This window comes from Caloenas nicobarica, chromosome 12 (genome assembly GCF_036013445.1).
Source record: "Caloenas nicobarica isolate bCalNic1 chromosome 12, bCalNic1.hap1, whole genome shotgun sequence".
NCBI classification, from domain to species: domain Eukaryota; kingdom Metazoa; phylum Chordata; class Aves; order Columbiformes; family Columbidae; genus Caloenas; species Caloenas nicobarica.
This window is the reverse complement of record NC_088256.1, coordinates 992,548-1,121,609: the sequence shown is the minus strand read 5'-3', so window position 1 is coordinate 1,121,609 and position 129,062 is coordinate 992,548. Positions and strand designations below refer to the sequence as shown.

The 129,062-nt window shown below is 57.2% G+C and overlaps 9 protein-coding genes across 17 annotated transcripts; 6 read left to right on the top strand and 3 right to left on the bottom strand.

The window, feature by feature from the left end:
- Positions 1–9,923: 9,923 nt before the first annotated feature.
- On the top strand, positions 9,924–43,379 carry NHSL2 (NHS like 2). Of its 5 annotated transcripts, none has more exons than XM_065643423.1 (8): positions 9,924–10,262; positions 34,515–34,667; positions 35,579–35,715; positions 35,856–36,060; positions 37,068–37,199; positions 38,674–40,875; positions 40,981–41,110; positions 41,566–43,379. In XM_065643423.1, the coding sequence occupies exons 1-8, from the start codon at positions 9,998–10,000 to the stop codon at positions 41,876–41,878; spliced, it is 3,537 nt and encodes a 1,178-aa protein (XP_065499495.1). In that variant the 5' UTR covers positions 9,924–9,997; the 3' UTR covers positions 41,879–43,379. The 5 variants fall into 5 exon arrangements, with proteins under 5 accessions (XP_065499495.1, XP_065499496.1, XP_065499497.1 ...); XM_065643425.1 differs by lacking the exon at positions 9,924–10,262 and adding an exon at positions 23,585–23,648; XM_065643428.1 differs by lacking the exon at positions 9,924–10,262 and adding an exon at positions 26,953–27,330.
- Positions 43,380–45,027: 1,648 nt separating this feature from the next.
- On the top strand, positions 45,028–46,518 carry PIN4 (peptidylprolyl cis/trans isomerase, NIMA-interacting 4). Of its 2 annotated transcripts, none has more exons than XM_065643429.1 (4): positions 45,028–45,135; positions 45,509–45,576; positions 45,682–45,801; positions 46,351–46,518. In XM_065643429.1, exons 1-4 carry the CDS (start codon positions 45,096–45,098, stop codon positions 46,507–46,509), a joined length of 387 nt encoding a protein of 128 aa, XP_065499501.1. In that variant the 5' UTR covers positions 45,028–45,095; the 3' UTR covers positions 46,510–46,518. The 2 variants fall into 2 exon arrangements, with proteins under 2 accessions (XP_065499501.1, XP_065499502.1); XM_065643430.1 differs by having other exon boundaries at positions 45,053–45,135; positions 45,493–45,576.
- A 3,017-nt stretch (positions 46,519–49,535) lies between these two features.
- ERCC6L (ERCC excision repair 6 like, spindle assembly checkpoint helicase) lies at positions 49,536–53,054 on the bottom strand. The gene has a single exon (XM_065643157.1). The coding sequence runs from the start codon at positions 53,037–53,039 to the stop codon at positions 49,536–49,538; it is 3,504 nt and encodes a 1,167-aa protein (XP_065499229.1). The 5' UTR covers positions 53,040–53,054.
- Positions 53,055–54,572: 1,518 nt separating this feature from the next.
- On the top strand, positions 54,573–79,071 carry OCRL (OCRL inositol polyphosphate-5-phosphatase). Of its 3 annotated transcripts, XM_065643158.1 has the most exons (24): positions 54,573–54,640; positions 54,743–54,822; positions 55,491–55,570; positions 56,420–56,458; positions 57,140–57,250; positions 57,328–57,399; positions 57,823–57,943; positions 58,032–58,193; positions 58,751–58,852; positions 59,315–59,429; positions 63,276–63,392; positions 63,541–63,728; positions 65,260–65,371; positions 66,502–66,611; positions 67,599–67,734; positions 68,647–68,757; positions 69,079–69,244; positions 69,464–69,699; positions 73,046–73,069; positions 75,423–75,542; positions 75,767–75,851; positions 76,385–76,512; positions 77,314–77,425; positions 77,542–79,071. In XM_065643158.1, exons 1-24 carry the CDS (start codon positions 54,608–54,610, stop codon positions 77,664–77,666), a joined length of 2,685 nt encoding a protein of 894 aa, XP_065499230.1. In that variant the 5' UTR covers positions 54,573–54,607; the 3' UTR covers positions 77,667–79,071. The 3 variants fall into 3 exon arrangements, with proteins under 3 accessions (XP_065499230.1, XP_065499233.1, XP_065499231.1); XM_065643161.1 differs by lacking the exon at positions 57,328–57,399; XM_065643159.1 differs by lacking the exon at positions 73,046–73,069.
- Positions 79,072–83,216: 4,145 nt separating this feature from the next.
- On the bottom strand, positions 83,217–85,203 carry APLN (apelin). The gene is made up of 3 exons (XM_065643588.1): positions 85,118–85,203; positions 83,989–84,160; positions 83,217–83,899 (listed from the first exon to the last, which is right to left on the bottom strand). The coding sequence occupies exons 1-2, from the start codon at positions 85,176–85,178 to the stop codon at positions 83,994–83,996; spliced, it is 228 nt and encodes a 75-aa protein (XP_065499660.1). The 5' UTR covers positions 85,179–85,203; the 3' UTR covers positions 83,217–83,899; positions 83,989–83,993.
- A 6,617-nt stretch (positions 85,204–91,820) lies between these two features.
- XPNPEP2 (X-prolyl aminopeptidase 2) lies at positions 91,821–97,688 on the top strand. Its single transcript, XM_065643437.1, has 21 exons — positions 91,821–91,866; positions 92,750–92,823; positions 93,047–93,157; positions 93,246–93,309; positions 93,510–93,614; positions 93,751–93,837; positions 93,945–94,091; positions 94,205–94,306; positions 94,453–94,534; positions 94,922–95,117; positions 95,310–95,399; positions 95,504–95,613; positions 95,696–95,773; positions 95,840–95,911; positions 96,052–96,112; positions 96,263–96,332; positions 96,457–96,561; positions 96,772–96,831; positions 96,999–97,075; positions 97,150–97,248; positions 97,479–97,688. The coding sequence occupies exons 1-21, from the start codon at positions 91,821–91,823 to the stop codon at positions 97,686–97,688; spliced, it is 2,046 nt and encodes a 681-aa protein (XP_065499509.1).
- An 886-nt stretch (positions 97,689–98,574) lies between these two features.
- Positions 98,575–103,615, top strand: SASH3 (SAM and SH3 domain containing 3). 2 transcript variants are annotated; one of them, XM_065643500.1, is made up of 9 exons: positions 98,575–98,630; positions 101,030–101,125; positions 101,406–101,555; positions 101,632–101,773; positions 101,819–101,859; positions 101,890–102,003; positions 102,159–102,365; positions 102,677–102,827; positions 102,943–103,615. In XM_065643500.1, the coding sequence occupies exons 1-9, from the start codon at positions 98,577–98,579 to the stop codon at positions 103,128–103,130; spliced, it is 1,143 nt and encodes a 380-aa protein (XP_065499572.1). In that variant the 5' UTR covers positions 98,575–98,576; the 3' UTR covers positions 103,131–103,615. The 2 variants fall into 2 exon arrangements, with proteins under 2 accessions (XP_065499572.1, XP_065499571.1); XM_065643499.1 differs by having other exon boundaries at positions 101,629–101,776; positions 101,852–102,003; positions 102,946–103,615.
- Positions 103,616–105,783: 2,168 nt separating this feature from the next.
- On the bottom strand, positions 105,784–119,529 carry ZDHHC9 (zinc finger DHHC-type palmitoyltransferase 9). The gene is given in 11 exon segments (XM_065643133.1): positions 105,784–106,476; positions 107,293–107,461; positions 107,988–108,091; positions 108,263–108,383; positions 108,385–108,474; positions 108,603–108,702; positions 108,861–108,998; positions 109,962–110,120; positions 110,705–110,865; positions 118,824–119,096; positions 119,450–119,529. Coding segments are annotated over 10 exon segments (1,311 nt in total). The 5' UTR covers positions 118,991–119,096; positions 119,450–119,529; the 3' UTR covers positions 105,784–106,374.
- A 695-nt stretch (positions 119,530–120,224) lies between these two features.
- UTP14A (UTP14A small subunit processome component) lies at positions 120,225–126,017 on the top strand. The gene is made up of 14 exons (XM_065643132.1): positions 120,225–120,358; positions 120,694–120,764; positions 120,999–121,063; positions 121,240–121,382; positions 121,545–121,700; positions 122,604–122,723; positions 122,807–122,901; positions 123,151–123,274; positions 123,358–123,435; positions 123,890–124,223; positions 124,387–124,793; positions 124,869–125,056; positions 125,129–125,228; positions 125,623–126,017. Exons 1-14 carry the CDS (start codon positions 120,299–120,301, stop codon positions 125,893–125,895), a joined length of 2,214 nt encoding a protein of 737 aa, XP_065499204.1. The 5' UTR covers positions 120,225–120,298; the 3' UTR covers positions 125,896–126,017.
- Positions 126,018–129,062: the final 3,045 nt, after the last annotated feature.

Here is a 129,062-nt window from a genome sequence, read left to right as displayed (position 1 = left end):
TGCTGCGAGGTGCCGAGGCACCGATGCCACAGCAAGAATCTGCCCAGAGCAGCAGTGCCATGGCCATGGGACAATCATGACTTCAGCTTGACTGTCCAAAAGCAGGGTCTCAAGGTGTAGGACTTGTTGTTTCCTCACGTGCAGGTGTCCTCAGTTCTGTCCTCAGTGGGCTGCTCATGCTGCAAACTCCAGGCAGCTACGGGGACACGGCACAGATGCAGATGTCTGTATAACCCTCTATAATCTTGTTATATGAACTCACAGAAACCTTGTGACTTTTTTTTTTCTTTCTGGGGAAAAGACACCCTATAACTAAAGCAGGTGGGTGTGGGCAAGAGAATGGGTCAAACCTTTGACCAGTTGGATATTGAGGCATGTGCAAAGCATCCCCCACACAAATAAATGTGAGTCTCTGGAATTCTCCCCTGACCGATCCGGCAATATTTCCATGAGGACGTTTGTGGAGAGTCAACACCCTTTGACAGCCTCGAAGAGCACCCCCCACCCCATCCTTTGCAAAACAAAGGACTCATTAAGAGTATATGTTATACCTTAAACAGCTGTTGGACAGGAAAAGATAGGTGGCTGTGAAGGCAGACACTCTATATTTTCCCCTGAAGGTCTTTGACAAACAAAGGCCTGCATTTTTGAGATAAAGACAATTACGATGAAGGTCTCAGTCCTCATTCCTGGTTAATTGAGATGACCAAGGTGGGTCACCTGGCAGACAATCAACTGCTAGGAGAAATCACAAACCACCAGCTACCCCTAACAGACAAACAACTCACTTTTGGTCAGCGCTGTGACCATTCCTCTAATTTTTCAACCACCAACTCAATTCTGGAACAACCTTCTTAATTAGCATGAAGAGCAAGCAGAGGGAGGAGACAAGCCGCCCTCTCCTATCTTGCATGCAAATGGACTGGATTATAAAACTTCCTCTGCTTGGCATGTTTTTGGGTCTGTGTTTTTTGTCTTTGTGTGTGTGTGCTGTGCGGCCTTAACAAAGTTTTGTACCCACCACTAGCTGGAACAACGGCGTGGTGAGATGTTACCTTTCTTCTGATATCTTAACCTATCTCTCTCCTTTTCCTCTCTGTCTCTCTCTTTCTCTCTTTCTCATTTTATTCTGGGCACATAAGAGTAATATCTTGCGGGTTTTGTTAAAGTCTCGCTAAATTTTATGACGGAGTTACCGACTTTTGCCAAGCCACTAGTCGCTGTAATTCCACTGAGTGGTTTCTAGTACATTCGTGATTTGATTGAGCCTTTCGAGTGATTGTCGTCACTTTGGGTTACCACGCAGAGTTAACCTTTGCCTTCACCCCACCAAGGTGGGACAGGACAAACCTCCAGGCAATGACTGGCCGCCTGGTCCAGGAGCTTTACTGTCGAGACTTGCCCCACTTCAGACCTCAATTCAGAAGCTTGTTTAGCAACACACCACTGCAGCTGCACATGTAACAGGGAGCATCTCCAGCTGGTGGAACACAGAGGACCTGAGCCAAAGTCCCACCACTTTCACCTCCCATCCTGAAGGTGCCGGGCAGACATGGAGTCACCAGAGATGGTGAGACTGCTGCAGCAGATGGATGTCAAATAATCTGTTCCCAGCTGTGTCCTTCTCGTGAGCTTTAGCAGTACCCCATCTAAACGCTAAAGCCTCCCAGGGCACTGGTTATCATTTGACCTGGGAATCTAATTATTTTTCCAACTACCCCTGTGCTGGCCCTTGTTTTGGTTCTCAGGCAGCAAGTGCCACACCAGGGCTCAGCAGGGACGTAATTTTCACGTGCCAAATGACATGCACAGGACACCGATGTGCTCTCCCCCATCTCAGGTATGGACCTGCTCCGGTTCTCCCAGCACCCATGGGTGCACCTCCTACCATGCCACTGCCAAGCCACCACCCACCACAGGCTTTTAAACTGGTAGAAATCTACAAAATATCTATTTGCACCGAAAAAAATCTCATTTCCTTTGCGAGAGTAAATTACCTTAAGGATGAAATAGAGAACAAACACAGAAGTCACTGTGGAGAATGCCATGCACTGCCGGCATGCTTGGAGCCCTCTGCTTCAGCAAAAGAAAAGGACAAGTAATTCTGAGTACGCAGCAAGATATATCCACAAAGACTCTGCCCAGGTCACCCACATATCAGGACTCATTCAAACATCACAGGTATTCACATAGTATCAAAGTATCATTTCCATAAAGACACATACCTACAGTGTACCTATTAGAAGAACTGTGTTCCTTTGCTCTGTAGATTGAATTTTGCCTGTGGATTTCGTCAGATAATTATTATTTTGCACTAGTTTATTTAAGTATTTACTCATCACTGCCAGCACACCAAATAACGAGTTCTGTGTAACCAAAGATTAAATAGCAACATGCTGCAAAATACAGGGGAGGAAATATAGTTGAGCGTTGCAAAGTTTTTAATTAACATTCTGATACTGAATAGTGAGAGGTTTCCCAGGCACAGCTGAGTGTTGCACGGGATGATTTTCATTCTTAAGGGCAACTTTATGCCTCCTTGTTAAGATAGGTGAGAGAAGTTCCTTGCATCCCTGTTGGAGCCACACGACCATCCTGTTTCTGTTGGGAGCGAGACAAGATGGGTGCCACAGGGACTATCTGTACAACAGGGACAAAACAGCCCAATGCTGGGGGCCCGTACTGTTAAAAGCCCTTGGAAGGAGAGCGATTGCTTCCTCTGCCTCAAAAGTGTGGCCATAGCACAGAAGAGAATTTAAAGCGTCGCCCTTGCCTGGCACCCGGGGCACAGCCCACTGTTCTGTTGTCCCTTGCAGAGAGGCTGGTGGCACCAGCGATGCAGAGCCCCCTCCCTCCAGGACCCCAGGGTCACACACAGAATCGCAGAATCACAGAGTGTCAGGGGTTGGAAGGGACCTCGAAAGCTCATCCAGCCCAATCCCCCCGCCGGAGCAGGAACACCCAGATGAGGTTACACAGGAAGGTGTCCAGGCGGGTTGGAATGTCTGCAGAGAAGGAGACTCCACAGCCTCCCTGGGCAGCCTGGGCCAGGCTCTGGCACCCTCACCATGAAGAAGTTTCTTCTCATCTTTAAGTGGAACCTCCTGTGTTCCAGTTTGCACCCATTGCCCCTTGTCCTATCACTGGTTGTCACCCAGAAGAGCCTGGCTCCATCCTCCTGACACTCCCCCTTTCCATATTGATCCCCATGAATGAGGTCACCCCTCAGTCTCCTCTTCTCCAGCTCCAGAGCCCCAGCTCCTCAGCCTTTCCTCACACAGGAGATGCTCCACTCCCTCCAGCATCTTGGTGGCTGCGCTGGACTCTCTCCAGCAGTTCCCTGTCCTTCTGGAACTGAGGAGCCCAGAACTCCCCAGGGCCCAGCCACGGCCAGCCCTGCACAAGCCTGTCCCCCAGCACTGGGGCACTTTCCACGCGAATGAAACCCCTGTGAGACCCCACCGCCGCCTCCCCCTTGCACTCCTGCTTTGCGATGTCTGCGTCAGCCGAGGTTCGTGGGGTGGCTCGGGGAGCTCACTGCAAACCAAACACCAGCACATGCCGGCCTCAGTGTTGAAGGAAATCTTGAGAGGGTACAACAAGCTGCATTCAGAACAACCTACAAAATCCACATTACTTCTTCGCTTAAGTGCAACTCGTCAACCCAATGTACCCTTCCAAGCAGGGAGGACACGATGCCGAGAGTGTGCACACACGCTCACACGGGGCATCTGCAGGGTTCGGCATGCAGGCTGTCAGGAGCTGAAGTTAGCAGAGCAATATTACCAGCACCTAGCTCAGGAAAACCAGTTAAGTGCGCAACGGTGACTCAGCAAGGTGTAATGCAATTAAAAAGAAGGAGACTTTAATTGCTGATCTGCTTTCCAAAAAAAGCAAGCCTGTAATGCAGCCCCTGCTCTACCTGGCAGCAAATCATGTACCTGGACCTAAAATGTCACTAGGGGTTGGAGGAATGTACCTGGACCTAAAATGTCACTAGTGGTTACAGGCCAGTAACCTTTGTATTTGTTCCAGGAAAATGTTTTTAAATTATGATTAAAAATAAACTAACAGAGCACAGATAGGATGACATGGATTGTGTGAAGGAAAATGTGTCAGTCTCTCCCAAACATCCCAAATACTGTTTCTCCTTCCAACAGGAGGTATGGCTTATTGGGGCCAGCCAGAGGTCTGAGCAAAGTGCAGTACATGAGACAGGCAAGAGGATAGGAGAAGACAATCGTTATGGAAAAAAAACCAAAAACAAACCCAAAACCCACCACCAACAACAAACAAAAACAAAACAACAAAAAAACCCCAACAACAACAACACAACAACAACCAAAAAAAAAAACCCCACCAAACCACCAAAACTGCTCAAACAGAAAACTAAGGAGACTTAATCTTCAATTTTTTGTGAATACTACCACCACAGATCTCATAGCTGTATATGTTAATGTTTTCCGCAGTGATCTGGAAAGGAGAAAGAACTGGAAAGCAGAGCCCAGTTTGTACATGACACAGAGGGAAGTGAACCGAATCCAGAAAAACCCATAGCACCTCAGAGAAACCCAAGCCAGGGAACTGGGCGATGAGTTTGTAGCTGAATATCCCCTTCAACAAACAAATAATGCAGCACACAAGTCTCAGTGAGTGCAAAGCCCAGCTACAAAGTGTCTGGTAGGCCCTACCAGAATAGAGGTGAGCTAATTTAAAAAGAAAAAGAGCTATTATAATGATTAGGACCATGTGTGAGCTAAGAACAGGGGATGCTGTGTCAAATTTTGGTAGTGCATGACACCAGGGAGAAGACCTGGTTGTAGGAGACGCTCTTGGAGCATCTGGTCTGCCAAAAAATTTTTAGAGGGAGGATGGAGGCAGGGAGGAGGCAGTACCTATACTCAGTTCGCCTGGGTGGGGATATTTCATGCTACTCAGATGAAGTTCTGGACACCTTGCATGTAACCCAGTAAGTAAAGGGGATTGTATGGAAGAACAGTGTGACCCCAGGTGCTGTTCCCCGTCCTGCGTTCGGCATCCTGGGCTGTGGCATGCGTCCAACCAGACCCACAGCTCCTGCAGCCCGTGTGCCCATGCTGGGAGCTGCTCAATAAAATTTCATGGGATGGCTGAAAAGTCCTGGGAGGAGGCACAGAGTGAGCAGGGAGGCTGCAGAAACGGCTGGATTTTGGAGCAGGGAAAGGGACTCCTGTGGGGTCCTGCACTGTGCCAGGTGTGGTCCAGCACCACCTCCTCCCTGGGGAAGGTGGTTGGAATGGTTTTGCACATCCCTGCAAAACCATTCTCACCTCCACCTGATTTTTTTCTCACCAGCTGCTGCACCAAGGGCTGCTCAGAAGCATCTATGGTGCAAACCTTGGCAGAGAGCACCCTCCAGTGGGCACTGGAAGGCCAGTGGGATCCCCACAGCTGCTGCCGGCTGCACACTGGGTGCAGGAGGGTCACAGGCATCAGAGTAGCACGGCAGGATCCAGGCGACGGGTCTGGAGAGCAGCTGGAGCAGAGCAGCTTTGCCCCAGAGCCTGCACCCATCAGGTCTTGTTCCATTTAGATGTTGCCCACAGGGAGCGCAAGCTTGAGTCACCTTCACAACTATGGGCTCTGGCTGACCGTTGCCCTCGGGACTGAGGTCTTGGTGCAGTATGAAGCAGTTCTGCAAAAGCGCAAGTTTGGCTGTTGGACACTGAACCCCGCAGGCATCAGTCCCAGCTGGTGCATCTAGGGTGGATAATTTGGTAAAGAGGTGATGATCCTTACTCATATCACCAGATGTTAGGTGAGAAGACACAAGGCAAAGGCATCTACTCTCTTGCCCTTGCAGCTTGTGCACCTGGCAGCCAGCCTCATGGGCTTCCAGCAGGGTTTGCAGGACCAGGCACCCCAAGCTGCCCAGCTGGCCACCTCTCAGAGACCGCAGCAAAACCCAAGGTTGCACAACAGCTTGCAGGAGTCCCCAGCAAGTGAGAGAGCAGAGGAAATCCCAACCATACAAGGCATCTGGCAGCCCTCGCTGCCAAACATGTGTCCCCCCCTTCCAGCTCAGCATTACATCAGCTGTGGGGTGAGGGCGGCTGGGTGAGGCTGCTCCTCTGCCGCGCTCGGGGCTCCGCACTCCTCGACGTGCCTCCTGTTCCGTCCCCACTGCTCCTCTCGGCTGGAAGCAAAGTTGGAAGCCAAGCCAGCAGCTGTCCAAGCCAGTGCGCTTTGGCAACTATTTCACAGCCTAAAAGCTGCTGCCTGTTGCTCGCTGCAGTGGGAGGCCCTGGGACAAGCTGGGGAGAAGGAGAAAGGTCAGGATCCCTTGCTAACCCCCTCCAGAATCCTGGCATCCCCTGGCCCCTCACCAGCCAGTGAGGCTGATCCAAAGCCCTGCCACCCAGAAAAGCCCCACCTCGAGGCATCACCTCCTGGGCACAGCACGTCCGCTTCCTCTGGGGAGACGCTCCGCTGCGGGGCGGAGCAGGGCTGGGGCAGGAGCAGCATCCCCAGCAGCATCTGGTTGCAATCAGTGTTTGCAGAACTGGCTGAGCTCCTTCCCGGCCAGCAGCCAAGTGAGCTGTTTCCCACAGGATCCCGAGCCCGTCACTCCATGCGCTGGGGTTTCACATGCCATTACAGCAAGTTGCATCCCTGGAGCAGGGCCCAGATCCCAGCTCTGCCCATGCTGAGGCGTCTGGCAACGGCAGAGGATTGAGACTGCACCTGAAAGGAAATAACCCAGCGGAGGCACGGGGCCATGCTGCTCCCGCCCTGCTTCCCCATGGCATTTCTGCCCTGGGGCTTGTCCGGCAGCTCCAGAGCTCTTGCAGGGCCATGGTTGCTCATTTCCAGCTCTCTTGCCCTGGCTAGCCCTGCTGTTAATGTAACGATCATCATAATAATGTGGTGACTTTGTTATTCAGCTTACTTCACATTTAAAGGCTCATTTTAGTCTTCTCATGCTAAATATTTGACAGAAGACTTAAAGACAACACACTTGGTTTAGAAAAAAGCCAGTTTAAGTTGCTGAGCAACCAGATGTTGTGATTTGGTTAAGGCTCTTGCACCGTGTGATGGTTTTATGAATTCCCCGGCTCCTGAAGTCAGGTGATTACCTGAGGATCTCCACTTGCACTCGATGGCAGGGTGTTCAGACCTCTCCAGCTGCAGAGAAAGGCTTGAAAAGGAGGCCAAAGGCACACAGAAAGCAAAAGAAAAAGCCCTTGCCACTTATCAGGCTTTATATCCTCCTGCTCAGTAAGCCGCCTTGAGACCTGGGAACAAGTCGAAGAAAACACTGCACACCTCGACGCTGCTACCATAACAAACCTGCATCACGAGGCAGAGCAAGAGGAAACTATCTCAAAACCAGAAGAAAATTGGATAAATTCATGTTTCAGCAGGGTTCCCTGCCTTCACCCCCAGCTGCTGGCAGGATCGCATCCAGGTGTTAGGAAGGACAGTTTAAACCTGGCTCTTGACTTTTGCTCTAGAAGGAAATCTTGAAATAAGCTAGATCTCTGTTGGAAAAGCCACAAAAATAGGCACATTGTCGGTGTGTGCTCTTTCTCATTCAGAGAGGTCAGTGTCGGGAAGGACAGGTGGGCTGGGATGGGAGGTGAGTGTAGCAGAGCGCTGGATCCACGACCCCAATAGGCTCCAGATGCTCTCCTTACCCGGATGATGATTCATGATGAGGGCTTGACCAGGCCAAGATAATCAGGCTGTCTTCACTCTCTTTACCCCCTGGAGGGATATGACCCCATGCCTCAGTTTCCTCATCTGCAGCACAGAAACCTTCCTGGTGCCTCAACAAAGCCACTGCGTGATTTCAGAGGCAGTACACAAAAGCTGGCTGCTCCCGTGGAGGGTGTACGGGGAGACATGCATCTGTCTGGGGCAAACCCCTGGTGGCACCTTGTGAGCTGTAGGAATGCATTGGGGAGTTTGGCTGCGGGGAAATCCAGGCAGCAGCGTATGAATGTGCAGCTACAACATCAAGTGCTGGAGCATTGTGTGCTAGGGAAAAAAACAAGTCCACCGGCGCTCCTCAGCTCCTACCTGCTGCCTGTGCTTCACCTGGCAGGTGCTGACCACCGTGGTCTCATCTGCCCAGGGAAGAGACAACACGGAGGAGCTCCAAGAGTGTCCTGCAGAAGACATTGTTGAGCTGTGATCACAGAGGAGAGCTAAGGGGCACCTATTGATGCTGAAAGGGAAGGGAAGGGAAGGGAAGGGAAGGGAAGGGAAGGGAAGGGAAGGGAAGGGAAGCGATCTGTTCTTCACATGGTGATAGCAGCCCCATGGAGCTGGGTTTGGATGCACAAAGATTTACTCAAGCCCAAACAGACCACAAATAACTCAGGAGACAAGAAAGGTTCACCATACAGGGAGAAATGGCACCCAGCTCTAGAAATTCCCAGTAGGAATTCCATTCCTACTGTTCCCCAGGCAACAGGGGCTACTGGGGATGGGGTGCTGGGCTAGCCGAATTTGGAGGTGCACCCACCACAACCATCCTTCTTTGGACTTTTGCTGCTGCACTTTGCCCAGGACATGTGCCAGCACAGGGGTAGATGTAGGTGAGGAACTAGTAAATGCATTTTCAGATTAAACCTGGCCTCCCTAGAGGGTCTTCTGAGCCACAGAAGGGTTCCCCCATCCCTCCTACCCTGGTACTGTGCTTCAGGCCTGTGTCTCCTCTAGAGGGTACCCATACAGCCACAAGAATATGCTGCCAATGCACATTTTTTCTTACTGAAGAGGAAAAAATATTGGCATGAAGAACAAATCAAATAAGAACATGTTAAATTTAGCCTGGTTACAGAAGGGCAAAAGGCTCCTCGAGCGCTGGAGGGGATCCTGCCCTCACTGCTGCTCTTGCCCAGGATGCCAAGTCCCTGTGCTCGGCTGGGGCCTTGCTGCAAGCAGCCTGGCCAAAGGACTGGAAAACCCAAGCTGGGCTTGTCACTTGGACCAGACACAGCCAGGGGCACACAGAACTCGGTCACTCATCAGTGTGGCCCCAGGATGATGCACAGACCCACCGTGGCTGTAAAATGAAGCTTCAAAGTCCAGGGCCCTGAAGGAAGAAGCTTTGGAGGCCGCAGTGAAACCTCATGCCAGGTGTTCACCCTCCACCGAGGGGAGATGGCAGCCCCACACCTCTGCTGGGTGGCTTTGCGTTGCTCAAACTCAAACCCTGCCCAAGTCTTGCCCAAATTGGGCTGTGCAGAGCACTGGGGAGCTTCCCATGCACAGGGTCTGCAGGGACTTGGGGCACCAGGAGCCAGTACACCTCTGCACCTCCCAGTGCCACCCCAGAGGGATGACAGGTTGCAGACGGTTTCAAACAGGGGAATTTCTGTTACTGGGCCAGCACAAATATTTGCTTTAGTGTGCTCCGCTCTGGGGAGAGGGAGGACGGGCAGAGGAGACTAACTGCTGGGGGGCCTAGGACATCCATCGGTGAGGAATGCCAGAAAAATGCAAGATTAATGTGCTTTCCCTGCTGTGTCTATTTGGTTTCTGCGCTCTGCCTGGAGAACAGCAACCCCAGAGTGCCACACCAAAATCCCAGAGAAGCTTCTGTGGAAGGCCTGACCCCTGCCAGCCCTGGGGCTGGGGAAAGCAGGCACTAGGGGGATGCCCAAAGGGGCACAGGGAGGGAAGAGAAGAGCTGGCACCGGAGGGTCGGCGCGGCCGCAGCCCGAGCAGCGCCAGCGCCGGACTCTGCCCAGGGCCAGCCCGGAGAGGAGCCGCGGGTCCCCGCAGCGCAACCCGCCGGGACTGGTCTCGCTCTCCTGGCTGCCGCGATGCGCCCCCGGGCCCCGCCGCCGGCCCGAGCATCCCTGAGCCGGGCCGCCCCTCCCTCCTCTTCCTCCTCCTCCTCCTCCTCCTCCTCCCACCGGCCGGCCCAGAGCCCTCGCAGCTGCGGCGCTGGCCGAGGGATGAGCTGAGCCGAGCCGAGCCAGGCCGAGCCGAGCCGAGCCGAGCCATGCCGTTCTACAAGCGGAGCGTGGTGGCGCGGGGGGGGCGGTCGGCCGTGCCGCTGGCCGAGCTGCGGGACGTCTGCAGCCTGGCGGCTCTCACTCTGCTGCGGCAGCTCGCCGATCTCTGCGGCCACTCGCTTGCCCTCCTGGGAGACATCGAGGGTCACGTCCTGGAGCTGGGTCGTCGCACCGGGCGGCTGCACCGTCGAGCCGCCCGCCTGCAGGCGCTGCTGAGGGGCCGGCCGCTGCGCGGGGCACACGCCGCCCCAGGTAAGGCGACCCCCGGCCGGCCCGGCCCTCCCCACCGTTCCCGGGAGGTCTCTGGGTCCTCCAGCCCCAGGAATGCGCGGCCGGAGAGTGCCACCCGTCAGGGCTGCACCCCACTTCGAGAGGGATCCCGTTTCCCCTCCCCAATACAGGGGGGCGTCCGCCGCTCTTCCTCCGACATGGTCCTTCCCGAGTGCCCGCGTCTCGTCTCCGGGGTGGCTCCCGCTGTCCAGGTCCCCCCAGGTCCTCCTTCCTGCGGGGAGGTCCGGCGGAGCCGGGGACCGGCGCGGCTGAGGAGCGGCGATGCCACCGCGAAGCCCCTTTGGCCACGGTGGCGGCGGCAGCTGCCTGCCGGCTGCTTCAGGGTGAGGCTGGGACAGCCGAGCAGCCTCTCCCGCTGCCTGGCCTTCCTTTTCCCGCACACAGTGGGCATTTTCCAGGCTGCCAGCCAAGCACACGTTTCACACTGTGTCCCCGATTACCAGCGGCTGTTTCATTCCAGGCTCTCTGGGAAAGCGAGGACACTGCGAGAGCTATTCCTCACCTCTGCGCCGCTGTCCTTGCCTCGGATGCTTCACTCCCCTCCCGGGGCAGGGGACCGAGGTGACCGTTCCCTCGCTGTGCTTTCAGCCAGCGTGTAGCCGCAGGTCAGCGTGGAGCAGCTCTCACTCGGGGTTTTGTGTGGCTGGGGAAAATGACAAGTTGTAGCCTGGGCGTCCTGTCTGCTCATCCCTCTCCTGGCAGCAAGCGGGGTTTGTTTTGTCCTGGACTGCTTTCATTACCCGTCCCAAGCGTTTCGACTTGGCACAGGCTTCTGTGCTGGGTCAGAAGTGGGCAGCCTTTTTCAGATGAGCTTAAAATAAGCTTGTTTTGGAGTTGTTTATAAAAGTTTGTTTTAAAAGGCTTTGCAGAGTGGGGAAGGGGGAGTGGTGTTCAAGCACGTTTTCCCCAGAAGTGCTGCGCATTTCTCAGGCCCTTGGCAAAACATGTGCCCCTTGTGCTTTCTGTAAACCCCCTTGCAAGTGCTGTTTTGCTGCTCCATCTGTGTGGAGACATGGCAAATGACTGCCAGACCCTCAGAGTCTACTTCCCGGATGCAGGGAACAAGCAGAACGCTCAGCCTCGGCCTGAGAGATGTGCTGCACTTGCAAATGCTGGTGGAGCAAATCAGTTATTGGGGTAAACAGAGGCTCCTGCTGTCCCATGCATCAGCTGGTAGAGAAATGAGGGGACAAGGAGGTACCACAGTTGCTCAGACCTGACTCGTGCACACCACTAGTACGCGCCAAACCCTGCAGTGTTGTCACGGTATGTGCTGGGCTGGTGTCTCCTGGAGGAGGACCTGGCCGTGGCGGTGACCAGATGGTCCCTCACCACCTGCATCTGGCCAGCGGGTTGAGAATGCTCTTGGTGGCTGCAGGACAGCGTGGGGGACGGCGGGGACAGCTGCAGCGTGGTGAGGGTGGGGGGCAGTGGCTGCTGCAGGCAGGTTGGATTTGTAACCCCCAGGCTGTGTTTTCAGCTGTGCATCAGTGCCGTGTGCCTGGGGTTTCTCGTGGAGCAAGACAACTCATTGCAAGTGATGTGTGTAGCGCAGCAGGCAAATAGCCCTCCTGTGCTGCAGCTCCTCATTAGAGCCCCGTAAATATGTGTGTACACAGACATGAAGGGATGGCTCTCTAAGCTGGCTGGCTAGCTGGGAGTTGGAGATGCATGGTGATAAAAATGCTTCGATTTTTTTTTTGTGGGAATAGCTGAGGTGGTGCAAAGTGTGCAGAGCTGTGCCCACTGCACCTCCCTTTCACCCCTGTTCTGGCAGCACTGAGTCTGGGCGGGGGGGTTGCATTTCTTCCCACACCCCAAGGGAAGCACAACCCACCCACCCTCCTGCCTGCTCCTCATCCATCCACCACCACTGTTCCTGTAGCCAGCAGGATGTGGGTGCCTCCAGCTTTACTGAACTCTTTACTTGGGGGAAGAACAAAATTCCAATTTCTGTTTCAGTTGCTGTTTGTTTTTCTAAAAGCTTCAGCATCAGCCTGTCAGGAGGGAATGGTTCATATGTCTGGAGGATAGGAGCTCCTTGCAAACCCCCAGCACCCCATCGCTGTGGGGCGAGCAGAGACAGCCCAAGGCTGCATGAGAGTACTTTGCACGGAGCTGCAGCACCATGCAGAGTCCCTTGAGTGAGGAGCAAATGCTTAACAACATCCCACTCGTGGTTTGGGGTTTTTTTTCCACTTCCTTTCCACTTCTTGAAGAGGATCCAATGGCAAAAATCACATTTCTCCTCTTGAACTGGAATAAAACCCCAGCGTCTTGTCTCTGAGAGATGCGGGGGAAAATCCCAGGACTAAACGCCCTGGTGTAGTCTTCACCCAACCAGTGGGGTCTGGATGACATGTCACAGCCAGCCTGACCAGCTCTAAAGGACAGTGACAGATCAGGCCTTGGGAGCAAGCAGGTGCCCTCCATCCCAGGCAGGGCTGGAGCCAACACCAGCCCCACAGCAGCTGCAGCACCTGCCTGCTGCAATCTGCGCTGAGCTGGGTTAGTCCTGTTCCCTGGCTTCTCACTGACACTGTATGGTGGGGCTCAGAGAGTTCTTGGGGCTTTTGCAGCAAGTGGGAGCACTGCAGGTGTTGCCAGACCCCAGCCTGGGGGGGAGGCAGCGTGTGGGGTTGACCACCCAGTCCTGAACAGCCAAGCTCGCTCCAGCTCAGGGTGGCACATGGTGGTTTGCCCTTCACAAGGGTGGTCCTCACACCGCTTCAGCTCCCAGGTTGGGTCAAGAGCCTTTGCCTGGCTTTGGTTCCTCCCAGGCAGGTTAAAGGGATCTGAAAGCCGTGGGTCTCTTCACCAGCAAGGGAAGCCCTATGGCTGGGGAGCTCAAGGTCCTTGCTGTGCAGCAGGACATGTCCGTCCATCTGTCCAGAGGCTGTGAGCTGGTGGGAGCTGCCGTGTCTTCTTCATCAGGACGGGGAGATGCTGGTGTAGCAGCATTGCTGCCAGATGAAGGAATCGCACCGCAAAGGGCTGGGGGAGCACTTAATCTGACAAGGCAGTGTGGTTGTTTCCAGTGTGAGACAGCAGGCAAGGGCTGCCAGATTCCTCTGCTCTTATTCATCGTCAGTTGCGTGACAGTGGGGAGGGTGCACGCCTGTCCCCAGGGAGCTGGGTGCATCCTGCTCACCAGCCTCCCTCAGCACCTGGATGTGAGGATGCCAGGGCTGGGCATGGGAGTCCTGCTGCAGCTGAGGGCAGAGCAGAGACCAGGCTCCCTGTCCCACTCCCCTTAGCACCTCCGTATCCCGGAGGAGTGGCACTGAACCCGGATCTCCTTCCGGCACTTGGCGCTGAGGGCTGGGGCTGCTTTGCAGCCCAGGAAAGTGCCCAGCACTCCGGCACTGTTGTGCTGATCCTCAATTGGGACGCAGCTCCATGGGCACCAGCTGGGTGACATGAGCCAGGGCTTCTGGCTCAGCTCTCTCCCCTTGGGATCCAGTGGCTCTAGAAATAAATCTCCGCAAAGAAGAGTATGGGGGCCCGGCTCCGAGAGCTATTTAAATTGTTGTCCCTGAAGAGCTGTGGGGACGGTTCTCTGGAAGAAACTCTGGGCTATGCTGGCAGGAGGAGCTGTTTACTGCTCTTGCTGAAATATGCAGCATTCGCTGTCCTCTGACCTCCCAGCCTGTCTTGAAACAAGCCATCAAGATAGGCAGAGCATCAGCCAGACCAGGGACTACTGTCCCCCGCACCCTCCGCCTGGCTCTCTCCTCACCGGATGGGTAAGGGCTGGCACAGACATTTTCTCCTGGATCCTGTCACTGGTATGAAAAAAAACAAAAAAAGAAAATTAAAAAAAAAAAAAACAAAGAACAAACAAACAAAAAACAAAACCCAAAAAACACACCCTCAGTGACTTGTTCGAGTGTCCAGCCAGGCTGGAGTGGCTGAGTTGTTCCTCAGCCCCAGGCAGAGTCACTGCCAGGTCCAGGGGCTGCAGCCGCCTCTCACAGCTCTGGCCATAGCCCCAGGGATGCACCCATGTGAACCTTCCGGAGACCCACAGCTCCATTTTGGGGACTGGATAGCTGAGCTCCCCCTCCTTCTGGCCCCGCAGCCATCCTCGGCCAGCTGCTCTCCATGGGGTCAGTGCCCTTCAAGGCAGAGAGAAAATGCCAGGGTGCAGGGCTCTGGCTGTTCAGAGCCATGGGGAAAGAAACACCCCAAACTGAGGGGACAAGAAGGTCTGGTTTGGAGTGAGATGTGGTTTTAGTCCCCGTGCTGCCAGCAGCCGCGGCCCCCAGGCTGCCGGGGAGCAGCGTTCTCCTCCCCAGCAGCCCCGACCCACTGCAGCCAGCACCGCTACTGGCAAGGGACATTTGTCATGGGACAGCTCTGCATCTCCTCGGCCACCAGGACAGGCAGTGGCGAGCATGGAGTCAAGGCTGCTTGCCCCCATAGTGATGCTGAAGCAGTTTGCAGAGGTCCCCACCCTGGGGAGCCCCGCACTGGTCAGCCTGGCCACGAGCTGCCGCAGCCTCCTCTGCTGAGCGGACCAGCTCCCAAAAACCTCCCAGACCTCCAAGATATTTTCTCTGCTTGCTTTTTTTGTAAACCAGTGGTGATTTCAACGTTGGAGGGGAGAGCACAGCTCCCCCAAAGGCTGCCTCGGCGCGGGCGGGAGGCGGGAAGCGGACCAAGGCTGGGATGGACGGCTTCGGCTGCCAGAGGAGGGGAGCGGGGAGCCGCACCCTCCCTCTTAACAGGAACCGTCTGTGGGAGCGGCTTGGCCAAAAGGCAGACAAATGAATAATGCACGTCTCCCACCCGGAGCAGCTTTGACTGATGGCTGTCCTCAGTGGTGGGCCGATAGCCGCTCTCCAAAAATGCGTGCTGCCAGCAGCGTGGGGTTTAGGAGGAGACGCCATCATTGCCTTTCCACAGCTTCCCTGCACCGAAGTTACTTCAAGGAAAGAGCAGCCTCGCTGGGCTCTGCGACCCCCCGTGATTGCAAACGCTCCCCAGCACAACCCGCCCATGGGTGTATGGTTGCTGCAGTGCCTGACCCTGCTCGGGGGACATCTTGGGAGCTGACGTCGAGGGTGGCATCTCCAGTTATTGTCACGGCCTCTCTCCCTCCCTGCTGGAGTTTTGCTGAGGCTGGGATTCCTGCCTAGATGGACCCAAATCCTGCTTGTGACTGGAAGCGTTTTCATGAGAGTGGATCTTGCTTGTGGTCTTTCCTCAGGAGCTGGGCTGTGGCCCTCAGGGGCAGCAGGTCCCTTGGGTGCAGTAGGTCCTCGGGAACCCCATCACCCAGCAAGAAGAGCAGGGCCCGCAAGGTAACGTGGCCTCCACTGTCCCCTCACAGCCTCGCACATCCCTGGTGTTCCTTTTCCCCCAGCCTGGGCCAGCCCCTGCAGTGTGGGCTTAGAAGAGAGACTCCTCTAGTACCAGTATTTCTGCAGTAGAGTGGTTCCTCTTAGGAAGCCCTTACGACAGGGCTGTCAAACTCATTTTCACCGGAGGCCACAGCAGCCTCACGGTTGCCTTCAAAGGGCCGAATGTCATTTTAGGACATTGACGAGTTTGTCAAATGAGCTTGACACCCCTGCCTTATGACATCTCATTGGCTGCAAATATGGCAGTGGTTACGGTGCACAGGAACATGGATTAGCTTCAACTATGTGCCTCCAAAGAAGCTTGCATCATCTTGAAGCAGTTTGAAGGATGCATTTATCTCCATGTGGAAGCAAGTGTTGGAGCTCGCTTTGGCAACCCATTCTCCAGCTGCAAAGATCTCCTTGACGCTCAGAGAAGGAAGATGTGTGAGCATGCAGGAAAGATCACTCCCTGTGGCAAGTGTGCAGGTTGTCCAGGCAGGGAGGAGTATCAGGGGGATCATTTTGCTGGCTGGGTATCCGCTAGTGCCTGAAAGAACATCCTGACTCACAGAAGGGCCTTGTGCTCTCTCCTCCAGCCAGTTGCCAGCTCCCAGCATGGTCCATGCTTCCCAGGCACCTGGTGCCCAGCACTGTGCCCACTGGCCATGCCCAGCACGCTGCGGCTGCTGGCGCAGCGCCGGGCAGCAGGCTGGCTGCTGCGCGCACATGGGGGCTGTTTGCTGGCAGCACAAAGCCTGGTTTGAGCGAGAGCTGGCACGGTGCTGAACAGGCCAAGTATGCTGGTGGGGAGAATCAGCTCTTCTTCTCACCCGTGCCAGTGGGATCTGCCACCCTCCTCCAGCACTCGTGCCTGGCAGCAAGGGCAGCTGCCCGCTGCGGGCACGGAGATGCTGCTGACGGGGAAGCAGGCCGGTACTTCAGGCACCAGCAACGGCATATGCACGGCTCTGGGTGAGTACCTATCGGCACAGCAGGGTGACCAGCCCCCTTCCACCAGAGCCCTGACCCGCGGTGCGATGCCAGCCTGGCACGGTGCAATGGCTGGCAGCTTGTCGTGGCTCCAGGAGCCCTAGTGGAGCTGCCCGGCAGTGGGGGGAGACTGAACGTGATGGGCAATACTGAGGTGGGGAGCAGATCATTAGGCCTTCGAGTTAATCTAACGATGGCAGATCAAAAAAGCAAGGGGAACAAGCTAATTCCTCCAGTTAACCAGGCGATGGCTGTTAGCAGCAATTTCGTTCCCTTCCCAGCACCCCAAGTCACCAGCCGCATCTGTACTGAGCAGCACGGCCCCAGCATGAGCTTGGATCCTGCCTTGGTGTCCCCATGGCCAGGCAGGATGATGGGGACAGCTGTCTGCACAGCCAGGGCACCCCACATTGCTGGCACAGGGCAGACACCGTCCTCACATGTGTGCTTACATGTCCATACATGTCTGAGTGTGCACACACAGGCCTGTTGCAGAGGCAAGGGGCTCCTGGGCATGCAATGGGTGTTTGGGTCTGTGCCGCCCGCACTCCAGACTGGCTGCTCTCAGAGGAGCCTCGGCCAGTCCGTGACTGTCATGGTCCCTGAAATCCCAAAGGAAAAGGGTTCCTGTAGCTCTCAGTGGGCAGTGACAAAAGTTATCAGACCCCTGACTGCCTGGGCACGGAGAGGGAAAGGCGATGCTGGAGAGATGCTCATGAGTCGTCTTAAAGTGCCTGCTCCGTGCACAGTGAAGCTGGGCTGCAGGGTCAGCCCTTAGACAAACACCTTGCTTTTGCAGGATCCCTTTTGCTATCCCTCTCAGCTTGCTTGCTGTGTCCACGGCTGTGCAATCAGCAGGTCTGCCCAGTCCCCTTCCCCTGCCTGCAGCGCTGGGCACCGGGGCCCTTTCCCAGCTCCCCCAGCAGACACTGGCATCTCCCCGCTGGGCGGTGCTTGCCCATCGCCATCCCAGGGGCTCTCACGAGGCTGCATCCTGCCAAGAGGAGGGAGCGGATCTCTCTTTGCAGATCCAGCTTGTGGATGCACCCCTGCCCGGTGCATGGAGAGGCTCGCCAGCTCCTGCTGGCCCCCCCGGGACGTTCCCCCTCCCCAGGGCCGCGCCAGCCGCCAGCAGCCTGCTGGGTGGTCCCGGCTGTCAGGCAGCGCGTGGGCTGCCTGCGTGGGACCAGCTCCCTTCCTGCCCATGTCGGGAGCCCAGCCAAGGGGGGGCCTGGATGGCTGCCCCCCTGAAGGCCATGGGGTGCAGCCAGCCCCGGGGAGGGCTGTGGGGCCAGCTTTGGGCTTCTTCAGCCTGCTCCCCAGCGAGCCCTGGGACCGCTGACTTGGCAAAGGGCTGCTGAGAGGCTGAGGTGCTTCAGCTCATCCCATTGCAAGTGGCGCGAGGAGAGAAACCTGTGGCCGTGGGGAGGCCAGGTTTGGGCAGCGGCTGGATGGGAACAGAGCAGAGGGAGCATCTCTGGGCTCCTCCAGAGCAGCTGGGATGTTGCTAATGGGAAGGGGTGTGATAGCATGTGTTCATCTAAGGAGCTGCTTGGCAGGCTCTGCCCCACAGGCCCAGGGTTAGAGATGATGTCTGGCTGCAGTAAAGCATGTGTGGCTGTGGGAAGGAGCTGTTTGCTCCTTAAAATCCTCCAGACCTGCCTGTACCGTCTGGTCTGGAGGTGACGGATCTATCTCATACCGCCCACGTGACCCATGCGCGGGCGGGTTTTGGGTGCACCTCAGCTCGTGCCCTGTGCAGCATTGCTGGCACACCAGGTTCACCAGCTCCCGAGCAGTTCGTCTGTGCATGTGACACATACCGGCTGTGCCAGGCTTGCCACCTGGCATCCTCGCCCTCCGCTGTCTCACAAGCAGTCACGCAGCATCTTGGACACAGCAAATCTGCTCGCGCATCACATCGTGGGCATGCGCAGCCTTTCCAAATGTGCCCAAATTATTGCCTGAGTGGTGGGGCCATACGCCCAGGAGTTGCTTGCCAGAGCTGGCAGACAGGCAAAAGCTGCCAGATCATTTCCTGAAGTGGCAGGAAAAGGCTCACGGGGATTTTCTGCTGCAGCAAGCAGAATGGGCAGCAGGAGCATGAAGCGAGGCTAATGCATGCCTGAATTGGCAGCAGGTGCCTTGGGACAAGAACTGTCAGAGATCGCTGCCAACACCAGTGCCCTCCCTGCCACAGCTCACGCCAGGTCTGCGTGGCTGCGCAGCCCCACGGTTTGCAAACCCTATTTTTCTGGTTGCGGATGCCTACACTGTGTGCAAGAGAATAGCTCGTTTCATGCTGAAGTGGAAAGCCCAAGGGCTCCCGGTGCAGGGAGCTCGGCTGGAAGAAGTCGGGCAAAAGGCTGGGGGGATTTGCACTGGTGAAAGCTGCCTGCTGGCTCCAGGTTTCTTGCTCACCTGCTGGACAGGTGTAGCAAGAGGTGAGTGCAGGGTGGCAGGGTGACTGCCCCACACATCGCCCTGCTCCCCCAAGAGTTCTCCAGTCTTGGGGCAGGACCGTGGTTAAGGGAAGCCTCTGGGCAGGCAGCAAGCGGCAGATCGGAGGGTCGCGCCAGGCTGCATGTGGTGCCTGTCAGCCTGTGCCACCCATGCTTTTCCTAAAGCCTTTCTCCAAGCCCCCCCAGGAGCTGCCTGAGCCTGGTGCTCTTGCTGCAGTTGCAGTGAACGCTGTGGGGCTGTCCCCTTCCCACAGACAGGCAAGGGGGCAGCTTGAGCTGCTCCAGGCTAGAGTCCAGAGCAAAGCCCTTCACCCAGCTGCCTGATCCCTGTCAGTTATGGGAGACAGGAGGCTAGTGCTGCCCACGGCAGCATGGGTAGTGGGGTGACATCTCCTTTCCAGGGGTCCCGCCGATCACATCCCTCATTGTGGCTCACGGGACGTGCCAGAGGGATGCCAGGTGGCAGCTGTGCCGTGCAGGGCAGGCTGGTGGGATGCTCCGGCCCTGCTCCGTCTCATGACTTCGGCATCTGCAGCAGGTACGTGTAGCTATATCTTTAAGAAGGGCCTGAGCTGGGGTGGGAGAAGCATTTCTATCCAGCCTTTCTCCCAACAAACGTGGATCGAGTTAGCGTCAGCAAGCAAGCAGCAGAGTCGGTGCCGTGGCCATTCCCCCACTCCCAGCTGGGGTAGCCGCCAGCTGACCCCGTGAGCGGCCATGGGGGACTGGAGCAGCCGGTGGGACACAGGGCAGCCTTCGTTCCCCGTCACCTCGGTCCCTGCAAGGAGAGGAAGCAGAGGAGGCAGAACTGGGTACATAGAAGTTTTATCCTCCTCCCTGCCCACTGGACTGACTGCCTCACGCTGGGGAGGGGGCTAGCAGCGCTGCAGGACAAGGGCAGAGAGCGTGGTGGGTGCACGGCACAGGTTGGGTGGCCATCTCTGAAGGTGGGTGCTGGCAGCGGCAGCCCAAGAGCTTGCCTGCGCAGCCAGGGCTGCCTGCTCGGCTCCTTCTGGCTCTTATCTGCACAGGCAGAGTGATGGGCATGGTGGAACGGGGTCAGGTGGGCACCAGGTTGCTTACTGATGGTGACAGCGGACAGAGCCCTGGGGGTGGTTACAGTGTCCTCCGCTCCCTGGGCAGCACCCGTGTCCAGCCCTAGCGCTGGATCTGTCCCTCCTCTTCCTCCCCACCAGCTCGGACTGGGGCAAGGAGCATCCCCAGGGACCCTGTCAGGAGGAAGGCGCCCAGCATGCCCCTGTGCTGCTGCCTGCCTCCTGCCGCTGCAGGCAGAGGTGCTGGGGGATCTGGTGGCCATGCGGGAGCAGATGCCAGTGCACCGCGTGTCTCCCATGAGGGCCTCATAAATGTCACAAACTAGTGATCGCATCATGGCATGTGGCGGCAGGCCAGGTCTGCACTGGTTCTCTCATGCAGCAGTTTTGGGCTGTGTTCAGTTTTCCTAAGCCAGAGTAAGCTCTGGGTGACTGGGGGGGGTGGGTGCAGGTTGTTGGGGTGATCGGGGCTGAGGTTCCTGTGTCCCCTGCACCCAACCTGTGTGTGGGCAGCAGAGGCCTTGCAGCTTGTCCTGTACTAGTGGCACGATGGCTGTCAGAGGACCCTGGTGCAGAGCCCACCATGTTTTTTTCCTCCTCTGAGCACCTGGGGCAGTCCAGAGCAGTGGTCCAGAGCCTGGAGAAGAGCCTGCCTGTGTCACAGCCATAAGCCAGCTGGGCACCATGATGCCAAGCTCTGGGGCTCAGGTGCATGGGATTGGCGTGCTGGTGCAGCTCTTTGCAGCACTTGCAGGATGTGCCTTCCTCCATGTGCCCACCCCATGCTCTGCTTAGTGACAGGCTCCAGCAGCCGCTGGGGATGTGGCTGCTTGGCAGGAACCAGGCTGAGGGTTCCTCCAGCCGTGGGCAACCCAGGAGAACGGAGGACACTGCCGGCAATACCCCGTCCCAGGGAGAACGGGTTAGTCCTGGCTGCAGCTCCTGGGACACAGCAGCGAAATATGTTGTTGCTCTGGAGGAATCCCAGGAATGCAGAACCCGGAGGGGACACGAGGTGGCATGGCAGTTTCAGCCCAGTCTTTCAGTCACTGCAGGCAGGTTCCCTGCCAGGACCAGACAGACCTCGCAAGGCAGCTCGGCAAAGGCAGGAGGTCACCTTCAGTGCGGCGAGCAGAGGGGCTGACGTGCACACCGTCGGCGTCCTGGGCTCTGCCTTTCTGCTTGGCTGAGACCCTGACGATGGCTGTGCCACATTCACACCCACTCTGCCAGGACACGGGACCTCCTCAGGGTCCAACACAGCCCTCAGAACCACGCATAGTGCTGCTGACTCCACACAGTGCCTGTGCGGGGCTGCACAGCCCTGGCCCTGCTCCCCCAGCCTTGGCCCGTCCCCGAGCCGTTGTTCTCTAACGAGCTCATCTACTTCGCTGGTTATTATTTTTTAACATCGTCTCTTGGCCAGAAAATAATCAGCTCATCCACTTAGCGAGTGTTTATGGCTTCTTCAAAGAAGCTGCTTCCTCTGCCAGGAGAGGGGCTACCTCGAAAATAGAGAGCTGAGCCGCTCCCCGTGTTCGGGGACGGATGGAGCCGTTGACACAGCTGGCGCACACCCGGGTGCACTCAGCCACTTGCACCCTCCTGCCTTCAGAGGCCCCGTCATGGTGCGCCCCTGTGCTGCAGGTGGGAAGGACCGACTGTCTGGGAGCTGCTTTTGCAGCGTGCACAGAGCTCACTTGGGCCACAAGAAGCACACAGTTGGGAAGGTACAGGTGAGCTGCACACACCCACAGGGCTCAGAAGAGGACAGGGGGTCTAGGGCTTCACCACAAGAGATGACGAGTAGCTTAGAGTGATGAGTTGCTTGCTCAGCTCCCCGGGACAGGGTGTGGAAAGACAGTTGTGCCGTCGAACTGTGAAACCCACACAGGTGCTGCTGCAGCCTGGCTCGACACCACGTGCCTTGGCTTGGCTGGAGGCTTGAGGGAATGGGAGAAAATAGTTTCTTGATGGCTTTTCTGCAAACCACCCCAGGCTCACCTTGGTCCTTCGTCTTCCTGGAGAGCACACGGAGGCCAGGGTGAGGTGGGAATATACCTGTGCTGTCCACAGCTGCTGCTGCAGCCCCGTCATGGGCTGTCCCTGTGAGCTGAGGCGCTGCCGCAGTCCTGCCCCGGCACGGGGGCACGGCACAGGGCCACAGGGAGGGGTGCCACTGCAGGGCCCCCACGCCGCTGCAGCTGTCACACCCACCTGCTCCCACATCAGTCACACAAACCGCCCCGGGTGCCAAGTACTGATCCAATTTGTGGCTGTTTCCATAACAACCTCCCAGCGCTTTCTGGTCCTTTCTGTCACTACACAGATGCCGGGTTTCGGTGTGTGAGGGATGCTCTGGCCTGGGATGGAGCAGCTGGGCTGAGCCATCACTGAGTATCTCTGGCTTCTGGGTGCAAAGGGCCACTCGCTTGCTGGAGGCTGGGGCACATTGCGCAAGTTTCCCCCAACCCGGGAGTATTTTTTTCTCCCATCAGAGGGATATGGTGATGTTTGGGCTGGGGGAAGAAGGAGCCCAAGGGCAATAGTTGATCAGGGGGGTCTCTTCGCACGGCTTAGCTTTGTGCAGTTATGGCACTGCCCAGGATGCTCAGTCCCAAGGATGGGGCCACTGGAGGTGCTGTCAGCCAGAGACACTCCTGTTTCTCCTACCACAGACCCCATCACACACAGGCCTGGCTCTTGCCGTGTCCCATGGCTCTCACACAGGCTTTCCCAACGGGGCATGAGCCCCAAGAGCTTAGCCCACACCCCGCTGTCACCCATCAGTGTGCACGGGTGTATGGCTCAAGCTGTGCACTCTCTGCACTGGGGCACGGCTCAGACTGCTCTCGGAGCTGCTATTCTCCCTGCCCTCTTGTCTCCATTCACCCCCTGCTCAGCCTCTCACCCTGCAGGGCCGGCCCCGTGCCCCCCACGCATCGCCCAGCCCCATTGCCCCGGGGAGGCTCGTGCCCCCCCCCCAGCCCCAGGACACCTCGGCCCCCACATCCCCCCGGGGGGCTGCCCGGCCCCGCACTCCCCGCCGCCCCCGCTCCCCGCCCAGCCCCGCTGCCCCCGGCCGCCCCCGCTCCCCGCCCAGCCCCGCTGCCCCCGGCCGCCCCCCGCAGCCGCCGCCATTGGGCGCCCGCTCGGCGGCCCCGGCGCGGCGGCGGGCGGGCTCCGAGGGGGCGGGCGGGCCGGCCGGCGGCTGATGCGGCGGGGAGGGGGGTGCCCGGTGCGGTGCGGTGCGGTGCGATGCGATGCGGCCCGGCTGGGCCCGGCCCGGCCCGGCCCGGCGGCTCCTCCCCGCTCGGCGCGGCGGGGCGGCGCGGCGGGCCCGGCGGCGGGGGAGGCTGGAGCCGGCGGGGAGCGGCCCGGGGGCGGTGGCGCTCTGACCACCTGGGCCGGGCGGGCCGCGGCGGAGGATGGGCAACGCGCAGCGGAAGGCGCCGCGCAGCCAGCGGCGGGGCAGGATGCGCTCAGCAACAGGTACAGGGGACGGGACGGGGCGGGACCGGACCCGCTGCCCGCGCTGCTCCCGCCGCCCCCGGCCCCGCGGGCCGGGATGGAGACGGCAGCAGCAGCAGGGGAGGGGGAGGCTCGGCCTCTGCCGCGGCCCCCCCGGGGCTGACTGGCCCCTTCGGGTCGCTTGGAGGACACGGGGAGAGGTCACCTCCAGCTGAGGCTTGGCCTCGCTGGCAGGGACAGCGAGGGATGGGGATTTTGCTGGGGCCCACCACGGTCCTCTGGTATGTGTAACAGGTGCTGACCCATACCCCAAGCTGCAGGGAGCCAGCCCCAGGCAGTGGGGAGCCAGCTCCAACTGTGGGGAGCCGTCCCCAGGCAGCGAGGAGCTCCCTCTGAGCAGCAGGGAGCTAGCTCCAACCACGAGGAGCCTTCCCCGGACAGCAAGGGGCTAACCCCGGGTGGTGGGGAGCCAGCTCCAACCATGGGGAGCCATTGCCAGGCAACAGGAACCATACCCTGGCAGTGGGGAGGCCTTGCACTTGCTGGCCCTTGAGCTGTGTCCTGCCCAGGCAGGCAGCCCCTGCCTGCATGAGCCCCCACACTCCCAGTTCTCTTCTTCCACCCATCACAAAGGCAGTGGGTAGCTCTAAGGGACCTCGTACCGCAAATTATTTAAGGAAGGCAGAAAGCCCTGCAAATCTGCAGGGAGCATCTGGAGGGAGCAGGGTGAGCAGAAGGCTCACTCTGCATTGGGAGTGGGCAGCCGAGCGCAGGTGCCCTCTGAAAAAGCTGGGTTGAACAAGCAGGACTTGTCCAGTCACTCCTTTGTCCCCACCTGGCTGGCCCAGGCAGTTCAGCAACCCTTTCCAGACACCTGGGACTCCAGCTCCCTGGCCCAGCCCAGCTCCTGGAAACACCAGAAGACCAGGGAGACTGGGGTCTGCCACGGCTCCTGGCTCAGCGCCCTGTCTGAGGGCTCTTTCCTTGTATGTCCTGGGCTCTGCTGGCCCCGGCTCCTGCACCCACTGCCCTTCGCCTGGCCGCTGGCTTGAGAGCCGGGACGCGGCAGTGCAGGCAGCAGCAGGGATCTGCCAGCCCTGAGAGAGACCTCAGAAAAATTGCATGGAAGCTGCAAGAAAATGGGGGGTGATTGTCACAGCCCCAGTGACTGTCACAGCTTAATAATTAGCGGGCAGAGGGGGTGGAAGTACAGCCTGTCTCTGTCTAATTTTGCAGCCGCGGCTGTAGTGATTGTTGCAAAGGACTGAAACAGAGCAAAAGAGCCTGGGGTTGCATGCGGGATCATGAGGGACCCTGATCTGGCGGGTCCTGAGGGATGAAGGATGCTGTGCCAGTCAGTGCCCAGCACATCGCCCTCAGCTCCCACCTTGCAAGGCTTAGGCAGTGGGCAGCGGCTGGACTGCGGGGCTCAGAGCGCGTCCCGGGATGCTGGCCTGCTCCCTGCCTGCCTCTCCCACCCTTGCAACTGTCTAGCGCAGCTCAGAGTGAGACGGGAGCTAATTGCACTTTTGCATCATTAAAGGAATTCTTGGGAGCTGGAAGTCACCTTCGCAGCACTGTCGGGAAAGGCCCAAGTGGGGTTTGTGAGGCCAGCCTTTGTACCAAAGCTCATTCAACTCTGTGCTCGAGTGCAGGGCACATCTCCCTGCCACTCTGGAGATGTCCAGATCTTCCTCCTGGTGCCTGGCCTCCCCTGGGGAGACAGCAGAGCTGCACCTGGCTGCTGGGAGCAGGGGGGAGTGGGACTTGGCACGGGACAGCTTAAAACTCATCTCAGGTGTGAAGCTGGGGTAAATACTTGGATGCTCCCAGGCTGTTTAGGCTTGGGACTGCTGGGACCTCAATGGCTTGGGCATTCCTGAGCAGCTACACAGAGGCTTCCTTGCTGAGAGGTCGTGCTGGGTCCAGGCTGGAGCTTATCTGCCGAGGGGAGGGAGCTGAAACTTGATGAGAAGCAGCCCTGCGGTGGGTCTGGGTCGCTGGCAGGGGGATTGCTCGCTAGCTGAGAGAGGAGGGCAGGGACCCGCAGTGCCAGGAGGTACCTTGGCTCATCTTGGACAGACTCGTTCTTTTGCCCCTTCACAGGTCAACGCATGGAGAGGTCTTTACATTGGTGTTCCTGATCATTAAAATCCAGCCTTCCTCATGTTCCAGCAGGCTGGGAAAGGCTGCATAAATCCGGGGCTTGCAAACCTCAGCTCTGCCCGCTTGCCTGATGTGCGTCTTCGATGCTCCTCTAATGCTGGTGGGGCCTCGCATCCCTCTACACCCCTTCCTCACACATCGGGAGAACTGAGCAGGCTGCTCAAGCTCAGGATGCTTGCTTGCAAGCATGGCAGTGTTTGGAGGGGCTCGCTGGAGAAGGCAGCATGCTCACGGGCTGCTGGAACTGATGTGATGGGTTAGCAGGTGTCTGTGCCTAGTGGTCTGGTGGGGCTGGGAGGCAACTCTCTGGTTATTGCGTCTGTTCTCGGCTGGCATGATAACTGCAGAACAGGGTCCCAGAAGAAGCCGTGGCCATTGAGGCAGGTCTCCTTGTCCCCCCATCAGCTGGAGCCATGTGCAAGTGCTGCCTGGGTTGCTGGGAGGGAAAATGAACTCTGTTGGTATCTGCCATCCTTTGGTCATCCCATCATTTGGGTCTGTGGCGTCGCTGGGTGGCTGGCACCGGGGTTGATGGTACCAGCCCCTGGCAAGGCATGTGCTCGCCGCACTGGCCCAGTGGCCCCAAAGCTACTTCTTGAAGTAAGCCAGGGCTCAGGGCTGCATTCTCTGCTGCTGTCCTGGCTCCCAGGGGCCTCCGTCCTCCGGGAAAGGCAGGCACAGCATTACCCCTGGGGTACTGGGAAAGTGGTCCCCATGGAGCCTTTGCTCACAGCTTTTGGAAGAAGCCAAAGCGAGAGGAAGCTGTGGGGATTCTTGCGGTTTCCAAGGTGAAGTCAGGTGAATTCATGAAAGCCCCTACCTTTTTTAGCTAGTAAGTGTTGGGAGGCTGGGGGGAGAGTGGCTTGACCCAGCCAGGAGGCAGTGGCAGGCTCCGGGGTGCTGATGTCCAGGTGAGGATGCCAACAGCTGCTCCAGCTGGGACATGCAGGAACAGCTGTGCTCTGCTGGAGGGAGTCAAGCATGTGCTGGTGTCCCCCCAAGTCACCTGTGGCTTTCAGATGGTGCCGGTTGCTGTTCCAGCCATGACTGGGTGATGCTTCGGCTCCATAACTCTGCTCAGCTGGGGGGAGCCCAGCTTGTCCGTAAGGACATGCCCCCCAGGACCCTGTCCGGGCACCGCAGTGGGGATGTACGGAGAGAGAGAGACAAGCCCCTCCACCCTGACCCGCCACCTTTGCAGGACCCCCACGTGAACCGTGGGTGCACAGAGGACAGGCTGTGCAGAACCGTGGACCCTCCGCCGTCCCTCCCCGGGCCAGTGGCAGGGAAGGAAGAGGGGCTGGGGCCGGACAATGGGCTGTGGCGCTGACTCAAACAGCCAGTTCCTGGTCGCTTCCTCTCCCCCCTAGGCTGGAGCTGGCCGTGGGCAGGAAGGCGGAGAAAGCTCGTTTTTCTTTGCTTCTCTCAGCCTGTTTTTGAAGCGAGGGCTCCCGAGCGGCAGGAGCGAGCACCGTGCTGCCTGTGCCCCCAGCCATGGCCAAGGCGGAGTGGCTCCTGGCGCCCTGGCACCGCGGAGGTAAGGCAGGCGGTGTGGGCGGGGGCAGGCAGCGGGGCAGCGAGGGTGGTAGAGCTTGCAGGTACCCTCGCTCAGCAGGGCAGGACCCCGGCTTGTTATGAGCTGTCGGGCATGGGGATGTGGAGGGTCTTGTCTCTGGAGGCTTTGCAATGGCTGCAGGATCGGTGCTGCCCAGCTGTGCGGATCTTGTCCCGCCTTTCCCAGCCTGGCCTCACGTGCAGCATCTCCCCTTCCTTTCTAAATCCTTGCTGCTGTTCCCCAGCCCACTGGAGTGTCTTTGCTCTCCGACAAAGCAAGAGAAGCACAGAGGCACCCTGCTGGTGCATCCCACTGACCACTCCTCAGGCTGGAGCTGAGCCCTGCTGGGGCAGATCCTGCCTGGCCCCACGGCACTGTACCCTCCTGGCAGCTCTCTTGCTGCTGGTGGCAGCAGTGGGGACTGTGGGACCGCGGGTCAACGCAAGTGTCACAGCCAGCCAGGGCCCGCGCTGCTCTCACTGCCCTCACTGTCACTCCTGCTGTGGCTGATTTCACGTCTCAGGCCTCTTTGTCCCGAGCCCTGGCCACATTCCCCTCTCAGGCGACTTCCTTCCATTGTCCCAGCCCCGCAGACTGTAAAACCAGCCGGGCACAGGGGAAATGGTGCTTTCCTGAAGCACCCCTGCCTGGTGAGGGGCTGCAGGCTCTCCAGCACAGGCAGCCTGCACGCCTGGGAGAGCTGTGAGCGCTGCCTCGGGCATCCGTGTGCCACTGAACCTTCCTGGCCAGGCTGGGGACATCACCAGGGGAAAGCAAGCGGGCAGGTGTCAGCTGTCCTGTGCCTCAGGGTACCCCTGGCTGCAGCGTGCGGCAGAGCTGTGCCAGGGTGACAAGGACTGGCAGGGGCTGGGGCTGGCAGGTTGCTGTGCCAGGTTTCCTGAGGCTCTCGGGAAAGGCTCGTGCCTGTTTGTTCAGCTGGGAAGTACATGAGAGTGAGGGTTGCGACACGAGGAGGAAGCCAGGCTGCCAGGCAGACATGGCAGGGCTGGGAGAAGGGCCCTGGGGGGTCTGATCCCGCTGCCCATGGCTGATGGCTTGCTGCAGGGAGCTGGGTCTGGCCAGGCTCCGGGATGGCAAAGACAGGCTGACAAGAGCATCCACGGCCAAGCCCAGAGCAGCCCCTACCAGTACCGGGGCTGCTGCTCCACCCTCAGGAGTGGTGGCTCTTGGCCCCTTGGCAGGGAACGGCATGAGTTCATCTGAGCCGGGCATGCTACCGGGCCAAGACCTGCTGCGAGCATGGCCATGGGCAGTTCCTGTGCCCACAGCATGGGTGAATGGTATGCCCGGGCTCCTCCTGTGCCAGGCTTGCCGGCCAAGTCCTCCCTGCAGCACATGCACCTCCCCTGCCTGCCAAAATTCCTTGACAGGGTCCCAGCTCATGTTGCTGGAGCCAAATGTAGCCGGTGTGGCTTTTCACCAGTGCCCCCCCCATGCCACCCGGCCTCTGCACCTGCCAGGCTCAAGGGCAGTTGCCAAGCCAGCGGTGCCACAGCTCGTGGAGTCTTTGACTAGCATCAGCCGTTCCCCTCTCACCCTGCTGCCACTGGGGCAGGACACCCCTCCACAGGAGGCTCCCCCGGGCTGTCCGTATGGGGTCATGGCTGACACCGTCTGTAGGGAGCACACATGTCCCCTCCACTCCTGCCCTACACAAGGCATGAGGAGAAGGTGATGGATCACTTGGGATCTGTCTGGAGAAAGGGGCTTTTATCTCTTTTGCCGGATCTCATCACAGGGCTGGGCAGTCAGAGTGCCTTAGCACACTGAGCCCTACTGATGGACAGGCATGTTAGTGACTGTTCTACTGGTGGTGGTTTTAATAGAAACCTCTCACATGATTCAGCCTTCTCCCCCTAAGCTGAGTGACCCTCACAGCTGCCAAACCCATCACTCCTGCCAGCAACATCTGCAGTGCCGTTATCTGCTGTACAAAAATCATCTGATTGCATGTTAAACAGGGAGAGTGAGAAGAGCCTCCGACAGATTCGGTGCAGCAGGGCGGTGATATTCTCCAATGCCGCATGGTCTTGCTGGGCACCTGCACAGGAGCACGCAGATGTGCTACACAGGGCAATATTGGGGTCCCGGCCTGGGCACCCCTTAAAAAGCTTCCAACCCCTTTGGCCTTAACCACCAGCAGGTCAAACGTCTCTAAGGATGGCCCTGCCTCTCTGATGGCTTGAAAATGTGCCCACGAGATATGTAATGGAGAGACAGTGACCTGGGGAGGGTCCAGATTTGGACAGGGCACAGTACATCAGCTGTCAGGACAAGGGCTCATGTTGGGCACACTCCAGCCTGTACATGATGGGGGCTTGTGACAAGAGGGACAGGTCTGCGTCCTGGCAGGGCGGCTGGACCAGCAGGTCCATGTTCAGCGGGGGGTGAGCTTGGGACAGGAGGCGCTTTCTGTGGCCACTGCCAGCTCCCACTGTTTGCTCTTTTCTCTTCCTCTCTGCTCGTTGTAGATCAGCGTGCACTTTGGCTCCGTAACACAGGGAATGTCATCAAGCCGCACGCACTGGGAGCGAGCAGTCGCGATGCTGGTGGTGGGCTGGGGCACTTGCTTGAAGCCGGTGGCATATGTTACCAGCACTGCGGCCCATCGGCTCCTGCGGGGTGGGGTTTGGATGGCTGTTGGGATCAGTCTCAGCCTGCAAGTTCACAGTTCTCATCCTCCGGCGTGCTAGGACTGGCGGCAGCGGCTGACTTGCCGCTGTGCCGATACCCGTTGCCATGGCTGCTCTGCTAATGGTGCATCGCCTGCTGCTGCCGTTACATCACTCCTGTGGTACCTCTGCATCGGCAGCGAGGGGCCGAGCTGCACCGTCTGCATTGCCGGTGCTTCCCATGAGCTTGGAGTGAGCTTGACAAGGAAAAGTTTGGTGGCGAGCTCAAGCAAGAGGCATCATCTCATGGGAGCTTCAGCCTGAATTGAAAGAACTCCTGATGGCTCTGTCGAATATCTCCCTGTGGATTCGGGACGCCTGGGCAGTAGGTAAAAAGGGATCCTGGCGTGGAGTGGGGGGACTCAGGGAGATGCTCGTAGAGAGCATGTATGCTGTGCCCTGTGGCTGGGGGTCCTGCAGGGATGCTCTTCTCGCAGGAGAGAGAGAAGCCCAGCTCCCCTTGGAGCAAACTCCCCTTGGCTTCATCCCCAGCCCTTATACACCTGCAGTGGCCATGGCATCCCAGGCCTGACCACTTGTTAGTGCTCAGTGAGACTCTGCAAGCTGTTACAGAGGTAGCAGCACCTACTGCGGCTGGTGGTGCTGGCTGCAGCCCTGCCTAGGGCAGCCCGGCAGGGACCGTCCGAGCGGGATGCTGCTGTGGCCCTGCCTGTTTGCGCTGCCTCTGCTCCCAGTCCCCGGGCAAGGGGCAGAGCTTGCTGCTGCCAGTCTGCAGCTCTGAGAGGGGACAAGTGCCCTGAGAGACATGGGGACGTGCAGGGAGCAGCCTTTGGCAGCCCTGGCCTCTGGCCGCCTGTCATTAACACCTCTGCCCATGCCTGCTGCCTGCTCCCTTCCACAGGCCTCAGGGCAGGGAGGGGGCACTGACACCAGCAGGGAGCTGGGCCAGCTCTGTGTGAGGTGAGCCCCCCTGCCAACCGTGCCTTAGTTTCTCCCCAGCAGCGACGCTGGCTGGGCTCAGGTCGAGTGCTGGGGCTGTGTGGGATGCAGCCGGCCCTCCGAATCTGCTCTCCCAGGACGCCCTTCACCTCCAAGCATTTGCTATGGGGTGGGGGCCTCTCAAAGGCATTTTGTATTTTGAGCCTGCCTCCGATAAGTGTGGCGGGAGGGTCACTGCCAAGGGCAGCAGGCTCTGCTCCGGCTGCACTGTTCCTGCCATCCACCACGTCCTTCTACCAGCTGCTGCAGCTTGGCTGGGGTATCCCAAGTCCCATGGATGTGGGTGGCAGCTGCAGCTTGCACAGCCATCCCAAACCCGCTCCTGCACCACGCTGCTTCCGAATACAGCCCGGCCCTTGGGAGTGCTGGCAGCAGCACCGGTTCATCATTCCCCACCACGGGCCGGGCAGCTGGCTCATCGCATCGCAGAGCCACTGTGTGATGCTGGGCCCTGAGCAGCAGCTGGGGCTGTACCCAAAAAACCCTCTGAGTAACTGCTCCCAGGATCAAAAGTCAAAATGTCAGGGTGTTACGCTCGCTCTTGTGCACAGGATTGTGCAAGATCAGTGCAGGCCAGTGGGGCATGGGTTCGGGGTGCCTGCGCCACTGGACGGATACTTGGTTCATCTGCCCTTGCCCACTCTTCTCAGCTGCTGCTGCTGCTGGGAAAATGAAACCAACCCCACCAGCACCTCGGTGATGCCCACACTGCTGCCTGTGTCAGCTCAGGACAGTGGCAGCTTGCTTGCATTCCCAAATGAGCGTGTGTCTGCAAAGGGTGGAAAGCCCTGTAGGGCAGGGACCCCCCTCATCGCCCCGCACTGCCCTTTCCCCTTTGTCCTGCGCCAGCTGCCCGCGTGGCTCTCTGTTCCCTGCCTGCAGCTCGCACGGGCAGGGCAGGGTGCTGCCCCCCCAGCAGGCTTCCGCTTCGCCCCAGGGCGGCCCCCGCTTTCGGTGCTGCGGTTTGCCCGCATGGGTGGGGCCCGCAGGGTGGGTGCCTGGGTGGGTGCTGGGGTGCCCCGGAGCGGGTCGAGGTTGCGGAGGTGAGATCCCGTACCGTGGCTCTGGGAGGGCAGCGGGGGGCTGCCCCCCAGCAGGATGCTGGCGCTGGGCAGCGTGGGGAGGTAGGGGGGCTGTGCTTTGGGGGTGCCGTCGAGTCTTATTGGGGATGCAGTGTAGCTGCTACGGGGTCTGTGGGGGGTGGCGGGGGTGGCTGCTGGGGAACGCGTGAGCAGAAGGCGAGGAGCATCGGCACCCGCTGGGGCCAAAGGCTGGGTTTGTGCGAGCCGGGTGGAGGGTGCAGTGAGACAGGGTGAGGGGCGCTCAGAAACAGAGGGGACAGCAGCAGAGCTCCCACCCCACCAAAGAGAGCGGGTTGTGGGGCTGGGCTCTGCAGAGGTGAACGTGTGGTCCCTGCCCCCACCCCGTGCCCCCAGCTCCCGTCGTGCAGCCCTGTAGGTCAGGTTTTTGGGGAGATGCCCTGACCCTGCCCTGTGCCCAGCTGTGCTCCTGACTCCCATCTCCAGGGGACGACTGGGCACAAGGGGTGAGCCAGAGGGCAGGGCATGGGGGTCCCTCTGCCAGGACTCCCAGCCCCTCTGGGCATCACCGATTGACAGGCACCAGATTGAGAGACGAGAGGAGGAAAAGCCACATCCCTGTGTGAGAAAAGGGGGGTGCGTCCCCCCACAGCAGGGAAAACCTCATCCCTGGCTGCACGGCACTGCCCTCCGAGGCAGGCTCTGCAGCCGGGCAAAGCCTCAGCGTGGTTTATGCACACACATGCACAACCCCCCAACACCTCTTGGTTGATATGGAAACAAGTCAAATTATTTAAAGGAGAAAGGAAAAAAAAAAAAAACAACTAGTGTTAAGGCACGTCGTTATGGTAACACAAATTATAAAAGTAACTAGGCTAGAGACGTGGCACCTTGTTTTTGGGTGCTGGGCGTTGTGCAGGCTGCGCTGCTCCGTCAGCTGAGCAGGGGGAAGGGCCGGCAGGGTGGCACCCAGGGCAGCAGGGGTGATGCGCAGGGTGCAGTGCCAGGGGAGCCGGGCCACGGCTGACCAAACGCTGCAGGAAGAGGGAGACACGGCTTGTGCAGGGGGTGCTGGGGAGCCCAGCCCCATTCTAGGGCTGTTACCCATCACCCAGGCCAGCGGGACTGCTGTCACTGCCTCAGCTGGGGTCTGGCACAGAGGAGGGTGCTGGTTTGGCAGCCGGGACGGTGGCATGCTCACTGAGGATGGGCACCCTGTGTTCCTGCGCACTGCGGCTAACAGAGGGGAAGCGTTTGTCACGCTGGTAGGAGGAACGCCTTGACTGATGGGGACGGGGACGGGCATGCAAGCAGAGCACACCTGTACCCCCAGCACCCCAGCACCCCACGCTTGCCGTTCTTCCCTGCAAAATGTGAGTCAAACTTGGGATGTGCATCCCCCTGGCTGGGTGAGTGAAGTGGTGCCAGCTGCTGAGCAGGACTGGCCCAGCAAAGGAATGTCAGATCCCAGAGGTGACACCCAGCCCGGAGGGTGACATTGGGCACAGGACCTTGTGCAGCACCTGGTGCTGACAGTGGCTGTTCCTCTGCCCACACCAAGGGCAGCTGGAGAAGGATTAGTCCTAAATCCCAAGGGATGAGACCCTGGTCATCCACGACACCATGTTTAAAGCTCACAAACCCACACTTTGCCGGCTGGGTCGGGGCTTGGATGCACTTAGCAGGCAGCATGCTGGCAGCTGCACTCCCTCCACCCTGACACAAAAGCACCCTGCATAGGAAACCCACATCTGCTTGGGGCCGGCGCAGCTCTGGAGTGGAGGTGCCGGGGCTGCAGGGTCTCCCATGGCAAAGCCAGTTTGCTGGAGCACCGCTCAGCTCCCAGCATGGCCAGCGATCCGGTCAGCTCAAATCCTTCTCTCAGGGACTTTTTCACCTGTATGGGTGTTTCGAAGGGTCTGGGCAAGTGCCTGGCCCATCTCCACAGAGGTTTCCTTCCCAGGAGACCTCTGCAGGGTGTCCGCTGCGGGGCAGGGCATGTTAACCTTGCCAAGCAGGCTGAAACCTGTGTGATGAAAGGCACCATGTCCCCTTCGCTCCCTCCTTTTCGGTTGCAACTTCTGCTCTTCTGCAGCCAAGAGGTTGCTTCACCAGAGTGTACAGCGTTTCCTGTGCCCAGGAGCAGCTGGGCAGTCACCCAGGGCAACAGGGCTTGCTTCCTTCCCCAATTTCACCCTGCTCCCTTCCTGCCTTGTTTTGGCAGCCCATGGGGACCATGTCCAGCGCCAGGAGCAGCAGTAGGGAGTGTGATGGGGTCTGGTCCTGCCCCGCCAGCAGCCTGCCCTGGTGGCTTTGCTGCAGTGGGACACAGCCACATCCCAGTCCCTGCCTCTGTGGAGAGACCTAGGGCAGGATGAGTACGCCGTGCCGGTGCGGCATCAGCCAACAGCCATGGCAGTGCTCGCAGGGAAGCCACCCGCCTCCTTCTCACTCTGCTCCCTCCTGCCTGCAGCCACCTCTAACCTGGACCTTGAGAGCAAGAAAGCCGCCCACACCAAGCTGTCATGGCAGCAGCCAGTGAACGTCTTCCTGGCAGCTGGGCGCCCGCCGGGCATGGAGCAGCTGCACCAGGAGGCCCAGCTCAACCTCCAGAGTTTGCTGCAAGGTAGTGGGGCAAGAGGGGTGGGTGAGGGTGGCAGGGATGGGTGCTGCCCCGGGTGCACGGCCGCCATGCAAACAGCAAGGTCGTCTCCCACAAGCACGTGTCTTAGCCACTCCTTGGACCTCGCCAAGCTGTAGCAATTGGGTCCCTGGGAAGTCCCAACCTCCAGCAGCCCGTCTCTGATCTCTGCTCCCAAGTCACTGCTGCAAGCAGCAAAGCACCTGGGGCCAAGACCAGTTGTTGAGGCTACTGGGGCACCCGCCGGCCCCACCGTGGCACGGTTCTGCCCACGAGGCTCTTGGACACCCAACCACCAATCTGTCTAACCAGATAAGCACGGCCATTGATTTTGTTCCTTTCCAGTTTCTTAACAAAGCCATCATGCGACTTCTGCTCGGATGCTTTGCATTGGGAGCAGAGATCAGAGAGGGGCTGCTGGAGGCTGGGACCCCCCAGGGACCCAACTCCTACAGCTTGGCAAGGTCCGAGGAGTGGCTAAGACATGTGCACCTGGCCTTGCCCCAGCTTGTAATCTCACTGTCAGTCTGAGCAGACCTGGTTTCTGCCAGGCTGTAAGGACTGGCATTAATTAGGTCAACAATTACAGGATGGAGGGACACTGAGTTCCCTCCTGGCTGTCCCCAGTGGGGCTCTGTGTCCCCGGGCAAGCCCCCTGGGAGGAGTGGGGTGGGCTGCCGGGGCCCCAGCGCTGTTTGGTTCCCCACCAGCCCTGACATTGCTCCTTGGCATTGCTCTCTTCCTTACATTCTGAGCTGCCCACGTTGAGCACGGATGGTGAGCCAGCCCCAGGGACAGACAGCTGGGGACACACATGCCTTCATGTTCCTTCTGACCTGGGGGCAAAGCTTTCACCCCCAGCTGGAGCAGGGTCCCAGGCACCATTTCTCTTACAGAGGAGTATGAGGAGCAGTACGCCGAGAGCAGGGTCACTGGGCAGACCTTCCGTGCCACTGGTCACCTGCCCCCTGACACCCCCCCTGAGCCATCGCCCCGACCCCTGCCTGCCAAGCGCCTCGAGTTCGTGCTTATGGTGAGTGCTGGAGTGGCGGGGCAGGGTGGCATGGCCCCCACATCACCTGGAGGAGAGAGGTTGGGGCAGCAGGGCCGACGGGGATCTGTTTGCATCCCACCCTTGTCCCTTTGGTGGGTCACATGCCTTTCCCTCCACAGCCCCCGAGCCAGCGAGCAACCGAAGAGGAGACTGTTGGCACAACTGCACTCGGCGCCCGGCCACCCAATGCCTCCCTGAGCGTCCCCACTAGCCCGGACAAGCAGCCATCCTGGACCAGGGCCTTCCACCTGCCCACCGTGGAGGAGAAGCAGTGGCACCAGTCCTGCTCCATCCAAACCAACATCGTCCCCATCAATGTCTCGGGTAGGGCAGCGCCCCATGGTGCGATGTGGGGAAGGGCATGGGAGGCAGCCCCAGCGCCGAGTCGGCACTGGGAGGATGATGCAGGGTGCAGGCAAGAATGCACCCCAGTGTCTGACTGCCAGGAGGGTGCAGGGCGGTGGGATGGGGGGCTGGGGCTGTGAGCCTGTGTCCCCACAGGCCCAGCAGGCACGAGGGACAGAGCCGTGGACAGCAGGGCCGTACTGCCATCTGTCATTCCCAGCCATATCTCCTGCCATCCGCAACTTTGTGTGTCCTATCACCGGCCACACCACCGTCCTGTTTCTTCTTTCTGCCACACTGCCCAGCTAGCCGGTTCTGTTGTCACCTTGGCTCTTGCTGTGCTCCATGCAGCCAGCCTGTCTCACTTGTCTGTTCATCTGTCCATCCATCCATCCATCCTTGTGGAGCTGCAGCTCCCAGCAGCATGGTCCTGCCTGGCCTTTGCAGACACGAGTGCCATGTTCTACCCCCAGGTCAGAGCCTGGGGCCAGTGGCTGAGCAAGGTGCACCTTCTGAAGGCCCAAGATGTCTTTCTGCCCTTTACCTCCATGATGGAGGGATGTGCCAAGACCACACTAGTCCCTCTCCCTGCCCTGCTGTTCCTCATGCCCATGTCCCCAGTGTGGCTCAGCACCACTGGCCCCATTAACGACAAAGCCCAGAGGTGCAGGGTCCAGCCTCACCAGCACAGAGCAGAACCTGCCACCCAGAGCGGGGCTGGTCTCCACAGCTTTCTGTGCATCCCACCTCCATCTGCAGCATCTCCATCTTCCTGCCAGCCAGCAGTGCCCCCTGTGCCTCCATCTCCCCACGGCTCACCCCACATGACTCACCACTCTCCTGCCATCCACACTTCTGCCATCCACACTCCTGCCTGCAGTTGCCATCCCAGGCCAGGGGACACGCGGTGATGGAGGGGGGACAAGCCCCCACCCCAGCAGACCCTCGTGGCACCACCGCCTACAGCATGTTTGTTTTGGCTACAGGGCAGCACTTTGCTAGGCACGCGAGTGCTCGTCACTCCCTGTTTAACACAGAGACTGCGATGAACCCCAAGTCCACCCTGCGACGTAGACGGACCATTATCGGATTTCCTAACCTGTCTCTGCGAGACCAAGGTGACAGCAAGAACCGCGCAGCCACTTTTGTGCCCTGGAAGTGCTTGGGTAGGGCTGGCACCCACTGGAGCTGCCCTGATGGTGGGCAGAGCCACCCCAGGGGGTGGCAGCCAGCCTGGGCACAGATGGGCTCCCCAGGATGCCTTGGCTTTGGGGAGGTAAAGGCCACCACACTGGCTCTTCTCCCTCCTGGAGCAGCAAGGTGCTGGGCATGCTGGTGACACTGTGCTGGCCCTGGGGCTGACGTGGCATCAGGGACAGCCCCTTAACCCCAAGTCGGGGTCCTGCACTCCTATGGGGTGGGAAGGCCATAGAAATTTCTCCTAGTGACAGGAGTCACCCAGCCTCAGCCCCAGCAGCTCCTGCCCGCGGCCACCCTCCCCGGCTGTGGGCAGAGCCTGTACACAGGGTGCGGGGGCTGCGGGGTGCACACCCTGCCTGGGGCTTTGCTGGGGCTGGCAAGCCGGCCCGCACTGGCGTGCTGAGGGTCCTCATGAGACTGCGAGTACCTGCAGCACTCCTGGCATGGCCACAGACCAGCGTTGGACTCCATGGGAACAGCAGCCATCCTGGCTCGCAGGCCTCGTCATGCCATCCCGTGTGCAAGGGGTTGAGTGGGGGTATCAAACTCTTTTTTATCAGGGGTCACATCAGCCTCGTGGTTGCTTTCAAAGGGCCAAATGTCATTTGTCATTTAAAATGACATTCGGCCCTTTGAAGGCAACCACACAAAGCTGATGTGGCGCCCGGTGAAAATGAGTTTGACACCCCTGGTGTACAGAAAGCAGAGACAGGCTCTTCTCAGAGGCAGGTATGGACAGCAGAAGGAGAAGCCACAGCACCAGCAACACTTTGACGGTGGTCGAACCTCCAAAAGGTTGTCACGGCTCCTTCCCCAATGACAGTCAGACCTCAACCTGCTTCGGCCTTGAGCATCCTGGTCTGCTGGGTGTGCTCTGAGCAGGGTCCTCAGGCCCTTCCCCATGCAAGCTGTTCTGAGATGAGGTGGCACTGTAAGCCATCACGTCCCTGACCCAGGTGGCAATGCCTTGTTCCGCTCTTCCTGATCCCCATCTGTGTCCCCACCACGAGGCAGCATTGAGGCAGCACTCTGGTCGCTGTGAGGCCAATGTCCCCATGGACAGAGACTCCTGCCGTGGCTGCTTAGTTGTCTGTGGCATGTCCTGACCAACAGATCCCAGGCTTGAGGGTTAACGCAGGCCAGGGACTGTCCCCAGTTGGGTCATGGCCATGTCAACACAGGGGTAGGAGAGCATCTGGTAAGAGTATTTGACCTGTCCCCTCCAGTCCACCCAGGTATGTTTCATGTCTGGGCAGAGATGCAGCCCCAGAGATCAGCTATGGAGTGGGACCAGTCTTGGCCCCGTGGTACATGGGGCAGGACCATGCCACCAACCCACTGGCAGAGACCCAAGTGGGACGATGCTTACCCAGGCTGTGTCTCTCCTCGCAGGCAGCACCAACGGCCCCGCATTCACCACGCACACGCCCATTGCCGAGTCCCTCTCCTGCAGCTTCATGCCTGAGGCCGCGACTGGGGGGAAGACACCCCAGGAGATCAGCCCCCGCCAGCCCCTCTCCGCCCCACTGAGGAAGACCTTCAGTGACCTTGGGGCCCGCTGCTGCCAGCCACCTGCCGCCATGGACAGCGCGGCCACCCCGTGTGCTGGTGCCTGCAACGGGCCGCAGGGCACCCCTTTCCCCCCACCCTGGAGTGCCCTGGGCTATGTGAGCCCCCCCAGCCCGGCTGCTGGCCAGGGCAGGGGGCCTGCCTGCGCCTCACCAGGTGGCTCCATCCCATCACCCAGCCCAGGCTCGCCCACCGCCTCCTTCTTCATCGCCACAGAGGAGCATGTGGGCACCGATGGGCCTGGCTCCTTCTCCAGCACGGTGCCTGAATCCCCCCCCACCTCCGGGAGCGGCCAGAGGTGTGAGAGCCGAGAAGCCAGGGTGAACATCTTGCCAGGAAACCAAGAGGAGCCGGAGCTGGTGGTGGAGCCGGCACGGCTGGAGGTGGAGCGGGCAGGGTGCCGCTTCCGCGAGCGGTCACTGTCGGTGCCCACCGACTCAGGCTCCCTCTGCTCCGTGGACATTGCGTATGCTGAGACCCGGCGGGGCAGTGCCAACTACGCCCTGGGCTACCCTAGTGCCAGCTCCGAGGGCAGCACCAGCACCGACAACGTTTCCCTGGGGCTGGAGCAGGAGGGCCAGCGGCGGCGGCGCTCCAAGAGCATCTCCCTCAAGAAAGCAAAGAAGAAGCCCTCGCCACCCACACGGAGCGTCTCTCTGATTAAAGAGTGTCTGGATGCTGCCACGGAGCCTGGCTTGGCGCTGCCCAAGGATCAGCGACCCAAGAGCCTGTGCATCCCACCGGAGCCCCAGGGCCACCGGCTGGTGCACGCTGACCCACAGGGAAGTGTGGGGAGGGAGTCTGACAGCATGGCTGCCCCCCACCAGTGGCATCTCGCAGACTGGAAGGCAGGTGATCCCTACCAGTCCCTCTCCAGCTCGAGCACGGCCACTGGGACCACGGCCATCGAGTGCACCAAGGCAAGGGGCAGCTCGGAGTCCCTTGCATCCCCCTCCACCTCCAGGGCCACGACGCCCTCCCAGCTCTCTGCCGAGGCAGACCTCAAGACCTCCTCCCCAGGCAGGCCCACAGGGCTGATGTCCCCATCCAGTGGGTACTCCAGCCAGTCGGAGACCCCAACCCCCACCATCCCCACCTCTGCCATCCTTGGGCACTCCCCACACCAGGTGCGGGTGAGGCCGCTGGTCCCTGAGAGGAAGTCCTCGCTGCCCCCCACATCCCCCATGGAGAAGAGCCCCAAGTCCAGGCTGTCCTTCGACCTGCCGCTCACACCACCTGCCCACCTTGACCTCTCAGGGCTGAAGATCTCTCTGAAGGGGAAGACAAAGGTCAGCCGGCACCACTCTGACTCCACCTTCGGCACCAAGCTGGCCCAGAAGACCAGCCCCATTGCGCCCATCATGCCAGTGGTCACACAGTCCGACCTGCGCTCCGTCCGCCTCCGCTCCGTCAGCCGCTCAGAGCCAGAGGACAACGCCGACAGCCCAGAGCATGCCGAGGAGCCAGCATGCGGTCCCTGCCTGGGGCCAGAGAGGAAGGTGAAGCCACCCGTGGCAGAGAAGCCACCGCTAGCCAAGCGGCCCCCGAGCATCCTGCCCAAACCCCCAACTTTGCGGGAGGAGGGTCCTCTGTCCCCCACGTCCCCGCCAGGCACCACCGCCAAGGAGAAGGGGCTGCTGCAGGACGGCTTTGTGGTGCTGCGGAACAGGGAGCTGAGGAGGGGTCTGGGGGAGCCCCCCTCACCCCTGACCCCGGTGGGACCCCGGCGGCTCTCGCAGGGCAGCCTGGAGGATGAGCCAAGGCCAGAGCGGAGTGGTGCCAGTGAGGGGGAGCGAAGGAAGGCCAAGGTGCCACCACCAGTGCCCAAAAAACCCAGCGTGCTCTACTTGCCACTTGCCCTAGCACCAGTGCAGCTGGGAGCCAGCATGGGGGATCAGGCACCCACCCCCAGCCCCATCATCACACTGGATGCTGACCCCAGCTGCTGCAACCCTAATGCCGAGGGCCCACCATCCCCGGAGTCCCAGGGCACCACAGAAGCCGGTGACCCCACCTCAGAGCAAGGTGAGAGTCTCCCCGCTGCTATGGCAGGTTTCACCCCAGGGACAGGGGGGTCGCCCCATGCCCGCACAGGGCAGTTCATGGCTGCCGTCTCTTCCCTGCCCACAGGCAGATCAGCAGAGGCTGGCATGGAGAAGAGCTTCGCCAGCGACAAGACAGCTGACTCTATCGCGGAGGAGGACGATGACGTGTTCACAACGTCCCGCACCACAGAGGATCTCTTCACTGTGATCCACAGGTAGGGCCAGTGCGTGGCACTGGGTGGGCACAGCCTCCTGTGCCTCCCGCATCCTGCCACAGTCACAGGGCTGGGCTCAGTGTCTTCCTCACCACGACACCTTGAATTTTCCACACTGGGGCCGATGCTCACACTTGGGGACAACCAGGCTGTTGCTGCCTCAAGTGCTTCTGAGTTGAACACCCTGAGCCTGCAGCCAGGCTGGGTCAGCAGCCCGCGGAGGCCGGGGTCCACTGCTCCATTAGCTTTCGGGCAGGCCAGACCTGGCTGCCAGGAGAGCATTGGCCAGTAGCCAGGTACATCACCTGCCTGCGTGGGTTGTCTTCTTGCCCCGGTGGAGCAGGCACAGCACAGCTGGGCAGCCATCATGCCCCTTGCTGCAGGACCTTGCCCCATCCACAGCAGAGGCAGCTCCTGCCCAGGTTGCTCCCACTGCATGTCTCTTTGGTGCCTAGGTCGAAGAGGAAGGTCTTGGGGCGGAAAGAGCCTGGTGACACCTTTGGCAGCCGGCCTAACTCTCACTCACCTGTAAAGACTTTGGTCTCCCCAACTGGCGAGTCCCCAGCAGCAGCGGGCAGCACTGGGAAGTCTTCCAGCAGGAACGAAGACTTTAAAGCCCTGCTCCAGAAGAAGAGCAGCAAAACCAGCCCTGGTACCCGGCCATCTGCCACTGAACTGCTCAAGACCACAAACCCCCTGGCTCGGAGGGTCATGATGGAGTTTGCCCCTGAGCTAGATGGTGCAAACAGCCCCAAAAGCAAGCCGTAACCTTGCATGGTTCCTTCTGGCCATGAAGGGCTGGAGATGGCTGCAGAAGGAGTCATGCTGTGGAAGGGGTGTCCTGGCTGCCTGGGTGAGTCCCTGTGTCCTGCCAGGGATTTTCTTCTGGTTTTGTTTCTTCCTTGGAGAGCCGCCAGCAGAGAGGCAGCACCTGGAGCCCAAGCCCCTGTGTCTCTGACAGAGCTGGACCGTTTCCAGGAGGGGAGATCGGTGACACCACAGCTGGGACTGTACCCGGCTGAGCTGGCTCTCGGGACCAAAGGCACCTGCTTTGGAAGCAGAGCGGGACTGACTGCAGCCCCTGGCATCGCTCAGCACCCGCAGCAAAGCTAGCTTGAAACTGTTTGGTCACTTCGGCATGTGGTACTTTAAATGGCTTTTCTAATGCACAGTGGTGATGATGTTTTATTCTCTTTCATTTGACATTGTACCTTGAGTTTCCCAGGCAAAGATCCCGAGTTTGAGTTCAGCTGGATACACAGAGATGTACTTTGGGAAGATGTAAGGGGGCCAGCTGGAATTGAGGTTGCTTTGGAAGAGCCACAAACAGTTCCCCCTCATCGTCTCAAGTATCCTCCCCGCCTCATGGGGAGCAGGCACCCCGGCGTCCACACCCAGCACGGCGACCTCAAGCCAAAACCCAGCCCCTTGAAAGCCCCCAAAATGCTGCGTTTCAGAGCTCCTCAGCTCTTGGTCCAAAAGCAAACCTCAGGCTCTCCTCCACCAGCAGCCCTGGGGAGCCTCGCCCTGCTGGCAGCACCACCTGCGCAGGTCCACCGGCCTCCCCGCTCCCCACCAGCCTCCCCACGCGAGCAGCTCCTGCACCATCAGCTTTGGGTGATGTGGGGTGTGGGTGCCCCAGCGCTGCAGGAAGGAAGGGCTGCAGCAGGCCAGCGCTGCTTGGGAAAGCCCTTCCCCAGCTCTGCATGGATCACACCAAACCACCTGCGGCAGCATCGCCTGGTAACATCGGCCGCGTCAGCCACCGGAGGTCCCAGGCTGCCGCTGAGCTGTTGGCCAAACCCAGCCAGATGCTGAGGGGCAGGGAGAGCTCAGGAGGAGAGCAGGGCTGGGGGGCAATGCCAGCCCCAGCGTGGCTGCACGCCCGTAGCAAGAGAAAAAGGGCCAAGCTGCAGCTGATGAAGAAACGGTGTTTAGGAAAATTCCCTCTTTATTTCTTGATATATTCCTGCAAGATCTGGCGTGCCCCAGTCCTTCTGTGTGTGCGGGAGAGAGATGCAGCTGGTTTCGGGCAGCAGTGGGGAAAGGAAAGCAGCATGGCAGCACTGCAGCTGCCCCTCCGAAGGACCAGGACTGGTCGGGGGGACCTCTGCACCCCCCGGGAGCTCTGCACACAGCCTGGGCTCCCCAGGAACAGAGCTGTTCACAAACACCTCCCCATCCACACACCTGTGCTGGATTTGACCCCAAATGAGGCTCCACTCTCCTTGTGGATGGCTCCCCTCCCCCGGTTACTTGCACATTATTCCCTTCCCTCTCCCGGGGTTGCAGATTTAAGCCTGTAGTTAAGATCCAGGCTGAGAAACTCAGGAAAAAAAAAAAAAAAAACTCTAATGAATTTCCATGCTTCACCTCCATCGCATGGCACCCAGTCCTCCCGCTGCTCCTGGGGCTGGCAGCAGGGGATGGGGCCCTGGGGACAGGAGACGGAAGCTCTGGGGACAGGTACATTTTGCACAGGACTACTCAGGAAACCGGCGGTGGTGGTGGCCAAGGGATGGCAGCCAGCAAAGTGAGCTGGGGACAAGCATGGGGGTGAAAACACCCCTGCAAAAACCCAGCACCGCAGAGAGCAAAAGTGGTCATCTGCTACCAGATAGGAAAGGTCTGGGATGCCTGGGGTGAATCTTGGCTGCTGAGCTGGGGGTCAGGCTGTGGGATGGATCCTGGTTTCTCTGGCTGCGGGAATGGGCCCTTCCCAGCAGAGCCGACCAGCGCTGGGCCCAGGGCTTGTCCCAGGCCGCTCGCTCCTCTTCTCCGCGGCCGGGGCTGCAGAACCGTTCCTGCGGCTGCTTCGCTGCGGAAAAAGCAGCTCGTGGCCCCTGGGGGCCCGGGCTGGGCACTGGGCCACTGTGGTGCGGACTTGTGAATGTTGTACTTTTTGATTTCGCTAACTTGGTAAACTGCTCCCTGCTGACGGCCACCTCTGCCTGCTGGTTCTTGTGGCTGCTGAGGGACTGGAGCGCTGGGGAAGGGTCTGGAATATTGTGTCCAGTTCTGGGCTCCTCAGTTCCAGAAGGACAGGGAACTGCTGCAGAGAGTCCAGCGCAGCCACGAAGATGCTGAAGGGAGTGGAGCATCTCCCGTGTGAGGAAAGGCTGAGGAGCTGGGGCTCTGGAGCTGGAGAAGAGGAGACTGAGGGCTGACCTCATTCATGGGGATCAATATGGAAAGGGGGAGTGTCAGGAGGATGGAGCCAGGCTCTTCTGGGTGACAGCCAGTGATAGGACAAGGGGCAATGGCTGCAAACTGGAACACAGGAGGTTCCACTGAAATATGAGAAGAAACTTCTTCCCGGTGAGGGTGCCAGAGCCTGGCCCAGGCTGCCCAGGGAGGTTGTGGAGTCTCCTTCTCTGCAGACATTCCAACCCGCCTGGACACCTTCCTGTGGAACCTCATCTGGGTGTTCCTGCTCCGGCAGGGGGATTGCACTGGATGAGCTTTCGAGGTGCCTTCCAGTCCCTGACATTCTGGGATTCTGTGGGTGTTCGGGTCGGGGGGAACGGGACCGCCTGACGCCCCCCGCCTGGCTGGAGGGAACACCGGAGGGAACACCGGAGGCAGCACCAGCGAGCGCAGGGCCCACGCAGCCCCATCCGCCGGGGCCTCTCCAGCGTCTCCCCAATAGCTCCGGGTGAGCACAGGGACACCGGAGCGGTCAGAACAGCCCGGGCCGGGCGCCGGGGATGGCGCGGAGGGGCAGGGCCGGGCCTGGAGCCCTGGGGACAGGTGGGTGAGGGCCGGGACAGCCCTGGCTCCGCTGGGCACGGCCGGGGGCGCCGCCAGGCCTGTCCGCACTCGCCGCTCGGGCGCGGCCGCTCCCGGGCCGGGCGCGGGGTCCTGCGGCAGGGGGCGGGTTTGGGGTGCTCGGCCGGGCTCCGGGCGGAGCTGCCGGGGCAGGCGCAACTCCAGCCCGGCGCGCCGCGGCAGCCCGGGGACCTCGGCGCGGCGTGACGACAGCAATATGGCTCCCAAAGGGAAAAGCGGCGGCAAGGCCGGCAGGGGTGAGCGGCGGGGCCGAGCGGCGGGGCCGGCAGGGGTGAGCGGCGGGGCCGAGCGGCGGGGCCGGCGGGGGTGAGCGGCGGGGCCGAGCGGCGGGGCCGGCGGGGGTGAGCGGCGGGGCCGAGCGGCGGGGCCGGCGGGGGTGAGCGGCGGGGCCGAGCGGCGGGGCCGGCGGGGGTGAGCGGCGGGGCCCAGCGGCGGGGCCGGCGGGGGTGAGCGGCGGGGCCCAGCGGCGGGGCCGGCAGGGGTGAGCGGCGGGGCCGAGCGGCGGGGCCGGCGGGGGTGAGCGGCGGGGAACGGGGCGGCCTGGCCGGGCGCGAGTGAGGGCCCGGGGGCGATGAGGGTCGGGCCGGTTTCAGGGCGCTGCGTTCACAGGCGGTGAGAGCGGCGGCGGCGGCGAGGGCAAAGCCCAAGGCCCGAAGGGAGGTGGCAGCGCCGTGAAGGTGAGACCGGGGGCGGCCGGGGGCTCCCCGCGCCTCTCCCGGCACACGGGCAGTGGGCGGCCGGCCCGGCCGTCTGCCAAGGCCCCGCTTTGCTTCCCCTCCCAGGTTCGGCACATCCTGTGCGAAAAGCACGGCAAAGCCATGGAGGCCATGGAGAAGCTGAAGTCAGGGCTGCGCTTCAGCGAAGTTGCCTCACAGTACAGTGAGGACAAAGCCCGGCAAGGGGTAGGTGCTGCACCGGCTGCGCTGACCCACGCTCTCAGGGGAGGGGAGTGTGGCCAGGCGGCAGCCTTTAGGGGAACCCGGGCCTGTGCTGGCCCTCAGTGCGTGCCTGAAGGAGCCTGCTGTTGGGAAGTCCGTCCTGGGTGCCTTCAAAAAGCTTGTTTCAATACTTGAAACACAGCACACCCAGCGTTCCCAGTGGGGTAGGCAAACACTGCTAGGCAAAGGCACAGGTATGTGGCATTAGCTCAGCTATAAATACTTATTTGCAGCAGAGCTGAGGTACACAAACGCCGTAGCAGCAGACCAGCAGTCACAGAGGGCAGAGCCCGAGCCTGCTGTGGCTTTAGCCAGCCAGCACATGCTGAGGGGCAGCGCTACATGAGGAGCTTTTCCCTGGGCTGTCCCCCTTCACCATGCACACACGGCCAAGACAGACGGTGCCAGGACAGGTTTCCTCTCCCACAGCCACACCACCCACCCTCCCTGCTGTTGCGGTTGCTGTTGCAGTTTGACTCTCCAAAGCTTAACCCTGATGGTTCTTTCTCCCAGGGAGACTTGGGCTGGATGACCAGAGGCTCCATGGTGGGACCTTTCCAGGATGCAGCATTTGCCTTGCCTGTGAGCAGCATGGACAAGCCTGTGTACACAGACCCTCCTGTCAAAACAAAGTTCGGGTACCACATTATCATGGTGGAAGGCAGAAAATAAAAAATGAATGACCATAACCTTCTTGACTGCTTGAATCCCAAGAACTTCCCAGATATCTTAACCTTGGAGCAAGTTGGTCATAACCAGCAGCATGCTTGGAGGCAGCTGGCCATCCCTGCTGTCATGGCAGGACATAGATTACAGCTGGCAGAGAACAGGGCCCTGCCTAGAGATGTAAAGTGTTCCTTGAAAAGGTGTATTAAGGGCATTTCACAGCTGTGTAAATATGCCTGGCAGGCCAGTCCCTCGCTTTTCCTGTTGCAGAGAACATGATCTGTCCACCTGAATAAGGCGCTCAGGCTTTTATCTGCAAATGTAAAACGTAAATGATCAAAGAAGGGCTTCCCTAGGGCCTTTATCTTTCTCTCCATCATTGCCCATGAGGGTGCAGACAGCTCCTGTGCTACAGTTTCTGTACCAGAGCGTGAACTCTGAGGACTGTCCCTGTGGTGGAAGGTCGGTGACACTACAGGCAGAGCTCATTGTCCAGGCCAGCAGCTTGTTCCTGCTGTTACCCAGTAGAAGTGGGGTCAGGCCAGGGCTGGAGACACCATGGCTGAGCACTGGAACAAAGCTGAAAACAAAGCTCCCCATACCTAAAGCTACATCTTACCCCCTCAAAGTTGGGGGAAGAAATCATGTAACTTTGGCATGAATAGGAGAAAAGCCACTAAACGCTTGTTGCTCCCTGCGTTCCTCAAGTCCAAGGTGTGCAGTACCCGTCTCGAGCCTTGCAGGCTACACCTCAGCCTTCTGGTAAAACTACCCAAAGGACAGAATGATTGATGCGAATGAGACAGCAGATTGCATCTCCTCCTCCTTGGATCTTAGCAATATATGTCCCAGTGCAGCAATCCCTTTTCTGCTGAAAGCCAGCACTCCCACTAGATACGTTTCTAGCAACAGAGACTGGCTGCGTTTGCAGGTGAGCATCGTGCAGTGTCAGAGGGCTCAGAAATGGGGAGAAAAATATCAAAAGAGAACAAAAGGCTTCTGCCCAGATCACATATAAGAAGAGGCAAGACCAAAATGTGGGCAGGTATTTCTCCTCCTTCCCTTTTTGGGGCATTTGTTTTGTTAGGAGAATGTATAGCTTAGAGAGGCCAATGAGTGATTGCAGAGCTGTAGTTCATTAATATTTTGTTATGAAAGACAGACAGGCCTTTCTACAGTACAAGACCAGATGTGGCCTGATTTAAGGGATGCTCTATTAATAAACTACTTGTTTCCAGGCTACCAGAGCTTTGTTCTAGCTATTAGCAAAAGCACATTGACATGTCTCCTGTACCAACAGGATCATTGTTTGCATTTGTCATGTCTCCTAGTACAAAGGATTCAAATTCAACAGATGAGGTTCTTCTCCAAAAACCGCAAAATTCAGGGAGGTGTGAAAGTATCCCTTGCTATCATGCTGTGATATAAAAGGCAAACTTGCTAGGCACAGAGCATGCCCATGGCCTGGGGAAGCATCAAAATTCACTGCTATATTATCAAGGAACAGAAGCTGGTCAGAGTGATGAGCACACCTCAGCCAAGTTGATCTCCGTGTGTGACAGAGGGGCAAGTCAGGGTCGCCTTCTACAGCAACTGCTGTCTGGCAGAGATCTGAGCAGAAGGGTTTCTGCAGTGGCCCCAGGCAGGTGGTCTGCTGGTCTCCAGTGCTCAGAGGCTTTATAGCAGCAAACCATTTCTTTCCCCCCAGCCCCTGCCTCCTTCCCACGGTTTAACCTCAGCTAGCAATCACGACTACGATAGCCACTCACTCACTTCCCCCTCCGCACCTCCAAACAGAGAATCGAAAAGGAGAAACTAATGGATTAAGAAAAACACGGTTCAATAAAATAACAAAATAATGTACCATTACTACTAGTATATATAAAATGTAAAATAGAATATAAAAGATACTCTATGCAATTCCTCACGAACTACATCCATGCCAAGCAGCTGGTCCCAGGAAGAGAGAGAATACCCTGCTCCCAAACAGCTGATCCCAGAGAGAGTAGAGAGAAAACGGCAGAAAAGCCCAGAGGCCTCTGCAAAACAGTAGAACGGCAAAAAACTTTCTAAAAGAAGCTCCCAAACAAAACTCCACTGAAACAGAGGAGAACTGGAACAGGTCTCCATCTCCCCAGCTGGAAAACCCAACTCTCCTGAAATATGAAGGCTGTCAGTAATGGCATGGAATATACTCATCGATCTGTCTGGATGTCAGTCAAGGTCTGTCCCTTCCCAGCTGCCTTGCATCTGCAGCCAGAGCTCAGAAAGACCTTGGGTCCCAGACAACAACTAAGATAACGTTAAGTTCTTACATTCTCTTTGTTCCAACTCAAAAACCACTGGAAAGTGTCCTGGGGTGTTATCTTCTCATTCTCAAACTAAATCCAAACAATGACCATGCTAGCTACAAAAAAGAAACATTTCTAACTGCACAAAGAAAATTAACTCACTTTCAGTCAAACCAGCACACTCCTCCAGAGCAAATACAGTTTCAGACCAACTTAAAACCATGTTGCAGCAGTTCTGTTCTCTCCTTGACACTCTCCAGCTCACTCAAGGGGCGGGTGATGTTCAGGCAGACATATCAGCTTCTATCAAGTCAAAAGGGGAAGAACTAGAGTAGTTTGACTTTAGACTGCGTGAAGTTGCTGTGGAATCACACCCTCAGAATCCTCTTAAGAGACAGGCAGTGACAGAATCTGAAGGACAAAAAGATGAAGTTGGGCCTGCAACCTTGGAGAAAGACTTTATTTTTTAATTAAAATATTCAGACAGGAGCTTTGTGAACTGAGTCCACAGCAAAGTCCCTTCCCCAGCACCCAACACCTGACAACTAGGTTCTCAAACCATTTCCTCACGCAGGAGGAGATGCTAAACTTGTTCAGCCACCATGAAAAAAAGTGTATATTGCAGACACCAGTCTTAAGCTAGTTAAAAAAAAAAAAAAAAAAAAAAAATCACAGTGCTGTGGTTCAGACAAACATTTAAGGAGAAAGAATAATACTGTACTTAATAAAAGTATACATATTTCATTTCTGGGCTAGCTGTTTATACAAGTTTAAAGTCATAAGCATAACTTCAGTGTCTCCACTTTTTATGTCAAGAGCTTGCAGGAAACAGTTCAATGCCTCCTGTAGTTTTCCATCATCCTTAAGTTTCTTCCCACTGTCTACCAGGGTATTGTAATCAGCTACGTCAGGAGTGGAACTCTGACCAACCTCTTTTTCAGAGACGCTTTCCTGGGCGAAGTAGTCTATCTGCTCACCTGACTGAAGCTCAGCATCACCAGTGGATTCCTCCTGAGATGACTCTGTCTCATGTGCTTCCGACTCCTCGGAGGGAAAACTGTCTAGATGAAAGGGTTCTTCAGCTGTATCGAGTGTTTGTCCGGTAGGTTCTTCTTCAGGCTCGGCAGATTCCTCACTACATTCTTCAGCTTCTTCCACAAGGTCATCTTGCTCCTCATCACTGTCACCATCGTCATCTTCATCAGTGGTTCCCATGATTTCTCCAATATCCTCAACTTCATCTACTACCTTGATTAGAGATCGCCTAGAAGCAGTAGACCTGTTACCACTCTTAATTAGTCTGGGAGAAAAGATGGCTTTTCCTACGCTTCTGTCACATTTAGGAGTGGATGCACTAACTCCTTCCAGAAATTGATGCAGAGGGCTGTTCAAGGGAGAGGGCCTCTTTTCAGACTGGTTTTCCTCCAAGATCATAATGGAAGCATTTTCATCCTCACTGTCTGAAACAATTCTTTTTAAGCATTTCTTTCTAGCAATAGAAAAGACACCGCTGCTTTCCTCCAATGCTTCACTTCCTTGCAGGGAGTTATTTGGCTCTTCTTCGGCTGTGTGACAGGGTTTTCCACAGTTACTGTCCTCACTTAGCCAAGTTTTCATTGGAGATTTACAAAAACTTTCTGCTTTGAGTTGGAGGCCCTCCTTTTCTGGGTGTTCCAGTGATCTTTCCCTATTTGAGGCATCTTGCCATCCATCTTCGGACTCTTCCAAGACCAAATTGAAGTTGACTTGATCCTGGAGAGAAGGCACAGACATATCCTCCAAGCTGGCTTCTGTCACACAAGACTTCAGGAAGTCAGCATGGATTTCTGGTGTAGTGTTCGATATACTTCGCACTGCAGCAGCCAAAGCTAGCTCGGGAACGTCATTCTTATCTGTCCCCAAGGCAGCAAATGGGTCAAGTACCTGATCTGACATTTCTGCATCTCTTAACCTTTTGTGATTGTCAGCCATACCAGACTCATTAGAGGAATGCTGATGATGCCCAGATAGGCCATTCCCTGCCTCAGTCAAGCTATCTGCATTTACACTGGAACACTGTTTCTTTTCAAGACTCTCACTCTCTTTACGAAGTGGGTGAAGTCCAGGTGATGATGGTATAATACTTGATTCAAGATTTTGCTCAGATTCTTGTATATTGGATTTTTTCATGGTCTTGCTGGTATTAAGCAGCTCTGTATCCATACTGGACACATCTTGTGCCAGTTTCTCTTCATCCAAGTCATCAATAATCAGACTTGTCATTTTGGAGCTGACATTAAGAACTTCCTCGTTCTCTGTAAGATCAATAAGTTTGTCATTTTCATATTTATCAGCTACAGGTGGTGAAACAAAGTGATTTATGTTGTTCAACCCTGGAGACAACTTCTTTGGCTGGGAAACCAATGCTGGTGGTCTTTGCCACATCTCTTCACAAGCTTTTCTGACTCCCTCCATCCTCTGGTCTCTAAGCTGAGACTCTAACTGAACTAGCTCCTGGGCCTTCTGTACCCTCTGTTGAATGTACTGATGGGCTTCTTCACTCTCAACCTTCTCCTCATGAGCTATTTCTCTTGTGTATATCAAGTCATGATCAGAAATTCCAAACATTTCCAGAGAGTGCAAATAAGCAATGTGTTCATCCAGCTGCAGGTCAGTCTTCCTTTGGGTGGCATGCAAAGACTGCAGCTGGATCTGAGTTGCGGATGTTCGTGTATCTTCTAATGTGAAAAGCTCCCTTAGTTCCTGTTTGGAGAAATATCTGAACGGGTTCTTTTTGTCACCAGTAGTCTGTCTTATTAACGAATCCTTAAATACTTGACGCCTGTATATTTTTTCTTCCACTGTACCACAGGTAATCAGTCTATAAATTACTACGTTCTCTTTTTGCCCAATCCTATAAGCTCTGTCTACAGCCTGAGCATCTGTAGCTGGATTCCAGCTGGGATCAAAGATCACCACTCGGCTGGCGGCTGTTAAGGTTATACCAACACCACCAACTTGTGTAGTGAGCAGGAAGACAGAGTAGTCCTTGTTACTCTGAAAGGTGTTGATACGCTTCTCTCGTTCTGTTAGGTGGGTTACCGTTCCATCAATACGCATGATCTTGAATTGTTTGCAAGACAAGACGTGCTCTATGATATCCAGCATCTTCCTTGACTGCGAGAAGACCAGGGTTCGGTGTCCCTCCTCTCGCAGTCTTTCTAGGAGTCCTATAAGGAACAGCATTTTCCCAGACTCTTGAATCAGAGTCTCGTCAGAAAGATGATCTATTTTGTTAGCACAGGAAAGCGTACCAGCTTCACTCCCGTAATCCTGCTCAGAGTTCTCCTGTTCTTCCAAGCCCAGCTGGATACATGCTCTTGCAGACAGAAGCCTGGGGTGGTCACACAGCTTCTTCAAGACAGTCAGCTCAGCCAAAGGTGATCGGGTTGTCATCAGCACTTCTTTTACATGATCCAGAGAGAGAAAGTTCCTGTAGATTTCTTCCTGCACTGGTGCCAAGTAAACCCACACAACAAAGTCATTTTTCCTGGTGAGAGATGGCATAACAGGAGTAAAATCCTTACTTGGATCCTTGGGAAAAGGAGCATCTGGTTTGTCAGCACAATTGTTTTTGATATCTTCTTTGGTTCTTCTGAGGAAATATGGCTTTATAATTGTCATTAGATTCTCAGACATCTTTAGCCCCAGCGCTTTCTCACCTAGAGTTGCATCCTTCTGCCTTGCCCTAGTAATAGGATTCTCATATTCCATTTTAAAAGTTTTGGCCGTTCCCAAGAGAGAGCCTTGGCATGCAAAGTCAAATAAGGACCACATTTCCTGCAGGTTGTTCTGCACCGGGGTGCCTGTGAGGAGGAGACGATGCTTTGCAGGAATCGCATACACACACTTGGTTGTTTTGTTAGATGAGCACTTGATTTTATGTGCTTCATCGAGAATGACATAGTCCCAGACAAACTCCTGCTCGTTGTTGCTGGCAAGCTGCTTCCAGTTGTTAATGAGCATCTGGTAGCTCGTGATGACGATGCCATTCTTCCTCTGGACCCTCTCCAGGTTCCTGGTGCGCTCTGCCTTGCTGGTGCCGTGGAACTCCTTGACACGGAGGCCGGGGGTCCAGCGAGCAAACTCCGCCAGCCAGCTGCTGACCAGGGTGGTGGGCATGACGAGCAGGACGTGACGGATGAGCTCGGCATCAAACATGCCCGAGAGGAAGGCGATGACCTGGATGGTCTTGCCCAGGCCCATGTCATCGGCCAGAATGCCGCCAGGCCTGCCCTCCCGATGCAGGCGGTACAGGAAGGCAACCCCTTCCCGCTGGTGCTGGAAGAGCTTCTCATACATTTCCCCATAGATCAGCAGGCCGCTGCCGCACACGTCCACGAAGCCTTCCTCCTCCTCCTCCTCCTCCTCCTGCTGCTGCTGCTGCTCGGCCGCCGCCAGCGCCTCCTCCACCCGCTGTATGCGGCTCCGCAGCTTCTCCGTGGGGCAGATGGCAGCCGCCAGCCGGAACAGCCGCAGCGCCTCCTCCAGCTCCCCGTCGCCCACCGCCGCCTTGGCGCCGTTCACCAGCCTGCAAGAGCCACCGTGGGCACCGACCGCGCCCGGCCCGGCCCGCACCGCACCCCGGGGGCTCCACCACCCCGGCCCACTCTGAGGCCCAGTGATCCCCCCACTCCATCCCGGCCCCATCCATCATCTGGAATATTGTGTCCAGTTCTGGGCCCCTTAGTTCCAGAAGGACAGGGAACTGCTAGAGAGAGTCCAGCGCAGCCACGAAGATGCTGAAGGGAGTGGAGCATCTCCTGTGTGAGGAAAGGCTGAGGAGCTGGGGCTCTGGAGCTGGAGAAGAGGAGACTGAGGGGTGACCTCATCAATGTTTATAAATATATAAAGGGTGGGTGTCACGAGGATGGAGCCAGGCTCTTCTCGGTGACAACCAGCAGTAAGACAAGGGGTAATGGGTTCAAGCTGGAACACAAGAGGTTCCGCTTAAATTTGAGAAGAAACTTCTTCACAGTGAGGGTGACGGAACACTGGAACAGGCTGCCCAGGGAGGTTGTGGAGTCTCCTTCTCTGGAGACATTCAAAACCCGCCTGGACGCCTTCCTGTGTAACCTCATCTGGGTGTTCCTGCCCTGGCAGGGAGATTGGACTAGATGATCTTTTGAGGTCCCTTCCAATCCCTAACATTCTGTGATTCTGTGATCCCACTCAGCTCCCCACACACATCCCCACCGCTCACCTCCGGTACTGCTGCTCCTCGTCCTCCGCCGCCGCCGCCAGGCCCGAGGCCGCCATAGCGCCCGCGCTCCGGCTGCCGCCCCGCGCTTCAAACACGCACCCTTCCCGTCCTGCCCCGCGCCGCCTCACGGCGAATGCAAATGAACGGGGCTCGCAGCCAATCAACGCCAGGAGGGGCGGGGCCGCGGGGCGGAGCCGCAGCGCGGGGCTGTGCCCGCGCCGCTTCCCGCGGGCGGCGGCGACACGAGGGACCGGCAGCGGGGCCTCCCCGCCCACGTGGCGGAAGGCGAGGTGCGGGACACCCCGGGGCCGCTGCACCCCGAGGGGAGCCTGGCGGACCCGCACCTGCGTCCGCAGACTCTCACGCCCAGGCGAGGACGCTCGCAGTGCAGCCCCGCGCCCCCAGAGCCCCGCCCCCGGGGCAGCCCCGCCCCTTTTCCCTCCCGGCCACGCCTCCTCTGTTTCAGGCACGAGTGGGGCAGTCCGCCTACCGGTAGGGGGCAGTGTGGCGGGCGCCGCTCTGCGCCGCGCCGGTGGTCAGCGCGGAGTCTCGGGGAGACCGAGGCGCCGCCATGGAGCCGCCCGCCGCGGCCTGGGGCCTGCTCGTATCCGCCGGGACCTGCCGGGGGCCGGGGCGGGCGGGCAGGCAGGTGGGGGGCTGGTGGGGAGGAGGGCAGTCGGCGGCGGTTTCCTTAGCTGCGGCGCAGAGCGTTGCCGGCACGGAGGTGCGGGCCGGGCGGCGGGAGCGGTGCGTGCTCAGCCTGGGCCGGCGGAGCGGCCGCTACGGGTGAGTGCGGGGCCGCGGCGGGGCTGGGGCCGCCGGCGGCCGCGCGTCGCGGGGGGGGGCGGGCCGGAGCAGCTCGGCTCCGGGCCGCTCGGCTCCGTAGCGGGACGCGGGAGCCCCGGCTCCTGTTGCGTGCCCGGCGGAGGCGCCGCCGCCCAGGCCGGTCTGGCCGCTTGTGCCGGTGCCGCCCCTGCGGGGTTTGGGCAGGTGCGGGCGCCTCGTTCCCGAACGGCTCCGGCTCGTTTGTCTTTCCCCGCCAGAGCCCCCGGGCCGCCCAGCCCGTCCTGAGCGGGCCGCGGCGGAGCGGGGCCGGGGGCCGCGGCTTCCCCGCGTTCCTCCTCTCGGACGGGGGTGAGGAACCTGCCTTTTAGCTCCTGTTCCCTGCTCCTCTGCGTTACTCCGAGGAGGCAGAGCTGCTGCCGCTGGATCTGCCCGGTAGCGGTGGAAGTTGAACGACGCTTCCTTTGTCACCACACACTCGTGTTTGCACCCACGGCCTGTATGGCTGTGAACTTTTTTCCCCTTTCTTGTCTCCCACCCCAGAAGTACAGCGATAGAAATCACACGTTGTGTTTCTCTGTAAATACAGCTCTTCTGACTGTATTAACGTTTGTCTGTATATGAGGAGGGAGTTGTTTCTGTGTTTTTATAAGCCTTTTCTTTGTCTCCAGGGTAGTTATTCATTCACAGGAGAAAGAAAACTCTGATCCGGATTATATTCCCATCAACAGCCGCTTTAAATGTGTACAAGGTACTGACTCTCCTGCAGTGGGCTGTCTTGTGGCAGCAGGAATCCACTGCTGTTTATCAGCAAAACGAGAATTTAGTGGCGTTTCTTGAGCTGCCTCCTGAACACCCGTATAGACTGAATGCTTCTCCATGAAACTAAAACTCACCATTTGTGGAATCCTGTTTCTCCCTCATCCCTCTTTCCATGCCAGTATACAGTTATGAGGAACTTGGCTGATTCAGATGAGTGGTGGGCTTGGCATCATACAGAGCCAGCATGTTTGGCAATGGCTGACATTTGATGTCTGCTGATGTCCGTGTGTCTGTCTTCTCCATAATGGCAATTTTGGGAGCTTTAATCTGATTCCTGCATGTTTAGATCAAAAATTCTGTAAACTCTGGCAAGAGCCACCCCTGGGATAGGAAGGAGCTTTAGGCCTGGTCTTGGAAGAACTTCAATAGCACTGTATGTGTCTGGGGCAAAAGCTTATTCAGGAATAAAAGCACCTTTTCCTGAATTAGCTTGTACCCTTCTAGGTAGTTCAGTGTGGTTCTGCCCATCATTTTTGCTGTGTAGACAAGCTCTGAAGTTTGTTGTTGGGTCTTTCCCAAAGGAGCTACACTGATGTGAAACAAACCATCCAGGTGTGTGATAATTCTGAATATTAGGAATTTCCTGTGACACTCTGTGGGAAATGACTGTCCAGATATGACCATTCTTTCTGCTGGAGCCGTTGTTAATAGTAGAGATGTAAATTAAAGCTGTTTGTTCCTGTGGTTTTTGGGGCTAGTAGCGGGCATGCTTTTTTGAGTACTCAGTCACTGCAGCATTCAGTCTAAATCTCTTAATCCCGTTTTTCTCTTTTTCCAGAGGCAGAAGAAACTCTGCTGATTGATATAGCTACAAACAGTAAGTTTTACAACTGCAGTCACGTGGCTAAACCTCCTTTCAGGAAACAGGCTGCCTGTATGGCACTGACGCGTACTTATTTTACCTACGACTTCATAATCTTCATACTTAGTGTTTGTCTTTTGATCAAGCAGGGACTCTATTCCCTCTAATGTTGTCTGGCTGTTTTAGACAGTCAATTGTTGTGACAGACATGGTCTTAAATGACCAGACTGAAGTACTGGCAATTGGTCAAACTTTAGCTTCTGAAATCTTTCCTCAAGGCCCTGAGTTGCACTCTGAGCCATTCTCATTCCCCTTCCATTTCTTTGGCCTGTACTTGAGCCTAGATTACTATCTGCTTTTTTCAGTGTTGACAGTGCTCTGTCTAGTCACAGATTCTGCTTTCCCTCTCAATATTTTTTTCTTACTATTTTTAGAGCTCTTCTTTTTGAGATGGCAGTAGGGAGAATTATTCTTAAAACCAGGAAAACATTACTGATGGTACCGCAAGGGAGGCGGGAGGGAATCTCAGAAGCACAGGGAAACTAGCTTAGGTGCAGATTTCTGTCGGAAGAAATAGCTGGACGTTGGCTTTCATTGATGCACTCAAAGGATACCAAGAAAACCTGGTCACTCCCAGGGCATGATGTCTGTGAACCAGCCTTGACTGACTCTGTGAGTCTGTGTTTTCGCCTGAAGCAGGCTGTAAGGTCCGGATACAAGGTGACAAGACAGCAGAGCGGCTCTTTGAAATCCCCGATGAGGAGCGTTGCTTGGGATTCCTTTCAGAAGTGCAGAGCATACAGGAGGGTAAGCAGAGCTATAGTTGTGTTTGTGAAATCCTCTTGACTGCCGGCAGTTGCTGACAGGGCTGATTTTTTTTCCAGCCCAGCTGAAAGCTTCTCTTCCTGAACCAAAGGATTCAGACACCTGGCATCAGGTGGAGAAGAGCCTCCCAGGTCTGTTGCAGGACTCTTTGGGTATTGAACTGACTGTCACATTTGTACGCTCTGTGGTGTGTACAGTGACAGGGCATTCGGTGACAGGGAGCTGTGTCTGAACCTGTACTCAGCAGTCTGGCCTCTGCCCCATTTCCTCACTTCGCGTTACCCTACACAAAATAAAACATCTTGGTCTTTGGATTCTGTTGCCCTGGACAATTCATTCCTTCTTGAGTGCTGTCTTCTGCCTAGTGCCTTGGTTTGTATCTGTTAACCTCTCTCCCACCTTGACTTGTGGTTAGCACCCCTTTCTCTCATTCCCTGAGTCATCAGAGTTGATATATTGCTTTTTCACTTATTGTGGAGTTACATTTTTTCCTTCTTGATCTGAGCTGTTTTAAATTGTCTCTCAGGCCATTGTCCTTCTTTTTTTCATTATAGGGGCTCTGGAGTTTGAGGATGACTTCAACACTCTAAGCTTAGAAGAGAAAAGAAACATGCAAAACCACCAAACGGGATCTCGCCGGGACCCCCCACCTCCTCCTGTGCCTCAAAACAGGCAGTAAGTAACGTGCTGAACCTGTTCCCCTTTTTCATTCTCTTCCTAGACAGCAGAACTGGTTTTAATTCTGCTCTTGCTTCCTTCCTAGATTTCACCGAGAGAGAGAGGGTACATCAAGAGACCAGCCAAAAGTGACCAACACTATGCGCAAAATGTTTTTGCCCAGCACCCAGTCGGGACAAAGAGAAGGCCTCATCAGACACGTGCTTGCCAAGAGAGAGAAGGCATACGTCAACCTTCACAACTTCAGGTCAGAGCTGTGACTGAGGAACGCAGAGTGCATAGAGACAAAGCTGTTGAATCTCTTCTGTGAACTCAAACCTGGCCCAGATTTGAAAGCTGAAAACTGCTAATGTGTGGCCAGCTTGGGTGGCAAACGAGGACCGGTGCAGATTGAAGGTCAATAAGTGCCTGCAGGGCAGTTTCTCCTTTTGCAGTTTCCCCTGTGTGTGTCAGATGTCTTAACCCTCAAGACAGAAGCAGTTGGGCAGAAAGAGGATAAAGGCAGCTGTCCCACCACACTATCTGAGCGTTGCCCCACGTGGCATGATGTTAAAAGAGCCAGATGTTCACTGGCCCCAGTGAAATGTCTGCAATTTTGTAGCATTCTGCAAAATCCTTCAGATAAGTGCTCCTGAAAATGAGCCAAGCCTAGAAGAGTTTTCAGTTACCCCATAGTTGTCCTGATCAACACCTCGCGTGTTGTATCTGCTGCCAGCCTGAATGCTGCTGTGCGTGCACTGGAGAGACTGGGCTAAAGCAGTTGTTGCTGTGTTTTCTAACAGTTCAGCTGCTTTTGCGTTGTAGATTTTTCGTGGGAACGTGGAATGTGAACGGGCAGTCTCCAGACAGCAGCTTGGAGCCCTGGCTGGTGTGCGATGCAGAGCCTCCAGACTTCTATTGCATCGGGTGAGGAGCAATGACATCGTGTTACCTGTGGTACTGGGTTTCTTGTTGCTCTTGCTTGCATACTGATGGACTGTATTTATTTTAAGTTCCCGCCATGTTCTCAGGGGTTTCACAAAGCTGAACTATGTCGCAGAAGAGCTTTTTGAGGGAAAAGAGCCATTTGGATGAGAGTATTGGGTTAAATGAGGCTGGCATGGCATAACAAAATAGATGTTCTTTGAGGCATCCATGGAGCTCTCTGGTTGTCCTCAGCCTACAGTAATATTTCTCAGAGAGATGGAGTGTGTTGCAGTAGAGTCTCAGAGGCACTGTGGTGAAATTCTGCTGCTTTATTTAGCAAGTGGGATTAAGGAGCTTCTCTTCCAAGAAGAGCTGTTGCCAGAAATTTCACATTGGACCTTTCTGCAGAAAGAGGATGGTCCGTAGGAGAGGTGGGGTGTGCTAAATTGGCTTGATTTTTAGGTTCCAGGAGCTGGACCTTAGCACGGAAGCTTTTTTCTACTTTGATTCTGCAAAGGAACAAGAATGGCTGGCTGCCGTGGAGAAGTCCCTGCACGCTCAGGCGAAGTATAAGAAAGTAAGTTGTGTTAAGTGTTGTGGAGCATAGAGTTGACAGGACTGGAAGGAAAACAGAAACAGGCTTCCCCTTTCCTCACCTGTCCCAAAGAGCAGTGACTGGAGAAACTAAGGAGACATACTTGGCATGTGTGTACCTGCGCATGTGTCAGGTGTGCCAAATTACATCTGGAGAGTCTATTTCTGCCTCACAGGTGTAGGGGGACGTTGTACTTTTAAGCAGAATTTCATGAAGATGGGGAACAAAATAACTTTATAAAATACGGCGTAGGTGTCAGGAAAGTAGTATGCCCTATAGAATCGTAGCACTGGGTTCAAATTCTTTATTTGTTTTTCCCTCTCACCCTTGTACTGTAGAAGCAAGGTGTGTCTTGAGCTGGTAAATGAAATTAATAGCTTTTCCTTGAAGGAGTGGGATAATTTATGAGGTGAAATCTTCCAGAGGCTGCTGCTTTGGGACAGAATTGCTTCAGTTGTGGCAGCAGAGCTTTATTCTGTTGGGTTTGAGCAAGCCATTGTTTTTTATCTCAACCGTAGCAAACCTTTCTGCTGTAGGTACCAGCCCTAAATACATTCACTAATTTCTTCCTTAGCCCACGTGTTCACTGTCCCACCTCTGTTCTGCTTGCTTTGAGTTGAGTTCAGTGGCATGTGTTACAGGTAATCACAGCAGGAAAACAGCACCTTGCTGACCTGGAAAATATCACGTAGGAAGTCAAGGAAGGGAGCCAGGAGACCTGCGTGGTTAAACAAGGAACTGCTGCGTAAGCTCAAGTGGAAGAGGAGGGTTTACAGATCATGGAAGGAGGGGCTGGCCACTTGGGAAGAATATAAGGCTGTTGTTAAAGGATGTAGGGAGGCAACTAGGAAAGCTAAGGCCTCCTTAGAGTTAAACCTGGCAAGAGGGGTCAAGGACAATAGAAAGAGCTTCTTCAAATACATGGCAGATAAAACTAACAGCAGAGGCAATGTAGGCCCACTGATGAATGGGGTGGGTGCCCTGGTGACAGAAGATACAGAGAAGGCAGAGTTACTGAATGCTTCTTTGCCTCTGTCTCCACTGTCCTGAGGAGCCCCATACCCCTGGGGCTCCAGAGGAAGGCAGGACAATGGAGGAGTTTGCCTTGGTTGATGAGGACTCGGTTCGGGAGCAATTAAGCAATCTGGACATCCATAAATCCATGGGTCCAGATGGGATGCACCCGCGGGTGCTGAGGGAGCTGGCTGAAGTCATTGCTGGACCGCTCTCCATCATCTTTGCCAAGTCTTGGGAAACGGGAGAGGTGCCTGAGGACTGGAGGAAAGCAAATGTCACTCCGGTCTTCAAAAAGGGCAAGAAGGAGGACCTGGGCAGCTCTAGACCAGTCAGCCTCACCTCCATCCCTGGGAAAGTGATGGAACAACTTATCCTTGGTGCCATCTTAAGACGTATCAAGGATAAGAGGGTCATCAGGGGCAGTCAACATGGCTTCACCAAGGGGACGTCGTGCTTGACCAACCTCATAGCCTTTTATGAAGACATAACAAGGTGGATTGATGGTGGCAGAGCGGTGGATGTGGTCTACCTTGACTTCAGTAAAGCATTTGACGCTGTCTCCCACAGCATCCTCACGGCTAAACTGAGGAAGTGTGGACTGGACGATCGGGTAGTGAGGTGGACTGCAAACTGGCTGAAGGAAAGAAGCCAGAGAGTCGTGGTCAATGGGGCAGAGTCTGGTTGGAGGCCTGTATCTAGTGGAGTGCCTCAAGGGTCAGTACTGGGACCAGTATTATTCAATATATTCATCAACGACTCGAATGAGGGAATTGAGTGTACTATCAGCAAGTTTGCTGGTGACACCAAACTGGGAGGAGTGGCTGACACGCCAGAAGGCTGTGCTGCCATCCAGCGAGATCTGGACAGGCTAGAGAGTTGGGCAAGTAATAATTTAATGAAATATAACAAGGGAAAATGTAGAGTCTTACATCTGGGCAGGAACAACCCCAGGTGCCAGTACAGGTTGGGGAATGACCTATTAGAGAGCAGTGTAGGGGAAAGGGATCTGGGGGTGCTGGTGGACAGCAGGGTGACCATGAGCCAGCACTGGGCCCTTGCGGCCAAGAAGGCCAATGGCATCCTGGGGTGTATTAGAAGGGGGGTGGTCAGTAGGTCAGAGAGGTTTTCCTGCCCCTCTACTCTGCCCTGGTGAGATCTCATCTGGAATATTGTGTCCAGTTCTGGGCCCCTCAGTTCAAGAAGGACAGGGAACTGCTGGAGAGAGTCCAGCGCAGCCACGAAGATGCTGAAGGGAGTGGAGCATCTCCCGTGTGAGGAAAGGCTGAGGGAGCTGGGTCTCTTGAGCTTGGAGAAGAGGAGACTGAGGGGTGACCTCATCAATGTTTATAAATATATAAAGGGTGGGTGTCAGGAGGATGGAGCCAGGCTCTTCTCGGTGACAACCAACAGTAAGGCAAGGGGAATGGGTTCAAGCTGGAACACAAGAGGTTCTACTTAAATTTGAGAAGAAACTTCTTCCCAGTGAGGGTGGTGGAACACTGGAACAGGCTGCCCAGGGAGGTTGTGGACTCTCCTTCTCTGCAGACATTCCAACCCGCCTGGACACCTTCCTGTGTAACCTCATCTGGGTGTTCCTGCTCTGGCAGGGGGATTGGACTAGATGATCTTTTGAGGTTCCTTCCAATCCCTGACATTCTGTGATTCTGTGATATTGAGAAGGGAGCCAGGGTTCATGACCTGAACTGCAGAGAGGCTCTCGTTCCCATCCCTTTACTTTGAGTTTTAGGTGAGTTTCTCTCACCCTCATGAAAGGGCGAGCACAGGATATGGCTGCAGAGAGGGGAAGTGACTGAAACCATAGATAAGACTTGCGGTTGTCTGCAAATTCCACTCCTGCAGAGTGGACTGAGCACTTGGGCTTTTCTAGTTGAACTCTCTGGTTTCAGCTTATTCTCTCACTACACGGACTTAACCTGAACACACCTTAGTGTTTTTATGCTTCTAAAGTGAGCATGTAGACTGTGCTGAAGAAGATGAGGCCTTGTCTCTGGCTTTCAGAGTGGCCACCCCACTGTTTGATTTGAAGGTGCAGGGGAGCCACGGCCTGGGAAGTGCGTTGGCCTAGCACGTGCACAAGAACGAGTGGCAGAGCTGCGGTCCCCGCTAGGACGGTGCATGGCAGCACTGTGTTTGCACCTGGGGCTCGAGCTCTGCAGCAGAGAACATACTCGTTCCAGAAGGGGACTCTTTGCATTAGAGAATGAGTGTTTTCTCAAAAGCAAACAGTTTGCATAGCTCAGAGATGGCTGCCCTTTGACAGCCCATGTGTCAGGCACACTTGCCTCAGGAAATAAGAGCTTTTCTGTCCGTTCTCCTCTAGCGTGTCTCTGGCTCCACTGTAGCTCTCAGTAAGCAAAGGTGAGCACCGACTACCGGCTGGACCCTCAGCAACAGCCACAGCCAGCAGCAATCTCTGATGTGCCTAACTAGAGCACTTGGTGTCTTCTTCTGGTGGTTTTGCTGATTAGAGCAGAAGACTGAGACTTCATGAACAGATCTGCTATGTGTTTATTAAGTTTCTGTTGCCTTGCAAGACAGCCCTGTTTGTAGGGAAGCACCAGAGTGGGGAATGTGGTGAGCTCAGCACAGCTGATGGCTTTTGGGGAGTGACAGATTACCCTCCAGAGCCTCGCTTTGGGACCCGAGGTCCTTTGGGTGCTGTTGCATGCAGGGATTGAGCACAGAACATGGTCAGGAATGGGAAGAACCAGAACATCAGCTGTAGCAGGCAAATCAGAACTGCATTTCCACTGACTTTCTGGGAAATCAAGGTCCCTTTTATTTTTGCAGGTGCAAATGGTCCGTCTAGTTGGGATGATGTTGCTCGTATTTGCTAAGAAGGATCATTTGAGCAGTATCAGAGAGATTATGACAGAGTCTGTGGGCACAGGAATCATGGGAAAGATGGTGAGTCACCGAGGCCAATTTGTTGCTCCCATGTATCCGTGCAAGAAACGGCACAGTGGTTTTGTTCACCAGTCTGTGCCATCCCCGTCTCCTCCACGGTGCCTCTCCTGCCACCTCCTCTAACGACTGTTGTCCCTGCTCTCCCCAGGGCAACAAGGGCGGTGTGGCTGTGAGGTTTGTGTTCCACAACACAACTTTCTGCATTGTCAATTCGCACCTTGCCGCTCATGTGGAGGACTTTGAGCGGCGAAATCAGGATTATAAGGATATCTGTGCTCGGATGAGTTTTGTCACCCCTGATGACAGCCTACCTCAGCTCAACATCATGAAACACGAGTAAGTTTATTTTGCTATATTCCCTTTTGAAGTGGTGTTTAATAATCCAAATCAAGTCAGAATCACTGAAACAGGAGATTTCATGCAGATAAATTTTCTGGCTTAATAATATAACTGAAAATGCCAAGGCCCCTGGTGCACTGGAGCTTCTGCAGTTAAACTACATGGTCGTGTTCTTACTGCAGTGACTTGTGAAATTTGTCACTAACGTCCCTTTCCTTACATGTTGTGTATGATACTTCCATTTCAGCAGGCACCATTCCTGTGTCAATGGCTGAATGTTACAGGGCTTGAAGAAACTGAGGGTTTTTTTTGTGATGGCAAATGGGAGCATGATTAGGGGAAGAAAAGAGACAGCAGGATGGGCAGAGGCTGTGCTGTTCAGGCACCAAGTGCTGACAGTTGCTGTTTCAGTTTCTTTTTAAGGCAATGCTTTTTAAAAAATTATTATTATTATTTTTAATGAGGTGACAGTGCTGAATAATCCAAATCAAATTCAAATATCTGTACAGCAAAGCACATAAATTAAATTTTCTTAAACTTGATACAAATGATTAATACTTCTGTAGTTAAAATTTAAACCATTTAAAAACTGAAAATAAAAAGTAGAGTGGATTAGTATAGAAAAATCTTCAGATAGTAGGTTATCTTTGATAATCCACTAATAGGAACTTTGAGGTTTGACTGTAAACAGGAAGAGCTTTGATACTAGAGAGGGGTTTAGATTTTAATCTTTAAACAAAACCTTTATGGAATAGAGTGAATGCAAGTGTTTCTTTAGCAGCTGGTAATGAGAAGGCTGCAGGTCTGTTTGAAAGCCCAGAGAGAAGCAGAGTAAGAGCAGTTGCTGATGGGTGCTGAGGTGAGCAGGTATGGCCGATGGGTGAGATAGGACAGGAACATTCTGGAGGTCATAAACTCAACAGGAACCTAATTCTGCTTTTGCCAATTATGTATCACTCAGTCTTTGCTGGGTAGGTGATACAGTCGTGGCCTGATGTGGTTGAAAGAACGTCAGTGGAAAATGAACTGGTAAAACCATGGTATCGCATGAGGCCTGAGCACACAGGTACGTGCTCATCAGCCTGCCTGCCTGCCTGGGTGACAAGCAGGCTCCGCTTAACGAGCTCCGTCATTGTCTTCTGCTCTACACAAGGAGAGCCTGAATACTAGATGGATCTTGTGTCACTTGGGAGCTTATAAACCTTGGTGAGATACACTTCATGAGAGAGTTGGTGGTGTTGTCAGGATTTTTTCAGACTGAGGCAAACTTGCGTATCTCCCATTAAACTAAGTCCTCAATCCCATGTGGAATTCCAAAGGAGATGGATCTTGTGCTGTAGGTTCTGCTGCCACTAGAAGTTTCTGCTGTCAGACTCGATCTTTCACATCTGCTTTTGTCTTCCATGTGCCTTAACCTTAATCACCAGCAATCAACCATCTATTCTCCTACACCGCTTCTTCCCTGTGTGGCCTGTTGATCTTCTGATCTTCTGCTGATCTTCTTTTCCATGTTTGTCTTTGTTTTCAGCATTGTCATCTGGCTAGGAGACTTGAACTACAGGCTTTGTCTCCCTGATGCCAATGAAGTGAAAAGTCTCATCAATAAGAATGAGCTTCAGAAATTGCTGTCATACGACCAGGTCAGTGAACTCTGCTTACATTTGCTCCATACTTGTGAGGTTGTCTTTGTTTAAGATGTGCCTGTACTGGGGAGGAGCTGTCAGACACTCTGCAATAAGTGTGTATACACATAGACGGTAGACCCTAGGCAGAGCTCTGGGTGTCCTGGTAACATCAACCCCCTAAACAAAAATAGACTCTACACTATACTGGGATTAACTGGGTGACTCGGGCAATTACCATAGAATGTCTACATCTCATTGGAAGAGTTCTCTCTTGCATACAAACTGCAAGCTAGAACACAGGAATTTGTAGCAGCAACGAAAGCTGCTGTAATCAGTGTTCTGGAAGAGGTATTGATTTGGAGACCAGTGCTTGTAGCCAAGGCTCTCTGCTCAACCAGTTTGACCTAAATTCTCTGCTGGGAGTCTTCCCTGCTCGGCATTTCTTTGCAGCACACGGAAAACCGAGACAGCACCAGATGTGTCTTTGAGGTGAAGGATTGTACCTGTGAAACATGAACAGAAATAGTGTAATATCATCTCTGACACGCAATTTAACAGTAAATCTGATTGAATCTGTTCTGTAGCTCGTTTCTTCTGTACTGTGGAGCTTCATGCAGAAAACTGTAGCTTAGAGTTTTGTGAGGAACACAACTAGGAAATTTTTTAGAAGGGTAAATGAGAAAAGGAAGGCAGTGTCAGGTTGTCAGCCAAGTGCACTCCTGGAGGCTTTTGTTAAAATGATCGTCAGTGAAATATTAATAATGGCGATACTTACGCCTGAAAACTAATGAAGGCATTTAGCACAAGTGGAGCAATTAATATTTCCTTTAACTATTGTTTTATGCTGTCTGCATGATCTGGTAAGCAGCACTGTGCCAATTCGTATTGTCTGTTTTAGAAAACATTCCACTGATGTGTGGAATTTTTACCTTTGTTAAAGGTATAAGGTCTTGGAGACAGTTTGGGGGATATCTGGTGAATCCTATGGCCAGAGATTGCAAATGCTCTGCCTGTAGGTCTGCTCTCTGACACTCTACTCTGTGTGTGGGTGTTTGGAGTAGTTTGTTGGTTTTTTGGGTTTTGTTGGTGGTGGTTTGGTTCGTTTGTTTGGTTTTGTTTCTTAAAGTGTACTTCTTCTGCTTTAGCTGAATATTCAACGCATTCATAAGAAAGCATTTGCAGATTTCACCGAGGGAGAGATTAAATTCATCCCCACATATAAATATGACTCTAAAACAGATCGCTGGGACTCCAGGTAAATCAGCTGCCAATGCACATGTTTACCTATGACACAAAAAGTATTTTCTCACAAAACTTGATTTCCTGCTTCCTAGAGCTGGAAATACCTCTCAGTGTTATGGTGATGGCTGGAGTCCACAGACAAGTTTGTGCTCCTTCATTTCCCCTACTTTCTGAAATAAGCAGACCCTATGTACGTTGACCAGGCACATGCCTTAAATCTCAGTTGCTGCTGATTCCAATTGATGAAGGCGGGTAAAGCTGAGCTCACAGAGTGGCCCTGCACTGGGAGGAATGAGGTTTCTGCTGCCAGGGGCAGACAAATGGTATAAAAGGAACTGAAGAGATGAGGAAACGCTGTCTCTGAGTCACCCTGTCTCCTGACTTGCACACCCACTGGGGTGGCTACGCTGTGATAGCAGCATCTCCTCCTCGCCACTCTCTACTTGGTGCCTCCCACAGACGTTTGTGTGTCTGCTGCAGAAGTTTGCCCTAAATGGAGGCACTCCAGCATTTCAAACCATATAGTGATTGCATTTTATTCTGTCTGTGTTTATGAATCAGCACAGTAGTTAATCTGGAGAAGGATAACCCAGGATTCAGACTTCTTAACGTGGTAGTAATAGTGGAGTAGGCTTTCCGTAGTGGAAACAATAGCGATTGATCAGATTGTAGTGGGCAGAAAGATCTGGCAGCAAAAGAAACTGGTGCAGCTTGGGTCACAGTAGGCATGGCTTCAGGCTGTGGAAACAGTCTCGTTTGAGGTTATTTTGTTTCCTGATGCTGGAAAGGAGGGGAATTTTAGCTACTGCACAGGGAAAGGGGAAGGCAGCAGAAGAAGCAACATAGTATTCAAGTTGAGGGAAGTGACAGGAGTTCATCCCATCACTGCTGATACCGCCATAGACAGGGGGTGGAGGGGGCTGCCTGGCTGGGAAGAGGAACAGCTTGGATGGTTTATTAGGATGGTCGGATTTCCCCGGTAACTTGTTTTTCTTTGTAGTGGAAAGTGTCGGGTGCCAGCCTGGTGCGATCGAATCCTTTGGAGAGGAGGGAACATAAATCAGCTCCGGTATTGCAGCCATATGGAGCTGAAGACTAGCGACCACAAGCCAGTCAGCACGCTTTTCCGCATCGGGGTAACTTTTTTTTATATGCTAGGGTAGGATCACAATATTGTAATGCATTTCTTTGGGAGGTAGTTATATAGTCAAGGCACCTCTGCTAAAGGACAGAGTGAAAAAAGAAAATAGGGTGTGTCGACTATGTAGGTGTGCTGCTGTGTGGTAGCTGTGCCAGCCCCTGCTCAGCAAAGAGCTCAGCAGCTCCGGTTTTCACGTGCAGTGCAGCTTATCTGTGGAGCACTGGGACAGTGTTACGCCACAGTAATGCAGGTGATCACTGGAGGTTACCCAAGCAGGTGTGATTATGTAGTAAATAGAAAGGCATTCCCATTGACTGCTTTAATGATGCTGCTTAGCTTCTAGGGTATAATCCACAATATGTAGTAAAAGCCACTAGTGAGCCACTGTTTTCTCTCCAACACAACGAGACACAGCAGAAACCTGTAGAGTTGTGCCCACTGTTCCAGTGTTGGCTCTGATGTGTTAAGAGAGTGTGTCGCTGGTTCATATCTGAATTCCTTTCATGGTGGATGGCTGGCAGCAGATTTGGGTTGCCTGGCTTACTAAATAGAGAGAGTCCATGTCCATTTTTGCTATGTCCTGCTCCCAGTACAGCTCAAGTCTCCTTAAAGGAGAATCTTTGTCCTCTTCCTCTGGAGAATCATGAGTAATGCTGTGGAATATCAATGCTGTCCCACCGACATCACCCCCAGTAATCTCCCAGTAGTGTGATCAGTGGCCAGAAAGACCTTAATAACATCTGTAGCAGTAAAATATGTGCAAAGTTGCATATGCAGCTTGTTAACCTTTCAGCTGCACATAGCAAGTGTTTAGAGAAATATTTCACTTATGCAGTTTACTCATGACCAAACGAGTTCCAGTGAAACTGGTCAGAAACTTTGCTGAGTGTTTTCTGATCTTTCACAGGTGAAGGTTGTAGATGAGCAGAAGTATCGGAAGTTGTTTGAAGACATCGTTCGTATGATGGACAGAATGGAGAATGACTTTCTTCCTTCACTGGAGCTAAGCAGGAGAGAAGTGAGGATGAAACCTGAATCACTGTCCACTTCCCAAATACAGCAGCCTTAAAGTGCTAGAGCTACTTTTAAAGACTTTGGTTCGGTGAACTGGATTGATTCAGTAAACTAGATTATAGGAAACTGAACTTTATCCATTATCTTATGATCAGGAATTGGATTAGAAGGGCCACCTTGCCTTGGCTTCTTGGCAGGTCTTCTTTTATGAGTTCTGCGTTGTGTGGGCACTTCTCAGTCAGTGGTTGCCACTGCAGTCTGGGTGGCTGGCTGTGTGTCCCATCGTGGCCACTAACACCATTTGTGTTTTATCTTTGCTCTGCAGTTTGAGTTTGAGAATGTGAAGTTCCGTCAGCTGCAGAAGCAGAAGTTCCAGATCACCAATAACGGGCAGGTCACCTGTCACTTCTCCTTCATTCCAAAGCTCAACGATACCCACTACTGTAAGCCCTGGCTTCGGGCCGAGCCTTGTGAAGGTTACTTGGAACCAGGTGAGTTTTACCACGGTTTCACCAGTGTGTACTCTTGTAAACTGCAGTTCCATCTCCATTCAGTCGTTCCCATCTTTCCCGTGTTTCACCTTTCTTGCCATCTTCCTTGTCTGTTTGTCTTCTCAGTTTTGTGGACTTTGTCCTTGCCACTGTATGTTTGTCCTTGTCATCCCTTTCAGGGAGTGTCTGTGTGTTCTTGAGAGCTCCTGTCTGTTGCAGATGAGAGCACAGACATCTCCCTGGATGTGTATGTCAGTAAGGACTCAGTAACCCTTCTGAACTCTGGCGAGGATAAAATTGAGGACATTCTGGTCCTTCACTTGGACCGAGGGAAGGACTATTTCCTTACCATCAGTGGGACCTACCTGCCCAGCTGCTTTGGCACCTCCCTGGAGGCCTTATGCCGAATGAGAAGACCGATCCGAGAAGTTCCAGTCACTAAACTCATTGACCTGGTGAGTAGCAGTGTTCTGGAGCAGCTGGTTTAACAGGGAGAGCGCACATTCCCTTCTGTTCACTCCTAAAAGCAGGGGTAATGCCTTCGGCTTGGGTCAGCTGTGCTGGCTCTGTGCTGGTTTACATTTTCCAGAGCTTGAGGCGCGCTTTTATTAGTTCCCTCCACCACAACCAACGTTTTTTGACAGCCTGTACTTCATCTCCTATTTCTGAGTAGGTTCTAAATATTGTTGGGTGGGATGAATAAGTTATCCTAGCACCTTGGGGTTTGTGTCACTGTCATGTTGGTGCTGGCAGGCTCAGCTGGGTGTCACTGGTATGATTGAAATGCTCTCCTCTGAGGTGCTTAGGCGTCTTCTGCAGTGATAAGAGCTCCAGGATCCTCTTCTTTCTGGACGCTCTTGGCATTCGCACTGTTCAGGGGAAGGGACAAGCAGAAGCAGGAGGACCGAAGGAAGGACTTTGCTGTTAGGTGTACTGATGAGTGCCGCTTAGCGAAAGGCCAGTCTCACAGCCTCTCTTGGCCAGTTCCTCTCACACCAGCTGAAGTGAGGAAGCTCTTCTGTGCTGCAGAGATAACTGTTCCTCTCCCCAGGGCTTCACCGGCCCCAAGCATCAATATTCATCTTTCTGAGGCCGCTTGTGTGTGCATGATGGGGTGCAACTGTGCCGAAGTCACCTTCTGTCTTTTTGGTATCTTATAGCTGTTTCTGAGATTAAGCCAAATTCTGGGTATCTTAATTCTTGTTTTCAGCCTGAGTTCATTCCTCTCTTCTGGCGGCCTTTCCCAGCCTTGCTCCAGTGAGATTTAGCAGTTCCTGAGTTTTACTATATTTACCCATTCTTGTTTAGCCAGGAAAGCCATTTCTTTTTTTGTTCACCTGAAAGATTAGCCCAATCTTTTAGTCTCTGACATGTGATACCTTTCCTCGCTTCTCATATCTTGCAGTCTTATCCTTGCATGCATTGTTTTGTCCAGTGAGCTGCTGCTTTTTCACATCTGTAGATTTGACAGCTTCCACTCCCATCTGCTTACACTTCTTTCACTTCCCTTTAGCAGTTACACCATGCCTCTTGCTGCCTCTTCCAGTTCTCAGCTTTTTGTTGTAGATGGCTGCATTTTTCATAGACCAAACATACAGAAAGTGTGGTTTTATACCAGAACTTTGATTTTCTGCTCACAAGGTCAGGCTACGCAGAATCCAGGTGGCAAGATACAACGTTTGCCTCCTCAATTCAAGCAGCTAATCCAGGCCTCAGGTTCCTCATACTTTTCAGGATTCAACTGAAAGTCAGTCTTGTCCTAGAAATGTGTTGAACTTGGTGTGGAGCGTTTCATCAGTTTTAGTGGCTTTTCTACCTGCTTTTTCTTGGTCAGTGCTCGGCAGTGACTTCTTGCTTGATAGCTAGGAACTTGGGCCTTCGCTCTTGGCTTCTGCCCTCACAGACGCACACTATTACTTTTCTAAGTTGTTATTGTTATTCAGTGAAATAACTTATTGTTATTCAGTCTTGTTATTCAGTGAGACATATAGAAGTACAAGAAGCAGAACAGTTGTAGAAGAGCACCCTGTCCCAGTATCTGCAGCAAGGAAAGAGTCTCTTGTGTCAGTGAGGCCAGAGTGACTGCCGTACATCAATCGGAACATGATAAGCAAAATCAAGGAATATGATGTGTAATGGCCCAAAGCACTTAGGTTACAAAGCTACTGTCATGGTAGAGCTATTTTAGGTCTTTTGGTTTTGATCGTACCTTTGAGTTGATACATTCTTGGAAACGGGACAAGCTGAGCACTTTCTGTACAGGAGGGTGGTGCACGTGCTGACCGCTGAGCAGCCCAGTAGCATTTTGGCCCAGTTATGTGTATTTAGCTGCTGTTTAGACTGTGTGCAAGGAGGGCAGCATGTTTGTGTATGAAGAACCGTTTTCCCTCCTGCACTTATGTAGTGTTAGGGCTTGTCATTCACTGCATCGAGCATTTTTGTCAGCCTGGCTAGACTGTATCTGATGTCTTCAGCAGAGGGAGATCTAGAGAATGCAGGTCAGTAGGGGTCTGAGAGGCAGCGTGATGTGAACTGTAGGTGGAAGCTTGTTTGGAAATCGCTCTCCTAGTTCTCCTGGGAGAAGCTGCCGACACTTGAGCATCTTGCCTTTGGGATTTCAGTATTCGTGTCTTATCCTTTTTTAAAATTTTTTTCTTGGGATCCTACAGTGGGCTTTAAAAAGCCTATTGAAGAATCTTTATCAGGAGCAGGTTAGTCTCTCAGAGCTAATTGTGCTGAACGCTACGTGAAGAGAGGTGAAGGGCAGTAGGTGTTTGTGAGACTGTTGGGATGACTCACCCAGGCTATCTGGTGTCCCAAACCTGTGACTGCATCCCTCCCTCTGTGCCTTGGAAGAACCTGTGCCAGCTCGTGTTTGGAGCAAGCTGTTCTCTGCAAGAGGCCAGTCTGCTGTGGTTGTGTTAAAACTCATTGAGCCTCCAAACGAAGTGGACACTGCAGAAATTGCAAGGGAGCTCGAGATGCTGCTCCCTCCCAGGCATGTCCTGTGCTGTGGTGGCTGCTCTAATGTTTCCAGCTCAGCCCTTGAATGCTGTTCGTTTGCTCCCACCCTGAAAGGTCAATATGCTAAAACTCAGCTTGGGCAACCTGCTTCTGCTTCCTCCTGCAGACTCTAGTGAACAGTGCCCTACCCTGCCAGCCTGCAGTGCGCTGGTAAACAGGTGCTATGTTTTAGGATCACCTGAGGGATCTGACGTGCAGGCTGGAGGAGGCTTTGGCGTGCTCCTCCTTGCAGCCTGTTAATGCTATTAGGGTGAGAACAAGGAGCAGCCTGAGGTTTTGAGCACAAACACTCGTTTCCCTGACTATACATAAAGCTGCTTAGGGGGCCTGTTAGCTCCACAGCTGCCACACACTCAGAAATACAGATTTGGCCTAGTGAATGTTTTATCTCTGACCTGGTCACAAGGGAAGATGGCTGGAATAATAAAGAGGTATTTATTTCTGTCCAGGAAGATTCAATAAGGGGACCATCTTCCTGGTGGACACCTCTGATCTGCCTGTGGCCTGTTTGCTGGATAGTGAACAGTGCTGCTGCAAGGCCCCATTGAGGAGTCTGTAGAAATCCTGACAAGGTTGTGCATCATGTGAGCAGGATTTTTGCTAATTGGCAGGCAAATCTGTCACCACAGGTTTAACTTTGGCCATGTCAGCAAAATGTGTGAAGTACCTGGCATTCAGTAGGTTCTTGTAATGCAAATTAGGTTTCTGCTTAATCTGAGAGTGTGTTCTCTCTCTTAACGATACTTTTTCCTCTTCTCTCTTTCCCACTGCTTTCAGGGAGAAGACAACTTCTTAGAAAAGGTAACACAAGCGATTGCTGGGGAAGTCTGCTTCTCAATGGCTTGTTTGTAAAGAATGAGAGTTTTCCCCTTGTTTTCTGCTGAAGAGGAAAGGGGAGGTGGGTGCAGAGGGAGCACTGGTTCCAGCAAAGCCTCTTAGCACAGCTGTGGGCTAGATGAGAACATGTCACAAAGTGACCCCATAACCAAGATAGGGCCAGCCCAACTAGCTGCTTAAAGCTCACCAAATTTGCTTTGGGGGAAAAAAAAACACTCTCATGATCCTGGCAGCAGTTATAGATATTTTCAGAAAAGATTGGCAACCTTTGACATGGCTGAATTGGCTCTAACCATGCACATAGGGTGGGGTTCACCACATCACCCTCTTCAGACATGTGGGGAGAGGGCTGAATTAGAAAACTGAAGTCTTTTGCTCTTTCCATCTTGGTGTGTCCTTATGGAGGCCAAGGGAGGGCCATGCAGCGGAGACACGTGTTTCTGTGCTTTCTTGAGCAGCAGAGCTTGGGTTGCTGGCCCTGTCAGCCGCCCGTGCTAGGGCAGGATCGCTGTTTCACTTGGCACTTATGCTCTGCACTGGAGGCCAAGTGAGTCAAATCAGTCATGCAAAGAGCAAATGAGAGATGCTGGTGCGTGTGTAGCAGTGTTATTCCTGCTCTCCCTGCACTGACTTGGACGTTTGGTAGCTTGTTGAGCTGCCTCTATACAGGCTTCCTGGGCTGGGTGACCTGTCCCTCTCCAGACTGTCAGCGCAGTGACAGGGTAAAAGAGGACAGGGAATGGATGGCCCCTCGCCAAGAGGGACTGAGCTTGGGTGTTGAACCAGGTGAAGCTCCCTGACTCCTTCCTACCAGTGGGGAAGGGAGGAGTTCGGTGTCTGCCTCCTGTTTCGGGGGAGCATCTTCCCTCCCCCGGAGGGGAAGGACCGTGCCTTCCCTTCCCTTCCCTTCCCTTCAATGGCAGGAGAGGGCGCTCGGTGCCCGGCCAGTGGAGGCCCAGCGCTGCCACCTCCTTCTTTCTCCTCCTCCTTTTCCTCCTCTTTCTCCACCCTGAGGAGCCCCAGCCGGGGTCTCCACAGCTCTCCAAGTCGTGCCTGGCAGAGCCGAGTGCTGCTCTGGCACTTGGCCCCAGTGCTGCGGTGCCCTGGCATGGGGATTTTCTGTTGAAGAGTCCTTAGCTCTCAGAGGGTCCACAGCTCTCGCCTTTTCCCTCTCACAGGAAGATTTTAACACACTTGTCTAACATGCTGCTTCCGAACCTTTCCTGTGTGCTTGGATGAGCGAGGCAGACGTGTAGCCATGACCCAGCGTCTGCTAGCTGAGGGATATCTAGTGTTGTGCAGGGCAAAGCTGTTCTGTGCTGCGTGGCTATTGCTTGTGCCAACCTGGGGTGTCCCTGGATGCACTGTGGGAAGCCAAACCCAGCCTCTGCGGGCTGTGACTGTGTGTTGCAGAGGGACGGTGATCACAGTTGTCATGTAAGCTGAGAGCTGAAATTAAGCGCTTTGCGTTTGGCTTGTGGCGTTCCTCTCTGCTGGTGTCCTTGGGTTGTGTTCCAGCTTGTGCTGTCCCTTCTGGGTGCTTCTGCTGAATGTGCTTCAGGAGATGTGTGCATGGCTGCCTCCTTGGGAGCACACAGGAACGTGAGCAATTGTAAAGTGAGAGTAAAATCCAGCAAAAAACAATCAGTCCCATTGAAGATTGGTGTGATGGAGTTTTCTGAGCAGTTGAGCTCGTCAGCTGCTTTGCATGAGTAAATGGGAAAAGGCAACAATGGTGTCAGGGTGGTCTGTGTTCAGCGGAGACCTCTCCTTTGGAAAATGAGGAAAGAAACTGTAGAAAATGGGACTGGTTTAGAGCCCAGAGGGCAGCCGTGGTTGGAGCATAGAGGCAGGAAAGGCCTGTCCTTGGCTGTGCATCCAGAGGAGATCGGCTGGATGAGCAGGCATGATGGCTGGAATGATCCCAAAACGTGGAAGCCAATGCAGCAGAAAGGCTTGTGAGGCCCCAGCGCTCCCAAGCATAGGCTGCAGGGTGTGAGCTGGGAGTTGTGGTTTGGACAGGCCATCCTGGCCAGCGGGAGACCCCTCCTGTGGGAGCTGGTGTGGCTGTGGAGCTCCTCTGAGGAGTGGCTGAGACCGTTTGCTGCAGTTTCATGGTGGAGCAGGCAGGTTGTTCTGTGGGGCAGCGGGAGGGAGCGGAGCCGGGACCTGTGGAGCAATGGCTCTGTGCTGTAAGAGTAGATAAGGGCCAGATGAGTCCTGGGTCCTGCTTCTTCTCCTATCCAGGCTTTCTTTACCAAGGCCCTTCCAGAGGGACTGGGATTTCCCTGAAACCTCGTGTTTTCTTTGCCACCAGGAGAAATCCATTCTGCAGATGGGCTCCCTGGACAGCGAGGATGCGAGTGAGATGCCACTGCAGGTGCCGAAGGAGATCTGGCTCTTGGTGGACCACTTGTTCAAGCATGCCTGCCATCAGGTGAGGGAGAAGACCTCTGCTGTGCTGGCAAGTTCTGGAGAGCTTGGTGACCTGGTTCATCATAAGCAGCTGGAGATCAGCTCCAGTTTGGTGTTTATAGGGTAGGGCTTTTCCCCTGTGCTGGAGGCACTGTCTGGGGATACCAGCTTTCACCCTGCTGTCACTATGTGCCTCAGCCTTTGTAAGGAAGGTGACTTTGTCCATACCTGTGCTGTTTTTGGCAGGAGGACCTGTTCCAGACTCCGGGAATGCAAGAAGAGTTAGAGCAAATCATTGACTGCCTGGACACCAGTATCCCCGAGACAATCCGTATCCTTGCTGTGACTGACTTTGCCAGGAGCCCACTGGATCTCAGCTCTGTCGGGAGGGCTCGCTCTCAGGAGAGCTTGTCTGTGACCTTTAGCTGGCAGGGTTCCTCCTAGGGGGTTGGTTTCCCTCTGTCCCCTCAGAGAGAACCTTTCTTGAAGCTGAACATGTGCTGGCCAAAGCAGCCATGGGGCCAGAGCTCTGGAAGCTTCTGCGAGGCTGTGCCAAGTGCAATGATGCGGACACTGGGGAGCATGATCTGGAGAAGGGGCTAATGAAGCAGAAGACTTCTGTGGGGCTAGGGGGTGGGCAAACGCAGCGCCGGGTAGATGGAATGACATTTTCCATGGATGGGGGACAAGGGAGGAGGAGGAGGGCTTTGGTGTCAGGGAGCGGTCAGGTGGGCAGAGAACTTGCCATACCTGCAAGGAGGAAGGAGAGACTGAGCAACTGGGGAGGAGGGGAGGCAGGGAGCAGAGCAGGGAGGGAGGTGGTGCCTCTGCTCAGCATCTGCCCCTTGATTCCCACCGGTCCAGCGGGCAGTAACCACTCTGTGGCTGAAGCGCTCCTCATCTTCCTGGAGGCTCTGCCAGAGCCAGTGATCTGCTATGAGCTGTATCAGCGGTGCCTCGACTGGTCACACAACAGCCGGCTGTGCCGCCAGGTGCAGTGCTGCCACTGTGTCCATCTGTTTGCGGCAGGCTCAGGGCTGCTGCCAGCTCTGCCTTGGTCCTGCAGCTCCCTTCCCAGGAGCTGGCAAGGGGCTTTGGGAGCAGGCACCTGAAGGTTCTTTGCAGTGGGCAGGATGACTTGGGTGCTCTGGCAGTGCTTTCCTGCCCCAAGGCTGGCACTGCAGTGTCTCCCAGCAAGTCCTGTTGGCTTCCAAAGAGACCTCAAATGTGTCCTGTGTCACTCTGAGCACATGGGGTGTGGAATAGCAACGCTGGGGAATGGAAGAGCCTCCACTGGTCTTGAGGGCTTGAGCAGCTGCTCAGAGCTGCAGTTCCTGTACATCCCGTAAGGACTGTGACCAAGTGGCTCTTAAAAATAGCTGGTGGGGCAGCAAGCAAGGCCAGGCATGTCCTTGGGTAGAGGAGGGTGGTCTTGGGCACATTATCAGTACTGGCATCAGGAGACCTCTCATCTTGCTGCTGCTGTGCAGTCAAGGAGGCAGGAGCTGGGATCCAACTGGAAAGCAGTGGGAAGCAGCCCCAGGGCCGTGGTAGTTTTTGCCAGGTGACACAGTTATCCTAGAGGCAGTGTTACCAGGAGCCGAGGCCCATGAGTGCCATCAGCACTGGGCTACAGCTGGTGGCTTGTTGCTTTCTGGGCCTGTGGCTCACACCGGTTGTTACGCAGCGGCCTCAAGGCAACAGAAGGGGGAAGGCTGACTGCCTGGGGTGCCACAGCGTGCACCGGCTGCAGCAGTGTGAGCTGGGAGAGCTTCCTGTCTCTTCCTTTGCAGGTGATTTTTCAGCTGCCTCGTTGCCATCGCAGCGTGTTTCGGTACCTAATGTCCTTCCTTCGAGAGCTGCTCAAATACTCAGAAGACAACAATGTCAGTGTCGCCATGATCGGTAAGCCTCTTGTTTCCCTGCTCTGCTCCTGCTGTCCTCCCTGAAACATAATCCCTTCCCAGCGTCTTTCAAGGTCTCCATTTCTGACCAATAACTAGTTTTGCCTGCCTCTGTAGCTGCCTTGTTCTCCAGCCTCCTCCTGCGCCCTCCGCCCAACCTGATGGCAAAGCAGACTCAGCAGGACCGCCAGCGTGCCATCAACTTCCTCTACAGCTTCCTGCTTGCTGGGGATGAGGAGTGACTTGTGCCTGTGTGCCAAAGCTGAGGCCTCTGCCACCAGTGCTGCGCTGAGGCTGGGCCTCTGGCGGTTCCAGAAGGGTAAAAGGCTCCGAGCTACCCCAAGTGCTGTGTTTACAGTTGGAAGGGACGTGTTCCCCTCTCCTTCCCACCGCTGTACCCTACGCTGCAGAGGACATGCACACTCATTGCACTGCCATCCACGACAGGAGCCTCCTGCTTTCTCCTTGGGAGGTGGGTGGATCTGTTGATACCCAAGCACTGTGCCACCAGCCCGATTATCCCATGGCAGTGTCACCAGCTCCCTGAGTCATGCTTCTTTCTGCTTTTTCACCCCCTTCTCCATGGAGCCATTGCACAGAAGGGTAGAGACTGCCAGTGCTCCCGGAGGGCCATGGCATGGATGGCTGATGCTCAGCCTGTGCTGTGTCCCTGCGTGCTGGTGTGCGCTGACTGTACCAGTGAGGGCCCCGTGCTCTGTGTCACCCTCTGCCATGCAACAGGCCAAGCCAACCCTAGTGCCCCATCACTGTGCTATGAAAGCTGGACTGTGGCTGTCCCGGGAGGGTTATCTGGATGTCTGGCCTCTTCCTTTCAGTGGGGCGTTATGCTCTCTCCTCCTTCCTGGGGTGTAGGGCTTGGACACAGATCTCTCTGCCCTCCCAGCCTTCTACCACTCTCACCTGGGCCTTGCTCTCCTCTCTCCCTTCCCCTCTGCCCCACCAGCTTCCTCCTGGGCCACAAGGGATGGGGTGACATAGAGGACCCTGGGGCAGGCAGAGCAGTGAGCTGCACTTGGCTTTTCCAGGGCTGCCCCTTTGCGTGGCTCGGACCAGGACGCAACTCCCGTCCGTCGCTGCCCTGTCTGCAGAGCAGCAGGTGTAGGACCGGGGCTGGCTGACTGGGGTGGTGTTGGGTGCTGTGCTTCCCCTCCTCGAGGTGCTACCAGAAGCTATGGGCTGGGGGGAGAAGATGGGCTGGTAAATGAGCCGGAATCCACCTTAAGGCCCAGAGGAGGGGTTGAGCATGCGGGGGTGTTGTGCTGCGGGGCACTGAAGTGCCAAGGTCACACACAGCTGGAGAGGGGACACCCCTGGGGGCTGACAACTGATGGGTGCAAGAGGAAGGCTTGTCCCACTCAAACACTAAGCAGAGCCCTGCCTGATAGGGCCGGGGACTGCGTGGCCTCGGCTGAGAGAGGCAGCTGCCAGAGACGGGGTGGGGGGCCCTGTGGTCCTGAGGCCCCCACCTGTGCCTGTGCTCAGCCCACGGGTGTCTGTGTTGCTCCATGGTCCCTGTGCACTGGCTGAGCTGCTGGGTACTCCCATGCCTTGTGGCTCTTTTATTTTCTTTAAAATTTTTAAATTACATAATTTATTGGGAAACTGTTCATTTCAAATAAACCTCCGTTGTGCAAGGTTTAGCGGGACTGCTCTGGGTGCTCACACCACGCCTGCCATCCCTGCCATAGCTCTGTGCTGTACAGCCTAGGGGTGGCTGCTGCTGAGCTGCAGCATCCCGTAATGCAAAGCTGCAGCTTGGCTCCCCATCTTCCCTGGCCCGGGTTCCATCTGGGGGGCTGGAGCCTTCCAAAGGCAGCCAAGTTCTTTCTCGGGCTCTGCCACTACCACCACCCCGGCCACGTGCCAGGCAGAGCTGGAGGACAGCGGCAGAATTTCCTGCTGCTTTCCAGTTCCTGCTGGTTTAGCTCCTGCTCCTGGGCAGCAGCTTGCAGGCTCCTGATGCGTGGACAACGTGCAGCCCAGTGCCAGTTGCCCATTTGGCAGAGTAGTCTGGCACACCCACCATGGGGATGGTGCAGCCGGAGCGGTCGGCACAGAGCGGGGCCTGGGCGAGCGGGTGCCAGTGCTAGTCTGTAGCACGGGCCTGAGTAGCGCTGCCTGTGGACACTGGGTCCCTCCGGTTCCACAACTGGAGCAGCAGTGAAGAAAGCCAGCATGTCCTGCTGCAGGAAACGGCCACTGGTGTCATCACCATCTGCTTCCTGCCAGCTCCTTGAGAGCTCCCAGCCCTGTCACGGAGACCATCGGTGCAAGGTGCCGGCATTGTTCCCGTGGCCACCGCATTCCTGCCGCTACCGACGGAAATGCCAGAGCGAGCATGAAGCCCCGTGGCTCACTGGGGATGGGGCTGAAGGCTGGGCCTGCCCATCCTCCAGGCTTGGCCAGGGGCATGAGGGTCCTTGGGGACCTTGGAGGCTGTCAGTGCACTGCTGTGTGCCCTGTGTCGAGGCGAGGGGCTCATGCCTGTCAGCCCACCATGGATGTTGGGGACTGATGGGTGCTGACAGTGGCACTGGTGCAGCTGGTAGCATCCCAGCAGCATGTGCCTGCCATGAGTGGTGGGGCTCAGCCTGTGACTTTGGCACAGCTATTGTCCCATGTCCACCCTGGATGTCCATGGCCAGCCCCAGCCAGGGCAATGAGCCCTGCCCAACCCCATGAATGTATCCAGAGGTCCCCAAGGACTGGGGGGCTCCAGCGATTGCTCAGCCCATTCCCATCCCTTCTCCCAGTACACCCAGCATCCTTGCTTCCCTACTCAGCAAGCTGGGACCCAACAGAACACCCCGTCCTCACCATGCAGGGACCTGCACCCAGGGGGCAGCAGCCAGGTAGCTGCCTGTACACACTCGCCATCTGCCCCTGGCTCTGGGAACCTTGCAGCCCTCTGGCTTCAAGCTCCGCTCAGCGCTTGCAGCAGCCACTGCCACTGAGCTGGAGATGCTGCTCCAGCAGTGCCTCTCGCTGCCTGCCCACTCCTGCCTGCTCTGCCCACGCCTCTGTCCCTGGCACTGCCCTGGCACCTGCTCTGCCACTGCTCCCTGCTGCGCTGCCAGGGCTCCGGCACCACAGGCGGCACACAAGGGAGCTGCCGTGGCACATGGCGCACGGGGAACGTGGCAGAGCCCAGCAGCCTCCCACCTGCCTGCGGGCAGCCAGCCAGGCCAGGAAAAGCCAGAGATTCCTTAGGTCTCCCGGCCCAGGAGCCTTTTCCTCCGGCACCCGCTGGCCACAGCCCAACTGGGGGGTCCTCCCTGGCCTCCTCCTTCCAGGCTGGCGTGGGAGGGCTGGGGTCAGGCCTCAGCTGTGCATCCCCTGGCTGCAGCCCAAACCCCTGCGCCCAGGGCTGGGCGATGCTCGGCAGGGCCGCGGGGCATTGCTGCCTGGCCTGGCACGGGCTGCAGCAGTCTGCGCCGGGGGAGGCTGCAGGGCAGCACCAGCTGCCTGTCTGTGCGGGCAAGCAAAACTCCCCGTGGGAACTCATGGGCAGGGTGCTGGCTGCCTGCAGCTGGTGGGGGGCAAAAACGTTGGTGTTGAGAGACAATTTGAGGTGCAGGGGGAGAGCCCTCCCAGTTCAAACCCAGTAGCAGTGGCATTGTAGGGTGGCAATGGAGGAAGAAAGTTACCCCCCACCACCACCATCCTGAGGCAGGCAGAGCAGGAGTTGGAGTCAGATGGAGAGGCTGTGGCCACATCCTTCCCCCATCGCGGCACCAGTGGCAATGCTGTCACCGGCCCCAGGAGGCTGCTGGGGCTGGAAACAGCAGAACAAGGGCCTGGATGGGACTCGACAGGGAGCTGGCAGCCCTTGCCCACCTACCCCATTCTGCCACAGGGTGAGAGACAGCGGCTCCCCAAGGCACGGGGGTGACTGGCCGCCATGGCCGGCGTGGATGGGCGGCGTGGCGTGGCGGGAGCACGCTGGCGTGTGGCCGGGGAGCACATCCCTCCAGGGTCCCAGAGGATGAGCTAATGGAGGCCAGCTGGGCCCAGCCCTGCTTCCCCCAGCCCTGCTCCCAGCCCCGCAGCTGCAGCCTTTCCGCTCAGCTCCTCAGTGGCCCCGTTAACCCTTTCCCCGCTGGTGCTGCCAGCCCTGCCCACCCGTGCCCCCAGGGCTGCCGTGCTCCCCTGCCTGCAGTCCCGCACGGTGCTGGGGCCGAGCTGCCCTCCACCTGGGGACGTCACTTGTGGATGGCCTCCTGCAAACGATATGGGGTTCGGGAGCCCTGCACGGGCACTGCCTCACTCAGGGGTCCTGGCTGGGAGGTCCTGTCCCAGGGGGGTCCCATCACTTCGCGGGGCTCAGCCCCCACCCACCTGCAAAGTCTTACAGGGAGCCTCTATCTGCTGAGCCCTGACCCACCACACCCTGCATGGCTCCTGCTTGCACAGAGCCTCATGGGGATGGGGACACCAGCGATGGGGACACCAGAATAGGGACACCAGGAGTGCAGACACCATGGATGGGGACAACTGGGACACCAGGGACAGGGATGCCAGGGATGGAGGTGCCATGTACCAGGCACCCATAGCTGCACCTGTGTGTGGAGCTGTGGAACAGCTACCCAGGGCTGGTGGGTTCAGGCTGGGGAGAAGAAGGGGAAATGGCAGTCACTGGGGCTGCCTGAAGGCAGCAGCATCAAATGGGACCAGTGAGAGAGCCATACCCAGGTCTGGGCCACCACCCTGCAGCACTGGGGCAGCTGCCTGCCCTTCACCTGGGGCTGGAGCATCCCAGCCAGGAGCTCAGCAGTTGGCAGAGACAGCTCCAGGGGCTGCCACACAGTCCTTGCTTGTCTCACCAGCCTCATCCTCCCCCTGCCAGGGCCATGCTGGGCGCAAACCCTCCTCCCTGCCCCGGCACCACGCTGCCAGACACAGGTGCTGCACACCTGGCTTCACCCGGTACCCACAGGTGCTGGTAACCAAGGCGATGGCAGCATCACAGGAGCAGGGCAGGAGCACCAGCACTTCCCTGTGAAAACTGCCCCACAAAAGCCGTTATTCCAGCAAAGCCTTCAGCTAACAAGCTGCTTGCGTTCCCAGACCCAGGCACTGTCAGTACCCGGGGGACAGAGAGCAGGATGTGCTGGGCCACGTCCCCTCCTCCAGGCATGAAGGATCCCTCCATGACCCCTCCATGGCAGAGCCTGTCCCACCACCCCGTTCCCTGCTTTTAATGCCGTTACTACCACTCAACCCTTCATCATGCAGCTGATGCCCACTGTGGAGGGGAATTCAGGTGAGCAGAAAAAATCAACCCCAGAAGGGGATAAAGGCAGGTGTGCCTAGGACCCTATTTGCAGCCAGGGTTTTTGTTCCACAGGCCAAGGGTCCCCAGCCACTCACTCCATGCTGCCCTGGCTGGGACCAGCTTCCCTGCACCCTGCCAGTATCCCCACCTCTATCACCCAGCCCCTCTGCAAACCTGGGGGATGCTGACCTCCTGTATTTTCCCACCCTCCTCCCCAGTTCTATGGGCCAGGCAGCCCTGTAGCTTGTTTCTCCCTTTGCTAGGCATCTTCTCTGCCAGCACCAGCCTGGGGAAGGGGCTTCCTTGGCCCCCAGCCACCACCGGCCAGTGCCAGGAAGGAGCAGAGGTTCCCCTGGAAGGCCTCCCCACTGGCAGGTGAGCAACTCGTGCCCACACCTGCAGAAATAAGGGTTTACTGTCATCATAACTCTTTATTATAAAGATGTATTTAAACAGAATAAATCTTTACAAACACAAGAAACATGAACAACAGCACCTGGCAGCACTCAGAGTAAGGGCCCTGCCTTTGGCATGTCAGTGTTTGACACAGAGGCCCTAGTGCCCCACCATTCTCCTGCTGTCCCACAGTGTAGAGCAGGCGGAGGGGCTCAGAGCCCCACGCTGTGTCCTGAGTGGGCACCCCACACCTTGGGGGTACCCAGGAGTTGGTCTGTCAGAAGGAAGGGGACCTCATGTTTACCAAGGAGGGGAGGGCAGCTCACCCAGGGTGCAGTGTTGGCACCATGGCAATAAATAGAAACTCTAGCAGGACAAACTGCTTGCTCACCCTGGCTTGTGGACTACTGGCAGGGATGAGGCAGGAGCCCCAAAGGAGCTCACAGACCCCTGCAGAGAAGCTCCTCCACCTGACAAAGTGCTTTGCACAAAGCCTGTGGGTCCTGGTGAGCCGCTGTCCAGGGCAGCCCCCCGCCCACCAGGACAGGGGCATCGCAGCAGCACCCAGCCCCACCATGGGCAACCCTCTCCCAGCCAGCCCCAAGGGGTGCTGAGGGGAGGCAGGAGGCGCCCACGGTGCCAGTGCCACCAGGGACAGCCGCAGGGAGGAGGTGACACCAGCTGAGGGCTCACAGGTGGGACCCTGCGCTCAGGGCTGGAAGAGGAGCAGAGCAGGCTAGGACAGAGAACAGCAGCCGCATCCCTGGAGGACTGGTGGCAACCCTGCAACAAGAGCAAACCCAGGTACATGTGAGTCCCTCCCAGCAGCATCACATGTCCCTGTGTCCCCCCCACACCCTGCTGCTCCTCACCTGCCTCAGAAGGGCATGGGGCCCTTGTGGGAAAGCCGGGGTCGGGGCCGCCGGTACCTCCGCCAGCCACCCGGCCGGTGCCCGGCCCCGCGCCGCGCAGCCCGCGGCCGCACCAGGGTTCGGATGAGGCCGTTCTCCGCATCCTTCCCATCCAGCGCCTGACCCAGTGGCCCTGGGGACAGCAGGAAGAGCATAAGTTGGTCCCCCCACCCTGCACATGGGATGGGGATGCTGTGGGGCCTGCCTGCACTTCCCGCCGCCTGGCGCAAGGCAGGCAGGGCCGGGCAGCGCCGCCTGTTTCCTGAATTGCCCCCAGCAGGAGCCATTCGCCGCCTGAGTGCTTCCTGCGCCGAGGCGGCCAGGCCACCTGTGCCAAGCATGGCCACCTTGTGCGGCTGCTGCCACCGGCCTCACCGAGGGGCACACAGCAGCCCAGCATCAGGCTTTGTCCCCCAGCTCTCCCCAAAGCCACCAGCCTGTGCCCTTCTCCCTGCCAGCAATGTACTGTCCACCAAGACCCTCGTCCCCCCTCCCTAGGCAGTGGCCTCTCCCTGCAGCCTGCTCCCCGGGGCACCTGGCAGAGATGCGCTGGCAAGAGCAGCAGTCGCAGAACCACCAGTCCTGCATCCAGCACACAGGTGGCAGCGCCCTGCTGAGCCGGGACGGGGCGCGCACCCGGGGGAGGGAGCCAAGACCCGCGGTGGGCAGCATGGCAGGGCCATGGCTCCCGTTGCCAGCATCCCGGTGATACCCCATACTGTCACCCGCAGCACCAGGTGGGTTGTGCCCCGGCAGCCAGTGGCAGTGACAGTGACAGCTCTCTGGCCCTCGGCTGGCTGTTGTTCCGCTCGGCTGCCCCCATGGACAGGGGGGGTTTGTTGGTATCATGAAAAGCGCTTTGTCCTCCCCAGCCTGGCGGCAGCGGCTCCCGGCCAGCACGGGCAGGGGGTGCCAGGCCCCCTGAGCCCTGCTCAGCCCACGGTCCCCCGGCCACGGTCCCCTCCATTCTCCCCGCTGCCAGCCCGGACATGGAGCGATGCCGGACCGGGAGAAGGGCGGGGGTCGGGGAGGGGGGACTCCAGTACGGCGCGGAGCCGGGGTTGCCCCTGCCCGGGGTCCCGGCACTCACCGGCGGCGGCCAGGGAGAGCCAGAGCAGCAGCAGCGCCAAGAGCCAGCGCGGCGCGGCCATCCTGGGGGGTTGCGGGACGGCGGAGGCGGCGGCGGGAGGCGGCGGTGGCGGCCCCGCGCCGGGGGAGCCGCATTTGTAGGCGGTGAGAGCGCAGCCCGGCCCCGCCGCCTGCCCGGTCATGTGGCCGCCGGGCCCCTGGGGGGGTGTCCGCCCCCCGCCCCGCCCCAGCGGCCGCATCCCTCCCGGGACACCCCCTTCCTCCCCCAAAGATGATCCCCCACCGGCATCCCCTTCTGGGCGGGCCCCGGCCCCAGGGCTCTGGGACCACCCCTCAGTTTGGTCCTGGGATCCCCCTCCCAGCCTGGCCCAGGACCCGCCACCCCCGCTGACTGTGGGACCCCTGCACCCAGCCCAGCCCCCAGACCTCAGCACTGCTGTCATTCTGGCCGAGGACCCCTGCCCAGCCTGGCTCTGGGATGCCCCACTCCCCGTCCTGCCCCTGGAACTCCTCCAGCCAGGCTCCAGGAACCCCCTCCCAGCCTGGGATCCCCCCTCCCAGCCCAATCCTGGGACCCTGAGACCCTGTACCCTGCCTGAATCAGGCCCCTCTTCCAGCCACCCCTCATCCCCAGGCACCCAAGGGGGCACAAGACTGTCCTGCCCACTGCCCCTGGCGGACCCTGCCCCTCTGTCCCCCAAGTCAGCTGGTGCCCACAGAGGAGTCCACCCGCAGCCCCCTCTGACCCTGCTGCCTCCCCAAATCAGCCAGCCACTGCCTGGGGGGGATCACGAAGCCCCCTCTGCCGGAGGCCACAGAAAGAGTGCCACTGCCTGTGTGGGGAGGGGGACAGACCATCGCTGCAGGATGGGCACTGCAACCCCCCAGCTCTGCACCACTTGGGCCAGGGCAAGGGCTAAAGCACCTGCCCTCCCCTTGCACAGAGGTGCAGGCTGCGGGCACCAGTCCTGTGTAGCCTGGGTGCTGGTGAGCATTGACGGAGCCCCTCATTGACCCGCGTGTGCGGTTACCGCTGCCGGCATGGTGTCGTGGTGGATGACAACGGCAGAGCTGAAGTATCCCACAGCCTAGGGACCCCCCTGCCTGCAGCCGGGTGCTGTCAGGGAGGCCGCGCGACCTCTGCAGAAGTTCCCCTGCAGCACATGGAGCAGGCTCCTGGCAGGACCTGCGGCCCCGTGGAGAGGAGCCCATGCTGGAGCAGGTTTGCTGGCAGGACTTGTGACCCCGTGGGGTCTGTTCCTGAAGGACTGCACCCATGGAAAGGACCCACGCTGCAGCAGTTCGTGGAGGACGGTCTCCCATGGGAGGGACCCCACGCTGGAGCAGGGGAAGAGTGTGAGAGGAAGGAGCAGCAGAGACAACGTGTGATGAATGGACCACAACCCGCATGCCCTGTCCCCCTGCACCACTCGGGGGGAGGAGGTGGAGAATTCAGGAATGAAGTTGAACCCAGGAAGAAAGGAGGGGCAGGGGGAAGGTATTTTAAGATTTGGTTTTATTTTCTCATTACCCTGCTTTGATTTGATTGGCAATAAATTAAATCCATTTTCCCCAAGTGAGGATGCTAAGGGTGTATGGGGAGCTGTACAGGAGGGGCTGTACTGGCTGAGAGGGGCTGTAGGAGAGACTGGACAAGGTGATTGTGTGTTGGGCTGTGAGGATGGGCTGGGGGGCTGTAAGAGGAACTACACTGGGTGTGTGGGCTGCGAGGAAGAGGCTGTACTTGGTGTGAGGAGGGGCTTACAGGGGGTGTGTGGTGCCTGTGTCACACCCTGCACATGTCCGTAGGCACTGTGGGAGGACACCCCCTGTGCCTCTTCCAGTCCTGCTGGTTGTGCCCCCCCTGCACCACCACAGCCTGGCCAAGGGCTCTGGCTCCTGGCCAGCATTTTTCACCCCCACAATGGGGTGATCCTTCAGGGAGGCTCATCTCCTGACCTCATGGTGGTCCTGGAGCTGTACCCCCATCCCTGCAGGCAAGCTGCCAGGCTCTGGGGTGCAGCAGGGACCCCCATGGCCCAGCCCCATGGGCACGCATCACCTGCTGGGCTTCAGGGCAGGCAGGCGCTGCCTTCACGAGGGATCGTGGCAGCATCCCCATGCTACTGCTCGCTTCCGCATTCCTACGGCCCTGCACACCCTCCCTCACTGACCCACGTCCTGTTTGCCAGGAACGTCACCCCGGCCTGAGTCACCCCACGGTCTCTGCAGGTGACGGAAGGCCAACAATAGCCCACAAAAGGAGGATGTCCCCCCAAAGCCTTCCTTCAGCTCGTCTTCGAGGAAACCTCCCGCGGGAGGGAAGGGCCCCACCGGACGTGCCACGGCCGATGAGCTTCGTCCTGTTGATGCTGGCTTGCTCAGAGTGGCATGCGGCCCTGAGGGTCCTCGGGGACGGCTGATGCCACCCCCTGTGCTGGGCAAGGAGGAGGAGGAGGGATGTGCAGCCACAGGCTAACAGTGCCGCTGTACCCGCAGGCGTGGGACAGGCCCGTCTCAGCCCTGTCTCTTGGATGTGGCGTGGTGGGGTTGGCGTCGGGGTTGGCGTTGCAGAGTTGGGCTCAGAGTTGGAAATAAGGGGTGAGGGGACACTCTTGTCACCGTGCAGACCCCATGGGACCGGGCATGCTGCTGTGTGGTGAGGGGCAGCCAGCAGGCAGGGGACAGAGGAGCTGGGCACCGCTGGGAGTGCAGCCCCCATCCTTGCACCGGGCAGGGACCAGGGAGGATGGAAGCATCATTAGCACATTTCAGTAATTAGGGGGATGGCAGCAAACCGCTGCCTGTCACCACAGCAACCACATCACATATTCTCGAGAAATTTGTGTTGCCATAACAATTCCAGGCAGCTTTGGTGTCGCCCTGCATCCCCCTCCTTCCTGTCCATGTCCTGTCCCTGCTAAGGCTGCTGGGGTAGGGGATCGCCCACTGCCTCCCCTCCACCCCAACTCCTCCAAGCAGGGGACCGGAGGGTGACACCAGATGCAGGCAAACTGAGAACATCCATGACATGAGTGTACCAGGCGTCAGGGACAGAATGGTGGAGGGACCACCAGGCTTTGCTGCTGCCAGCCCCCGCTGCACCAGGGCTGTGGCAGGAGCGGGTGGGTGGGCAGGGGACAGGGGACAAGACAGAGGGCCAAGGGGACAAGACAGAGACACGAGGGGCGGGGTGCGTGGGGGAGATGACTGGGGAGCAGGGTTCTGTGCGTCTCCACAGTGCAGCCCTGGTGCCACCTCGTGGTGAGCAAGATCCCAGTGACCCAGCTGCGGTGGCACAGCTGGAGTCGCTGCATGGAGCAGCCAGCCCCTGCAGTGGCACAGCTGGACAGACCCCTGCGGGACAGACAGCCGCTGCCTGGGCAGCACAGTGGCTCGGTGGCACAGCCAGGGGTGGCCGTGCAGGCACGCTACCCCCCAGCCCTCCAGCCCCGGGGCAGGAGGCGCCTGGCCCCACACCACGGTGGGGCTGGTCTCCAGCACAGCACTACGAGCCCCACGTCCCTGCCCGTATCGTGCCTGTGCACAGCGGCAACAACCTGCCCCAGCCCTGCCCCGAGCCGACCGGCAGGCTCACGCCAGCAAAAGCAGTGCTGGGGAGGGGGAGGATGAGGTTGGGACAACAGCGTGGCCCGGGGCCTGTGGTGGGCAGGTGCCCTGGGGCCGATGGAGGATTTCCATAGCTGCCCAAGAGCCTCCGAGGATACCACAGAGGTTCTGCCACGTTAAATGGGTTGGAAACTGGCTGTCCAACAGGTCACGAGATGCTGCTGGAAGGGGCCACATGAGGGAGTCCATGGTCACTGAGGGAGTCCATGGCTCCCGCTCCTGGCCTGTCTGTATCCATCCTCGTGGCTTTGCCTGTGCAGGGGAAGCAGACATCTTGCGTGAGATGGTGCAGGGACCCACAGCCCAGTGCTGGAGAAGGCCCCAGGAGAGGGGTCTGGCCAGGCAGAGGGTCTTGTAAGCAGGAGGGAGGGGGCAGCAGAAGGGTGGCAGGAACCCTGCAGAGCCGCCAGAACCCAGGCTTCCTCCCTGCCGATCCCACCGTGAGTCACAGGGGTTTGCTGCCCAGGTTTCCTGAAGGACCTCTTACATTTTCAAGGTTTATTTATAAAACGTCTGTTTGTTCACTTACCATAGGACCCACCAGATCTCCTGCAACTTGCATCCACCAAGCACAAGGTCCTGCCGCAATGGCAGTGAGGTCCTTCCACCCTTTTCCCAAGGTTTGCTCTCAGCACGCCTCCTGTCCCTGCCTCGCACCTCACCTGGTCACATCTCTGTTTTAACCTCCTCCAAATGTGTGTTTGTGCCACGCAGCTGGCTGTACCCTCTGACAGAGCCCCAGGGTCAGCTGGCAGTCAGCTGGCTCCAACGGTGATGCCGTGCCCACCCTGTGGTACAGCAGGTCCATAAGATACCCCAGCTGGTGAAAAGGAGCTTCTTAGTCTGTGATTAGCAACTGACCTGTGGGGACTCCTCCAGGTACCCCTGTCCTGGGTGGGGATGTGCATCCTCCCCTGAAAGTCTGTGTCTGACCCACGGATGGACATCTCTACTGCCTGCCAACGACAGGTCTGTCCTTCAGCCAGACTTTCTCTTCAACAACCATAGAAAAGTCATTGAAGCAGTTAGCGGAATTACATGTACGATAAAAGAGACGGGCCTTGGGGTCAATGCTCATTATGACAAACATAATGAGCTTTCTAGCAAGGCAGAAGTCCCGGCGGTTCAGCGCTCACGGGCTCAGCGGGACAAAGGGCACAAGCTAGAGTGTTCTTCCTGCAGAGAATGGGTCCCAGCCCTTGAAGGTGGCCGCTGGTGGCCCTGTTGCCTGGGCTGTGGGCAGGGGCTGGTGCCCTGTTGGCATGGCAAAGCTTGGTCTGTTTGCCACCATCGTGCTCCCCTCCCTATGTGTGCTGCCATTAAATGTGGCTCTGATTGTGTAAGGCTGCTCAGCGCTAAAATGTTGCCATTGTCTCCTTTGCCAGGATTTCCAGCCTGATCCACTAATGCATTCTCAATTTATTATTCCTGCACTTCATAAGGCGGACCATGTGCTCTCACTAGCACTGAAGTTAACCCGTGTTTATCTTCAAGGCCTCATATGCATTCCTGCTTCCCAGAAACTCATACCTGCATGCCAAAGGTGGGTCAGATGTTCAGCTCTGTCTCTCCAAAGCTCGGTCCCTTTTCTGTTTAACCACACCAGCTAAAAGCCAGCATGCCAGCACCACACGCACTGTCGCCCCATCTCTCCATGCTCTTTTCAGACAACATCTCCGTGTCCTGCAGGCTCCCTGTGCTCGTCCACGAGGCCTCTCCAGCTCTGCCCCTGCCTGTGGGCAGGGACTGGGCAGAGCAGGCAGGAGCGGCAGCAGCAGCATTCACTTCTGCTCCTTCTGCAGTCCCTGGGGGGCCTGTGGTCGGCATCGCTCGGTCCAGGGGGACCGAGCGAGACTTGTGCCCTCCCCAGAGCACCTGTGGTTTTCCTGCACCACCACCTCGCATGCAGCCCAAAGCGTCTGCAGGCACACGGGACCCACAGCCAGCCTGAAGACCAGAGGCATCAGTGAGCGTAATGCTGCCTGTGCCACTCCTTGCTCCTCTCCCATGCCCTTCTTGCCCCACTTTGCCCTTGCCCTGCCCATAGGCATCCCCAGGTAGCTCAGAGCTCCCTGCTGAGGGTGGTCATCTCCTTCACACCCGCTACTGGATACTGGCACATCATCTCAACAAAGGGGCGCAGAGGTGCCAGCGCCTGGCACAAAGGCACAGAGGTGGGAGTGGTAAGGGCACTGACGAGGTCCTCAGTGCTGACTGGCTTTTCCCCGAGCTAAAAAGCCTGCCTGTGCGAGGTTGCTGAACCCATTACTAGAGCTGCAGTGGAAGAACAGTCATGTAAAAAATATTAGAGGCCCAGCCATGGCCAGGGGATGCAAAACCATGGGTAATGGGCACACAGTCATCTGCAGGAGCCAAAAATGGGGGCAGGTGTTTCATCGGTGCTCTGGCTTCCCCGCTGGCCCTGCCAAAAGCCAGCTCCCAGCCCTGCTTATGACATTAGGGCCCTAGGGAAGGAAGGACATTTTCGCCTCCCCATGATGGCTCTACTGTCCAGCAGCTGCCATGGAGTTCCACCTGCTCCCACCTCTGGTCTCTGCCAGCCCCAGCCTGGGGAGCGCCGCTGGGCACTGGGGTGGGGACCGCCACAGCCGTGCCCAGGGGGATGCCCTGCACCACTCTGTGTCCTGCTGGAGGAGAGGGCTGGCTTGGGGATTCTGCTGGCCCCAGCAGCATGGCCCCGCCAGGGCACCCTCACCCCAGGGGCCCTCCACAGCTCCAGGGAACAGAGGTTTTGCTGGGGACACAGAGGAGCAGAGCATGAGCAGCCCCCTTTCTTCTCTGCTTTTAACCCTGGGCAGCTGAGATGTGCCAGGCTGGGCTGGCACAGCCCCACTCCTGCTCTGGAAGGATCTTTGGACTTTGTGCTGATGTTTACTTTTATTTAGCAGCAGGATTCACTTTCAATGCATAGGACTGCTCCCTCCCCCCGCTCTTTGCTGCGGGCCTTGGCTGTCTTATCCATCATCCCTCCACCCCTGGGGCAAAGTCACAGGAGGAGGGACCTCTCACCCAAGGCACTGGGGAAACGTCCCCTGGGCACCCCCAGAGCAGCCATGCACCTCCCACAGTGGATTGCAGCCTGGGTGCTCCTGCTCCATGGTATGTCAGAGGGGCTGGGCTGGGAGGTGGGGTAGGCTTTCCAAGGGACATCACATCTTGGGAACCCCCAGGACCCAGGCTGCTCCTAGCGTGGGATGTCAGCAGTCTGAACCACAGCTTTGGGTGAAGCAAGGGTGGGTTTGCCCACAGGGAGACAGGGTTGTGCTGCTGTTCCAGCCTCGCTGCCCCAGGTCAGGGGAGCCCGGCTTCTGAGAGGGGCTAATCCTACCTGTTTGATCCCAGGGATTAGCTCTGGGATGGTGACGAGTAAGGAGCAGCTCCCAGGGACACAGAGACTAGGCACCCAAGGCCACACTGTGCTCAGGGTGTCCCATTTCCCCATTGCCCCATGGACCCAAGCCTGGTGCCGTTGGTCCAAGATGAAGAACTAGGTCCCTGCCCACAGACTGCACTGGTGACAGAGAGCAGTGCCGGTGGTGGCACCAGATGCAGAGCAGCACCAGGGAGAGGCCAGGTCCTGCCAGGGCACATCCCTGGCTGCCAGCCAGGTTCTTCAGCAGCCGCAGTGGCAGGGATGCTCAAGGCTGGTTTCTGTCAACCACCTCCCTGGTTCCCGGGCACAGTAGGCACCGTTTGCACCTTGTGAAGATCCCACTGCACTCCTGGAGCCTGTCCCCAGGCATGCCATGAGCGCTGGCCATGCCTGGGAGCATTTACTTCCTCCCGAGCTGGGTAATGGTATTGGTTTTCACCCACTATTCCTGGGGCTGGAAACACTGTTTTTTTCAAAAAAGCCCCCAAACTGTCTTGGCTTCATGTTTGGGACTGGGGACAGGGGTCACCGCTGCTCCAGTACTGGCTCTGGGCTGGAGCAGGACCCCGGGCTGCAGTCTGAGTCTTCAGGGTGTCCTCACATCCCCAGGCTGTGCTGCGGACCAGCCACCACAGGCTGCCTCCACCAGGACTGATGTCCGGAACTGCTCTACAGACCCACCGGTGAGCCCCGCCATGCCCAGCCCTACCTGTTCCTGGGACACCCCCCATGGAGTCACCCCCGCCATGCCCAGCCCTACCTGTTCCTGGGACACCCCCCATGGAGTCACCCCCGCCATGCCCAGCCCTACCTGTTCCTGGGACACCCCACATGGAGTCACCCCCATAGCCCCACCGCTGTAGCTGGTGTGCCCCTCTCCCAGCACGTGTCCCTTTGTGCCACCAGTACCTGCCCCCCACTGCCACCAACACCACAGCAAGGCTCGCTGCTCTGCGGGGCACCATGCAAGCCCACGGTATCCATGCCTACATCGTGCCCTCCACGGATGCCCACTTGGTAAGGCAGCAGATTGCTCGCGCCCCTGGGGACTGGCTCCTCAGCCACTGCCCGCAGCTGCATCTCACGGCTCTGCCCCTGGCTCCAGAGTGAGTACATTGCTGAGCGGGATTCCCGGCTGGGCTGGCTGACCGGCTTCACGGGCTCTGCAGGTGAGAGCATCCTCGCCACCCTGGGTGCTCTGCTCGGGGGGCCAGCACCCAGCTACCTGCTGGTCCCCATCCTTGGGGATCCTCAGGGCAGGGCATGGTCCTGCTCAACACGGGAGGTCAGGCCAGGAATCCCTGGGGGTCCCCGCTGGCTGCTTGGAGAGGGGGGAAAGGTGACACCTGACCCCCCGCTCCTGTCCCAGGCACTGGTGTGGTCACACAGGACAAGGCTGCCCTCTGGACTGACAGCCGCTACTGGACCCAGGCAGAGCGGCAGCTGGACTGCAACTGGGAGTTGCAGAGGACAAGTCAGTGGGGGGCAGGTTGGGGGGTCGCTGCATCCTCCCACCCCCAGGACACCCGTGAACCCAGCCATGTTCTCGTCTGGGCTCAGTGTGGTTTGGGACATGGGTCCTCGTAGTGCCACCAAGCTCTCTCCTGCAGCATGGATCGAGTCCATAGGACTGTGGATCGTGGAGGCGGTTCCTGTGGGGGGGAATATCAGCTTGGACCCCTTCCTCTTCTCCATCGGTAGGGTTGGCCATCACACAGGGGGACCCTTCCCAACGTGAGGGAAGCTCTTGGGTGTGAATTTACCAGGTGCCCCCAACAGTGAGCTGCTTCCTCCCCCACCTCAGACACCTGGAACAGCTACAGCCAAGCTCTGCACAGCTCCGGCAGGACCCTGCTGCCCATCGAGACCAACCTTGTGGATCAAGCGTGGGGTGACCAGAGACCCCCTCCACCTTCCAGTGAGATCTACAGCCTCCCGGCAGCATTCACAGGTACGACCACCGTTGTCTCTGAGGCTGCTGTGCAGATGCTCACCCATGGCAGCCCCCAGCCTGGGGAGCCATGGTGGTCCCTGAGCTGAGCCAGCTTCTCACGCCCCTCCCAGGGAGCAGCTGGCAGGAGAAGGTGGCTGGGATCCGTCAGCAGATGGAGCAGCATGTTCGACAGCCCACAGCTGTGCTGCTGTCAGGACTGGAGGAGACAGCCTGTGAGTAGCCATGGTGCTGCGGTGGTGCCATGGTGGGTGCCACGGTGGGTGCCACGGTGGGTGCCACGGTGGGAGCCACGGGCTCCAAGCCCTGGGGGTGGGAGGGCAGCTAGCAGACGCAGGCTCAGAGGTCTCATTCCCGGCAGGGCTCTTCAACCTCCGTGGAGATGACATCCCCTACACTCCTGTCTTCTACTCCTACACCCTGCTGACCAACACCAGCATAAGGTAGGCAGCACCTCCTTGCACGCAAAGGGCATGGATGGGGTTCTTTCCCCGCTTCCCGTCCAGCAGCAGCACCCATGGGACCCTTCTCTCAGCCCGGCTGCCCCCTTCCCCAGAGCCCATCACATCCTGCAGTGCCGAACCTCATTGCCTGTCACCTCCAAGTCTTGCATCATTCCCAGGTCCAGCCTCATCCCTTCCAGCCCACCATGGGGTGCAGCACCCTCTCACCCAGCACAGCCTGAGGCCAACCCCCATCCCCAGCCCAGCATTCTCTCTGAGCCCCCCAGCCAGCCCCCTTCTCTCAACAACATGGTCAGGCTTGGGGGAGGCCGAGGGCAGCAGGCCAACCCCATGGCTGTGCCCACCCTATCCCGCATCCTTCCCCAGCCTGTTTGTGGATAAGCTGCGGCTGACGGCAGCGGCACAGCTGTCCCTGTGGGCAGACTGCCCGGGGCCGCTGTGCGTGGAGCTGCAGGACTACGGTCAGGCACGCGACCACCTCCGCCTCTACGCCCACGGCAATGTCACCATCTGGCTGGGCACCCAGTATACCACCTATGGCCTCTACGGTGTCATCCCCCAGGTGGGCACGACCACATGCTGGAGATGGCACCTGTGTTGCTGAGCCGGGCCATGGGTAACGTGGGTTCTGCTGGGCTTGGGGATGGACCTGTGCCACTGAGACATGGGGGTACAGGGGGTGCCATGGCTGTCCCTGGGGCACAAGGGGTGGGGGGCTGTGCCTGGACATGCCACCCCTAGCCTGCCCTTGCAGGAGAAGCTGCTGGAGGACAGCTACTCCCCCGTCATGCTGGCCAAGGCTGTGAAAAATGTCAAGGAACAGGAGATGCTGCGAGCCGCTCATGTAAGGGCTGTCCCTGTCCCTGCAGTCCTGAGCAGCAGTGGGGGCAGCTGGGGGAAGCAGGGTGCTGATGTCCTCCTCCCCTGTTGCTGTTGTGTCACCTCCAGGTTCGGGACGCGGTGGCTGTCATCCAGTACCTGCTGTGGCTGGAGAAGATGGTCCCTCAGGGGCAGGTGGACGAGTTTTCGGGGGCACAGCACATCGACACGCTCCGCCAGTCAGTGCTGCCAACGTGGCCTCCCCTGCCCGGTGCAGGGCAGCCAGGCACCCCCAGCATCTCCCTCTCTGCTGCCTTCCAGGGCCCAGGAGCACAGCCATGGGCCCAGCTTCCAGTCCATCTCTGCCAGTGGGCTCAACGCAGCGCTGGCCCACTACAGGTATGGTTCGGTGGGGAGTGGGCAACTGGAGGCTAGGAGCAGGGTCTGACCTCCCTCCTCTCGCAGCCCCTCCAACAGGAGCAGCCGGAAACTGTCTGTGGATGAGATGTACCTTTTGGACAGCGGAGGGCAATACCTGTGTGTAGCTCTTAACCTGGACCGCCCAGCACTGCACAGTCCCCCATGCCCACACCATGCCCCTGGTGCAAGGTGGTGGCAGGGGGCTCCAAAGCCAGCACTGGGGCTTCACTGCCTCTGTTCATGTCCCCCCTTTGCAGCGATGGAACAACAGACATCACACGGACTGTGCACTGGGGCGTGCCGACCCCACTCCAGAAGGTAGCAGTCCCCCCCATGCCATCCAGCAGCCCCCTGCAGCGCCCAGGTCCCCCTGTGTCGCTCAGCACCAAGGTCTCAGGCAGGGCTGGATGTGCCCGGAGTGGCATGCAGGCGCCACCACACTCAGTCCCCCTGCAATGCCCCTCATAGGAAGCCTATACCCGTGTGCTGATGGGCAACATTGACCTGTCCCGCCTCGTCTTCCCACCCAACACGGCAGGTGGGTACTGAGACAGGCGTTGGGCGGCTCAGCCCTGCCCCGGCCCCCCCGGGCTTGGGGAGGAGGAGGGCAGGGGCAGCCCTCACCAGCTCACTGGCCCTTGTCCTACCTTGTCATTCCCCAGGGAGAGTGGTGGAGTCCTTTGCCCGACGGGCACTCTGGGACGTGGGACTCAACTATGGCCATGGGACTGGCCATGGCATCGGCAACTTCCTCTCAGTCCATGAGTGTAGGTGCTGCAGCACCAGCACCAGGGACACGGGCTGAGTCGCAGGGGAAAGGACAAGGACAGGGGCACATCTGGGGCTTCTCATGGCCCAGCTGAGCCTGTTGCTGTGGCCAGATGTCCCCCTACCCGGAGGGTGCTGCGGTCCTTGTCAAGGTGTCCCCACAGCACACACCATCTCCAGGAGCTGTAACCCACCCATATCCCCTGCAGGGCCTGTGGGCTTCCAGTCCAACAACGTGCCGCTGACAGCTGGCATGTTCACCTCCATTGGTACGTGTGCCCACTGCTCTGGCCAGAGCCTCGGGCTCTCAGAGATGTCCCTGGGGAGCAGAGTCTGGCCAGGGGAGGAGACATTCAGGTCTCGGCCCCTCTATGGTGGGGTGGGCTGGGGGAGCTGCTTGGGCTTGGGACTCACCAGGCACCTTCCTGGCCCCCAGAGCCCGGCTACTACCAGGATGGGGAGTTTGGGATCCGCATTGAGGATGTTGCCCTTGTGGTGGAGGCTCACACCAAGGTAGTGCAATAGGGCTGGGCTGCAGGGGTGGCACAGCGCCAGGGGGCAACCCCAACACCACCTCTCTGCGGCAGCACCAGAGCGGCGAGGAGCCCTTCCTGACCTTCGAGGTGGTATCACTGGTGCCCTACGACCGCAACCTCATTGACCTCAGCCTCCTGTCACCGGAGCAGGTACAGGGAGAGCGAAGAGGGCTGAGGGGTGGATGTAGCGGAAAACCAAGACTGTGGTATGAGGTTGGGGTGGGTAAATGGGGCCAGGACAGGGATAGATGAGTGGATGGATAGGGGCAACGGGGTAGCTGGATGGGGAGGGCCAGCAGAGGACAAGGGAGATGTGGGCAGTGACGGGGTGCAGGCAGCTGGGGCAGCCCCCCACAGCTCCCCATGATGCCTGGCTGCAGATCCGGTACCTGAACACCTACTATGAGACCATCCGGGCGCGCGTGGGGCCGGAGCTGCAGCGGCAGCAGCTGGAGGAGGAGTACCACTGGCTGCAGAGGAGCACTGAGCCCTTCCCGCTGGGCAGTGCTGCCACCACTGCCACCGCCACCACGGGCATGCTGGCCCTCACACCCTTCCTCTCCACGCTGCTCATTGGGCTGCAGGCCTGACCCTGTGCCGGCCCCATGCCAGCGCCTTCCCTGCTGTAGCTGTTTCTTCTCCCTGTTGCTCACTTCCTTTTTTTTTTTTTTTTGTTTTCTATTTGCTCATTTGTGATTAAACATGAGCAACACCGGTGGGTGCCTGCACACTGCTGCACCCTGCTGCGGCAGTCCAGTGCGCTGCCAGCCTGCCTGCTGCCTCACTGACTAGTGTGGGGCTGGGCTCTGGCCCCACATGGCCCTGGGTCCCACGCACGTGACTCTGCCCATGCTGTCTGCCCTGTTCTGGGGTGGGCAAGCCAGTATCGGCAGCAAGGAGGCAGATTCAGGGCAGATTTTAATTCTTGGGACGAGAGATGGAGGAACTGGAGCAAGAGAGTTCAGGTCAGCTGGCCCGACCAGGGCCACCCTGGCTGCCCGTGGGTGCCAGCAGCAGGGTGCCGATGCGCACGTCCCACTGGGTTTGATGCCCAGCCAGGAGGACCTGTGGGTGCAGGGGACATCCTAGAGCCAGTGTTACATGGAGGGCTTGGTCATCATGCGCTGGCAGGGAGAATGCATGGGCACAGGGAGTGGGGCAACCTTCACCCTTTGCATGGGGGGATGTGGTGCCCACCAGCAGCATCACCAAGCGGCAACGGCATCACAGAGGGGTGGCAGGGTGCAGGCAGGCATCCCCACCCCAGGGGCCCTGGGCAGGGTAGCAGCTTTGTGGAGGGTTTCCTTCCTCCTGCCCCAGCCTGCGCACCCGCCAGCCACCCTGAGCTGCGTCGCTACGAGCATCTCTCATGTGACCGCTGGCTTCCTGTGCGCTTCCCGGCCTCAGTGCCAGTGTTTCGGTACGTGCTGTGCCAGGCGCTGCCCAGACGCTGCACCTTTGCTACCGGCCACAGCACCATGCTGCGCCGCAAGCCCTCCAACGCCGGTGAGAAGGAGCCAGGACACAAGAAGGTGAGCGCCAGTGGTGCCCGGCTGCCCACGGTGTCCCTGCACAGCCAGCACCAGCCGAGTCTGGGCTGCCCATGGGATGCCGAGCAGGGAGAACTTGGTGTCGGGGGCTGGGGCAGATGTGGGGCAGATGTGGGGCGGAGTCCCACAGGGCTTGGGGCTAGCACTGCCAGCAGTTAGTCCCTGCCACTGCTGGCCACCATGACTGTGTTGGTGCATGGTCCTTACCTTGTCCCACACCCTGCTCCCAGCCCGGTGGGATGGACACCCCCAGGGTCAGCATAAGTGCAAACTGGGGTGCTAGTGGGACCCATGGGACTTTGCTGGGGGGGCAGCAGCTCCCCCTCCTTGGAGTGTGGGTGGCTGCCTGCCGTTTCCTGCCGAGAGGGGGATGGCGGCGGTGCTGAGCGCGCAGCTCCCAGCCTGCACAGCAAGGTGTTTGCGGTTGAGGCAGCGCGAGGCTGCAGCTCCGTCACGTGCCTTGGCTGCTTCCGCCAGCAGCACCGTGCCAAGCGCTGGGAGCCAACGGTGGCACCGGCTGCCAGCACCGTGGCCTCACAAGAGCTGCTGGCACAGCTGGGCCATACGCCATCCCATGCCACCCCACCTGGAGGGCTGGAGCCACCGGTGGGGGAAACGGACAGTGCTCGGTGCCATGGTCCTGCGCATGGCATGCAGACATCCCAGCAGCGCTGCAGGCCACGGCGGCTCCTCCATGCTGGGAAACTCCTGGGGGAAATCTGGGTGAAGCCCCCGCCCGCTGTGCTACGGGTGACCCAGTAAGCCCTGCCGGGCATCCCCTGCCCTTGCCCAGCTGCAGCTGCTGCTCTCACTTCCCTCTTGCTGCCGTGCTCCCCGGGGGCCCTGGCAGCCAGGCTTCCCACAGCTGCTCTTGCACCCCTGGTTCTTCCAGCTCCAGGGCAGCAGCCAATGCTGCAGCTTTCCTGGCTATGGGGGGCATGGGCAGGGAGTTGTTTCATCTGAAGGATGCAGAGGGAGACCTGAGATGTTCAAGTCACCTGGGTCTCATCGGCTCAGGGCTGCTGGGGCTGGAGTGTGGCAAACTGCCAGCATCTCCTCTGTATGGATGCACCAGCTGAGCTGGTGATGCCAAGTAAAGCCACAGTATGGATGGAGGTGGGCCTCCCTCATCTGAACCAACCCTCTATAAGAAAAATGGCAAACCCACGTAATAAAGGATGCTCAGTTGAGTTGATAAAAAGGAGAAGGATGAGGGGAAAGTGCAGGGCAGCGTGTGAGCAGGGCCAGGCTGTGCAGCGGCTGGGAAGGGCTGCAGCAGCCTCCAGTGCAAGCAGAACCCTGGGGTAGGCAGAGTAACTCGAGAAAGGAAATTGTTGTGTTTGCAGTGGAGGCAAGACGAAGCACCACGGTGTGAACTGCGAGCGTGCCAGCAGCCAAGAGCTGAGCTCTCCTGGCCCCAGCACGTGAACCGGCTCCTGGTGCTGGGCATCCAGGGGTGAGGGAGACACAGGACTGTGTGGCCATGGAGACACCCTGGCTAGCTGGCACCTAGGGTGCTCCTGGCACAGGGAAACATTTCCCGCATGGGACAGGCACCTGAGGACACAAGGAAGGAAGTAAGGAGAGCCAGAGAGGCAGGCAGGGGGGCACAGGGAAGCCTGGAAGAGGCAGTGGTGGAGGGTTGCACCAGGACCAAGATCCAAACCCCACTTTGGTGTCTTTGGCACAAAGGTGAGACTAAGATTGCTCGTGAGGTGTTATGTGGGCTATGTGACCATGCTTGCATGCAAAAAACATGGGCAACTTTTGGGCTTGGAGCCAAACATGAGGGTCACAGCAGCACTCAAGCAGAAAACAGCCTTTAGCTGTCAGACACCTGCAGGGAAGGGAGGGACTGACCCAGGACACGGCCATCACAGGAGCAGGACAAGCAAGGCCCCAGCAGGGTGCTGAGCAGAGGGGCTGTGCTGCAGAGCTCCTTCGTTTTCCCAGCAAGCACCCAGCTCACGTGCCACAAGAGCAGCGCGGTGCAGTCCCAGGCTGCTCCCAGCGCAGTGGCGTCAGGCTCAGCCCTGGAGCAGCCACGGTGGGTGCCAGGGCGGGGGCTCTCAGTGCTGCTGGGCCAGCAGCAGCACCGCGTGGCACAGCCACTGCCCCAGGAACTCCACGCCAAGCCGCTGCACGTGCACCGAGAGCAACGCTGGGTCTCTATATCCCAGGTCCTATGAGGCTCACAACACAGGATGGCTCTTGGAGTGTGTGCAGGGAGGGCAATGCTGTGCCAACCAAAAAACGCTTCAAGCACCAGCATCACCCTGGGTCTGCTCCGGCTTGCCGAGGGGCCCGGCTGCTGGAGAGGAGGGTGGGAGCTGGGCAGGAGGGCTCTGGGAGAAGCCCTCACATCCCTCTGTGTCCACCAGCTCACCCTTCAGCGCTCCAGCAGCTTCAAGGACTTTGCCAAGTCCAAAGTCAGCTCCCCCGTGCCGAGCGAGACGGAGTTCAACCTGGAGGAGAATGTGAGTGTCCGGCCCTGCAGGGCAACAGCACCCCCTGCCACATCCTGTGCCCCCAGGACCACCTCCCCACCAGGCACAGTCCTTTTCAGAGCCTGTTCCCCCAAATTCCTGATCCTATAATGGCCCACGTGCCATGGGGCAACCCCAGGGGTTCCAGCAGCAGCAGTATTTGGGGTCTCGCTCCCCCGGAGTCTTGCAGCGCTGTGTGACCCAGCTGAGGTTTGCCCGGGGGGGCAGGGTTGGGGGTGGGCTCTGCCTTCACTCTCCATCCCAACACCAGATCCCTGAGGATGAGCCCAGCAGCACCGGCCCTGACAATGCTGCACGGAGCAGCGGGATGAAGCTGGGCAAGAAGTGGCGGGCCGTCATCTCCCGCACCATGAACCGCAAGATGGGCAGGATGGCTGTGAAAGCCCTGGCTGAGGGGAAGGTGAGTGGGGGCCCAGGCTGAGGGTGGGGGGAGTCCCCCTCCCCCTCCTTTGGCCTGACCCTGCTCCCCCAAGCAGGGAGACATGGAGGAGGAGGAGGGGTCCCTGTGCCCCCTGTCCCCAGGCAGCAGCACAGAGGGGCCGAGCCATGACAAGCTGCCCCTGTCCTACCTGGAGATGGAGGAAGACGGGCACCCGTCCATCAGCCGCCAGCTGTCCAGCGGTGAGCCTGGCCCTGGCAGCACCCGCGCCCCTCGGCACACAGCCGGGCGCATCCTGATCTCCCTCCCCTCCCCAGACAGCAATGTTTCCAGCCCCAGGGGCAGCATCCGGGAGAGCCTGCAGCTGGAGGAGAGCGGCCCAGCCTACACTGGCCCTTTCTGTGGTCGTGCCCGTGTCCACACAGACTTCACACCCAGCCCTTACGACAAGGACTCGCTGAAGCTGCGGGTGAGCCACATCACCACCAACCCAGGGCTGGGGAGAAGGGCAGGACCAGGGTGCATGCCCTGGGGACGGAGGGTGGCTGGGGACACCCCTGAGGGAGTGTTCCCCAGCCACCCCCAAGCCTATGCCCACCTTCACCCCCATCTCCCTCGGCCCAGAAAGGGGACATCATCGGCATCATTGAGAAGCCACCTGTGGGCACCTGGACCGGGCTGCTCAACAACAGGGTGGGCTCCTTCAAGTTCATCTACGTGGACATCATCCCTGAGGAGTCAGCCCCTGCCCGCAAGAGCCGCGGCCCTGGCAAGAGCAAGCGGCTCAAGCCCAAGACCCTCCACGAGCTGCTGGAACGCATCAACCTGCAGGTAGGGGATGGGAGCCTGTGGGAGGACAGTGGTACCTGCACAAGCCCAGGGTGCCAGCAGAAGAACCACTCTCTGCTTCCACCAGCAGCCCTTCACTGTCCTACATCCCCATGGGTCCCTCCACCTCGTGCCTGAGCACCACCAAGGGGGGCAGAGGGCAAACACGGGGCTTTTCTGGATGATGCTCGGGCAAATGCCTGCCATGGACCTGCAACCAGGCAGGAGCCATACAGCTAGCAGCAAGGGCCAGGCAGGGAGAACTTGGGGGAGCCATGCTGCTCAGCTCACCCCTCTGCTGCCCTGCCATCCAGGAGCACACCTCCACCCTGCTGCTGAATGGCTACCAGACCCTGGAGGACTTCAAGGAGCTGCGGGAGACCCACCTCAACGAGCTGAACATCACGGACCCCCAGCACCGCACCAAGCTGCTCACAGCTGCCGAGCTCCTCCTGGATTACGACAGTAAGAGCTGGGAAAGGTGGTGGGGGGAGACAGCCCAAACTGCCCTTGGCCTACGTGCCAGGCAGCCCCATCAGTAGCCTCGCCGTCTGCTACTGCCACATCCCATCTCTCCCAGCAGCGAGCGAGCCAGATGAAGGTGACAGCTTTGAAGCCCAGCCTTCACCCTTGGAGCTCAAGGGAGACATTCCCCGGGACTCGGGCTGCTTCGAGGGATCAGAGACCCTGGACAGCAGCCGGGATGAGGCTGAGCTAGGGGGTCCGGAGGGGCAGCTGCAGGCTCTCTCCCTGGTAGAGTCCTCCTGAGCCCATGTGCAGCGCCCACAGCTGCTTCCCACTTTGACCCTGGCTGTGGGTCTGGACTGGACTGGAGGGGATGGCTGCTCACGGGGGAAAGAGGTGAGGCCCAGCAGCAGGACCCCAGGGGCCTGGTGCAGATCCCCTGCACTGCAAGGGTGCAGGCAGCTCAGCTCCCAGCCCCAGAGGCTGCCCATTTGCTGCCCCCAGGACATTTTGCTCTGCGCCGCCTCACACCACTGCCCAGACGGGCGCTCCAGGCACGCTGGGGCACCATGCTCCCCACTGAGATGTCACAGGCCTGGTTTTGCCCCACTTGATCCAAAGCTTTTAAGAGCTGCTCCTAGAGTCCTCATCTGCTGGGCTGAACATACAGGAACCTGCAAGGACAGGGAGGTCCACAGCAGATGATGCTGGAGTAAACCCTGTGCTGAGCAGCTGGGTGTGAGAGGTCCCAGCAAGCCCAGCTCCACACCATCAGTGGGACACCCACACCGCCTTCCTTCAGCCAGGGTAGGCAGGGAAAGGTTCACTGGGACATTTGGGTTGCATGGGGAGAGGTTCAGCTGAGCTGGGAGCAGCCCAGCAAGGGCACTGCAAGCCCCCTCTCGCAGCTCAAGGGGAGCCCCAAAGGCTGCCCACACCTTGACACCAAGCCTGGCCTGGGGAGCTACAAGAGGGAGCTGGAGAAGCTGCACTGCAGCCCCACAGGCAGATGGGCTCAGGGGGGTCAGGCTGGCACTGGCTGCACAGCCCCTTCCAGACTGCCAGGTCCCCCCAAAGCAGCCCCCAGGAAGGGGCAGGGGAGCTGCAGCCCAGCCAGGGCCCCCCAGAGCCTCCAGCCGGAGCTGAGGCAGCAGCAGGTAAGGGAAGGCAGCCATATGGGAGCACAGGACAATCCAACCAAGCAGGCTGGTCCCCAGCTGGGAGTACCTACCCCAGTCCCATTCAGCCCAGCTCTCACTGCTGCATGCGACCAGCCCCTGCTCTGCAGCATCAGCCTTTGGGCACCCAGTTTGCTCCTTTGCGCTCAATCCCAATAAAAGCGTGCAAGTCCATTTGGCTCCAGCCTTCAGCCTGGTTCCTACCTGCAAGAAGGTGCAGGGAAGGAGCACCAGCTGCAGGGAACTGAAAGCTTCCCCAGATGCTCCCCGGCTGCACCCAATCAGCCCAGGCTGCAGCATCTGCCCACCAGGACCCTCTTCCACCCACCCCGGGGGGACAGCAGGACGCAAATAAGACAACACAGATAAAACATGCTGGAAGTGTGAGATGTAGAGGCTGGAAAGGCAGAGGGAAGGGGAAAGAGGCAGCTGGGTTGAGGAGGCACAGACAGAGGCAGAGGCTACAGCTCAGCCATTTTGCAAACCAATTAAGTTTCCTTCATTGTTTTAAAAATTTAAAAAAAAAAAAAAAAAAAAAAGAAACCCCAGCCCTCACCCTACCCCCGACTTCCTTCACAGAGAACCTGAACAGAGCAAACAGGAACCATAGATGCAGTCAGCACCCATGATGGCCCGAGCAGGCAGCACTCGAGACACCACCTTAGAAAACAGACCAGTAAAACAAACAAAAAAAATTACACTTTTTCACAAGGAGTTTGAGATTTGGTCAGTAGCAAGTTGGGGTGGGTGGGCAAGGAGGGGGTGGTCCCACCACTGGTGGGGCGTGTGTGGGGCCAGGCGCAGCAGCCCGTGGCCTGTCCCAGGAACCCCCTGCCCCAGAGGGGGTCTGGGGTCTGGCTGCAGGTTGGCAACGAGCCAGGTGGCTCCAGCCCTGCTGACAGTGGGAGGCCAGAGCTCCCACCCTGGGAAGCGCCCGCAGGGGCAGCGGCAGGGCAACGTGAACCTGCTGCCAGGGCCCCAGGCAGCCAGGGAAGGAGAAGCAGCAACTTCACACTGCCAGGCAGGAGCATCACGGCGAAAGAAGCAGGACATCATCCTGTACCTGCCACCCACTCACCACGGGAGGCACAAAAGCACCCAGCACTTGTACAGGATGGAGAGATGCCAGAGCACAAACCAGCCTTCCAGACATCACCAGGACCCCACAGACACAAGGCTCTTCCCAGCCCAGCTGCCAGGCGCAGGACAGGGAGCATGGGAGGGGAAGAGGAGCTTGTCACAGCAGAGGTCTCCCTGGCCCCTCCTCCCTGCTCTGCAGTGGAGGTGCAGACAGCTGCCACCACACAGCCGGTCCCAGGACAGCCAGCAAAGCCCAGGGAAGATTCAAGGCTCTGAAAGCCAGTCCAGGATGGCTGAGAAATGCGGGACAAGGCAGAGGGGACAGGGTGGCATGACACAGAATCAGGGCTGGGGTTCTGCAGGGCAGCAGCCCAGCAGTGTGCCACAGCCTTGCAGGCAAGGGGAGGGAACACCTGTACTTGGGGCAGGCAGGCGGGAGGAAATGCAGCCCCAGCACCGGCTCAAGAGCCAAAGGCACAGCCAGGCCCTCCCCTGCAGCTCGGCACAACCCTTGCACAACCGCTCTGGGGCCAGTGTGGGGTAGATGCAAGCGGCAGGAAGATGGGGCTGTCCTGCTCCTTCCTTCAAGTCCCTGGTTAGATGTGAGCCCTGGGGAAGGATGGCAAGAAGGGCCCCCGCCACAACTGCTCCCACACCAGCTAAGTCACATGAAATAAGGAACACGGTAAGGAAGCTACTTTAAAAATCGTTGCCAGCAGAACACCTTCCTGGTTGTTTTGGCCCTTTTGGCACCAAAATGTCTCCTGACAACCCCTGCCACATCAACCAATAAAACAATGCCACAGATTAGAGGAAGGAGGGAGGAGGGGAGAGAGGATCCTACTGTCATAAATTGCTTTCCCCTTCCCATCAGGATTCCTCAGCAGTAGGGAGCAGGCTGACCCTAACATTGCTTCCAAGCTGCTTGACCACAAGTCATCTCGTCAGAGTCAGGGCCAGACGGAGGGACAGCCCCAGCCACCAAGCCAGTATTTAGCATCCAGGACAATCTGCAGAGCAAGAGGTCCTGCCTCGGCCCGCAGGCAAACCAGCCTCAGTGGTGGTGAGTGTCCCACAGTGACCAAGGCGGGTTGTCCTTTGCTTGTTATCCTTTGACATCATGCAAGGCCAGCACCAGCCCACACAGCCTGCACATCGAGGTGAATAATGACTAAAGCAAAATGGCCATGAGGAATCATTTGCCTGCCAGCCAGCCCATCTCCTCCTCTCCTCAATCACTTCCAGCTTTGATTAGACAAAACAAGAAAGTTCTCCCTTTCAAGCAGAGGCTAGTGCTCTGCTTGCCCAGTGTCCTGGGATGAGACTGGGAGCTCCCCAGACGTTTGCTGCTTTTCTGGCACCTCAGCACAGCTCAGGGATGGCACAGGGACCTGCAGAGAGAAGAAAGCAGTGACTTGCATGAATACATTCCCATACAGAGCATCTGTTTAAGCACACAGACACTTGGCCACACTGCCCTGCCTCCAGCTCCACCAGGCTGAGGTCTCAGCTGTGCTGGGGAAAAGGAGAAACCAGGGGCCATTGAAGAGGCAAAACAGCAGCTTCATGAAGATCTGGAGCACCAGACTACTCCAGCAGAAGTGGTCTGGACTGTTTCCACCAGAGAAGCGGGTAGCTCATGCCCAAGCAGGAGTAGGCCCGGCCATTTCCCACTGTGTTCAAAGAAAAATTTAAGTGGGAAGAGCACTTTGGAGGTCCCCTGTCCAACCATATCCTCAAAGTAGGGCTAATTTCAAAGACAGAAAAGGCTGCTCAGGGCCATATCCAGCGGGGCAATGGCCTTCTTCAAGGATGGAGATCCTGCCCCTGCCAGGGCCCTTCCTAGGGACAACCCTTCAGCTTGTACTCAGGGCCAAAACAAGGTGGCTGCTACCTCCTACCCCTCCTCGACTCCATAGGTACCCTCACGGCAAAACTGACATCTCCAAAACCAGTCAGCTGTTATTTCCTTTGAGGTTTACCTAGGAGTCAGAGGAGCCCAGCACCCTCCCACCCAGCTCCAGAGAGATGCTGGTTTCCACGGCCAGAGCACAACAGGCTTGTCATCAGGAACCTCTCAGCAAAGCCCAAACTGCTGCTTTGCTCCTGCCCAGTCACACTATGAGCTTTCTTGCTGCTGGCCCAAAGCACCGGTAACTCCAAGCAGGTACAGCCCACTCAGCCCTTCACCAGAGGGAATCACTCACGGCACTCGGGTGAGGAAGGCTGCCATCCTTCTGCTGAGCGTTGCTCTCCTCTGCCTGCCCACCAGGGCCCTTGCCAGCAGTGGGCTCTTGAGCCGTGGGTCCCCGTGGGCATGACTCCTCCTGAGCTGTGCTCTCCTCTTGCTGCAAGATGCCCCGTCTGTCCAAGACACTGCAAGAACAGAATCACATCAGAGACCCACACCTCCTCCAAAGCAGACTTCTTCTCCTGGCAGCAAAAGTGCTGGTGGAAGACAAACTTCAGTGGAAGGGGTTCCTCTCCAAAGCAGGTTGCACACAGCCTAGCTTACAGTGTCCGCATTCCTCTCGTGCAAACCAAGCCCCTTGGTGAGCAGCCCAGTACTGAGAGTGGGAGCTCACTGAGCCGAGTGCCCTGGAAAGAGCCTCCGCTCCATAAGCTGCCCCAGGGAAGGGGAGACACTCCCCTGCCATCTTCCCAAGCACACGGTGACAGGGAGCACACTGCCAGCTTGAATCACTGAAGGTATGCAAGGAAGGCAGAACATGATCTTCCTCCCCAGAACACCCAGCCATGTCGCAAGTGACCTCTGGAAGCCCTCAACACACACAGCACCAACGGAAGAGCAGCCAGGTCTTGTACCCAAGCAAGGAGTTCCCCAGGGTCCTGCACTGGGCTCTGGGGGCAAGAATTGCAGGGCTGCCCCTCAAGAGCTCACCTCGGGGGCAGAGGCCCACAGAGCACCTCACAGCAGTTCTTCACTATGTTGCCATGGCTGTAGGGATTCTGCACACGGTTCTTCCCAGTCCAGGACCCCTTAATCTGCAATAGTCAGGGCACAAGCTCAGGTAAGTTCCACCAACACCTGCCCCCAGCCCATGAAGCCCTTGCCTTAGCCCACAGGACATGGCAGCAAGACAGACACAGCCGTGACACACTGAGGAAGTGATGAGAAATGGAGATGGCTCAGAGGAACAGAAAGACTCTACTTACATCTTCGTTGGTTGTCTGATTCAGTGCCACCAGGAAGGTGTGGAACCCAGTTAACCCCACCACTGACCACAGGGTGAAGAAACAGATGAGCACCTCCAGTACAGTGAGAACAATTAAGGACTGGTAACAGACTAGAAACGGTCCCAGCCAAGCTGTGTCCCTACCCCAAGGCATACTACCCTAACTTCTCTTCTTCTCCTAGACATGGTTTTCTGTTTCACCCTCCTCCCAAAAGCCAGAAAATTGCTCCTCACCTTGTAATCATGGCGGAAAAAGTCCTGAAAGACTACCCAGAAAAGCCTGGGCATCAAGACTCCAGGTCCTCCATAATGCAGCTCACACTAACCCCCAGCTTTGGAGAAAACAACCACTCCACACTGTGGAAGGATATGTCCCTGGTGTTTCCTTCAACGTGTTCAGAAATCCAATCTTCAGAGATTCTGGCAATACAAGAGAGATTTTTTTTTTTCTCCTCTGGAACGTCACACCAAGTCCATTTCCCTTTCCCACTTCATCACTTCTGGGTTTGCAACACCACCTGTAGCCCCCTCTCACCCTTAGCCAGCCCAGCCATCCACCTCCCTGCAGCCAGACTCACTCAGTGCTACGTAGACTATGTTGAAGGTGAAGATGTAGATGGTGAGGAGTGAGAGCGACAGGATGAAGAGGTAGAAATAGCGGTAGTTCCTCTTCCCCACACAGTTGCCAACCCAGGGACAGTGATGGTCGAAGCGCTCTAGGAAAGTGAAGATGGAGATCAGTGCTGCTCTAGCACAGTCCTGTCTGCCTGCAGACACTCCTGTGCCCTGAACTCAAAAATTTCTAAAGCTGACAAGGACTCCCTGGGCCATCAAGTCCAACCCTCTGCTAACTCAAGGCCCCATATTACAGTCCCCTTCCAGAAGAGAAGGACGGGTAAGAAAGTGCAAAACCATTTTACTAATGAGTCATTTTGCACATTAAGATAGTGTTTAAGAGCCTGGCCCCATGCATGTCTTCTGTCCCAGCAACCTGAGGTGTAACAGCTTTCACCAAAGCAGCACACGGGTTAGATGAAGGCCTGGTGGTTCAGAAGTTCTTGTCTAACCCATGTGCCACCTTACTTGTACTAGACTAAATAGAAGAGGGTTCAAGGAACTGCATAAACACTCAAATGGTTTGGAACCTGCAAAGAAGGAAAGGGATCCAAAAGAATCGGATTTCTGCCTTGAGAAGGGATGCTGAATACAAGCCAATTATGATATACAAAGGGGCTAAGAGAGCTTCTGCTATGCAGCAAGGGGAACAAAAACCAGGGGCACTCAACATAATGGCAGAACCCCCGTGGTGATGCAAGGACCTGCTTTCATGCAAGACAAGGCTCTCCACTGGAACCCTCTGGTCCAGCAAGGCCGGCAGTTCCACGAAACTCAAAAATGGACTGCATGTTTACATGGACAAATTAGACTTTCATTAGCCTAGTTATTGCCAAAGAAGTACTGGCAAAGACGAGCCATCTGGCTTCAGGTTCTGAGCAAGTCTCAAGCTCCTGGAGATGAGGCAGACTGTCCCCATCTGTTCACACACCACCATTCTGGACTCGCTCAGCAGGCGCAGTGGGAGACCTGATACAGAGCAAGACAAGGTGCAGATCTTCAACCACTCTCTTCCAAAGGCTCTCACCTAACACCCAGGTGCAGGCATGGCCTCTTCTACTCACCCACACAGTTGTCGCAGATGCTGCAGTGAGAGGCACGGGGTGGACGAAAGATCTTACAGGTGTAGCAATACTTGAGCTTCACTATCTGGTTGTTGATCTGGAAGTTTTTAATCCGCGGGGGTGGGCGCTGACCCTGTGGCACAGTCCCGTTGGTGGCCTCTGAGAGAGAGAACCAAGCAGAGGTCAGACTTGCTGCTACAACACAACAGGCCTAGAATGACAACCCACCTCCCTGCTTTTTCTACAGGTGGGATCAGAGCCTGCTGGGTCTGGAGCCAGCAGCTGCAGCTCTGCTTGCACGGCCCAGAGCCAGCCTGGCAGCTTGGAGGCAGGAAAAGGGATGCCAGAGCTTTCATGGACATGTTGAGAGGGGTCAGTGGGAGGGGTGTCACTGTACAGACCCACATCCACCAAACTTCCTCTCTACCTGAAGGATCAAGGGCCCGCACCAAGCTTCCTGCATCCCTTCCCAAAAGCGAACTGAGTTTGCATGTACACAGCTACAAGACAGAAAACAGCATGTGAAAAGGTTCCCAGAAAAGGAAGCAGGTACACTGCACCATCTTTTTGAGACTCAGCCAAGCAGAATTAGCCAGCAGGTGGCAAGATGCCCCATTTGGGGCAATCCTCACTTTTGGAGGGCCAGCTGGGAAGAAAGGCTCTGCAGAGCGTGTAGCCTCTAGATATGCCAGAAATACAGAGGCTTTTCCAGCCATCACCAGCTCAGCTGGCTCCACACTCACCAATCTCCATCTCGATAAAGGCTGCCTCGTCAGGCAGGGCTCTTGGGATCACCCCAGGATCGCTGAAGCTCGTCCGCAGGAGCGTGGCCATGGCGAATAGGAAGAGAACTGCTGCAAAGACTGGGATGGCTGGGGACAGCTGGACTGCCAGGTACCGACACCTGCAGTGAGACATTGGGAGGAGATGAATCAGAGCAGCACAAGGTCTACCTGAGCCAGGACCTGAAAGCCTGGCAAGGCATCAGAGGCCACACTTTTCTGAACACCGGTTGCAGCTGGAGAAGAGAGGCTGTTCAGCACTTCTTTCTGATCCCACCACCACAGGAAAACATCCCTGCAGCAGCTCTAACAACCAGCCACCATCAACATACCACCATGTTTCTAACCAGCCAGGCACAGCATACTTTCCAGAATTTTTGTTTCCAGCTCCCATTTTGCTCAGTCATGGGCAACGCTAGAAATGCAACCAGGCAGCCAGAGGGATCCTGCCTAGAGCACATCTGCTGCAGGCAGCTGCAAGAGATGGACCGTGCCTCTAGGAGAAGTACTCAGGGCCTGGTCTGAGAGCTGGCACGCATGGAAGCACATTGGAATGGTGGGAATCTCTGGCTGTCCCCTGAAGAGGCAGCAGCCTCCAGTACCACAAGAATTGCTTTCCAGGGGTTAACCGCATCCTGTGCTTCTCAGGAATGGATTCTCAACAATATGTCTGGCTTCCTTTGACTTTTCAGAGGTAAGGGACTCAAAAGTTCCAAATAAAGTAGAAAGGCTCCTGCCCTGAGACAACTCCAGCTCAAGACAGGTAACACAGCATAAGGTTTGGCTGCTTTACAAATACAGAAAGGTCCAGTAAGGAATTCATGTTCCTAATCCCACTGATGGAGGCAGTGCAAAGGGAGCAAGGAGATTCATCTCACTTCTGGGCTCCCACAAACATGTCTGCATGGGCACTGCAGCACAGACTGCACAGAAAGCCTGTACATAAGTTATGGGTTTGAGATGTACTGGGCTGAAAGAAAATGTATTTTCACTCCGATTCCTTCAGAAAACCCCATTTACATTGCGGTGAAGTTCCCATGGAGGTTTCCTGTGGTTTAAGGGAAATCCCACCCAAATCCTAACACTTGGGCAACATTTCACCTCTCCTTGCATGCCTTGCTTCCATGGCTCCTCCCAACACAGCAGGCACCCAGGCATTCTGGCAAGGCCCGACTGCACACGGGTGGATCCAACCCAGATTCTTGCTCTCCACAGTTGCTCTCCGAGAAAGTGTAAGGCCACAGTGGTAAAGGCATGGGATTATCCTGCCCAGGGGACTTATCCTAAGCAAGGTGATTTCTACAACATCCATAGCGTTAACTATCTAATTCTGGGTAGCCTTCCCACCCATAGCTTCTCCAAATGCAATGAAGTTTCCAGTTCCAGCTGGTTCCTTTGCAGCACTGAGTTCTGCAAACCCACCACTGCTGCAGGAAAGCTCATTGGGCTTTAACTTGCCATTGCTTGACTCCAACAACTGTCTCCTGTGTGTGACAAGGTACAGAAAGGGCTGTATGCTGAAGTTACAGGATGCCTGGGCCACAGCTGCAACACGGGACATTCACAGCAATGCACAGGGACTCCCATACACCAATATTGTTAATTTTATACACTACAAACTCTGCAGTTACTCGAAGCAACACAACCCTGAAGAGTCATCCACGTGCAGAGTCCTGCCTACATTTAAAGAGCCAGGCTGAGCGGCCAGAGGGCTGAGCTTACTGTCTTTAGGCAGCCTAAGAGAACTTTGCTTTCCCTTTGCAAGGGCAAAGTCTAGAAAGAAAGCTGCAAGCCACTCAGCGATTAAACAAACATTGGATCTCATTTTGGGAAGGAATATGGGGTTATTCTTCTAAAAGCTGGACACAGTCTGCCTCAAAGGGCTGCAGTTTGACCCTTGTCCAGCTGACATGACAACTTTTATAACTGTTGTAACAACATGAACATATTACAGGCTTAAAATACGGATTTGTGAACTGTGTCACAGCTGAGCCGTAACTGCGCCAGAGCTTCCAGCCTCAGATATACACTAACACCTTATGAGTTTCTTCAGTGTCCTGTCAGCAAAGAGATTTCTTACCTGCAAGCACACGATCAGTGCCAGGCGTACTCTCACAGGAACAGACCCAAAAGCTTTACACAGCCACACTCGAGAACAAACGGGGTCAGTCCCGGCAGCAGCCCGTGTGGTGCCTGCCCAGCCTATGGGATGCGACTCACTCCCTGCTGAGCATTTCCTACACATCTTTGTAAGGAAACCTGCCCTTTGTGGGTGCAGCTAGCCCTGTGGCACAGCAAGACAGGCCTCAAGATTGACATTACCGCATCGCAGAGCATGGTACGGGAACTGGAAGAAGCCTGCAATTTCAGGAGATGAAAGAGGTGAGTGCATGACTGTCCCGGCTCCTGCGGCACCAGCATTCAGCCCGTCTCCAGCCCTTCCATCCACCTCCCAGCATGGCACAAGGCAGGTTCGGGCCCCAGTTCCGGAGAGGGGAGAAGCGATCCTGGACAGACTGCTTGTCTGCCAGAGGTGGGCAGGCTGTGGGACAAAGCCCCAGAGAACACCAGATGCCTGCTCTCCTGTCTGATGTGGAAAAGGTACCTTGAAACTCACACAAGGAAGGACTAACACTAGCTCCTTCAGACACCATTCACTGAAGCACATGACAGATGTCTGTTCAGCAAAGCCACTGTTCTGTTGCCATCGTTCCTCCAGCACGAAGCAAACACGCTGGCATTGTGCTGGATGCTCAGCCCCACCGCTCAGCTGTGCCCAGGCACAGCAGGGGCCGAGCAGGGCCCTCCTGCCTCTGCAGGGAGCAGGGCTGGCAGCGCTGCTGCGTTCCCTCAGAGGTCAGAGATGTGTGAGCGAGATAACCCCCGCCTTGCGCTGAAACCTCCGGGGACCAGACACTAAGTCCAGCCCATCCCTCCCAGTGCTGACAGAGCCTTGCTCTGAGAAGGCCTCTTTTGGGGAGCATGCCCAGCGCACCTGCCGTGGTACAGAAAGCCAAGCGCCGTCCAGAACGGCTGAGCAACAGGTAAGGCCGCTGTGCGAGGTTTTGACTTGGTACTCACTAGTGCTGGGGAGTCGTCAGCCTGTGCCTGGTCTACAGCATGATTATGCTCAGCAATTCATTTACAGCGCTAAGTAACAGACATTTTAAAGATCTCTTGTTTGGGAAAGCTGAGAGTCAACAGAGACATACTGTTGGCGTGTAAGGATATAGCTGCTCCTCCTCCACCCCCAGTGCAATATCTGTGTTCTTGAGCATTTTGTCATCTAATAACAGACAATAACAGCACTATCACAACTCATTGTCACAGGGGAGGGGACTGGGGGGGAGAACAGCTTAAACAAAGACATCATTAGAATGGCAGGGGGGGATCAGCAAGAAGCAGCGGCTGGGAGGTGCCACGAGTTTATGGTGCAAGGACAGCCATTGTTTTGTGACCACTTCAGAAGGTCTGTTGTAACCAGCATGTTCAGCAAAGTTCTTCTGGCAAAAAGGGAAAATAAACAGCCATGATGGAAGTGGACTTCAGCCATGGCCACCAGGCAGCACATCTCACAGCCAGGTTCCTCCAGGGTTCAGCGGAAGCTCTGTGTATAATTCACTTACAACTCACTTGCAAATCACCTGCTTCCATAAACTAACGCATAACCACACCATGTACTTGTCCCAAATGTCAGCAAAGCAAAGTATCTTTACGAAATGATTGGCCCTCACCAGAGCCCTTCCTGTCACCTGGGACTGTTACCTAGGTGTTCCTGCCCTGGCAGGGGGATTGGACTAGATGATCTTTCGAGGTCCCTTCCAATCCCTAACATTCTGTGATTCTGTGACAGTTTCCAGAAGCTGACGTCCTTGCAGTAAGTGTGGAAACAGTTGCCCTGAAAACGTGGGTAAGCCCTGCACTGCAATTCTGCATGTTCGGGGCCCTTTCTCAACCAGCACTCATGCAGAACTGGAGCTGCCTGCAGAAACTCTCCCTGTCTGTCAACAGTGACACCGAGAACACTCGCTAGAGACCCACTCAGAGTGCAGTTCCGCTGCCAGCACGTGCCGCGTGCTTCCAACCCATCCGATGCTGCAACCAACTTCAGGCAGGAGACAGAAATGTTACGCTGATGTTATTGCTCTTTTCCCAGCTACATTCAAATCTCTGCACTGGCAAGGGCGCAGCCCAAGATCCGTGTGGGGAACGGTGGTGCTACGGAGGACAAGCATGCTGCAGGGAGAGCAAAACAGCCTTCTGAAAAGGAGCCCATGTACAAGTAAAAGGGCATGCAATTCAAAAACCCAGGAGCAGCCACTTCACACAGAAATATGTCTTCACGAGCAAAATGAGCTGAACTCTGGATATCAACAAGTTTGCCTCTGTTGAGAGAAACTAGAACTATTAAAAAGCACTGACTAGAGGCAAAAACCACCTCAGAAGCATCTCTTTATGAGTGCAAAATCTTGGATCTTTGGGGTTGGGAGAAAAAAAAATTAAGTCACATGAAGGGTCAATCATGGCTTTTTTTCAACTCATCAGAAAACAAATAAATTTTAATCTCTACAGAGATAAGAAAGGAGAAAAAAAAGAAGTGATAAGTATGCTTGGTTATTGGAAAAGCAAACAGCAGCCCCTTTCTGCACTCAGGAGCCTGGCACTGCAGGAGCTATCTTGCCTATAACATTTACAAATGTTGAATGTTCATGCCGAAAAGCTGAAGACAAAAGAAATCCAGTTCTCTTGCACTGCTTTGCAGAGCAGCACGGAGAACTCTCACTTCAGCAGGGCCATGACAGACACACCAGCAAACTGCAAAGAGGAAACTCCCAGCAGCCAGAGAGGATGCAACATACCATCCTCTTAATTCCCAAACGGATTTCACTACGTGCTTTACCTGGGCTTCTCCTCGTGCTCAAGCACCACAGGCATAGTCAGACAACTAAGCATCCTCTCACAAAAGCTGACATACTCAATAAGTGTCTGAAATAATGCCAAGAGGATATTAAACAGAATTTTATGTGACACGTTATGGTCACGGAGTAGACCCAATTAAATATAGGCCTCAGATCCTGCGGGGACCTCAGCTCTTGAGCAGCGGGAGCTGCTTTCTGCCAAGGTGGTGGCGAGGGAGGTGCCCTTGGCCAGAGGACTCTGATCACTGCAGAGCTTCCCCAGGAGTCAGCACAGTTCCAGGGCCCTCTGCTTCACCTGGGAGGGAAGAGTCGGATCTCCAGGTACGGCACTGACTGCTCCATCAGCCTTTGGGTCCTGTTCGCTCCTGGATGAAAAGACTTAGCCAATTCCAGAGCACAGCTCTGCAGTCCAGGGGATAAAAACATAAAAATTCCCACACGGGGGGCTGAGCTGGCTTCAGACCGTTCAACTGGAGACACAGCAGATGAGCCGATGGCATCAGAGCTACTTGGAAGAAAGAAAAAACACCACCAGCAGCAGCCCAAGCAGAGAGGCTGTCATTTCACAGCCAGGGAGGACTCTTTCAGCGAAGAACGCAGTGGCTTATCTCGTGACATGTGATGCCAGTCACCACCGGCTCTCCAGCAACAGTGCTTGTAATCAGAGCCGAGCCAGAGCAGCCTGGAGGGCGAGGATCAAACCCGTGTTGGCTCAGATGGCAGACCGAGACATCTTCTGGCTTCAGGCATCCCCAAGCCTTGTTTAGGCAAGATGTGACTGCGCAAGTGATTCAGCTGAATGAAACGAGCATTCACTGGCACCCCTGCAGCAAGCGTACAAGAACTAAAAGGACTCCTCCACAGTCTGCTTCTCTCCAAAACCCAGTCCTAACAACCTGAATCGTTCCTCCGTAGCACAAACTTTAAGGAGGAAACCAGGAATTTCCATGCAAACACCAAAGAATCTGCCAAAAGCTGAAATGAATGGATAACACAGCAAAAAGATCAAGGCCAAGACCCTTACGCAAAAGCACCCTAATGCATGCAAAAGGCATACAGGGTAACCAGGGCTCTTCAGCAACCAAGCTGCTCTTCTCAGCTTGGGCAATGAAAGAGAAACATTGTGGAGTGTTTCTGGCTGAGAAGGCAACATTTCACCCCATCCCAAATTCAAAAGTCCCCAAACAATTTCAGAACAAATCCATCTTTTTCAAACATTAAGGTGTCGTGCTTTCACAGAATTAAACGGATATTTTGGATTTTCCCAAACTTTTCCTCATCTCCCCAGCCGATACCAGTCAGCTGATTTAACTCGAATTCAGAGACCACTCTGCTCCCAGCAAAGCTTCCCCTGGGACAATGGCCCCCACAGAGACGCTCCAGCTCTGCACAGAAGGCACAACCTGGATGTCTCAGCATGAGCGACTTCTCCTCAGGCCTCCCGGAGCATGGGAAGGGGCTTCTCCCGGAATTTCCAGTCATGTACCCACTGCACCCATGGCCAGACCAACCACCCTGCCACTGGCTCTGCCGACACGGCCAGGGACTGGAACAGCAGCTTTGGTTTGCTGTGCGACGTGCAACCATGGCCGGCAGCTGGCAAGGACAACGTGGCAGAGTGGGATGTGGCTTTGCTCCTCTGCTAAGGACAGGCTCCACAGGGAGCGAGAGCAATTCTCCCTTGCAGTAACTGTTTCTGGAGCAGTAATAAGTATTTCTGGAGCAGTAATGCCTATTAGTTCTTGGCCTCATTTTTCAGATAAGGAAGAAACAACCAACAAAACAAAGAGTTGTGTCATTTCATATCTTTGGATCCAGACCAAGTCACGGATAATTTTGGCTTTCCACACTTGGGAACCTCAACACTTCACATTACAGTTGTACGGCACCTGCCTCCAAAGCTACACGACGACTGAGCAGAAAAACCAGTCTCATACCTGACTGAGGACCAACGTCAGCCACTTCATCACTGATGTTGGGATGTGGAAAGCCTTGGCAGACTGTTCCAGAAAGCCCTTTCCAAGGCTGCCAGCTAACAACAGGAGCCAGGGAGAGCAATGCCAGGCCAGGGGAAGTTGAGACAAGTTCCCTGGTCTGGGGAAGATGTCTCAGAGGCCAGCATCTGGGCTGAGAGCTTTTTGTATTTGGAGAAATAGCCAGGAGTTAGCCAGTGAGTAGTTTTCTCTGCTTGCTTTCCTGGCTTAAGGAGCTTTTGTATTACCCAACACTGTTTAGGACCTTCGCCTCCCCTAAAACAACACAAACATGCTGATGGAGACGGAGGAAGGAAAGTTTCATGGTTGTTTAGCTGACCAAAGCTCATCCTTAAAGAAGGTAAAAGGGCCACCCTGCCTCCTCCCCACAACATCAGTGTATAGGCAAGCAGAGGCCTTTTTTTCCTTTTTGTTTGGGGTTTGTTTTGAGGTTTTTTGGTAGGATTAGTCTAAAGTCAGATCTGTTCCCCAACCCAGCTCACAAGGCAGAGCTGTGGGGAAGGGGCAGGTCCTGCTCTTTTATCAGTATCCAAGACTTTGGCTGCAAGTCTTTAGGCTGACAAGCTGATCTAAAAGGGTGGCCAGATCCTCTCCAAACACCAGAGCTTCAGCCCACGGGACGCTCTGCTGTAGTGCAGTACTCTGCAACACCCGCGACCAGGCAGCTGCAGGGCAAGCTGGCTCAGTGCTAAACCTCCCTGCCTCCAAGCTCATGGCTTTTTTATTCTCCAGCTGGGTCACCTCCCTAACCAGGTTGAGCTGCGGACTGCACGCATACCTGGCAGGCTGGGATAAAGGCTCGGCGCTGCTGGCATTGTCTGCAACAGCAGTGCCCTTGCACACCAGCTACCCCTGGGCAAAAACCACTCACCCCAAACCTTCATCTCCTTTTGCTGTGCTCAGGACAAGGGATTGTGAGTCCCAAACAGACAGAAGCACAACTGGCAGGGATGAGGAGCCAGCATCATGCCACAGGCAGAGCTGGGGGAAAGCTCCAGCAGGGCCCGTCCTCCCCCGAAACCTCTGGGGTTAACCTGCCGAGGGTGAAGAAGCAGCTCCTGCCGGAGAGAGCCACACCGTGCCAGGCTCCTCTCTGTCACCTTCTCCCGAAGCCACCGGGCAGACAAGCCCTGACCAAGTCCCGTCCCTGTGCCGCGGGGAACTCACTCAAAGGCGAAGAAGAGGGCGCAGGTGCCAAGGATGAGGAAGAGCGTCAGGTAGAAGATGCCCTTCTGCCGAGCCATCATGATGCGGCCATCGCAGCAGAAGGTGTTCCTGCCCGGCAGCTTCTCCCATTTTCGAACCACCTTCTTCCTCGCCACCATCACCGACATGGCGGGGCCGTCACTGGGGCGGCGGCAGCCGCCACGCGTCCAGGCTCTGCTCCTCTGCCGCCCGCACCCCCGGCATCATCGGGGCCCCCGCTGGGCTCGGCTGAGGCTGCGGGGAGAGGGAGAGAGAGCGGCCTGAGCAGCGGGGCGGCGGCTCGGCGCGCCGGGAGCGCGGCGGGGCGGCCGCCACCATGGAAAACCCCCGCGCCCCGGGAGGGGCGTCGCCATGGAAACTGGCCGGGGAGAGGGGCGGGCAGGGCGCGGCCGGGGAAACCCCCAGCCCTGGGGCAGCGCCGGGCGGGCCCGCACAGGCCCCACGGGAAGAAAGGCGGGGGGAGGGGGGGAGGGGGGGGGGAGGAACGGGGCGGGGCAGGGCCCACCCCGCGGCCGCGCTGAGGCCCGAGCCCAGGAGAACGGGAAAGAAAGGAGAGAAGAGCGGCCCGCGCCGCCGCCAGCACTCACCCCGCGCCGCTGCGGGCAGCGCCGGCCGGGCCGCTCGCTGGTTCAGCGCCGCGGGCGGGGCCGCCACACCCCGCGCCGCCGCGGAGGCGGAGCCAGCTCCACCATTGGCCACTCCGCGCCCACCGCCCCGCCCCGCCGCTCGCCGCCTTCCCATTGGGCGTGCGCCACGTCACTCCGCGAAGGTTCCCCGCCCGCCCCGGTGCGGGCAGGGAGCGGGGCGGCGGCTCCGGGGGTCGAGGATGAAGCCGCCCCCGAGTTTGTCCCGGCGCCGCTTCAGGGGCTCCTGCCTCAGACCCCGCGGTGCAGCCCCCGCCCGAGCTTCCCCCGGGCGCTTCAGATCCGGGGGAAAAACAAGGAACTTGCCCCGCGGCGGTTGCCATGGAGACCGGGGAGGCTCGAGGACCGGCCCGTTACCGCTCACCGCGGCAGCCCCGGCCGCGCAGCCCGCCCTTCGCGCCCCATGCGGGGGCGTTACTCGCAGGCGGCGGAGGATGAGGAGGGGGAGGAGGGAGAAGCTCTGCGGGGCGCTGGTCCTCAGGTGACACCGGTGACACCCGTGCCGCTCGCGGCCACGCCCCCCGCCACTACGGCCGGCCAAGCTCCCCGGCGGCCCGGGGCGGAGCTGCGCGGGGACGCTGGCTCAGGAAGTTCAGTCCGCGCTCCGAGCCCAGGCCGGGGCCCGGTCGCCTCTGCCTGCCAGGCCCCGCTGCCACGGCAACCGTGACGTTCAGGCAGGGCGGGCGGAAGCACGGCGGATGGCGGCGGCAGTCCGGGCGGAAGTGGTGCGCTTTCCGGCAAGGTCGCGCAGGATTGGTGCGGCGCTTTACGGCTCGCCCAGCGTGGGGCGCGATGGCGGAGGAGTGGCTGGGGATGGAGGCGGCCGTGAGCGCCAGCGAGGGCGAGGATGAGGTGAGCGGGGCGAGGGTGGGGTGAGCGGGGCGAGGATGGGGTGAGCGGGGCGAGGCCGCGCTCCCCCAGCAGCCGCTGCCGCCGCATGCGGAGCCCCGGGCGCTCCTCCGTCCCGTGCGGCCCGGGGAGGCCGCGCTGCAGAGCGGTCTGGCCCGGCCGGGGGCGCCGGTGCGCGGGCAGGGGCTCAGGGCGAGGCGGGGCGGGGGGGCACCGAGGAGCAGACGCTGCTCCCGGTAGCGCTGGCCGAGGCTGTCCCTGTGGCCGTTCTCCGCGCCGGCTCGGGAGGGCCCCTGCCCGGGCTAGGCCGGTCTCTGTAACCGTGTCGCCGTGTGCAGGGGCAGGAGGACGGCGAGAGGCGGCACCAGCAGCTCCTGCAGGCGGTCAGCGACCTCTCCGGACGGAAGCGGTGAGGGGGGGGTGTTTGAGGGGCTCCCGTGGCTCGGCCCTGGGGCTCCTGAAGCAGCGATGCTGCGTTTCCTCCCCACCGCCCCTGCGAGGCCGCACGGGAGTACTTGGAGAGGGGAGGGCGCTTGGTTCCCTTTCTCACTGCCACCGGTGCTTCTGCTCTAGCAGCAGATTGGAGGAGAAGCACGTGAGGGGGCCCGGGAGGAGTCTTTGCGTTTATTTTCTTTCTTTGCAGGCGGAAGCTGGCAGAGCGCACAGAGGCAAGTGTGCAGGTGTCCGAGTTCAATGTCAGCTGCAAAGGTGAGATCCCTAGGGGGCTGAGCAGAGCTGCTGCTGTCTGACTGGGGCAGCACTGCCTGCCCACAGCTGACGGCTTGGCATTTGCTGTATCTGCCCTGGATCTTTGGGCTGAATGCAGCTGCAACCCCTTGACTTGGTGGTGTTGCGCCTATGGTGACGTGTGGGACCTTGTGCAGGTACTGGGGAGAAGCTGGTTCTGTCCGAGCTCCTGCAGCCCATCCGTCCCAAATCCACCCTGAGCAGCGTGAAGAAAGAGCTGACCAGAGTGAAGCAGAAAAAGGCAGTGGAGCTGCCCCTCAGCAAAGAGGAGGCAAAGCGGGTGAGTGGGCCTGTGCAGGCAGCAGAGAGAAGTTCTGGCCTTAGGAGGCAGGAGGGTTTAGTTCCTGCGTGCCCCTCTGCTCCTCTCTGATGCGGACTGGATTTTGTTCTTTACATCAGCCTTTCTCTACTCATCCTTTTCCCTTCTTGCCCCTGCCTGCAGGTCGTGAGGGAAGCTGCCTATGTCCGGACCTCTAAAGACGTGGGCAAATGGCAGCAGGTGGTTTTGCAGAACCGACGGGCAGAGCAGTTGGTGTTCCCTCTGAAGCAGGAGATCGCTACCGTCGTCCCCCTGGAACAAGTGGTTTCAGCATGGAAGGTGGGTGCTGTCACATGTCACACAGCTCCCAGGGGTTGTCTGGGGCAGCTCAATATCTCCTGGCTGCATTGGGAGGAGTGAGAAAGGTATGAGGAAGGCCCTGTCTCTAGCCGAGGCTCTGGACGCACTGAGCTTAGGAAGACTGAAAGGGAAGTCTTCTGCATTCCTCACACATAGCAGATGTGTAAATGCTCTTGGGGAGAGGCCGAGTAAGACACGAGCAGAGGTTTTGGAGCCTGCTCTGCTCACTCTTCTCTTTTTAGCTGTTCAGCCCTGGACACGTGGGCTGACTCTGCTGTTTCCATGTTCTGGGCTGAGTCCTTGACAGCCTTTGGCCACTTGTGCCAAGGCAGGGGGGATTTTGATTTGCCAAAGCCTGCATATCTGTAATTCTTCATTATGAAAGAAGGACGCTTTTGGTTTTGAATGTGAGTTCTCGTAGGAGTTATGCTGCTGGCTGTCGTTCCTGGGAGGTCTCCCAGCTGTCCAGATGCTTGGGTGAGAGGTGGCCCCCACCGATCTCCCGACGTACCAAGCGCTCACGGTCACCTGCGCAAAGGTCCCTTTCCGTTTCAGTGGGACGTGGTGTCATGTGTCCTGGTACTTCTGTTTGCTTCTTGCCCGAGGCTACCTGGTCAGCACTGCTTGTCGCCTGCAAGCCTGTTTCCCTCCCCTGGGAGGAATTCTGGTGCTATGGCTGGCAGGGTGCCTGGGCAGCCCCACAGCGAGCCTGGGGCTGCTGCGTGGGACCCATGAGCAGGGCTGTGCCCTGACCCTCAGGAGGAGGGGGACACAGTCGTCTGGGGACCTGCTAGAGGCATCAGTGAGAATGGGGATGTCTGTGGGAGCATTGTCTCTTGCAGTTCTTTTCTCATCACGGTCTCTGCTGTTCTGTCCCAACAGGCCCGAACTCCCCTGGAGCAGGAGATCTTCGGACTGCTTCACAAGACACAGCAGCCTGTCACAGACCCGCTCCTGACACCAGAGGAGACAGCCTCACTGCAGGCAATGAGCTTGGAGGAGGTGGGTGCTTCCCTCCGCGGGCCGTGCCCTGGCTCTGGAGGCCTCTTCCTCAGCACTTGCCCTCTCTCTGTGCTCCCTGGCAGGCCCGGCAGCGGCGGGCAGAGCTGCAGAAGGCTCGGGTCGTGCAGTCCTACTATGAAGCCAAGGCTCGGCGAGAGAAGAAGATCAAGAGCAAGAAGTAAGGCTCTGCCACTGCTGGCCTCGGAGTGAGGGGTGAGGGGTGAGGGCTGGGTCCTGGCTTTGGTGCTGGAGCCCGCCCTGTCCAGTGTGTGGGTATGGCCAAAGACGGAGGAAGGCAGAGCGGGCCCTTCCTTCCTGGGATCTGCAATGCATTGGGCTGCCACCTGCCCAAAACAGCACTGCGTTCCCAAGGGCCTCCCCAGCACCATGAAGTCTCATTCCCTGGCCCTCTGCCCTTGTGCTGCAGGTACCATCGCGTGCTGAAGAAAAGCAAGAGACGCAAGGCCTTAAAGGAGTTTGAGCTGCTGCATAAGTCGGACCCTGAGGCTGCCTTGGCAAGGCTGGAGGAGCTGGAGCAGCTCAGGATGCAGGTGCTGCTTCTCCCAGACCCCTTGGGAAGTCCCTGCTCATGGGAGTGCTCTTTCTGATGCTTCTCTCTTCCTCTTGCCTCCAGGAGCGGATGAGTCTCAAGCACCAGAACAAGGGAAAATGGGCCCGCTCCAAGGCCATTATGGCTAAGTATGACCTGGAGGTGAGATCACAGAATGGCAGAAGGATTGGGGTTGGGAGGGACCTTTGAAGGCCATCTAGTCCAACCACCCTGCCATGGGCAGGGACATCTTTCACTAGATGAAGTTGCTCCAAGCCCTGTCCAACCTGGCCTTGAACACTTCCAGGGATGGGGCATCCACAGCATCTCTGGGCAGCCTGTTCCTGTGTCTCACCACCCTCATTGTGCAACATTTCTTGCTGTGTTCAACCTAAACCTACCCTCATTCAGTTTAAAAGTCTTGCCCTTTATCCTGTCACTATAGGCCTTGCTAAAAAGTCTCTCTCTGTCTTTCTTATAAACCACCTTTATATATTGAAATACCACAATAGGGTCTCTAATGCAGGTTGGGGAAAGGGGATACAGCTGAGGTGGGACAATGAGAGTGAGTGTGTTATTTCTGACCTGTGTTAGAAACATCTCAATCCCCTTCCAGGCCCGCAAGGCCATGCAGGAGCAGCTGGCCAAGAACAAAGAGTTGATGCAGAAGGTGCAGGTGGAGCTGCCTGAGGATGAGCCAGGTGATGTGCCTGAGGAGGACCTCACATCAGTGACCATCCCTGTGGGTGCCAGGGGAGCAAATCCCTGGATGCTGGGCAAGCCCAGTGGCCCAGTCGAGGAGCCTGAGGTGCAGGAGGGTCTTGGAGACATTGCGGTGCCTGATGCTGCGGAGACCGAGGAGGAGATGTCGGAGGAGGAAGCTCTGCTACAAGACTTTGCGCAGAAACGGAATGTGCGTCAGCAGCGGGCAGGGAGCCCTGAGGGACCAGGTGAGGAGCTTGCAGCCCCAGGCAGTGTGGGTCTGGTATGCTGCAGGTTGGGCAGAAGAAAGGGGGTTGTGGGCCTGATTCCTGCCCGGTGTCACACAGCTGTCTTGCTCTTTCCCTCCCTGCTCATGGGTGGCTGTTTCTCACCTGTTGCCTCAATGCATAGGTGCTGATGAGACGGAGGCAGTTTCTGAATTGCCAGGGGACAGCCCCATCCACCCCATCTGTGCTGAGGAGGAGCAGGCAAGCATGAGGCTCAAGCAGCCTCCCCAGGCCCAGGAGGATATCCTGCTGTCAGAGCAGCTGCGCCGAGTGCAGTCGATGGAGGATGTCGATGCTTTGGCCTCTGAGGAGCATGTGGAAGAGCAGGAGAAGCCGATGGCTGCGAGATCGGAGAAGCCAATGGCCACAAGAGCGAAGAAGCAAGTGCAGCAGCAGGAGGAAGGCAGAGCTGGGAATGGTTGTGCCAAGAAACCACCAGCCAAGAAGAAGATCATCAGCCTGCAGGCCGTGTTGGCTGGGAAGCCCCAGGAGGTTCAGTGCCCCAGCCTGCCCATGGTCATGGAGGACGAGGTGAGCAGGACAGGCCTCCCGCTTGGTCCCAGGGTGCTGCTGACTGCAGAGGACTGACTCTTTTTTTCTCTGCAGGAGGGTGGCAGTGACCAAAGAGGTGTCATCACAGAGGCCTTTGCTGGGGATGACGTGGTCGCTGACTTTCGCCGGGAGAAGCGCAAGGCAGAGCAGGCCACGAAGCCGCAGCCGGTGAACTTGGTGCTGCCAGGCTGGGGCGAGTGGGGAGGCACAGGACTGAAGCCCAGCACCAAGAAAACAAAACGGTAAGTCTAGAAGAGCTGCAGCAACGTGCCTCAGCCCAGCACCGGGCTCTGACATCTTGGCTTGCCTGCCAGGTTCATGCTCAAGCCACCTCCAGCGCCTCCCAGGAAGGACCAGCACTTGCCCCACGTCATTATGAGCGAGAAGCGCAACATCCACGCGGCAGCACATCAGGTAGGTGATGCTTGGCCTCCATGAGCAGCAGCAGCAAGTGCTCCAGCACCCATCCCTGGCCCAGAACCTTCTTGTGACCCATTCCCAAGATGTCCTGAATCCCTGCCTGTAATCCTGGCTAGCCACGTCGTTTCTAGCTTTGACAGCCCAGAGGCCAGCAGGGTGATGGAGGGAGGAGGATTTTTCTGGACTGCTCCCTTAAGGGCTGCTGCTGCAGTGCCAGCCTTCCTGGGGTCTGCTAAAGGAGGGGATGGAGCAAGGCAGTCAGTGGAGCAGTGGACTGGAAGCAGAGTGTGAGTGGGTCCTGGACAAGTGGGCGTTGGCAGTAGTTTGGGATGAAAGCAGCCCTGGGGTGCTGCGCTGGGTGTTACCCAACTGCACTATTTCCCTGCAGGTCAGTGAGCTGCCCTTCCCCTTTGAGAGGCACCAGCAGTTTGAGCAGAGCATCCAGACACCCCTGGGCCCCACGTGGAACACGCAGCGTGCCTTCCAGAAGCTGACTGCACCCCGCGTCGTTACCCGAGCAGGTCACATAATCCAGCCCATCTCTGCCGAGGATGTCCCCAATACAGCCACCGAAGCTGGCAGTGGAGCCAAGCCAGCACTAGAAATTGTGCCCAAGCGGCAAGAGCAGCCGTTGCGTCACCCACACAGGAAAGCGCGATAGCTCTGTGCCCGTGTGGCTCTGATGCTTGGACTGGAGCCTGCAGAGGAACTGGGGGAGACTCCTGCTTCTGTCCAGTACCTTCTACTGCTTCCCCCACAATAAAACTTCTGGGCTGCCTTGTCTGTGCTGTCTGCGTGGTTGCCCCAGGTATGGGACAGCTGGTGCCCTCCTGCCTGTCGTCATCCCCACGGGGGCTGTGGGGCTTGGCCTGGTGTAATGTGAACAAGCTGTGGTCAGGTCTGGGAGCGGGGCATGAGAGCTGTGGAGCAGCCACCAGTGCTCTGGCAGGGCTGGGTTTCACCTGTCCTGTGATTTTGGTCTTTCATACCTCCATTTTTTAATATAGTAACATATATTTTTTTAAATTGTGGCTAAAGGGGCTTTTTTCTACTAGCAATGGGACACCGCTCCTCAGGTCCACTTGCAGCTCCAGGGTAATTTCTGCTCAGCTCTAATAAACCTGATTAGTTGCAAAATGGGTCTGTGCGGTGCTGCTGCTGTTCTGCACATGCTGGGAGCTGGTGCTGCCCCCGGTGCAGCCACCTTGCCCTGTTCCTGCCCACCTCTGCCTCTTCCTGCTGTTGTGCCCAGCCTCCCTGCCCACGCACCCCTCTGAGGGTGACAGCAGCGTGCTTGATGTGCACAGCACTCGTGGAAGGATGGGCTAGAGCCTTATGGTGAAATTGCAGTGGGCAGGGAGTCTGCAGGCCTCTCTTCTCTCATGTGCTGTGCTCATCCCAGCCTGAGGAACACTGCCCAGCCCGAGCGAAGGAGCTGGAGCTGCTGCTGTTGCCAGGAAATGCATCCCTCACCAGAGACGCCTCCTCCCCTGTTGACACTGCAGCCGGCCCCGGGGAGCAGCCAGAGTGGAGGTGGTCACCCTTCTCCCCTGGAGCTGGATGGTACCGGAGCTGGGGGGGCACCCACAGGGTTGAGAGTCAGTGCCCTGCAATTCCCTGATCCCCACCCCAAAACTACACAGGGCTCTTCAGCTCTGACACTCTTCCCAGGGTGGGGGGAAGGTAGGGGTTGCTGTGGGCGTCAGCTCTGCCTGCACCGTGACCTTGTTGAGGACCTGGCCTGGGTGTTGCTGGCCCTGCACAGCACCCTGATAGCTCTTGCCTGCAGACAGGGTTGTGTTTGCATTGCATGAATTTAGCCCAGGCTGAAAAAAAATAGAAAAGGAAGCGGAGAGCATTTCCGGGCCGTGATGCTGGAGAGCCCCTCGCTGGGCTGGTGGGACCAGCTTCTCTCTGCCCTGTCTTCCCCAAAGCCATGGGAAACCTTTGCCCCTGGACCCTGGGGATATCACAGGGCATAGGGGGGATTTCTTGTTTGTTTTAGTAAAAGCCAAAGTGCCCTGGAGCCAGGGGAGGGCAGTGCCTCGGTTGGGGTGCGTGCAGCCCCTCTGCCTGCTCCTCCACCTACTCACAGCCAGCCCAGGCTCCCCTGCAGCTCCAGTTTTTGGGGCCAGCCAGATCCCTGTGGGACCACTGTCCCCGTCCCTCTTCCTGGGGATCCTCCCTCATCTGCTCCAGCCCAGGGCTCTGTCTGCCTCCTGCCCAGTCCCAGATGGTGCCCAGCTGGGTGCGATGGGGTGCATTGGTACCTGGGCCACCTCCCCCAGCTCCCAGCCCTGGAATGCTCAGAATACCTGGGCTGGAAAGGGTCTTGGGAGGCCTGGAGGCCCAGTACTAGTCAGATCAGAGCTGGCTTCAGGCTTGGACCAGTGTTTTCAGAGTGGTGTCCCACTGTCTGACTCTGCAAGGACAGGGAGCCTCACACACCTCTCTGCCCTCTGTCCCCACATTCAACCCACCCAATGGCAAAGGGCTGTCTGCTGCTGGACGCTGTGCCCACTGTTGTGTGTGGTGTCCCCTGCAGCCCCGAGGAGGGGCTGTGCAGCCCACTGGGGGCTGGTCCTGGCCCAAGCTAGGCTGGGACCTCCTCAGCTTCCCCAGAGCGGGAGCGATGCTCCCTGCCGGGGCTGGGGTGATGATGGCACCAGGACAGCGCCTGCCTGGGTTGCTGACCCTGCAGAGGATGGAGGCCACTGGGTCTGAAACCAGCTCAGGCCTTGGTGGAACAGGCGGGTTTATAGCTGAGACCACCTGAAGCAGTAAGCCAGACCCACTGACATGCAGCTCCTCAGTCCAGAGGCTGCCTCACAATGAATTTGGCTGGTGAGTCCTGCAGTGTGAGTGTGGCTGATGCTCAGCCATTGTTGAGAGGGGACAGCTTCAAGCCACAAAGCTGGATGTGCCTCATCTTGCGAGGAAGGGCAGCATTGGGTTGGACTGGGCTTGAACTGGGGCTTCCAGTATCCAAGATGCTTCAAAAATGAACACAGAAAGTATCAGCATGAGCTGCTGGGGGTGAGTTGGAGGAGGGCTCAGATGCAGCAGAGCCACTGGTGCTGCTATGCTGGCCCCTCCAGGCTGCTGGTCCAGCTTGCCCACTCTGGCACAGGCTCCTCCAGAGCTACTGTGCTCCTGCATCAAGGGCAACGGTTGTCTCTCTGACTTCCCTGCAGAAATAAATTTGCTGGGCAAAAGAATATCAGTGCTTGAGGGTTTTTTTGAATGAAAAACCAATTGCAGGTCTGGGTATGTCTGCTGGCAGCTCCCAGGGCAGCAGGGAGAAGTGGGGAGAGGAGCTGTGGCTTGGGGAGCCCCTTGCAGGGGATTTTTGCTTGCAGGCGGGGCAGAAACGGGCCGGGGAGCCCCACAGGACCCTGGCATGGAGCAGATGCTCCCTGTGGGGACTTCCCCATTCTGATCCTTGCACTTCCCATGGCCTGCTCCAGCCTGGCTCCCATCCCGGTGTGGCGGCAGGGCTGGTCTCTGGCTGCTGTGCAAGGTGTGAGTCAGTGGGTACCAGGAGCTCTGGTGCTGGGAGAAAACCCCACTCCTTGCTGGCTGCCTCCTCAGCGACGGCAAGCCCTGGGGAGCCATGGCGTGAGAATGCGCACCTTCCCCATCCACACGACCACCACGTCCCTTGAGAGAGCTGCCAGCAGCTGCAGTTTGCTCTTACTGGCCTACTTTCTGGGCTACGTCAAAGCCAGGCTTACAGAGCCGGGAGCCTCGGTGAGGGCAGCTGAGCTGCTCCGGGTGCCAGCAGGGAGCAGTGGCTAATCCTGGCCATGAATGGTGGCGGTGGCTCCC

Excerpts from the sequence above, each read along its gene's own strand:
- SASH3 (XM_065643500.1), top strand. The coding sequence starts at position 98,577 with ATGCTGCGCCGCAAGCCCTCCAACGCCGGTGAGAAGGAGCCAGGACAC. Across the intron at positions 101,556-101,631 it reads AAGCCCTGGCTGAGGGGAAG|GGAGACATGGAGGAGGAGGA; the intron begins GTGAGTGGGGGC and ends TCCCCCAAGCAG. Across the intron at positions 102,004-102,158 it reads AGGACTCGCTGAAGCTGCGG|AAAGGGGACATCATCGGCAT; the intron begins GTGAGCCACATC and ends CCCTCGGCCCAG.
- UTP14A (XM_065643132.1), top strand. The coding sequence starts at position 120,299 with ATGGCGGAGGAGTGGCTGGGGATGGAGGCGGCCGTGAGCGCCAGCGAG. Across the intron at positions 121,383-121,544 it reads GCAAAGAGGAGGCAAAGCGG|GTCGTGAGGGAAGCTGCCTA; the intron begins GTGAGTGGGCCT and ends CCCTGCCTGCAG. Across the intron at positions 122,724-122,806 it reads AGGCAATGAGCTTGGAGGAG|GCCCGGCAGCGGCGGGCAGA; the intron begins GTGGGTGCTTCC and ends GCTCCCTGGCAG.
- APLN (XM_065643588.1), bottom strand. The coding sequence starts at position 85,178 with ATGGCCGCGCCGCGCTGGCTCTTGGCGCTGCTGCTGCTCTGGCTCTCC. Across the intron at positions 84,161-85,117 it reads GCTCTCCCTGGCCGCCGCCG|GGCCACTGGGTCAGGCGCTG; the intron begins GTGAGTGCCGGG and ends TGCTGTCCCCAG.
- XPNPEP2 (XM_065643437.1), top strand. The coding sequence starts at position 91,821 with ATGCACCTCCCACAGTGGATTGCAGCCTGGGTGCTCCTGCTCCATG. Across the intron at positions 92,824-93,046 it reads ACTGCTCTACAGACCCACCG|TACCTGCCCCCCACTGCCAC; the intron begins GTGAGCCCCGCC and ends TTGTGCCACCAG. Across the intron at positions 96,832-96,998 it reads TGGCATGTTCACCTCCATTG|AGCCCGGCTACTACCAGGAT; the intron begins GTACGTGTGCCC and ends CCTGGCCCCCAG.
- ERCC6L (XM_065643157.1), bottom strand. The coding sequence starts at position 53,039 with ATGGGCCTGGGCAAGACCATCCAGGTCATCGCCTTCCTCTCGGGCATG.
- NHSL2 (XM_065643423.1), top strand. The coding sequence starts at position 9,998 with ATGCCGTTCTACAAGCGGAGCGTGGTGGCGCGGGGGGGGCGGTCGGCC. Across the intron at positions 34,668-35,578 it reads CCTCCAGAGTTTGCTGCAAG|AGGAGTATGAGGAGCAGTAC; the intron begins GTAGTGGGGCAA and ends TTTCTCTTACAG. Across the intron at positions 37,200-38,673 it reads CCTGTCTCTGCGAGACCAAG|GCAGCACCAACGGCCCCGCA; the intron begins GTGACAGCAAGA and ends CTCTCCTCGCAG.
- OCRL (XM_065643158.1), top strand. The coding sequence starts at position 54,608 with ATGGAGCCGCCCGCCGCGGCCTGGGGCCTGCTC. Across the intron at positions 57,400-57,822 it reads GGTGGAGAAGAGCCTCCCAG|GGGCTCTGGAGTTTGAGGAT; the intron begins GTCTGTTGCAGG and ends TTTTCATTATAG. Across the intron at positions 69,700-73,045 it reads TCACTAAACTCATTGACCTG|GGAGAAGACAACTTCTTAGA; the intron begins GTGAGTAGCAGT and ends CACTGCTTTCAG.
- PIN4 (XM_065643429.1), top strand. The coding sequence starts at position 45,096 with ATGGCTCCCAAAGGGAAAAGCGGCGGCAAGGCCGGCAGGG. Across the intron at positions 45,577-45,681 it reads GAGGTGGCAGCGCCGTGAAG|GTTCGGCACATCCTGTGCGA; the intron begins GTGAGACCGGGG and ends TTCCCCTCCCAG. Across the intron at positions 45,802-46,350 it reads AGGACAAAGCCCGGCAAGGG|GGAGACTTGGGCTGGATGAC; the intron begins GTAGGTGCTGCA and ends TCTTTCTCCCAG.